The sequence below is a fragment of the Natrix helvetica genome (assembly GCF_964273705.1).
Source record: "Natrix helvetica genome assembly, chromosome: 2".
NCBI classification, from domain to species: domain Eukaryota; kingdom Metazoa; phylum Chordata; class Lepidosauria; order Squamata; family Natricidae; genus Natrix; species Natrix helvetica.
In genome coordinates, this window is record NC_138552.1 from 59168283 (window position 1) to 59312461 (window position 144179).

At 38.1% G+C, this 144179-nt stretch overlaps 4 protein-coding genes across 7 annotated transcripts in view; 3 read left to right on the plus strand and 1 right to left on the minus strand.

Annotated features, from left to right (window-relative positions):
• Nucleotides 1-23502: 23502 nt before the first annotated feature.
• On the plus strand, nt 23503-82257 carry GRAMD2B (GRAM domain containing 2B). Of its 2 annotated transcripts, none has more exons than XM_081940268.1 (14): nt 23503-23720; nt 58112-58234; nt 61263-61350; nt 63964-64030; nt 65018-65121; nt 68106-68201; nt 68715-68786; nt 69243-69323; nt 71344-71455; nt 71796-71918; nt 72983-73061; nt 74522-74626; nt 78050-78143; nt 79446-82257. In XM_081940268.1, the coding sequence occupies exons 1-14, from the start codon at nt 23593-23595 to the stop codon at nt 79485-79487; spliced, it is 1314 nt and encodes a 437-aa protein (XP_081796394.1). In that variant the 5' UTR covers nt 23503-23592; the 3' UTR covers nt 79488-82257. The 2 variants fall into 2 exon arrangements, with proteins under 2 accessions (XP_081796394.1, XP_081796395.1); XM_081940269.1 differs by lacking the exon at nt 23503-23720 and adding an exon at nt 40773-41070 and having other exon boundaries at nt 72974-73061.
• A 17420-nt stretch (nt 82258-99677) lies between these two features.
• On the minus strand, nt 99678-124746 carry ALDH7A1 (aldehyde dehydrogenase 7 family member A1). The gene is made up of 18 exons (XM_081943029.1): nt 124478-124746; nt 123117-123170; nt 122677-122742; nt 121867-121947; nt 120887-121010; nt 119381-119513; nt 116822-116866; nt 115780-115857; nt 112534-112631; nt 111234-111275; nt 109764-109858; nt 109125-109209; nt 108025-108131; nt 106782-106898; nt 105146-105243; nt 103916-103989; nt 102094-102169; nt 99678-100131 (listed from the first exon to the last, which is right to left on the minus strand). The coding sequence occupies exons 1-18, from the start codon at nt 124679-124681 to the stop codon at nt 100077-100079; spliced, it is 1632 nt and encodes a 543-aa protein (XP_081799155.1). The 5' UTR covers nt 124682-124746; the 3' UTR covers nt 99678-100076.
• Nucleotides 124747-126109: 1363 nt separating this feature from the next.
• On the plus strand, nt 126110-141474 carry PHAX (phosphorylated adaptor for RNA export). 3 transcript variants are annotated; one of them, XM_081944807.1, is made up of 5 exons: nt 126110-126172; nt 133885-134498; nt 134892-135012; nt 138087-138170; nt 139688-141474. In XM_081944807.1, exons 2-5 carry the CDS (start codon nt 133969-133971, stop codon nt 139964-139966), a joined length of 1014 nt encoding a protein of 337 aa, XP_081800933.1. In that variant the 5' UTR covers nt 126110-126172; nt 133885-133968; the 3' UTR covers nt 139967-141474. The 3 variants fall into 3 exon arrangements, with proteins under 3 accessions (XP_081800933.1, XP_081800932.1, XP_081800934.1); XM_081944806.1 differs by lacking the exon at nt 126110-126172 and adding an exon at nt 127452-127599; XM_081944808.1 differs by lacking the exon at nt 126110-126172 and adding an exon at nt 127565-127704.
• Nucleotides 141475-142766: 1292 nt separating this feature from the next.
• The window catches only part of SPMIP10 (sperm microtubule inner protein 10), a gene marked incomplete at its 5' end in the record, with an annotated part of 4800 nt that continues 3387 nt past the window's right edge, over nt 142767-144179 (plus strand). The window contains one exon of the mRNA XM_081943827.1: nt 142767-142849. Within this exon, the coding sequence (XP_081799953.1) occupies nt 142767-142849 (83 nt within the window). The remainder of the gene's footprint in view (nt 142850-144179) is intronic.

Consider the following 144179-nt stretch of genomic DNA (forward strand, 5'->3'; position numbering starts at 1 on the left):
TCATAAGCTCTAATCAGCAAGAGGGGAAAAAGCAAGCAACAATCTTCACAGATCTAGAATTTTGAGATTTTAATGAAGGTAGAGTTTCACTCCTAACTACAAGGCTCTGGCACTTTGGTTAATGGTAGAGGGAATGTACTCATATATTTGCATGACTCTTAAATCTTTGAAAGCATCCACTGTGGCCTAATTATTTTCATTTAAAATGCTTGTATCAACCCTTTTTTATTCACGATTCTTATCAACCTGTTTCAGAAAGGTTTTACAGCTCCTTTGAAGATTTGTTAGGAATCATGCAAATAAAGGAGATGTCATGTTTTCATAACGTTTAGGTCCTGGAGGCTCTTGAAAGACACAATAATTGTGAATCAAGGAATAATATGCTTCTGTGAAATGAGTTTTTAATTACTGCAGTGCACTGAAATGGTTCACTGGGGCCATAAATGTCATAGCAGAATATATTGTCTAACAATCCTAACATTTTCTCTTTAATGTCGACTGAATTCCCCTCCTCAGTGGAGTTTGTGAAGTAGCAAAAATATGTTGATTTCACAAAGCTTACTTCAGATTTATAAAGAGATATACAGAACTCTAGTTCTATTTTCTATTTTTGTTATTATAGTATTACAAGTTCTCTTGCACTTTCTTTGCCTAATTTACAGGATGCTGAACCTGCAGTCTTGTATGAAGCTTCCAAAGGTGCTCTGTTTTGATAAACAAGTTCATGAAATATTGTTTCTGAAAAGTCAGATGAAGTTGCCCCATTGCCTTCTTTTAGAAACCAGACAAGAACTCAGTCCATGGGCTGTACTTCTACACAGAAGATTCTTCAGGTATTTCCAGTGCAGATGCTAGCTAGAGGAATACCATTTCCTCCAACAAAGCAACATAAAGTCAAGACACCACTTTGATAAACTATAGCAATCATCTCTATGGTACGAGGCATTTTGTCCAAGAGAGAACAGTCATCTCACACAAACCTATAAGAAAAATGCATTCTGGTCATTAAGCATAAAGATAAAAAATTAAGTACACTCCCTAGTTACGGTATTATGTAAATAAGATCTATTCAGTCAAGTGAAAGGAATACAATGTCAATAGCCTCATGGAATCATGATGCTGCTTCTGAGGCTGGATATGCACTGTGATTTTTAAAAATCCGGAAAAGTAGCTGATAGGCATTGTTTCCAAGTTGTACATTCTCATTTCCTTTATCCTTAAGTCACTTTGGCCAAAGATATTTTTGAAGCACTATAAAAACCACTGCAGCCACAAACCTTGGAGGTTTTTATAGACAGGGCATTCTCACTAACTAACTAACAAATTGGTTGTCTAGAAGTGACCACAGCAAAATCATCTAAAAGCTACAATATTCTCATTCTTGGTGCCTTGGAAATACATTCTTGAACTTTTCTAAGGAAACACAGACCCACCAAACAGTCTATTTAAACTTAGGTTTTAGCTTCAATCATGGCTCATGATTGAATTTATTATTAAATGGCATTTATATTTATTAAATGGTCAGTGGAAATGTGAAATGGTCCAATAGCACAGCCAGATTAGAAGCATAGCTTTAAATTGAGTGGGTTGTATAATTCTTTAACTCTTTAGGTGTGAACGTGAATGCATCTGGATTAGCATACACTATGTTGTTGTGCATTAGCAATGTGGTGGTTCAGCATTCTTAAATAAGTTTAGTTATCATTGCCTTATTTTGTAAGCTGCATAATTCTTCCCTAATGAATTGCCAAAATATCCTTCGAACTTTTCTATAATGTGCTGAAGTTTTCTAGATATTTTGGTCTACCTGCTCCATCCTCCTTTCGTAAGTACATAGTTTAAGCATTAAAACGTATCTTGTATCTTAATTAATTGTAGGGCAAGAACCAAGTGATGCTTTAGTAAGCAACATGAGTCAACGATTCTCACTAACAGCTTTTCTTTTGCCTAGTGCAAAAGCCAGGGTTATTTGACAAGAGTGTTACTGGTTATTCACCAGAAATTTGATCTACATAAACCCTGATTAATCATCTTTCTCCGTTAGATTAGAGTCACTTCATCAACACCTAAATGTCACTTTGTACAGACAGTTTTTGCATATATTTTGAGTATATTTTCACACACGCAGAACTTTATTTCATTTCATACATTTGTGGTCCTCAGGATGACATAAAAATTAAAATTAAAAAAAGGAAAGGTGCATTATTTAAAATAGTCTTATAGAGTTTGGCACTCTCCTACATCAAATAAATAAACATCTGAATGTAAGATATTTTGTAGTCCTGCTAATAGTAGTAGTAATATAACGGTATTTTATTATTTAATTTATTATATCTCACACGCACACTCCAAAAGACTCTTAGAGTCTTAAAATATCTAAGTATATTATTAAAATAATTAAATATAAGTCATATTTTAAAATAAATATCTAATCAAGTTCCTCTCTAGTTCATCAAGTGGAACTTGTTTCAGTCATCAGATTCTCTGGTTAGTAATGAGAATAAAATGAGGAAACAAGCCAAGTCCAAATAATAATAATCTAATATTAAGTTTAAAAGATATGATCAATAAAAAGCTTTTTTTTAAAATACAGATCATCTCGATTTCAGAACCATTGTCTAGTTATCAATTTAGCCTGGAATATTAGATTTTTATTTAAGCAAAGATTATTGATAAATGAAATGGCATTCTGACATTTCTTTAGAAGAGTATCATAGGAAAGAATGGCTTTCTTATAAATTATATATTATGCAACAAGAAGAATATAAAGAGAATACGGATGCTAAAGTCTGTGATATAGTTACTGTAGAACAATTGCACTATAAAGAAGAAAAAAGTCATACATTAAATCACTCAGTGACTAATATGGGCAGTCTTTATGTTTGATATTTAAATAGAAATAAATATTTGCTTGCATTACTTGTTAGGGTTATTTTTATCATTTATAAATAGTAATCATACAGTGGGTATTTTTGCATTAATCTCAAAAAGTTATACTTTTTTTAAAAAAACATGGAAACAATTCAAAATGCTCTAGTCTTTTTATTCATGTTATGTTGAGCATTAATGGTATAATCTCAGTAATGATCTATTTCAATTCCATTTGTAGGGGAAAAAAATGAAAATATGCATTTAAAAAATAAGAGAAGAATCTGTGGAATGGGAATGTGGTAGGGTGGGCAAATGCCAAGCAGAGGCAGCCACAACGGTGTAATTGCAGCCTTTTTATGTGCATGGCTTTGATTGTAAAATCATAGCTGACATGATTTTTCTGACCTCCTCTGTGAACACTCCTGAGTTGCATCTTAAATCTATTTAAAAATAAATTCTGAGCATTTCTCAAAACCAAGTACCATAACCCCACTCTGAAAGAAAAGTAATATATATATATATATATATATATATATATATATATATATATATATATATATATATATATATATATATATATATATATATATATATATATATATATATATATATATATATATATATATATATATATTCAAAAAAATTATGTAAGGGTATGAGTTTGTTTAAGACTCAAAAATAGCAAAATTAAGAATCAGAGGATTCATAAATATGCTAAATCTTAAGAGGATAAAAAATAGGCAAGCAACGTAATTCCCAAACTATAATACTGCTAGTATATTAGTCTAATTGTGAAAGTAATTTGCAGCAAAGCTGAGTCAATCAAGTGCATGTTGAAGAAAATAAGCCTTTCCATAGGAAAAGCATATAAAATGAATGACCCTAGGATGAACAATCTTGCACCATGCTCTTCATTCTCTATTAATCAAGGATTTCACTAACGCTGCTAGGCATCCAACAGAAAAACTTTAACTGAAGATGATACTTTCAATTAACTGGAAGTGTGATCATGCATAACTGATCAGCTACAAGATAGAGTCACATTATACGAAGAAAGGCCTCCTGCTGCCAAAATCAGCACCTGGTGCTTAGATTGCAAATGATTCTCTTAGCCTTTGGTCTGAATGTGCAGGAGAAATGAATTCACTAACCAAGAGTGAGCCATAGATCCAGAAAACCTCACCTGCCTTCTCAATGAATTTTGACTGCTTTTAGTATAATTTGACAGCAATTATGTAAACTTGTAAAAGGGTATGAAAGATGTTCACACCCAACTTATTCATCTCAGGGCATGTCAATTCTATAACCTCCCCTCCCCTCCCTCCCTCCCTCCCTCCCGCTCTCTCTCTCTCTCTCTCTCTCTCACACACACACACACGCGCGCGCGCATGCACACACATGCACATACACACACACACACATGGAAGAGACACTTGGAGCAATCCAACATTGGAAACTCCAAGATTACTAAACCCACTTCTTTTTCCCAGTAGAGCGAAAAAAAGAAAAGAGAGCAGAGAATATACTTACACCAACTCTCCATCTTGCAAAGCAAGAGAACATTTTGGATAGAGTGAAAACATGCTCCCTACAAATATCATTATACTCAACAGCCAGCATGTAGTTCTGGGATTTTCTTAATATTGGACTTTTCATTCCAGAAAGAATCAATTTCAGACATTGACTGAGCAAACAGAAAGCTTCTTCCAATATATTTCCCCCTCGAAGACTGGAACATAGTTTCTGATCTTGGAGTGATTAACAAAATAATTTAAAATGTTATGGAACAAACAGCAAATGTGGCAGTTATAGTTGTGATTCTACTGAAATATCTCCTTATAACTTTATCTCGTCCTTAATATTTATTTACTTATTTTTAATCCCAGGTTAAATACTGCAAAGCAAAAATACATTTTATAGATCCCATTCCCAATTAAGATGACCCATTGGAATGACATTATCTTGTTGAGCAAGTGGGTCAAACATCTAATTGTCTGTAAACATTAGCAAATTTTTAAAAAGAAAGGAAGGAAGAAAGGAAGGAAGGAAGACAAGGACCTAACTTCAGGGCCTTGAACATAAACATAGTGGCACAGATTGTGTTTACACTTTAACTCCCAGGATGCTTGTTTCTATGTGTAACAGAGCGTGGTGGAAAATGTGTACCATATTATCAATACATGCAAACAATCTGTCAAGAGTTGATGATGTGCCTGTTCAAATTTATTTTTTAGTACATGCAGCATTCAACGCAAAATGTATTTATAGGTAATGCAAAGGAGTTCAAAGTAATGTTTAATTATTAGCATAATTCAGCCCAGAAAGGACTATTATTATAGAAAGTATATTAGCAGAAATGAATAATAATACCAAACCACTTTTTTCCTCTGATCCCCGTGCACACATTAGCCCTCCAGACAAATTCTCCAAAGTGGTTTTTATTCATAAAAGAGAAAAACAAAAATTGGTAACAGAATGTTAATTAGCAAAAGCAATAGCATATTGCCCCCAACAATCTGGGTCCTCGTTTTACCGACCTCAGAAGGATGGAAGGCTGAGTCAACCATGAGCCAGTGAGAATTGAACTGCCGAATTGCTGATAGCCGGCAATCAGCAGAAGTCGCCTGCAGTACTGCATTCTAACATCTGCGCCACCAATTAGAAAGCAAATCCAAATTTGCACTCCAAATTTAGTGTTAGGCAAGTCATTATTAGGAGAAAGCTCAAAGTTGAGGTGCAACTACCAAGAAGACCCTACCATTGGTCAGCACCTTCTTTGCTTCTAAATCCTCTGAAGCGGTTTGTTAATATCTGAAGAGAAAGTATCAGAACTGAATTTAATTTAGTTCATCGGCTGCTGCTTGCTGGATCATAGGGATTTTAGCCAAAAAATGATCACATTTTTTATATCATTATGTGGGGGAAAACAACAGACGTGTTTCCCCATCTCTAGTGCCATCTTATCTTGCTCTGTCTTATGTTTACTCACTATATTTCTAAAATACCATTCTGATCTCAAACATAGCTTCACATTTGATATATAACATTTTGAACCATAAATCCTCATTAAAAACAATAGCAAACAATCAAGCTACACATTTACTTGCCCACAACAGCTAGATCAACAGTTATTTGCTCTTATTTATTGATCACTGAAGCAATATTGTGAAAAAGCAAAGAACCATTTACAGTATTTTGCCAAGTCCATATATCCGGTTGTTGAACAGCTAAATAAAGATTCTCTGAGACTCTGATCAAAGGCGGGGACTTTCTTTCCTCAATGTGACATTCCCCTTAGTCTCAGGCAAAACTAACCCAGAACACATCCAGTATAAAATTAAACCTCGTTTTAATTATCTAGCTGCCTGTTTCCTCAGCTTAATTAACTTTTCTGAGTGCTTTTCCCCATCACATAGCAGACTGGATCTATTTTGCCTTATTCAGCATTTCATCCTATTCTCCTTTCTCTTGGTTCCTAGGACAACGAAAGCTTTTTAAAGCCCTAATTGCTATGCCCAAAACCAAGATACGGTTTTTGAAAGACAAGTTAGGACAAAAATTGGGGAAATATAGTCATGCATGCTGATGAAAGAGCTCTCCTGTTCTGAACAATAATCCCTTCCAGATTGTAAATGAACAGACTTGAAATATTTAATTATCTTGTTAAATAAATTCAGATTACAGAACTCAAATCCCAATCATTATGGGTCATCAGGCAGCTTTTGATGGTGTACAAATTGACTGCTAATAATAGTAGTGATCAAATAAATTTAGACTAAAATTATACCCAGGTTTACACTCATGCTTTTTATTCCTACAGCTCTACATGCGATTTTGAAAGTCATGTCTTACCATCTTGAAATATCAGATTGATTAAAATACATTAGAAATGTATATAATTTATATATATGCAAGAAAATAGATGCGCATTAACCCAGAATTGCAATGAATTTTAGGTATCTGATGGCTTGTCAGCAAGTCTTTAAAAATAAGACGTTTAATTTTATCATCATTATGACAGCAAGATGTTTTACCATAAAAATAGAGTGTTATATATTTAATATATTTTCTAAACTGTCTTTTAATCTCCACTTTTCTTAAGGTGATCCTGAAGTTCAGTTCAGATATCACACTGACGTGGGGGTTTTGTTTATCATAATTTTGCTGGTATCTCCATTTGCATTACTAATGTGTTTCATAAGAGAAAAGTCTATGGATCTGGGTAAATGGAGTTTCAAGACTAGAAAATGAAGCAACAGTAATTAAAATGCGTCTCATTAGTGAGTAGCAATACATATGGGAAGGATTCTGTATGTGTGTGAGAGAATATATATTTGAGAATGTGTGTTTCATCTTGATTGCATGTTTGTTGTATGTTTTAATTTAATATTCAACCTGAATAATTAAACAGTAAAATTAATTGGATTCCCTTTTATGGCAAACACAGATCCAAAGCTTAATTTTTTTTCATTATAGCAAAAGACTAATATTGCATTTACTCTATTACCCAAAAGGAAGGCTAGGTTTTTCTGAAATAATTCACTTTTAAAATGTGTCATCTTAGTTGAGACTAAAATAAGAAAGGCAGAGAACTAGATAGATTGATGATGGTGGTGGTAGTTGGTCACACTCAGTCAAACATTTAGATTGGATTTGGCATTTGTATCCAACAGTAGTAGTAGTAGTAGTAGTAGTAGTAGTAGTAGTAGTAGTAGTTTGCTTTTTAAAATATGGAAGAGGCGGTAATGTAAAATTCCAACCAGCTGAATACCACCTCTGAATATGGTAATGGATTAGAAAACCCACAGGTATTACCTTCTTACTACACTGCCATTTAAGAATTATATACAGCACTAAGCACTGTTGAAAGAAATTTCCTTCTGGGTTCGGCTCCAAGTGGGGAAAAAGACACTGGAGACATGGAGGCTGCTTGGAAAGATGGTTTTAATGGTGGACAGGACCACATGGCTTGAGTCCTGAACAGAAAAGGTGATCGCATGCTTCAATGTTGGTGGAGAAGAGAAGAGAAGGGCAAGGAGGGGCTTGCTAGGTTTTTTATAATCTGTTCAGTCCCACCTCTCTGTTTCCTGTTCCTGTGTAAGAAATGTATTCTGATTGGTTGTCAGACTCACATGGGCCCATGCAGGGGCAACTCTCTAGGATGAGTCCAGGTTTGGTTGAATTCTCAGAGTTCTCAGATGCCATGTGGTCAGTTGAGTAAAGTGCCAATATTATTATGCCTTAATCCCATCCCCCTGGAGCTGAAGGGGAGAACTCTTTATTATGTAAAGTGGACGAGCTTGGCCTTCTTAATGGCCCATTGACAAAGTTGGGATGGGCAGGAAGCTGCAAGAATTTACTTTGTGTTTAAAATGTGTTTCTCCCTTTTTCACATCCAGGAAAATATAATATTCTGCCTTTTCAATATTTCATTTTTCTGGGAGAAGGCTGGGTGATAACTTTCCACAGCACCAAGTATATGAAGTGGCATAACAATAATTCCTCAGAAGCACCACTGTTTTGGTTGGATGGACAGAACTCTGTTTGAAAGAAGGAAAGGGCTGCCCTTTCAAAAGAGTTGTCACATTTCCCTTCTAAGCAATCACCTTTTTTTGCTTCTTAAACCTTGTAAGTGTCTTGAAAATGACCCACATTTTATTTCACCTCTTATTAGTGCTATGCGGTACTCCATTTCCAAGTCAATTATTGGTACTTTCCTGCCCACCCACTCCTCCCAGCCCTGTTGCAGATTGCAAGTCAACGCTCTTGCAGAAAAACAATCCATTTCTCTCACACAAAGCGGCAATAGCTGCCTGGCCTGCTGCTTTGTTTGATTACTAGACAATATTAAATTAGCCTCTTGGTATTGTGCGTCAATTAGAACGAGGTATTGACATCACCCGGCAAGAAGTGCTGCGACAGAGTGAAAAGGCAAGCACTTTTGTGTTTTCCTACAGTGACCTCTGTCTGAAATTCCACTAACATCTGGTTATTTATATTCAATCTGCTTGGGATCATTCTGTTGGCTGCCAAAGCCTTCTCTCAGCATCCCAGAATCAATTAAGGATCCCATAAATAAGAACATCACAGAGCAAAGGGGGAGGAACGTTAAATTATTTGTGAGACTTGTCCAGCAGCATTCGATTTGTCCAAAGTAAACATTAACAGCACTAGTATCTAATTGTCTCCAGCTGCCTGAAACAATCCTCTACCCCTGCCAAAAATCACTATTTGAAAGTAGGCTTTGGAAGAAAAATCAAATGAGAGGGGGTGGTATTAAAATGCAGAAGAAGGGACTTTTGATCTCTTTCTCCTTCCCTTTGGGGCTTCTGTAACACCGAGTGGACCATCGCAACTATATCCTTAATCATCAGAGGAGCGAACATTATTGACTGGAGTAAATTAGCAAGGATGAACCTCAGCAAAAGCAGCTGTCACAGTGTATGCTTCAGTACACAGGGCTATAGGTTCACTGGGAAAAGCTCTGATTATCAGTTAACTGAAAGCTATAAGGAATAAGCCTTGTCAAACTAAGAGATAGTAGAAGGAGGTGGGGAAAGAATAGCATTTTTTTTAGCCAAGTTGATTCCAATCATTTTGAGAGGAGGATCCATTTTGTTCTGATTAATGCAATTAAATATCTTTTGGTTTCAGAACTTCCCAAATAAATTATGAACTTTCTGTGTTTCAGCTGATGTTCAGGAACTGATTTTCTTTGGGGAGTTGTTTTCCACATTGACCAGAGCCACCTAATAGAAAAATCCATTGAGTTTCCTTTGTCTAAACTCAACAGCAACATCTGCTGATGCTATTAACAGCTTATTGAATATGTTCAGTCGAGTCTGCTTTACATCCATTCTGTGCCTATTAGCAGTGAAAATACAATAAAACCTCAGAATTTGAGAAAAAAAGAAAAGAGGCTGAGAAAAATAAATAAATCGTCAAAAACGCCCAAATTTGTTTTTTTTACTGCTACTACACAGCTGTGTTTTATTTAGTGAACACTTTTATAGCCAATTCATTTACATTTATACGGTGACATCATCTTCAGTGGGACATCTGAACTTGTTTATTGCGGACGCATTGGTGCTCTCTGAGCTGAGATGTTTTCCTGCAGACATTTTGTTACTGACTATTAAGAAAGTGCTAGAAGGAACTGGGTTTTGCCCTCTGTTTATATACAGTAGCTTATCCCGTCAGTATTGGTTTTCTTTAGTGCATTTTGTGTGTGTGTGTGTTTGTAACATTGGTACACTTGGGGTTTGTACCCAAAAGCAAAGTAAGCAGGTAGAACTGAATGTTAGTGTCCACCCAGTTATAAATATCTAGTGGTCATCTAAAATTAATGTTATACATACAGTCCACAATGTCAGTGACAAGACCTGCAGTTTTTATTCACAATAAGTATAATTCCAAATTTTGGGTGTTGGAAAGTACATGACAATGTTTTTTTTTAAAGTGCAACAGGTGTCTTCAAAGAAAAACCACGACAGAATGCATAAATACAAAATGACTGATTGTAGATCAGATCAGACATTTCATAGAAATACAAAGTGATGACAAATGATTTGCCCAAGAACCTGACTACAAGGCAGAGCTATATAATACAATACAATACAATACAATAGTAGAGTTGGAAGGGACCTTGGAGGTCTTCTAGTCCAACCCCCTGCCTAGGCAGAAAACCCTATACCGTTCCAGACAAATGGCTATCCAACATCTTCTTAAAGACTTCCAGTGTTGGGGCATTCACAACTTCTGGAGGCAAACTGTTCCACTGATTAATTGTTCTAACTGTCAGGAAGTTTCTCCTCAGTTCTAAGTTGCTTCTCTCCTTGATTAGTTTCCACCCATTGCTTCTTGTTCTACCCTCAGGTGCCTTGGAGAATAGCTTGACTCCCTCTTCTTTGTGGCAACCCCTGAGATATTGGAACACTGCTATCATGTCTCCCCTAGTCCTTCTTTCTCTTAAGCTAGACATACCTAGTTCCTGCAACCGTTCTTCCTATGTTTTAGTCTCCAGTCCCCTAATCATTTTTGTTGCTCTTCTCTGCATTCTTTCTAGAGTCTCCACATCTTTTTTACATCGTGGCGACCAGAACTGGATGCAGTATTCCAAGTGTGGCCTTACCAAGGCATTATAAAGTGGTATTAACACTTCACGTGATCTTGATTCTATCCCTCTGTTGATGCAACCTAGAACTGTGTTGGCTTTTTTGGCAGCTGCTGCACACTGCTGGCTCATATTTAAATGGTTGTCCACTAGAACTCCAAGATCCCTCTCACAGTTACTACTATTGAGCACGGTACCACCTATACTGTACCTGTGCATTCCGTTTTTGTTGCCTAAATGTAGAACCTTACTCTTTTCACCATTGAATTTCATTTTATTAGATAGTGCCCAATGTTCAAGTTTGTCAAGATCCTTCTGTATCTTAAGCCTATCTTCTGGAGTGTTCGCTATTCCTGCCAGCTTGGTGTCATCTGCAAATTTGATGAGTTCCCCATTTATTCCCTCATCCAAATCATTGATGAAGATGTTGAAGAGTACTGGGCCTAAAACAGAGCCTTGGGGTACTCCACTGCATACTTCCCTCCATGTAGATGCAGTTCCATTGAGGACTACACGTTGAGTGCGGTTGGTCAGCCAGTTACGAATCCATCTGGTGGTGATGCTGTCTAACCCATTCTTCTACTTTATCTAGTAGTAGGTTATGGTCTACCTTATCAAAAGCCTTACTGAAGTCCAAGTAAACTATATCAACGGCATTCTTCTGGTCCACTAATTTTGTCACATTATCAAAGAATGCAATAAGATTAGTCTGGCATGATCTGTTTTTGACAAATCCATGTTGACTTTTGGCTATTACTTTGTTTGCTTCTAGGTGTTCGCAAATTCGTTGCTTGATTATTTTTTCCAGAATCTTTCCTGGTATTGAGGTCAGGCTGATAGGTCTGTAGTTTCCTGGATCTATTTTTTTCCCTTTTTTGAAGATGGGAACCACATCAGCTCTTTTCCAGTCCTCTGGTAGTTCCCTGGTGTTCCAGGATCTCTGAAAGATATAATTCAGTGGTTCTGAGATCTCGTCTGCTAGTTCCTTCAGAACCCTGGGGTGTAATCCATCAGGTCCTGGTGATTTGAACTCATCTAGGGTAGACAGGTGCTCACTTACCATTTTCTTCCCTATTTCAATTTCAATTTGTGTTCCTAATCTGATTTTTGTGGTGCTGCTTTTGACAGGTTGGACTGTTTTATCCCTTTTATATAGAAGCTGGGGTCACAGCAAACGATGATAACTCTTTGTTAACCACATACATTTTTCCTAACGTTCTTTTCTCTGTCTTTCATGTTCATCTACCCCCACAATGCACATCTGAACCCCTTATTCAAGTTTCATTCTCCCAGTTTCCTATTTCTGTTGGATTGCCTTCGGGCACTTCCTATTATATTTCTTTTTTTACAGGGCAGGCAAATGGGAGCATTTAAAAGTGAAACATTGGCCTCTAGTTGCTAACTTTCTGGCATCAGAAGTACTCGTTTTTAACGCTGGCATTTTTCCCAACAAGCTAAGATGCAATACTCTCTGCCAAAGGACTATGCAATTTAAGAGCTCAGACAGTTTTATAAAGATTAATACGCAGGTGAATTACATGTCTATACCAACAAGCTTGATATAGATAGCAGAGAGGTTATCCAAGAGGCTGAATCACTAACTAAGCCATTTTACCTACCTGGATTTTATTGTTAGTTTTATTATTACTTTTTAAGCCAATCTCTGCACACACTGGAAGTTCTATTCAGTCAATAATTCAACCAGCCCAAACCCTCTGGGTCTTCAGCAAGGCTCTAAAAACTTGGCTTTTCTCTTTGGCACGTGGCCAGGGTGACAAATGAGTTGGTATTCTGAAACTGTCGTTTTGATTTTGTTCCTGACGATGTTGTTGGCTTTCATTGTAATATTGTTTTTCTTTGTTGGTTTTATTGATGTATGTTGCCCATGATCAGGATCATTTGAACTGAGCAACTATGTACAAAATGAAAATATTCTAAATAAATAGGTTTATTCATCCTTTCAAAGAGAAGAATCTCATCTCCATTCATTCATATATTTATTTGGGTTGTAATTTGATGAAAATGTTTTTTAACCTTCAGTGGTTAGAATATTTAATATGATATATAAAGAAAATAAAAAGCAAATAAAAAGAACTGATGTTTGAAAATAATAAGAGAATTTAATAACACTTCATTAACACTTCAGAATCAAGATCATGTGAAGTGTTAATACCACTTTATAATGCCTTGGTAAGGCCACACTTGGAATACTGCATTCAGTTTTGGTCACCACGATGTAGAAAAGATGTGGAGATTCTAGAAAGAGTGCAGAGAAGAGCAACAAAGATGATTAGGAGACTGGAGACTAAAACATATGAAGAACGGTTGCAGGAACTGGGTATGTCTAGTTTAATAGAAAGAAGGACTAGGGGAGACATGATAGCAGTGTTCCAATATCTCAGGGGCTGCCACAAAAAAGGGGGAGTCAACCTATTCTCCAAGGAATCTGAGGGTAGAACAAGAAGCAATGGGTAGAAACTAATCATGGAGAGAAGCAACTTAGAACTAAGAAGAAATTTCCTGACAGTTAGAACAATTAACCAATGGAACAACTTGCCTCCAAAAGTTGTGAATGCCCCAACACTAGAAGTCTTTAAGAAGATGTTGGATAGCCATTTGTCTGAAACGGTATAGGGTTTCCTGCCTAGGCAGGGGGTTGGACTAGAGGGCCTCCAAGGTCCCTTCCAACTCTGCTATTTTATTGTATTATTGTATTAATACACTATCTGCTTCCACTTGTAAGAAGTGTGCAATTAGACTCATTGACAATAGCACTTAGACTTACATACCGCTTATATTGCTTTACAGCCCTCTAACTGGTTTATAGAGTGAGCGTATTGCCCCCAACAATCTAGGTCCTAATTTTGCCAACCCTGGAGGGATGGAAAACGGAGTCAACCTTGAGCTGTTCAGAATCGAACTCCTGGAATGTGCAGTGAATTCGTCCTGCAATACTGCATTCTAACCACTGCGACACTTCCAAAACGTTTAAGATTTGTGACTAAACATTTTCAGTGATTAGATTATCAAATCAAGTTTTCAAAAATTACAGTAGCTTTAAATCCTAGGACTATGTTTGTACACATTTTAGGCCTTAAATATGACTAATTATAATTCATACATCTTAGGAGCAAAAGTGTATAATATGGATAAATAAATTTGGGGATTGTTGGGCACATCTGGACTAGTTGGAGCATTTTGTGGTAGATCTATCATAAAATGTGTTATTAGGCAATTCGCCTATTCAGAAAATGCCAGTCATCATAACAAATCTCTGTCCCACACATAAACACACATGCACTGACATAGGCACATACATAAATAACCACAAGATAAATACAGGTAGTCCTTGACTTACAACTAGTTGCTTAGCGACTGTTCAAACTTACAGCGGACCTTCCCAGAGTTACTTGCTGCCTGGATTCAAAGTTCCAATGGCCACCCACCCCCACCCCCCCACTATAGTCACATGACCACAGTTTTGGCACTTGCCCACCAGCCTGTATTTGCAGCATCCTATAACCCTGTGACCATGATTTATGATGTTTTTTGTCCAGTGCAAACAATAGGTTCATATAACAACAATGGTGCTTCACTTAATGACTGCTGGGGAAAAAAGGTCATAAAATCAGGCACCATCTCATGGTGACCCATTTGACAACTGCCATAATTTACAACGTAATTCCAATTGCGGTCATAAATCAAGGATTACCTGTTGGCTTGCCTCAACCATAATCCCTCCCACTGATCTTTGTAGGATTTAGCTTTTGGGGTAGAAATAAACCATTGTACTTCCTTTGTTTTATTGTTTATGGAGGTCTACTCCTGGATCTACCTATGGCTCAGAAGCATTCTTCTAAATAAAGATGATACTAGGGACTGATGTTGTAGATGACAAAGTGCCAGCTTTCCATGTTCTCTTTTATTAAACAAATATGGTGCAGCGTAGAAACGTGCCATGGAAAATGTCCATGGATCCCACACTACTTGTTTCTGAAATAAAACAATTTGGACTATCCATCAGTATAAGCACAACTATTTTAATTAACCTTTCAAAATTGGCTGGAGTTCAATAATCTATCAGATTAAATGAACCCCAAATTTCCTTGTAATTCTATCATCTGCTTCTCTGCTTCTCTGCCCCACTTAATGACTTGTCATGCAGATCAATGCTATACTTCATACCTTACATGTAACCTGTTATATGTCACTGAATTAGCTTTCTTTGTATACTTACATGATTCCATTCACATCATCTTTTTCTTATAAGTCGAGGCTTAAAGACTCTCCTTAAATTGATGCGAAGTAAAATTATGAGATTACTTAGTAAATATAGCAATCCAAATAAAATGTGATTCTTGAAGTAGAACAGTAGATGGCATAATTACCCTGTGGTGCTACAAAAGTCTCAGATGGCTCCTTGCTTTCAGCTGGAATCCAAAGAATGTACATTGTCCGGCCAAAGCTAAGCAATTTAGGGTTTGCATCATTATAATGGAGAAAAGAGAAGTAGAGCCTTAGCTCTCTTGCCAATAACAATAAGAGATAAATAATTTTTGGAGAACATGCAATATAGTATTATTTTACTTTTAACTAAATTGTTTAAACCAGGGATCAGAACCTCTGCAAGGATTCTCAGTCATCCAGGTCATCATTGTCTCAAAGGTGCTTTTTCATAAGGCAACTGGACTGGTTTTTTTCCTTACGGAAGAAGAATAAAACCTTTCATTTCTCATCCAAGAAACTTCATTAGTTGTGATGGCAGGGAAGATGCAAGGGACTTGAGGGATCAGAACAGTCTACAGAATTGTAGGAAGATGCCGTGGTGGTATGACACATTCACTACCAGTCAACTATAGGGACTCAAAGTAGAGTTTAGCATTTGAAACAATCAGCTGAATCAGTATTGTTCACCAATGGCAGTCAAGCTAAAGAATTAATACAGCAAGGAGAGCTATACACAGATCTCATCTACAGTATAATTAAAGAGGAAAAGATCATTTGCCCTGCTTAGGGTGGGGGTATAAGGTTCACTTGTTGCACTCCTTAAATCAACTGCAACATTTCCTAGCATCGCAGACTTGCAACTGCATGAGCCCAGGGTTTTAAAAAATCAGCTTTTTAAAGTGCAACATGCAAGTTTCCTTCCACGTGGCATATCGTTAGGGTATTGCATCAGTAGCTGAAAAATATTGAGGAAAAGGAAGAAAGAGCAGGAAAAATGATGAGGGAATATTCAAATGAACAGTTTGGTTCTGGGCCTTTTGGAGTCATATAAAAACTTGTGGTCTCAAGATGAATCCTGACTGAAACTGAAAAGCTGGATAAAGGGTGAATCCTGGCTGAAGCTGAGGCTGTATAAAGCCATGAGATATACTATATAGGCAATAAATTTGTAGAAGTCTTTTAAAAATATTTAGATATTCAGTTTGGACCAAAAGGGTTTATATGCCTTCAAAAATTCACTTGGGGGCAATTTGATCCCAATTTTGGATTGGCATTTTAAGATTTCAGGAGGAATACACTTGAATAATTAAAAGTGAAATGCCAGCCAGGTCTCTTTCTGGAACCTTATTGAGATATGAACCTCTCACATACCTCATCATACATCAGTCTTTTTCAGAGAATCTTGTGGCCTCTTGCTTTTATGGGCTGATTCATTTTTGTAACTGAGTAAAACAAATAAAACTATTACTTCAGTCAATGTTTGTGTATATGGTGTCATTCTGCACAAGCAATTTACATATCAGGAAACAGGAGAATCATGTTTGCCTTTCCTAAGGGAGGTGGAGCTGTTTTCATCTCAGTTGTGAGCTTTTTAGTGCCAAGCCTTAAATTGTTTGGGTTCTTCTTAATGTGAGGGAGGAATCTAAAAATTATAGTTTACGAACCATGGTTAGAGGTTTATGTATGACCCAGGCCACTGTGGTTTGGTAAGTAAATCATATTTGAATGATCAAGCTTTATCATAATGTACTATACGAACCTTTAGCTACCAGATTATTGCAGTTTAGACCTAAAAATTGTGTCAAACGAAGACTTGTGTTGGATAACCCTCGTTTCAGAATATTTGGCATCCCTACATCATAGCAATAATGTTACCCGCTCATACTGATGTGAAGATTTGCATTTTTGGAATTATTTGGAAGAAGGGGAAACATTCATGCTCTCTACCAATGACCCTCCTTACCCTCCTAGACCAATGCCTACTTGGTCTTAACTTAGAGCTGGACCACAGATGCCAAAACTAAATAATAATTCTTTCTTATAGAAGGAAGTGAAGGAGGACCTGACTTACTTATGTATTAGCTTCATGGAGTATACTAATGCAGTGCCTCCCCTTAAGGATCTGATGTAGGCACTTAACAGCAATCAGGTACACATCTGAACTGCTATGTTACATGCAAGTGACATACAGAACAAATGAAATTCATAATGAGTTTTTCTTCTCCTTTCTCTACACTGTTACCCCTCATAACCGCCAGAACGTCTGTAGAGCATTCACCAACTTTAGAGAGATGAAAGTCAGTAGAATGTAGTCATTAATATGTTAGGCTAGGAGCTGAAGCAGCCCATCCTAAATCATGGAAGCTCATTGGGGGGCTTTAATTCAGTCACTCCCTCCACCCAACATGTTGAGGGGGGGTGGAAATAACAGAAAGATGTGCAAGATAAACCAACTTGAGGTCCTAAATGGAAGGCAGAGTACAAATGTAGTAAAAGAATATGTTCATATACCTAATTCTGAAAGTATAAATTTCATAGGAAGAAAAACCCACTGTATTATAGATGTGACTTTCAAGGAAATAATTGAAAGGTATATAGCATTAGCTATAATGCTACAAAGACAATGCATACATATTCTGCTAAGCAATAATGCAGCTAGTCTGATTTTGACTTAGCTGTAGACTGTGAACTTGGTCTTTTAGTCTCTTAAATCAATATTTACAGCTTAGCAAATTCCATGAGATAAATCCATTGAGATTTATATAATACTCGTTGATTAAGAAAATTGCGACTTTAGTTCAAAATGTAAATGCAGTCTAAAACTAGCTTACCTGACCATTTAAGACATGCAGAAGTCTGGATTCAATTTTTCTACAATGCAAATTGAAACTTCAGTTATAAAAATCTTTCCTCCTCCATACAAATAGTAAAATGGCTGTATTAAAGTGTAATGAATATAAGCTATGTAATATTTGTCAAGATCCATTGTAAAATCCCTTTATTATTATTTTTTTCTGGGACACATCCTTCTCCAAATAGTGCTTGATAACTCTCAGCATGACATAAGCATTAGATTTGATGGATAAATATTGTGCTATGTCAGCTTCTCCTCAACAGCATTCAGTTACCAGGCTGATAGATTGATGCAGGCAGACTGTTCACTTCACACATTCCTTTGCAGTTCAATGGAGACCTTGCCCTCTTATGAAGCATTCTTTGATCCTGGAGACCTTGAAACTGTGCTGATACATTTTCTGTGTCACCATCTTACTTCCAATAGAGACATAAATTTCACAGGTTTTAAGTACTATGAATTCTTCTTGGGGAAAAAGAGAAGACATTGCATTCTGGACTTAATTTAGAATATTTCTTTCCAAGCTATGCCTCCATATTGGAAGATCTTGTCTTTCTGTATATATGCCATAATCTGATAGCCTTTCTTAAAGTTAAAACACATATATCATTTTTATTCGATATTTTCACACGAACAAAAAGGGAACAAAAAAATAAGATCAAGCGAAAGAAAAGGAGAAAAACGTAAACAAAATATATAAAAAATAGCACAGGTAATCCTCGACTTATGACCTCAATTGAGTCCAAAATTTCTGTTGTTAAGCATGATATTTGCTGTCTTTTACTCTATTATACATCCTTTCTTGCCACAGTTGTTTAACAACACAGTTGTTAAATGAATCTGGTTTTCCCATTGACTTTACTTGTCAGAAGGTCACAAAGAGTTAATAAATAATCAGAATAGAGCTGGAAGGGACCCAGGAGGTCTTCTAGTCCAGCTCCCTGCTCAAGCAACCATTTCAGACAGGTGACTGTCCATTCTCTTCTTCAAAAATTCCAGTGATGAAGCACCCACAACATCGGAAAGCAAGCTGTTCCATTGGTTAATTGTACTCACTGTTAGGAAGCTTCTCCTCAATTCCAATTTCTCTCCTTGATTAGTTTCCATCCATTGTTTCTTGTCCTGCCCTCTGGTGCTTTGGAAAATAAAATGACCCCCTCTTTTTTGTGGCAGCCTCTCAAATACTGGAGTACTGTTATCATGTGTGTTCCCCGCCCCCACCCTAGTCCTTCTTTTCTCTAGACCAGCCAAACCCAAACCCAAATCCTGCAACCATTCTTCATGTGTTTAAGCCTCCAGACCTTTAATCATCTTAGTAGCTCTTCTTATGCACTTTTTCCAAAGTCTCAACATCTTTTTTGTAATGTGGTAACCAAAACTGGATGCAGTATTCCAGATGTGGTCTTACCAAGGTTATATAAAGGTGTACTTATACTTCATGTGATTTTGATTCTACGTCTCTTTTTATGCAACCAAGGATTATATTAGCTTTTTCGGCTGTTGCTGCACACTGCTGACTCTTGGTTAAATGATCATCCCCTAAGACTCCAAGGTTCCTCAGGACATCCCAGGACACTGCAACTTTCATAAATAAGAGTCAATTGCCAAGTGTCTGAAATCTGATCATGTGACCATGGGGATGCCGCAACAGTCATAAGTGTGAAAAACAGTTATAGTCACTTTTTCCAGTGCTGTTGTGACTTCGAACAGTCACTAAATGAATTATTGTAGGTCAACAACTACCTGTATAGATAGGGGAAAAAACAAGTTCCAATCCCTGTTAGAGAAGTTAAAACACATGTTATTTATTGCCCAAGAAATCACAATTTTTCAGATAATGGTTTTTTTTTGGGGGGGGGGGCATTTGGTGGAAGTAAGCTGATCTAAAGTATTAATATCCCTGTTTGCCTATGACTTCAAAGAAATCTATTTATCTGCTCTTTTCAGACTGGAATTGTGCCAGAATGTATGTTATTATGTGAATAAGGACCAAATTATGTTTTGTCTCAACAATTTCCTGTTATGCTTTACACCATTTAATCCAGGAAATACAGTGGAGGAATGACTAAAAATAGAGCCAGATCTCTAGTCTGATGTCAAAGAGCTCACATGGAACTAATTGTGCCCATAAAGTGTGTTTTTTTTAACATGATCACGCATATTATTTTGATAACACATGCCATACAGAAATTGAAATCAAAATATATACCCAATGACAAAACTGAAAGTTAGGGAAGTTAAAGATCCCACCATTTTAAGACAGCTATAATTTAGTTTAAGAAAATCTAGATGTTAATCATTCTGTAACATGGGCCCATTTCCAGCCTTCTGGAACTTCCAGGAGGCCTATCATCCCCCCCCCCTTCCCAAGCTTCCACGTGGGCCCTGCACTTACCTCGCATCCAAAATGGGCCACGTGGAGACACCTGGGAGGGGAACAGTGGAGTGGGCAGAGCTAGCCAGAGGTGGGATTTGGAGGTTCTCTGAACCGGCCATAACATTAGCTATGAGTTCTTCCAAACCCAGGCGAACCTGTAGCAGCTCTCCCCTACACGCAACCCTGGGATTGCAAACATTGTCCCTCCTCAATTACCAACCCTTTCCAAAGCTATCAGTAAGAGCCAGGTTTTAATGGCTCTCCAGAAACCAACTGGATGGGAGCCAACCCTATCTGAGGAGGAATGCTGTTCCAAAAAAAGGACAAATCCCACCAGTCTTCTCAAACTTCCAGCTTCATGGATATTGTTATTTTCAGAATTACCCTAGTTTTCAACATAATGAAAACATTCAATGAGGTTCTCTCTGAGTTCACTGTATAGATCAGTGATAGCTAACCTTTTTTCCCATTGTGTGCCAAAAGCGGGGGGGGAGTGCAGGGGGGGGTCATGTACGGTTGTGCCCACACCCATAATGCTATGCATGCGACTTCAGGCTTTCCTGAAGGCTCCAGAGGGCAAAAAACAGCCCTACGGCCAAACCGGAAGTTCATTCCCAAACCTCCGGTTTGCCCGTAGGGTTAGGGAAGCTTCTGGAGGGCGAAAAACAACCAAAAAAGAAGGCCGATGTCAGCTGGACAGCCCATGCATGCATGCTGGAGCTGACAGGGCAATACCTTGCATGCCCTAACAAATGGCTCCGCGTGCCACAGGTTCTTCACCATCACGGGTATAGATCATATGAATGTAGATATTCTGCAATACTCTGTGTTTGAGTGGAATTTTTTTGCTATGATGTTGTCTAGGCATTTATCTTATCTGAAGAAGATGAACAGAAAATTCTACAGGAATAATTTCAGCAGAAAGCAAAAGATGAGGGAATTACCTGGTCTATGAAAATATACTTCCTCTTCTCAATGTTTCAGCTGGTCTCAGCCCAGCCATCACAGTAAAAAGTTGACTAATAAAAGAAGTTTCATTTGAACGCACATTCAAGAGCCTACTTTATTTTCAACTGTTAGACTTGATGCAATTGATTGAAAATCACTTTTGCTTTTATTCTCTATTGATCATTTAGAGCTCAGCAGTTTATATGAGACTCTTTGCCCAGAAGGGAAAAAGACAATACAGAAGTCAGTTTGGCTGGCCTTGCAGTGAGAAATTAGATCACTTGCTATATGTGTTCTACCTGTAATCTCCTGATCACTTCCTCTGGCAGTGAGAGCCTAGATTCATTATTCAGACATGAACAATAGTCAGCAGCAATTGAGGTTATAAGTTTGTTCAATTGGTGCAATTAAATATTTGCTTATCTTGTTAGTTTGTTTTTTTCTTGGAGTCCCTGTCAATTTGGCCTGGAATGGAACTTCACCTTTATCATACTACCTCCATGTTAAAAATCAAAACCAGGCCATTTCATTTTCCCACCAATAAGAGCAGTTCTGCTAGTTCAAGTGGGAGGACACTTTTTCTGCTGGTTCTGATTTTGGAAGCGGGTGTGTGAAATTATCTGATATGCTTTGCAGATCCTCTGGAAATCTCAGAAAATACCACTTGCTCTTAACAATGTTGTTCAAATTGTATTGAGGTAGTTAACCCACTGCTCCTTCCTCAGTTTATATTACACTAAAACTGGGGAGTAAATTCCTTACTGGAGAAAACAAATACCGGTAAGCATTTGCAAATTGCAGCTTTGGGGAGAGTGCTTGAATTTGGAGCATTGATAAGCTATTGGAAAATGCAGCGTCCTACCACTGTAAGCCCATTAGGGATACAAGCTACTATGTCTGGGGTATGATAATTACAGATGGTGGTTCTTCAGAAAACTCAAACTATTAGATATCACATAGTGCATTTCCACATACTTGTAGCCCAGATATAATCACCCTACCATTGTTTGGAAAAATCTGATCACCCTCTCCTGCTGCCAATTATGATGCATTGGTTGGGAACAGTGGTGGGATTCAAACATGTTTACTACTGATTCTGTAGGCATGGGTTGGTGGGTGTGGCATGGCTTGGTGGGCATGGTTTGGTGGGCATGGCAGGGGAAGGATACTGTAAAATCTCCATTCCCTCCCCACTCCAGGGGAAGGTTACTGCAAAATCCCAATTTCCTCCCAATCAGCTGGGACTCAGGAGGCAGAGAATAGATGGGAGCAGGGCCAGTCAGAGGTGGTATTTATCGGTTCTCTGAACTACTCAAAATTTCTGCTACCGATTCTCCAGAACTCGTCAGAACCTGCTGAATACCATCTCTGGTTGGGAAGCTGTCAGTCTCTCTAGGTGAAAACTATCTAGTTGAAAACTCAGTAGAGGTGTAGAGGAAGGGAGGAAATATCTTTCCTGATGCTTTTGGAGCAGCCTGTGCTGTGCTACCACTATATGCTGTCCGAAGTCTCAGGATATAACCTGGAGCAGAGGTGTAATTTTCTCCAAGTGTAGTAGCCACTTGTCCTGCCCCATTTTAACCAGACACGATCATGGGTTTCATCATTATAATTAAGAAAAATACTGAAACAATAGGCAATTCATCCACCAATCTCTTTATCTTACCAATTCTGTGCCTTATAAATTTTCTGAAGCCAAAACAATTTTTTTCCTCCAATTCTGGGCTAACATGATAAGTAAGAAATAGCTGCCTTGCTATATAGCTTTGTTCCCACTGAAATCAATGAGTTTTGCAGTGTCCAGTCTGAAACAAAACTTGCTATTGCTTAAAACAAAACAGAGACATCGTTTAGTGGCTAAGGGCTACATTTTACATCTTTTGGAGAGCTGATGACTACAAAGTGGATGCAAAATTTTGTTCTAAAGTCAGTAATATTTTAATGCTAAAATCAACCTTAGTATTAAAGGTAATAAAACTATTTACTCTGCACTTATTAAGTCAGGTGAATAAAGAATTGGGAAAGTAAAGTGTGACATCATTTATATAAGTAACTTATTAACTTAAAAGCTCTGGCTTGAACTAGATTGAGAATTTAAAAACCCAACCCAGATCGTAACAGCTGCTTGTTCTATAGAAGCTGCTTGTTAAAGGAAAGGAAAGCCAATTCATTTCTTTTCCACACCAATCTCACTTCGTTAAAATGGTGAGGAGAAAGCATTCTTCTAGTGACTCAGATTTTCATTACAAGATTCAACCCGGCTTCTGCAAATCAAGTGATGAAGTATGTCGCCTTAGCCCTCGTGACAGCACTGGATCAGTGTTCATCAGGTACACTTAGAAAAATTGCTTTTATTCCTTTTTCTGAATATTTTGACCAGGTAGTTTATTATGATGGGCTTATCACATTGTAGCTTGGAAGCAGTGCTCATAGCTTGCCCACTTTACAGAACATACTGTGAAATGATGCTTCTGCATTAGGAAGCAGACTAGCACATTTTAAATGTATTTGTTTGCTATTTTTAAACTGATACCAATTAATACCGTGTTTCGCTGAAAATAAAACAGGGGCTTATTTTCTTTTTACTCCTGAAATAAACACTTGGCCTTATTTTCGAGGAGATCTTATTATTTTCGTGGTGAAGGAGGCGGCGAGCGTCGTCACCTCATGGCTGCTGTTGCGTTGCAATATTTTAGGGAGGGCTTATTTTCGGGGGATGGTTTATTTTAGTGCATGCATTCAAAAGCCCGATTGGACTTATTATCCGGGGAGGTCTTATTTTCAGGGAAACAAGATAGTTGCACTCGAAACTCTTAGTTTCATTTAAAAATGAAACTATGTAAGCATGCTAAAAGAACTAATGAAAATGAATCAAGAGAAAAGGCAGGCACAAGTAGGCACTGCCCTACTTTTCTATAATTTCAAAATAATACTTTAGCATATTTAATTTTTAAATAAGGAATTAAAGCGTGACTGCATGATTTTGTTTAATCTTGCATCTCTGCTGATTCTAAGTTAACACAAAGGCTAACAGTTGCCATAATATATTAAATAAGTATAACAAGTATAAAGAACACTTGTCTATGATTTACCATTCTTCTAGGGTAGCGAAACTAAATTTTCAAACTGAGATCAGTTTGGCTACTCCATGCACCAATTAAGTGAGCTATAGTTCAGAAAAGCATATGCCCTTTAATAAAATGTGATAGTTTGAGAAGTTGCTATCGGACTCCTGTTTTTGGTCTAAATTAGCAAAATTTAGTACAATTTTCTACATGAGTTATTCCATATTCTATAATAAGCATATCAATAAAGTTGCGTAAGAAAGTGATTTTTCTAAATTATTGCTTATTTTAGAATCACACTGAAGAAGGCAATTGGAAATCATTTCCATATTGAATATTGCACCATTAAAATATATAAATGGGTCAGTAAAGTCATAAGGAGTTGACTCCAACATGGTTTAGCATCGTCTATTCTTTATAGTATAGCCCAGTAACATTGTATAAATTCTTAGTCTGAAATACAGCTTCAAACATCATAGTGAATTGGATCCATACTGGCTGCAAAGGATATTTAAACAACATCACAATGTCAATATCAGGTGAATTAAACAGTGTCACCTTTAGTATTTGTCTGTTAAGCAGGGGAAGAGGTTGAAGCTTGCTCAAGTCAGGAATGGAAATATAATAAATAACATCTGAGACAGGAAAGAGCAAATTACAACCTTCAAGTCCCTTTCAGCCCACATCCCTATTATCGGAATTCCGAGAGCCAGTTTGGTAAGGAGATAAAGGCACCAGGCTAGAAACCTGGAAATTGTGTTCTAGTTCAGCCTTAAGCACGAAACCAACTGGGTGACCTAGAGGCAGTCTGACACTCTCAGCCTGAGGAAGAAAGCAAGGGAAAAATGCTTCTGAAATCTTGCCAAAACAATTGCAGGGACTTGTCCTGGCAGACACCAGGATTCAACGCTCACCCGAAGGCACAAAAAAAACCAAAAACCTAAAGAACCTCCCAGAATTGTTCCACCATCAAAATTCATCAAAAACAAAGAGATGACTTACCAGTATATCACAGAAGTGAGTACACCCCCTCACATTTTGTAAATTTTTAATTATCTCTTTTCATGTGACAACACTGAAGAAATGACACTTGGCTACAATGTAAAGTAGTGAATATACAGCTTGCATGACAGTGTAAATGTGCTGTCCCCTCAAAATAACGCAACACACAGTCGTTACTGTCTAAACTGCTGACAACAAATACTTAAATATTTACAAATGTGAGGGGATGTACTCACTTCTGTGATATACTACCTACCTTACTTATTTACTTCCCTCTTATTCCCTCTTATCCTCTATTTTCTTTTTCTTTTTTTAAATAATAGCAATCATTCTTCCATCCAATGGCTCCAGCTCTAACCCAAATGTGTTAACACTGTTTGGTGGAACTTTTTCAGGGCAGAAATTTCTGAACCCCCGTCTATAGATGCCAGAAATTAAATTTTCCTGCATCTGTTCGACCTTCAACAGAAACAAGGACAATGAGAATCAGGAATTTCTCCTATCCTGCCTACGCTCTTTGGTTTCATATGTAAAGTGAGAATAGCAGTGCAATGGGAATGATGACCTTTTGCCAACCTAAGGATGACAGAAGTTGCATGAACAAACAATTTTCTAGAATCAGCTCCTGATACCTGACCAGAAACAGAGATCAAATTTCAGAAAATGTTTTATTCATGCTTAACTTTCCAGACAGTGTTAGAAACCTGTCTTTACACTGCCATCTGAAATATACCTTTGGGGATCATATTGTATCTGACATCAGAAAATGACTGTCAGGCTGTCAGCTTTTGTTCACAAACTATATTTTACTTCAAAATGCAGTAGATTTTACACTGCTGCTTTGACCTCACCAAAGGAAGTTTCTAGCAATGGTACAATCATTTATACAAGTACACACCTTGATATGTCTCTGTAATGATGAAGTACTTGTAACTTGGGGAACTAAACTGAATCAATCTAAAATTATAGTGATGTAACAGGCAATATTGGTCTGGATCACATACATGTGGTATCAAAATGGATATTGCCATGATATGGTTTAATGAACATGCTATAATGTCATTGGACTTGTGTTGGAAAGACTTTTAAAAAACCCTGTTTTCCACCAGAAAAACACTCTTAATACACTGGTTTTAAAATATATAAATGTCCCCAACATTTATACTTTGATTCAAAGACATATTATTTGTTTGACATTTTGTCCCTATAACAAGAAAAGTTCCATGTGTTGAATTTCTTCACATGCAGCTAAATGTTTCTTACCAAAATATAGCTGAAACTCCCACATAGTAGATGGAAAAAACCACAGGGACTGTCACACTGCAAATGTTGTTGATCTTTTTTAGAAGTTTCTTATCTCTGTAAATATTTGATGAGAATGATATATTCTCCTTAAATTCACTTATAAATATATTTAGATAAAAAATATATGTTATGGGGCAGTTTTGGAAAGGTGGTACAACAGTACGTATCTTAACATGTCTTTTTGTCACCAAAATGTCCAAGGTACCTGCAAATTTCTCTTACCTCCAGTCATTTGCCACTAGATGGCAGCAAGGAGATTTTTTTTTTCCTGCTGTCATGTACCAGTAGTTGTTATGTGCATTCTGTGCAGCTCATGCAAAAATGCAGACTGTCACAGAACAGTCCAATGTCGGACTACTCTCAGGTAGTATCTTTTATTTTGGTAGATTTCAGTAACAACCAGAACGTGGCCAATGATATTTCTGAGTAAATAAATACAAAGATAATAGTCCAGTTTTGAGAAGACCATTGTTCCTAAGGTGCCATAGCATTTTCTCCACCTCTATACTTTTTTACTTTTAACAGGACAAAAGTGTTGAAGTTATGAGGTGCAGTAGGAAATCTGACACATAGACTGAAGCTTGCAGATAAGGAAGGCATATAGTACGTCATATTTGTTATTCTAAGGAACTCAGTTCCTTAGAACCAGGTTTACAAGTTATTTCATTCTGCTCTTCCTATTCCCCCTCCCTATGATATTCAAGGAAAATTATGTTTCACCCCCCCCAAATTAATTAATTAATTGTCAACATGCACAAGGTAACAGGTATTAGTAAAGACATGGACATTTTCATATAAGATTGGTACAAATAGATGGATATGAATAAGTATAACATGGCCATGAACACATAAAATGAGTATATATCAATGGGGACAGTAGAACATGCATGCCTCCTTAGGGACCTCTTAGGAAAAGTGTGAAGTCCACAGTGGACAGTTTAAGGTTAACAATATGGGGGTTTGAGGAATTTACAATGGAATCAGGTAGAGTGTTCCAGGCATTGGCTACTCTATTGCTGAAGTCGTATTTTCTGCAATCGAGTTTGGAGCGGTTTACTTTGAGTTTGTATCTTTTGTTTGTCTATGTATTGTTGCAGTTGAAGTTGAAGTAGTCATTTACAGGTAGGACATTATAGCAGATAATTTTGTGTAAGATGCTTAGATTGGAATGTAGGGGGCATAGTTTGAGGTTGTCCAGGCCTAAAATTTCAAGCCTGGTAGCATAAGGTATTTTATTGTGAGTACATGAATTAAGTACTCTTCTTGTGAAATACCTCTGGGCTCTCTCTATTATATTAATGTCCAATATACAGTGTGGATTCCAGGCAGGTGAGCAATATTCAAGGATTGGTCTAGCAAAGGTTTTGTATTCCCTACTTACCAGTATAGTGTTTCCAGAGAAAAAACTTCGTAAAACAAGGTTGACAACTCTTAATGCCTTTTTGGCAATGTTGTTACAGTGAGCTCTGGGGCTTAGATCTTTTGAGATGAGTACTTCTAGGTCCTTGACAGAGTGTGGGGTCATCTATTATCGTATCTATTATCGTCATCGTATCCACCCAGCTTGTATTTGGTGTCCTGGTTTTTGTTGCCAATGTGTAGGAAGAGCATTTGTTAGCAGAGATTTGGAGTCGCCAATTGTTCGGCCATTCAGATACATAGTCAAGGTTATTTTGTAGGGTGGTAATATTGTCTGTGGTGTTAAATAGTTTTATGTCATCGGCAAAGAGGACACAGCTGCTTGTAATATGATCACAGAGGTCGTTTATGTAAAGCAGAAAGAGTGTGGCTCCTAATATGCTGCCTTGAAGAACACCACAGTTAACTGGTGCAGGGTTTGATATTACACTTCCAATTTTGACTACTTGTTGCCTGTTTGATAGGAATGCAGCTATCCACTTGTGCAAAGATCCAGAAATGCCATAGGAACTTAGTTTTAACAGAGGTTTGTCATGTACCACTGAATCAAAGGCTTTGCAGAAGTTTATGTAGATTTCATCTATTGCTTTATCCTGGTCGAGTTGTGTGGTCCAAATGTTTTTGCAGTGTAAGAACTGCAGATTACAGGACAATTTATTTCTGAAATAAATTCCATATTAGAGAGTAGGTTGTTTGTTTCCAAGTAGAGGGCGACGGATTGGTTTATGATGGATTCCATGACTTTACAGGAGATGCAGCAAAGGGAGATTGGTCAGTAATTCTCAACTAGACTGGAGTCTCCTTTTTTGAAATAGGAATGACTGTTGCTACTGACCATAGGTCAGGCAAGGAGCTGGTTCTAAAAGATACTTCATAGATAGTGCTTAAAGGATCGGCTATGGCAGTGGAGAGCTTTTTCAGAAAGTAGGCACATATTCCATCAGGACCAATAGATAGAGATGGTTTTAGGTTGCGTAGTGCCCTTTGGACAGTGTCTTCAGTAAAATCAATGTGTATTAGATTGTTGCAATTGATTGAGGTACGACTAGGAAATGAGGGGGAGATGCCATTGCTGTTGACAAAGACTGAACTGAAAAATGTGTTGAAGAGATTGGCCTTAATGGCTTCTTCATTGCAGTCTTCCCCGTTATGCCCTTTTAGAGGTGGGATAGTTTTTGAGTCTTTAAGTTTGGTGTTTACGAAATTATAGAAGGTTCGGGTGGATTTCGTGTGAAACAGTTCTTCCTCCTTTATACAAGGTGTTCTCTATATAGGCATATGGAATGACCCATTTCCTTTCACATAGGACAGGATTTCATGTGAAACAGTTCTTCCTTCTTTACACAAGGTGTTCTCTATATATGCATATGAAATGACACATTTCCTTTCACATAGGACATGTTCCTCTTCCTATTACATTACATATTATGACATTTATTTGGCTCTCAATTTGTATTTGTATTGAAGTGATCTGGATCCAGATTTGCAATTTCCTTATGTTGATTGGGATCCAGATTGATCAGTCAATAAACAAAATGATTTCTTCCATTTCTTAAAGGCAAAGAGTCTGGCAGAAGTTTACTATAAAAGCAATCTTTCTCCTCTAGTTCCCCTTCCCATCCTCCAGCCATCAACATTAGAGGTTCATGTCATGCCACAAGATTAACTGAACCTCCCAGAACAGAGGGAGAAACACATGGCTTAAGGAAGACGGAGAAATCATGAAGATGAATTCCACATTCCTTCTTTTGGAACAAGCTAATCCACTTACTGCATCTATTTAACACAGTGATTCTCAACCTTCCTAATGCCGCAACCCTTTAATACAGTTCCTCATGTTGTGGTGACCCCCAACCATAAGATTATTTTATGTTTTCCATATTTTTTCAAAAATATGTGCTTTCCAATGGTCTTAGGCGACCCCTGTGAAAGGGTCGTTCGACCCCCAAAGGGCTCCCGACCCACAGGTTGAGAACCACTGATTTAACATGTTTTAGCATGCCTAGACCCATTATCTATATTTGTTAAGACTATGAGCAGACATATTCTAAATTAGCAGTGCGTCTTCATCAAGAAGTAAAATACTTCTGGCACAGGTTCCTTTGGAAGTGAACTATTTCCCCAATACTTCATGTGATATCAACACTAACATCAAATGGTTCATGTCATTCCCTGATCAAAAACTGCCTCAAAAAAAAAGATATATGATGAAAGTGGTATACAAACAATATTATTTTTTAAAAAAAATTAAGGGTTTTTTTGCATTTAAAATACTGTACAAAGGAAATTTACCTGACAAAGAACCATAATTTGCTGCTTTGGTTTTTTTCAAAAAAAAAATCTGGCAATTTAAGGAAAGACGCATATAAATCCCGCATACATTAAAAATGTAAGCGGTTATGACTTTTTTCATGAATTCTTTTAAAGTATCAATTAAAAATTGATTGTAATACTGCAGTTTGGGGCAGTAAAACTGATACTATTTTTAGATTTTTGTCCCTTAATATTAATATATATACAACCATACATATTTTCAGGTACATAAAATCAGTGACGTGCGGTGAGGTTTATGGCTGGTGAGGCTGGTGACGTCATCAGGAAGGCGGGGAATGGGACCACGTGTGCTGGAGGCTCAGGCTGCCTCAGCCTCCAGCACACGTGATCCCATTCCCCGCCTTCCTGAGCGTGCTCCGCCGGCTCGTGCTCCGCAGTCCTCGAAAGCGACTGGGGAACAACGAGAACCTTCCTGCCTCTGCTGGACTTTGCGCGCTCCTCGCGACTGCATATTGCAGTCGCGAGGAGCGCACGAAATCCAGCAGAGGCAGGAAGGTTCTCGTCGTTCCCCAGTCGCTTTCATGCCTTCGTCATCCGGCAGCGCCGACAACATTTCTGCCTCCGCCCTCCGCAGCTCCCGGGCGCGGCCGGACGTATGTAGCCACAGTGACGCCGAGGCGGTCCGGGCGGACGAAAGAGCGAGCGAGGCAGCCTGATCCTCGGTCGCTCGCCCGCCAGACTGCCTTGGCGCCATTCTGGCTACCTCCGTCCATTCGTGCCTTCGTCATCCGGCAGTGCCGACATTTCTGCCTCCGCCCTCCGCAGCTCCCGGGCGTGCCCGGACGGATGTATATAATATTATAATACAATATATATAGTATATAATAATATATAATAATAATAATAATAATATATATATAGTATAGTATAGTATAGTATAGTATAGTATAGTATAGTATAGTATAGTATAGTATAGTATATTATATACTATTATTTCATGAAGAGAGGTTAGGCTCTGCCTCCCCTGCCTCCCCTGACCGCACATCCCTGCATAAAATGTACCAATTGATTTGCGCATGTAAGTGTAGATTCAGTTATTCGCATAGTATTATTTTTTCTATTAGTTTTAAAATTATTGGCAGGCAAATTCTTCTGTTATTTAAAAAGTATGCAAATATCTTCTTTGTTATTCTTGATCTAAAGCACCACTAAAGATAATGGATCAAAATGCTATCATCCTTGGTGTCCATGCAGAGAAACTGTTCATCTCTTTCTCTCACACATGCACACACAGAGAGAGAGACAGAATAACTGAGAATTAGGAACACTCGGAGGATACAGTTGTAGTAGTGATGTGGAACAGTGTTATGAATCTTCCCATTCTGCAAATATATCTAAATGCTTGAAATGGAAGTGCATTTAGGCACTTCTAAGAATTTCTGTCAAGACATTTTAGGTGCATGTATTAATATGGAACAGTATTGAAGCATTTTCTAGGTCCAAAGTTTAACATCCTCATGTCTAATTTGTTAAGCGACAGTTTGGTACCCACCCAATTCCTTCAAAATTATCATAGAATATGTAATATAAGCAAAGGGGGGGGAAAGAAAAAAAGAACATGGATATACAAAGAATGCTAATTTCAGGTGAGCAACCTGAGGTTCATTGTTTTTCATGGGCTTTCTCTGGTAAAATTACATCATTGTTATATCTGCAAGAGGAGCAAATTATTAAGGATGGCATTACTTTATGGCCGCATCTAAGATGGATAAAAATTTATTTGACTATTTTTGGCTATTTTTCAATGCATAGTCCAGAAACAGTGAGAAGTCAGTAAAAAGAAACATAATTATTCTTTGAATAAATGGTGTCACTATGATGTGTATTATTTGCAAAAAAAAAACGTTTATTTGCATAAAATGTTTTGTCTAATCAGGTGGCCAAAAGCTTGGACACTGAAGGATGTTTTTAATATTAATCAAGCAATAAATAAATATTTGGATAACCATTTTAAATATGAAAATCATAGGGAAAAAATCCCACTAGTTACGAAAACACTTTGCATTGATGCAAGTAGATGAAGGGATATGGTGAGCCAAGAAGAGATCTCAATGGCTTGCATAATTGATAACTGAAGGAATTCTATCTTGAAAGAAAGGTTACAAGAAGCTGTAAATGTTCCTATAAGCAACTGGCTAAGCATTGATGACAAACTACAACCAGGTGCTGGAGCGGGCCTCACATTGCTAAGACCTCTGAAGAAGCATTTAACTAATAAGTGAACACACACTAAATATCTGTATCCAGGCAAGCAAACTTCTAAAACAAATTCATACAAATATAGAGTAAGTGAAACTGAATTGTAACACTGAAGCAAAGCTGACACAAGTGAATCTTTTCTTATATTTATCATCTATTTTTCTTGTAAAATGTTTATAAAAACTCCTTCTTTACCTTCACAAGGTCATACCCATGAGATTGGTTGAAGTGAGAGAAAGTTGTGATCCAATATCCTAAGTGTTCCATGATTCTAGATTTAAATCTTGGTTTTCTCTTTTCTGTGGTGTACAATGGTTGGAATGCAATATTGCGGGTTAACTCTGCATTCCCACTGCCAGGAGTTCGATTCTGATCAGCTCAAGGTTGACTCAGCCTTCTGTCTTTCTTAGGTCAGTAAAATGAGGACACAGATTGTTGGGGGCAATATGCTGGCTTTGTAAATCACTTAGAGAGGGCTGGAAAACACTATGAAGCAGTATATAGGTCTAAATGCTATTGCTATATCCAATCCAATATCCTTATCACTACACTCAAAGGGGGAAAAAACTTGGATCGAATCAAAAGAAATATTCTTAGAAATCTAGAGGATGATCACAGATTACCAGCTTTTTTAAAAGGTAAGTAGCATGACAAATATTAATAGTTGGTCCTATTAACAATTCTAAAATATTAAGGTTGGAGAAATAAATTTATTCTTAGTACATTTCAATATTGTGCATATTCATTCATAAGTATCTTCCATTCAATTTCTTCATTAGTCTATCTTTTAAAAAAATCTTCGATGTCATGTTTCTTGAGCAATGATGGATTGGAACTACAGCAGTGACTTTTATTTATCTCTATAGACAACACTTCTGGTAGTAGATCAGGATTAGAATGTCACACTAACGGCAAAAAGCAATTTTGTTAATCGTCTAGATAGGCCTTTGGGGTATAGATAGCTGGAATGAATAGCTGTGTTACATTTGCTTTTCAGGGATATGTTTTACTACATCCATAATACATAGGCTATTAAGACTACACAATAATACAGCTACTATTGATTCTCATACTTGTGTAACAGGATCTTTCTACAGAATAAAAGCTCACAGTTTGAGATTGCCCATTCACATTCACTGCTCAATTTCCTATTTATCTTTTATAAGATTCTGTAAGCTTGAAACGTAAGGTCACATCAAACCATTAATGTTTTAATAGAAATTAAATGGGAATGGTGCAGTTCACCATTCCAAAATCTAGACATTTTTTTTCTTTAAAAATGTTTCATAGGTCCATTAATTCTTCTGTGTCATTACTTGTTCGCTTTTTGCATAAGAGGAAGTTAATGCTAGTTTTATATATTTAACAGAGAATTACAAGTTATGCACCAGCTTGAGCTGGAAAAATTAGTTTGGCAGCAGAAAGCTACTCCTGTACCAAACATTTTAATGTGAGAGAAGGGAAAAAATATTATAGCATGAGAAATCTATATACTACTAATCCGCTATGTATGGATAAGAAATCTAGTTTCCATTAGTCCTGTGGAATTTAAATTTCCATGGCGTTCAGACCAGTTTTATTTACAAAGTTATGGCCATTGCAATATCCCTGGGGCCACATGATCACAATTTCCAATTCTTGCTGCCAGCTTCCTACAAGCAAAATTAATGGGGAAATGGGCAGGAAGTTGGTAGTCACTGCCACCACCACCACCACCACCACCCAGTAAACACCCAGAAAGCATGACTAGATGAGTGGCTATCACTTTATTATGAGGTTAGTAAACAGCATCTTGCAAGCTAAAATTACAAACTTCCCATCACCACTTGATCTCTCCTTGATCCATCAGGACAGGTCCTCCCTAAGTTTCCTTCTCATACAATTAAGTCAATGGGAGCTACTACCTCTTGTCTGCTTGCTGCCTAGGCAACATTTATATTTCAGACATATATATATCAGACTGGCAGAAAGTGTGATTTTCCCATAAGTGCTGCAGAAAATCAGTACATCTACTCTGAGGAGATGTTTTACTTCATTGGGCCTGGCAATTTTAATATGGAATAAATTCTGTCGTTATCACAGAACACCAATAAATATGTAAATGCAGTCCTTACCTACATGTAGTTACATGATGTGGAACAGGCTATGGGACTGCATGCACCCCTTCTGAAATATTTTTTAAACTATTAGTTAAATGAAAACTCATTAGCCTTAACTCATGATTAGGTCGGTGAGATACCGCACAGCAGGAAAGTCAATTCACTTAAAAAATAGATATGGCATGCTGGCAAAAGGCAAGCGGCCTGATCCGATGGGCCAGTCTTTCCAGAAAGATGGTGATACATTGGACAACATCTATCTCTATTATACTGACTCATAATTTAATATAATGAACATTATTTCAAGCCAGAATAAGTATGCACACTTTTCCACCTCCAAAGCCTAAATTATTTTTTGTCTTTTTAAGGAATGTCATATTTGCAGATTCTAGATAACTGTAAATTACAGTTTTTCACACATTATATACATCTGCCAGCTCCTGATTAGACTATAGGAAACATTGGCTGTCTGCACTCTTTATTTCATGGAGAGGATCTTAAGGATTGTTGTAAATCTGCTGTTCATAATGTTCAACTTCCTAAGGGAAGATACATATTTAGATGGAATTCATGTGAACACAGTAAATCATTCATAACAGAGATAAAGATAACTCCACTCGGACTGTTTTATTGAACTGACAGTAGGGAACTGAGTACTTTTTTCCAGGTTCCCAATTCTTTACTAAGCAAAAAAGTAAAGCAAACACACAAAGGATAAAATGATAGCATGATAGTTCCAAGTTCAACCAAAGGATGATTAAAATGTGGAATGATCAATTTACATTTATGTGGAATGATCAATCTTCAACATATTTAAATTGGGCAATGTAGAGGAAAATAAGTTTCCTACAGAAGTGTTTATGCCAAAAGTAGCTTTGAGGGTGGAAAATTACAACAGAAAAACCATCTACAAAAATGCAAATTAAGATGTATAGCTCATACTGTTTTTACTTTAGTAAAATTATATTAGTGACTTAGATAGCTCAAGTTGTCTTTCACAACCATGTATTTTATCTGGCAATCATATTTTTTTAAAAAAATAGTTCCTTTAATGATTTCATAAAGTATTCATTGTTTACATATGTTGATCATAATTTTTCTATTAATTTGATAAAACTAGCATGAAAATTAGTTGTATTAGTCAGCAGGATAGCACATTTTCACCATAAATAACTAACGTGACAAACTGGCAATCTGCTTCAGCCAGGCCCCCTGCTCCCTTTGCCTTAAAAAAAATTAATTAAAAGAAATTAAATACGAAACGGGCATGTCACACACAACGCATCAGTTTTTCAGCTTTATTTCCAAGAATACCTCCTGGCCTAACACAGATCATGTAAGTATCCTAGAAAAATAAACATGGTGAATGGCTGGAGCCTAATGCTTGATCTGAATAAGTGCCCTTCTACTGAAGAAAAAAGATACATTTAAGATGAAGTGGTACTTAGAATCCTCAATAGTTTATCGTTTAATAAATTGATGTTCTGACTATTTACAAAAACTAGAGAGCCCTTCATTAATAGGCCCAACCCCTCTCACGGCAGCCATTTTTTTATATTACTAAAATAGTTTTACTTTTTCCTTTCGTTAACTGGTTCTGGTAATATTCTGGCCAAACCAGAATGCATTACATTTTTCTTCATTACCCCACCCCCCAAAAGTATAGTGTGACTTTAAACCAATCATTGTTTTTCAGTCCAACCTAACTCGTAGAGTGGTAACTGTGGGGGAGGGGGGAATCATTGCACCACACCGACTCTTCACAAACATTGCCTTGGGAACTTAAATTTGGAGAATATGCAGCAATGGGAAAATGAATACTGTACACACATAATAGAAGAATAACTACATTTAAACAAGAATAGCTTCCATTACTGTATAATATATGTATGTATGTATGTATGTATGTATGTATGTATGTATTGTGTCACAACCCCTGGTATGCCCAAATATGGGAGGGAGCATATTGCTTCCCTTTTCTGTCTATCAGCTCACCCTGGGAGCCATCCAGGCAGAAAGCCATTTTTTAATGTTGCCTTGTTACATTTGTGTTGCATTTGTGCTGATATATATGTGTGTGTGTGTGTGTGTTGTATTTGTGCTGATAAATAAATAAAGGGAGACTAGTATGGATCCATTTCAAGCTATTTAGCTCTCATCAACTAGCCATACCCTTACTGGAATTGAACCTGGGCTGTATTACATAGTAGGCAATTGTATTAGCCATTAAGCCACAAGCTCTGCTCCTTTATCAGCTAAGCCAGGGGAATAGGTATGTATTGTGTCACAACCCCTGGTATGCCCAAATATGGGAGGGAGCATACTGCTTCCCTTTTCTGTCTATCGGCTCACCCTAGGAGCCATCCAGGCAGAAAGCCATTTTTTTTAATGTTGCCTTGTTACATTTGTGTTGCATTTGTGCTGATATATATATGTGTGTGTGTGTGTTGTATTTGTGCTGATAAATAAATAAAGGGAGACTAGTATGGATCCATTTCAAGCTGTTTAGCTCTCATCAGCTAGCCATACCCTTACTGGGATTTGAACCTGGGATGTGTTACATATTAGGCAGACTTGCTAGCCACTACACCACCGGTTCTCCTCCTTTATCAGCTAAGCTGTTTGTAACACAAACACACACACACACACACACACGTGTGTGTGTGTGTGTGTGTATTTGTGTTACAACCCCTGGTATGCCTGGTATACCTGGTACCCCTGGTATCCCCTGGTATATATATATATGACTCAGGTTCAGTTGTAAGTATTGGTAATTGTATTGGCCAGAACAAGATGATTTAAATCGTTACATCCAATTTGTATCACAATGTTAATATCGTGCTCTATCTTGCATACTTCCATAGGGAATGATGATTCATCCTATAAATTGGTGAATCACTATATTTAGAAAATACAGTTTCACAAGTGGGTGTAATAATTCCTTCCACCCTCTTTCTGCATTAAACTACATATTTTAATTTGCATGAAAATTTAAACTTAAATGTGTACAATATATGTCAAGTGTACTTTCACTCATTTTTAAATTTATTTTGATATGTTTTAAGCCAGGAAATGTCAGGCCAATCAGAACTGACAGAGCTGCAAGATTTCCAAGCTATATGTTAATCTGGGAAACACAGAGCAGATCAGCCAGTATAAAGCAGAGGTGTCAAACTTGCATCATTATGGCAGTGTCACATGACGTATCAGGACTTTTTCTCCCTTTGCTAAACTGGGCAGGGTGTGGCCAGCACATGACACATCCAGCCCACGGGTCGCAAGTTTGACAGACCTGATATACAGCATGAATTTAGTGTGATTGGATTCCTCATCTGTTTCAAATGAAAACCCATGTTATAAAAACCCATGTTGCCACAAAGAAGAGGGAGTCAAACTATTCTCCAAAGCACCTGAGGGTAGAACAAGAAGCAATGGGTGGAAATTAATCAAGGAACGAAGCAACTTAGAACTGAAGAGAAACTTCCTGACAGTTAGAACAATTAATCAGTGGAACAGCTTGCCTCCAGAAGTTGTGAATGCCCCAACACTGGAAGTCTTTAAGAAAATGTTGGATAGCTATTTGTCTGAAACGGTATAGGGTTTCCTGCCTAGGCAGGAGGTTGGACTAGAAGACCTCCAAGGTCCCTTCCAACTCTACTATTGTATTGTATTGTATTGTATTATAACTAGCAACAGAGGGGAGATGTGCCCATGGAGGTCTCTACTGCCCTCAGAATCTCAAAATTACAGGAAATTCCTTAATATGATGAGTGACAACCATGAGCACAATCAACTGCAAAATGTTGTGGCTAACTATTCAACTCCAGAAGATTCAGATCATATCAGAATGCTAACCCGAATTCCAGTAGCATTTAACAATTTTTAAACTGCATTTCACAGCAATACTTTCATAAAGTGGCGTAGAGGTAAGAAAAGGGGACGGCTACTCTAAATGACATAATCCTTACTGGAAGCATACAAAAGATTTGAAATCACTTAAGAGTTACACAAGAAAGAAGTGAAGTCCAGAACAACAACATCAATGTGGTGGTTGTGTTAGGAAATCTGGCTGAATGTTTTGAAAGTCGTTGCAGGTTACGTGTCCCCTGGGGAAAGAGCATGTAACTCCACTAAAGAGGAAAACACAAAGAGTAATTGTGCTGATTCCTCAAAGTTTTCATTGTTAGGAGACCCTGTCATTTTTAACAGATTCAAGAAGATAAGGCAGGACAAATGATGCTCTCTCTGGTTAAAAATGCACAGAAAACCCTGTTCTCATTTTTTTTAATGTTCTCCAGGCAGCTAGAAAAAGATGACATAGAACCTCAACATTTGGCGACTTTAAAATGTATAGACTTGAATTCCCATAATTCCCCATCCAGTTGGTTAGGGGATTCTAGGAATTGAAGTCCATACATCTTAAAAGTTGTTAAAACTGAGAAACACTGACATAGACTAATAACAAGCTATTCATTGTCTTACTACTCTTAAGACAATAGTAGCTCAAAACCGGTGGGGTTTTTTTTTCACCCTCCCCATTCTCAAAATGTTTGGACTAAAACTCTCAGAATGCTCAATTTACTTAGCCAACCATTCTGGAACATTAGACCAACGTAATGCTACTATAGGTAATGTTTGACTTATAATCATTCGCTAAGTGGCCATTTGAAGTTACAACAGCACTGAAAAAAGTGACTTATGACCATTTTTCGCACAACAGCTGCAGCCCATGGACACATGATCAAAATTCAGGCACTTAGCAACTGGCAGGTATTTATGACAGTTGCACTGTCCTGGGGTCATGTGACTCCATTTATAACCTTCCCAGCCAGCTTCCGTCAAGCAAAGTTAATGGGGGAAGCTGGAATCACTTAACAACCATGTAATTCACAACAACTGCAGTGATTCACCTAACTGTGGCAAAAAGATCGTAAAATGGGGTGAAGCTCATTTGCTTAGCAACAGAAATTTTGAGCTCAATTGTACTCATAAGTCGAGGACTACCCTTAGAGTTACATAGCTTAAGGTTGAACTTTGGGGTTCTTAATATTCTCTGAGGCTGGTCCTCTGAATACCGCAATTTCAGGGACCTCAGAAACCCAACCGCTAGAAGGTTTCCAATCAGAGAAAACCACCTGAAACAATACCATCCTATCTGCCAAGCAAGGCTGCATTCCTAGCCTACCAGTATAGGAGCAGTGTGTGGGGTCTCCATGCTTGGAAGCTGTAGGGTACCTGCCTCAAGCACTCCCACACTGGGAAACTGAATCACTCCCAACCTATTCTTCAAATCAGCAGACAACTTGCCCAATCTGAAATTTGCTAATTTCATTGCTAATCCCCATACAGCTCACTGCCACTCTTTCAAACCAAGAGCTCAGGTGAGTCCTCAGACACCAGGGATCAAAGATCCTTTTTCCCCCCTTATTCCTATTCCCCACATGAAACATTCAGGAGGTCCTTTTGTATTCATAAGCCACCCAGTGACAATAGCTGAGCAGGAAACATCCAGCTGCGAATCATTTAAGCTCTGTAATAAGCCTTAGAGTCACCTAAGGTGCCTTGAAGGGGGTCCTATCCAGAGCTTAGGATCAGGCCAAATGACCTTCCAACTTTTTTTTTCTCCACTCCCACGTTTCACCTTGGGCAGACTTTTGATACAAATTTCATTGCTTCAGTCCCACCGTGATCTCCATCTTTTCTCGGTTTTTTTTTAACCCTCTCATCCGACTTTTTCAAAGCTGCTGAGCTGTAAAAAGAGCTGTCGTTTCCGCGTTTGAATAATCGGGTGAATCTCCGACGAGCTGGTGGGACTGGTTTTTTCTCTTTCCTTCCAGAGTTTGTGGGTCGAGAAGAAGGCGGCTGGCTCGCTCCCGGACTTTCCTTTTCTCCTCCCTCTGTGCCTCAGCCTATAAAGCTGGGCGGGCAACCATACCAGTTCAAACTCGCTCAGGTTAGTTAGGGGCTAAGGAAGAAAAACGGAAGGGGGAAAAAAAACCCCGCGCACTGTCTCATTTTGGGCTTTGGGCTTGCGAAGTAGTGTAATGTGATAGGAAGGCGGAAACGCTAGAAATGCTCGGAGGGAGTCCCATTTGAATATTATCAGCAGGGAGAAGGGGGAGTAGAGCCAGAGGAGACGACCTAACCGAGGAGAACTTGTGCTTTCCGATGGTGCTCATGACTGATCTTCAGCCTGACGGGGACGAACTAAAGCCCATCAGAGTGGCCAGTAAAAAGGAAAAAGCGGCTTTAATCCAGTAAGTATGCTGCCTGGACGTGTATTGCAAGGAATAGTTTTAGGGGCTCCTGTGACCCAGCAACAAAGTCGCCTCTTTATGCCAGAAGACGGTAGGAAGTTTTCTGGCCGGTTGCTTGCCCCTCCAACCTTAGATTCCTTCTTTGCCTAAACTTTAAAAAGAAAGTCCCGCTTCTCAAAAGCGACTGAGGAAAGTTTGCTTGGATCTGAAGTAAGAGTCTTGAGTAAGGGATCAGTTCTTGACCCCATCAAACAATGCTCGGACTTGGGAGTGGGGGTTCAAATGGCTACAAGCGAGGGGCAGCGTGTTTACTCTCTGTCAGTACAATATATAACAGGTTACAATATCTGAGATCTCAATAAGGGGACCTTGGTGCTCTCTGAGCTTGTTTTCTTACAGACTTTTCATTACCTAACTAGGTAACACCATCAGTGTTAGTAAAGGAGTGCTGTTGGCTGTCAGTTTATATTGTGGTATCTTGCCTGTCTGTGTTGGGTGGGGACCCTGTGTTGGGTCTTGCCTGTCTGTGTTGGGTGGGGTACCTAGTTTGGGGCTCTGGTTTTAAGTAGGTAAGCTTACTGAGAAGGAAAACGTAGTGGGCCTGTACACTTCCATTCTAGAAATTACAAAAGATAAACCAACAATAGTTTGATGGTTTATGTTAAAAGTAATAAAATGCTACAGATTCCCCCGTTTGGTTGTTGGGAAGATTAATTAAGCTTTGTCTGGGGTTCAGTGTGATTTGGCCTCTTGTGTTAAGGATAAATCAGAAACTTTTCCCTTGATGTTTCTTGGTTTCTACACTGAATGCCTCTGAAGGATTGGTTCTCAGGTGATGGGAGAAGTACATGATTTTGGATGTCTCTTTTCTATGGGCAAGTCTTAACAGGTGGTGATGATGAGCCAATTATATGGTCAGCCTTGTTGCCCACTTTGTAGAGCGGAAGCTTGGATTCAGCTCGGAGGCTAGTAGGGTTCACCACATTATAGAGATTTTTTTTCAGACTCCATGGCAGTACATGATAAAGCTATAGTTGCCAAGACTATCCAGGTCTTCTGATGGAAGGCTTTGTTTAGTCAATGATGACTTTTGGCCACTGCCTGCAAGGTGGTTGTTGTTATTGTTTTACAGGATTTCAGAAGTGGTTTGCCATTGCCTTTTTTTTAGGGGTGCGAGAGAGTGGTTGGCCCAAGGTCACCCAGCTTGTCTTGTTCTTAAGGTAGGACTAGAATGCACAATCTCCAGGATTCTAGCCAGGTGCTTTAACCACTATACCAAACTGGTTTATTCTGATAGATTTACTCCAATATTATCAATATTATCAATTGGATTGATGAAGTTAGTTAGCTTCTTCCACACACTCTCCTGAGATTTCATATCATCTGGTAGGAAAAGAGAGTCCTATATGAATCTGCCACATATCATTACAGTTTCCTAATTCACAAGAATTAATATGCCAACTGTGTTATCTGTAGGATTCATATGAGATTGTATTTCTATCTAATTACGCAGGACAGGAGGGTGGCTTAATTTGAAGATTTAGGAATGCATCTGGAAAATGTGTCTTCAATCTGTTAGCTTCCTCTTCTATCAGCCCCTTTGAGCTCTTTTCAGCAATGAAAGAAAAGGTATTCAAAGCATGGAAGCATCTGATAACTTCACCTTTCTTGGCATGGTGCCAATGATGAAAACAGTACCTAGTTTGGGGCTCTGGTTTTAAGTAGGCTAGCTTACTGAGAAGGAAAACGTAGTGGGCCTGTACACTTCCATTCTAGAAATTACAAAAGATAGTTCCATAGCTCAGATTTGTAGCTGACACACAGCTTTAGAAAGACATAAAAGAAACCCGTGGAAGGCAAGGGTTAAAGGTCTGCTTTGAGAAAAGTGTTTGGATTTTGTTGTACTTGAGAAAGGGGGCTAGAAGAAGGGTGTTTGGTAGGGGTTTTTTTTTTTATGGAACTCGCATTCTTCATTTTGAAATTAGTATACAGCATTGTGTTCCACTGTTATTTCTTTGCATTGGTCTTGCATAGACAGAATAAATAACAGAGTTGGAAGGGACCTTGGAGGTCTTCTAGTCCAGTCCCCTGATCAAGTAGGAGACCGTATACCATTCTAGACAAATGGCTGTCCAATCTCTTCTTTAAAATCTGCAAGAGCACCCACAACTTCTGAAGGTAGCCATTCCACTGATTAATTCTTCTCACTGCCAATAAATAAAGATTTTTATAATTGGCATGACCTACCTCTATTTATACCCATTCCATTGGTTAATTGTTCTCACTGTCATGCTAGCTGATTTTTTTTTTAATTACATAATTCACATCAGTATCAATCAGTGATTTTTGAAATAGAAAGGAATGAAACAAGTGCAAATCTCAATATTGCAAATGAATATATTTAACATGCCACTTTATTAAGAATTGAATAAAGTTATATTCAGAATCCATTTTTCTTTCGTTTCTCCCATTTTCCTTGGAATGGAGATAAACAGAATATCAGAGTTGGGAGGGGCCTTGGAGGTCTTCTAGTCCAACCCCCGGGGCAAGCAGAAGACCCTATACCATTCTGGACAAATGTCTGACCAATCTCTTCTTTTAAATCTCCAGTAATGGAGCACCCATAGCTTCAGAGGAAAAGCCATTCCACTGATTAATTGTCACTGTCAAGTAATACAGATTTTTATAGTTGGCATGACCAAGCTGTATTTACATTTAGTAAGTTTATGTAAGTAGAACTTACATTTTTCATAGACATCATCAGCATCTAGTCCAAATTCCCAAATTAAAACCATGAACTTCCATTTGTGGGAGGACATAGGCCCAATTTAATATTAGTTAAATCTCAATGAAATGCAAAAAGTGGATTTCAAAAGCAGTGCTCTATCTCCTTTATACTTCAGTAACTGATGTGGTAGTGCATTCAACTTTATTGGCAAAGCAAAAAATAAAAAGACAGAACAGTAAAAAAGACTTTATTTATTATTTATTTATATTATTATCTCTTTTATTCATTAAACATGAAACTCAGTCAAAATTTATAAATGTGTCACAAATACCATTAACTGGTGCTAATGGTTGATAGGGGTTGCTGCCAGCATCCTAGGTATCAACCAAGTATCTTCTTAAAATATACGATGGTCCAAGTAGCGCAGTTTTTTGCAGTTCCACTGGTATTATTGCAGAAGCTGCAATTTCTTGATGTGTTTTGTAAATTTCTTGGACATGGTACCAAGTTTCGAGGGCCAGATTGCGATATTTCATGATTTTTTCAAGTTCTTTTTCTTCGACTCTGGCATCTCCTGGTCAGCGATATCAATAAACTGTACACTTCGGTCCTCAACAACCATGATATCTGGCATGTTGTGGTTGTTGTTGTTGTTATTATTACATTGCTGTTGCATTTAACCCTTGTACGTTGGCCAGAGTTACTTTGGGGGTTGTGTGGCTTTATCAATTGTTTGAAATTTTTTAAAATCCAAAATAAAATATTTGTTACTGTCTAGTAAATGACTTTCCAGACAGACAGATTGGCCAAAGTGAGGTAGGGGCAAGTCAATTATTTTCTAAAAATGAAGAAAGACTATCAGAAAAAAATTAGGTGTTATAGGCATCTGCTAAAGAGGCAGGAAATGAAATACTTAATATGATGTTGCAACAAACTTCTATCAGATACTTGCAATGTCACACGCAAGTACAAAAGGAGGAAACACACATTTCATCATTTCGGTATCCATGTGTTTAAGAATGAATGCCTATGGCTGGAAATCTCATCTTTCAATTTGAATATCCTTTTTGAAGTCAATGGCTTCTGTATTTAAGAAGCTGTACTTAAGAAATTTAAAGGGGGAAATGGTCACAAATGCCAGTTTTTATCCTGCATTTTACCAGTTTTCACACTTGCTTTACTCTTTTTAATAACCCACACAGATAACAGTAGTGATGTTGTTTGTTCAGCAACAGCAAGTCAGTATTTTCATAGCGTACGACTCCAATTTCATCTTAGCCTTGTTAAGATAAAATTAATTACACAGAAAGCCACCACTTGTTTGAGAAACAGAATGAATGCCTAATGGATTCATTTAATTTATTGGGTAAAATCCTATAACAGGATTTTATAGGATTTTAAAATCCTAAAACTGCACCAGTTCTTGTGCATTTACCGTAGTTGCCATGCTGTTTTAAATTAAATTATTTGCCCTATGGCTGTGAAAATGTTAATCAATCATGTTCAATTGCTAGTTTTGCACCTAGTCCAGTTGAAATTACTATCTCTAGTAAGCAAAGCAACATTTTGTGCTCTAGAGCAAATCATACCTTTTTGTTCTGAAGATTGCCAGTTTAATTTCAGATGTCATCTGAAGTGGCAGGTGCTTTCTCACTTTCCTTTTTCCTCTTATATTTTTCCTGACAGCTTGCATGAAGAACTAAACAGAGAGTTAAGCTTTCATATAGCCTTGGAAAAATGCATACACCTGCACACTTTGAAGCTCTCTTTTAGAGTAGTATATATTTTGATCAACAGGTTTCTACTGAAATTCAGTTCAGACCTGTTGTTTGAAACACATTTGATACATAATTCAGGATGAAACTACCTTGTTTAAAGGAAATGTTGGCAGGTCATTTCTACTGTAATCATAACAGTTAAGAGTGAATAAATTGTGGTGGGACATAGGTAAAATGAATAAATAAATGCACAATATTTCTATACTAAAGCTGCATGTTATACTTACATAAGAATAAACTATATAAAATTCAGTAGGACTTAACTGTTTTCTTGTAGGAACCTGTAACTGCCAGATTCAATATTGCAATCCCAAAAATGTTTCTGCAGTATAAAGCCAATTGGTTGCAGCAAAAGATTAGTAACATGGTATCTTTGTCCTATGTGAGGTTGATGGCCCATTTTTAAGTATTATTTTGTTTAAGTGTGCAAATGATGGCTTCCTTCATAGGTATTTTCACAAACTAAATTAAAATTAAGTTCAAATTAGAAGTGACAGGTGCAGTGCAGTCATCATTATGTTTCCAGGTATGTCCTTTTGCCTTTAAAGAGGCAGAACTAAGTTGATATTATGGGAAACTTTGTGGAGGACAAAAATGTATGTGGAAAGAATAGTGTCTTCAGTTCACTCTTGGTAAATGAGTCAAAGTGATTTCAGAAAATCTAAGGTCATTTTGTTACTTCCCTTAAATACTTTGTAATAGTTTTTAAAAACCTATTTACACTAAACATTTAAATGGCATGGGTTTTTTTTCTTTCATTTAATCATATCTGATCCGCAGAGACTGCCTGGACAAGGCCCTGCAGTTTTCTTGGCAAGGTTTTTCAGAAGTGGTTTGTTATTGCCTGCTTCCTAAAGCTGAGAGAAGGTGACTGACCCAAGATAACCCAACTAGCTTTGTGCCTTTGGTGGGGCTAGGACTCAGGCTCCCAGTTTCTAGCCAGATGCCTTAACCACTACACCAAACTGGCTCAGGTGGCCATAGAAGTGTTCTTAATAAATAAATGTGTCAAACTACAATGGAGAAAGTCTATTTGAAAAGTCAACGTAGCAAGTCAATTGATCATTTTTCATAGTGGAGGTATCTTAAAATGATGATCTTCTGGGGGAGGTATAGTGATCTGAAAACAGCTATACAAAAGCAGAGCCAGCAAAGATCAAGGAACCAAGAAGTAGACCACTTTCTTGGAACTTCTTGAGGAGATCCTCTTCTTGAGGAGAACTTCTACAGGAGATCACCCACATATATCCTGAACAGCTGTTCTTCGTGACAAGAATGCAGGGCAGCAGTTTTCTGTCAGTTTGACCATTGGGAAATGATCGGATTAGCCATCTTGCTAGGAATAACAACTTATTGCAATAGATCAATGGTCAGGCCTCAGAGGTAAGGTATACAATGAAGTAAATACTCTAAAGCTATTAATTTAATCGTTGTAGCTCACTAGAAGAATGTTAGTCTTTGACATCAACTTTAAAAGTAGGGATTCCAAGCATTGTTGTTTTTACCTGTATCCTAATCGGTATAGTCGGGGCTTTCGGTCTCCAAGGTCTCATAAATCAAATCTGAGAACATTATTAATGTTTATCTAGATAGATGAAATATATATTTGGTTTAAGTGAAGACCCTCCCAGTACAAGCATACAAATATATAAAGATTGTTACTTTTATTTAATCTAAAGCCAATATAGCTGGATTTCAAAATCAGAAAATGTATCATACAAACGTTCTCTGAGGTCAACAGCAATCATGCTGCAAAAAAAAAATAGATTCTCATCCCTCAAAAGTGTTAACATTATCTCAAAATCTGTGAAGCTGTTTCACTGCTGAATAAGGGAAGGCCAAAGTTCTTTGAAGAGCAGTTACAGACAGGTTAATAAATAATACACAATGCTTTCACTTAGCCAATATTTCCATAGATATATTTAGGGATAATGAAAGGAAAGTGGGAACATTGTAGGACAGTGGTTCTCAATCTTTTCTTTACCATGGACCCTATTTAAATATCTTTTGTAGCTACAGTCCCACAAGATTTAACTCAAGATTTAAATCATAACATTTCTGGGCCCCCAGAGGTCTACGGATCACAAATTGACAGCTACTATTTTAGCATAACTGGGATTTCACTTCAGCAAACGTGATTCTTATTGATTGGCTGAATATGTGCATTGAGTTATTCCTAACATCTCCTTTTATTAAATTAATTTTACTTAGGGTTTACAAAGCCAAAACAAAACAATACTTTAAAATAATAAAAAAACAAAAGTGATAAGAAAGAAAAAGACGAGGAAAGAAATAATAATTAAAAAATAAACATATAAAGAAGGGGCTTTCAATCTTTAAGATAAAGGTAAAGGTTCCCCTTGCATATATGTGCTAGTCATTCCCAACTCCAGGGGGTGGTGCTCATCTTCATTTCAAAGCCCAAGAACCAGCAATGTCCAAAGACATCTCCGTGGTCATGTGACCGGCATGACTAAACACCGAAGGCGCACGGAGTGCTGTTACCTTCCCACCAAATGTGATTCCTATTTTTTCTACTTGCATTTTTTTACACGCTTTCAAACTGCTAGGTTGGCAGAAGCTGGGACAAGTAACAGGAGCTCACTCCATTACGTGACACTAGGGATTCGAACCGCCGAACTTTCAATCTTTACAGCAGTTATAAATGTATTTATATTTTATCTTGTCTCTAAGGTAGAGAGATAGATAGATTTTCTACTTAATAAACAGAAGTTATATTCTGCATATAGAATATTTAGAATGATGGGATAATTTAATAATAAATTAAATTATTATTTAATTTAACCTAGATACAATATGACTGGTAATGATTTCAAAGTCAAACCAAGCTTCATATTTATACATTTGGTTTCTTACATTAGTTAGGTATACCAGATACAAAAATTGGGATGAAGCAAAGAGACACAGAAAACGTATCTCCTGTATTGCCATTTAGGGATCATTGGGATTTTTGCACCCCTGATCTGGACAATTGTTGTTATGGTAGTTTTTATTTAACCAAATATCAGTAGAAAAAACAAACGAACGGAATATGTCTATCAATGTCAATCAGAATAGAACTGGAAGGAACGTTGGAGGACTTATAGTCCAATGCCCTGTTCCAGCAGGAGACCCTATACCATTTCAGACCGGTAGCGGTCCAGTTTTTCCTTAAAAACCTCTAGTGATGAAACACCTACACAAGACGTTCCACTGGGATAATTGTCCTCAGGAAGTTTCTCCTTAATTCCAGGTTGCTTCTCTCCTTGATTAGTTTCCATCCATTGTTTCTTGTCCTGCCTTCTGGTGCTTTGGAAAATAAGCTGACCCTCTCTTCTTTGTGGCAGCCTCTCAAATATTTGAATACAGCTATCATGTCACTCCTAATCCTTCTTTTCTCTAATTTAATAATTAAATCTTTAGCCATTCATCTTTAATCATGTCATATGTGCAGGCATCTCATATATTTTAGATACATATAGGCAGAATAACAGAGTTGGAAGGGATCTTGGAAGTCTTCTAATACTGTGTTTCCCTGAAAATAAGACAAAGTCTTATTTTCTTTTGACCCCCGAAATAAGCGCTTGGCCCTTGGCCCACGGATCAGCTGATCCAGAGAGGGCCAGAAGTTCTGTTTCTGGCATTCTCTTGTCAGCCATAGCCTGCTGCTCTTTTTACAGCCGCCACTAAGAGAAGGGGCGCAATAGCTATGGTTTGCAGGAATGGCCTCCACAAGGCCATTCCGCATGGATGGCAGGTGCATGTGGGATGCATGGGGTATGTTTCCCACTCCTTCCCACCCCCAAGAAATGTCGGGGACCAGCTGCACATGCATTTAAATATTTTCGGGGAGGGCTTATTTTGAGAGAGGGCTCATTTTATCGCACACACTCAAAAGCTCAATTGGGCTTATTATCCAGGGAGGTCTTATTTTCAGGAAAACAAGGTACAACCCCCTGCTCAGACAGGAAACCCTATGCCAGTGATGGCGAACCTTTTTTGGCTCGCAAGCCACAAGTGGGGGGAGCGCAGGGGGGTCGAGTGCGGGCATGCCGCACCCATAATGCAACGCGCGACACCCCCCCAGTGCGCATGCGCGCACAACGCGCGACACCCCCCATTTTTACATTTTTTTGCCCTCCCCAGGCTCCAGGGGCTTTATAGGAGCCTGGGGAGGGCGAAAAGGAAGTTCCGGGTTGCTCGGAGGGTCATTTTAAGCGCTCCGAAGGCATCAGGGAAGCCTCGGACAGTCCCTGAAGCCTTCGGAACGCTTAAAACCATCCTCCGAGCAACCCGGAAGTCACTTCCGGTTTGCTCGGAGGGTGGTTTTAAGCGTTCCGAAGGCTTCAGGGACGGTCGCTGAAGCCTCCGGGGGGGGGGCTCTTTTCGCCCTCCCCAGGCTCCTATAAAGCCTCTGGAGCCTGGGGAAGGCGAAAAATAGCTTTTAAAAAGGTGAACTCAGTTGGCCAGCACGCGCATGCGCGCTGGCCAGCTGACAGGGCAGCGCCTCGCGTGCCCTGACAAATGGCTCCACGTGCCACTTGTGGCACGCGTGCCATAGGTTCGCCATCACAGCCCTATACCATTTCAGACAAATGGTTGTCCAGTCTCTTCTTTATAACTTCCAGTGTTGGAACACTCACAACTTCTAGAGGCAAGACATTCCACTCATTAATTGTTTTGTCAGGAAATTTCTCCTTAGTTCTAGATTGCTTCTCTCCTTGATTAGTTTCCATCCATTGTTTCTTGTCCTTACAGAGAAAGATGGCCATATTTCATTATAATTAACCATACAGTGTCTGATTCTGAAAACAACTCATTCATATATCACAAGTAACATTAGCCTTCAATCTGTTGAGTGGAATGGCCACATATTATCTTTCTAATGTTGAAGAACAAATCTTTTAACGATGAGGAATATATGGCAAATCCATGTTTTGTCCAGCACATATATAATTCAAAAGAACATGACATCTGAGAATATTAAAGTCTGTATTAAAGTCAGATTAATGTAATGACTTATTCCCAAAAATTATTTTAGGTCATCACAAAAGCATAATGTTTCCAGGAGACATTATTTTCATTGCATCTCCAGCACCATGGTGTTGTACTCATTCTTTTTCTAATGAATAAAGAGAGTATTTTAGTCTGATAAAAGATCTAAAGGCATTAAAACATTCCCTAATTTTTAGATAAAATGAATTCCTTATTCCAGTCAGTTTTTAAAGTTTGCATATTGAGTTGATTTATGGACTACAAGCATTTATGAATACTGTTGGATTTTTAGTCTCATGAAATTTGATAACCACTTCTAAAAAATTAAGTGCTTCTGGAACTGGAAGTACCTCTGGTCCAAACTGCGCTCTTAAAAATATAAGTAGTGTAAATATTATCAGTGGACACCAAGGCATACAACATTTGTCCTTCAGCAGATGAAATTATAAAAAAGTAATCATTATCATTTAATAACTGGTCTAAAGTTCACTAAAGGTGCTATGTAGGAATATAGGGCCTAATAAGGACTGTTCAGGGCAAATATACAAAACAATGATCTGGTCACAATTGTCAAATTTGTACTCAACCTTCTTATCTCAGTTGTCCTTGATAGCATAAAATAAGTGAGTTTAAAAAGTTAAAGTCCTAGTTTGTTCTAAGCCAGGTATCTGTAATTTAATAGTTCAAGGTGAAATAGTAAACTTAGTTGAAGTTTCCCAGATTACTAAAACAAGATTGTGACAAGACGCAGTCACAACCACAATCTTCATTATATTTCAGCTAAGCCGCAATTAACCAGATTAAAAGATACCTAGATACTAAGGCACAGGTATCAAACTCGAACACATCATGGGGCAGGATCATGACACATGATGGTTTTTGCCTTTGTGGGTGTGGCCTACATGTGACGTATCTGGCCTGCAGGATGCCAGTTTGACAGGCCTATAATAAAGGCATCCATATTTTGTATCAGTTAAGATTTCAGTCTACAAAAGTAATAAGGATAGCCTAACAAAAAAAAAACCTACGGTATTTCTTTCTATAATAGAAGAAGCTATGAAATAGGGGAATTTAACTGGCCTCTATGTTCATGTATTTATAAGAAAATTGTTCAGATTTCAGCTTATTTTACACTATAGCTTCATATTTACATGTAAGGGTCTAGGCCTGAATTTCTGTCAGTTTTTCTCCTCCAATAGGATGATTATAAGCAAAAAAGAAATTCTTATGAATATACAGTATATTTTGAAGCCCAGGCATTTATGTATTTTTCATCTTTAAAGCAGTCTTTTGTACACTGTAGTTTATAACAAAGAAGAAGCAAAGGAGAGGATTACATAAGTCCTAAGCTATTATTTCTGCTGGCCAAAATAAACATAATATATTTGTACTATATGACTACAGGAGAAAATAACGGGTAGTCTTCCTGAGAGTAAAGTGTACAAATTGGGAGTGGAGACATAATTATTAAACATTTGAATGTGTATTTTCAGGGATCTTTAGTAGGGGAAGTCCAAATGCAAAGACAAAATGAATGTCATGCCTTAGGATTAATATGAAGTACAACAGACAATGCAAACTTAAACGTATTTATTCAACAGTAAATCTCACTGGTAGGATTTTTTTTCCAGGTTAGTATCTGTATGTTTGCATCTGGTATGTACGTACTTAAGGGCGCTTAATTCTGAATAGACATGTGTCAAATTGAACAGTATGGTTTTCACCTGTTAAGCAATAAATTGAGCGGAATTTACTCAAAAAAACAAACAGTAACTTTTCTGCTGAACGCATTTCCTCAAATGTTGTTTCACTCAACATTGCATCTTTCTGCTTTAGAAATATGACTGTCCATGTCATCTTGTTTTGAGGAAGCTTGAGTAAAATTGTGGTTTAACTTTGTCCAGCCTAGGGTTTCTGCATGTGTTAGATCTTCCCAGTAATACATATTTCAATGAAAACAAACAGATGCTGTATCTGACTCTGTTGTTACATCCTCTAACCCCCACAGCTTCAACCTTAAACTGTCTACCATGGACCTCACCCAATTCCTAAGAGGTCCATAAAAGGGTCGTGCATCAGTGGTGGGTTGCAGGCAGTACGCCCCGGTAATGGCGTTGGGAGCACCTGCCGGGAGCACCAGGTACCGTTCCGGAGGGCCCACCTGCGTGCCTGAGCTCCTTACCTGTATTTGAGCTTTTTGGCGCTTCCGCGCACGCACACGGAGAGAACAGTGCTTGCACAATGCTCCGCCAAGCAGCTGGAGCATTGTGGAGGAGTCGCGGAGGTAAAGGCGCATGCGTGCATGTGCGCGTGTGCTGCACGTGTGCATGTGGGGGGCACCGAGCCCTGCTGCACCATACCGGTTGCAACGGGATCCGGAACCCACCACTGGTGTGCATAAGTGCACCAGCGAACCTTCCATCCCTGTCCTACTGTCCCCATTTATTTATACTCATTTACTTTGTTCATGTCAATGTTTATACATATACCTGTTATCTTGTACATGTTTGACAAACTAAATAAAATAAAAAAATAAAAACATTGAGACATTGAATTCGTCATCATTAAAATGATGTGCTTTTCTTGGCATTGGTGGTTAACATTTCGTTAAGAATAGTTCTTTTAATCAGGAGCTAATGAATTAAAGCTTGATTGGGCTTAATGCAAATCTTTTATGATGTGAGAAAACAGCCTTTAAGAAAAAAAACCATGGATTTTTAGTTTATCTATTTAAGGTGCCTTGTGAAGCAGATTTTTATCTATTCACCTGTCTGCCTCTCTATTGCCTTGAGATTCTTAAACATATACTTCCATACATATAGATGAGAGTAAAGTATTAGCAAAACTTTTAATAAAGTAACTGAAAATGGTTACTAGATTTGACTGATTCTATTTTCCATTATAACATTTTTCAGTTCCTTTTGATAATTTTTTCAGCTAAAGCAGTTTCTAAAGTTTTTTAAACTCCACCAGATTCTGTGAATTATGTGCCTTAAGGTTTTTAGGGATTGGGAACCTCACAGCTCACAATTAGATCTAAATCATTTTCTTTCCTGGATCATTCTATATATATTAGGTAGTTTAGACAATATAGCTGATTCACAATTCATTATAAATCTCCATTCAGTTTTTTTTATTTCTCTGAAAACACTGATTAACCAGGTGTTGACTAAAAGCACTAATTATCTAACTGAATGTTCCTGTTAAATACCGTATTTTTCGGAGTATAAGACACACCAAGGTTTTGAAGAGGCAATTTTTTTAAAAGTAGGTATGTAGATAGAGGGATAGAGAGGGAGAGAAAGAGAGAGAAATACAGTAGGTAGGTAGGTAGAGAGAGAGTGATTAGGTAGGTAGGTAGATAAAGGGGGAGAGAGAGAGAGAGAGAGAGAAATACAGTAGGTAGGGAGAGAGTGTGTGTAGGTAGGTAGGTAGGTAGGTAGGTAGGTAGGTAGGTAGAGGGATAAAGAGAGAGAAATAGAAAGAGAGAAATACAGTAGATAGGTAGGTACGGGGAGAGAGTGTGTGTAGGTAGGTAGGTAGAGGAATAGAGAGAGAGAAATAGAAAGGGATAGAGAGAGAGAGAGAGAGAAATACAGTAGACAGGTAGGGAGAGAGAGAGAGTAGATAGATTGGAAGGTAGACGGATAGAGAGAGAAATAGAAAGAGATAGAGAGAAATACAGTAGATAGGTAGGGAGAGAGAGAGAGAGAGTAGGTAGGTTGGTAGGTACAGGGATAGAGAGAGTGAGTGAGTGAGTGAGAGAGAGAGAGAGAGAGAGAGAAATAGAGTAGATAGGTAGGGGAAGAGAGAGAGAGTAGGTAGGTACGTAGGTAGATAGAGGGAGAGAGAGAGAGAGAAATAGAGTAGGTAGGTAGGGAGAGAGAGAGTAGATACCGGTAGGTAGGTAGATGTTTCCAGGTGTATTTATCCATGTGTTGGAGAAGGAAATCACTGACAATCTGCAGCACCTAAGACTTTGTTTCTGCTGGCATAGCACTTGATCAATGTAATTTTCATCAATCAGTTAAAGAGCTTTCCAAAAGGAAAAAAAAGTTTTTGCACTCTGCAAACCTCCCAAAAACGGCCTGTTTTTCCCCAAAACAGGACCATTCCCCCCCAAAAAAGGCATAAAAAGCCTTGGGGGGGGGGGGGAGCTTGCAAAGTGCTCCTGGAGTGGGGGGGGATGACAAAAAAGGGCCGGTTTTTCACAAAAAAGGGCCCATTTTTGTCAAAAAAATTGCATGCATAGCCTTATGGAGGCTTATAGAGTGCTGCAGGGGGCTGTGGGGGCAAAATACGGCCCATTTGTTGCTCATTTCTGTCCTTCCAAGCTTCCAGAAGCTCTCTGAAAGCCTCCATAAGGGTATGCACAACCATTTTGGTGAAGGGGCGGGGCTTCGGGAGGCAAAAAATGCTGTATTCGATGTATAACATGCACCCAGATTTTCAGCCTTTTTTTAAGGAAAAAAGGTGTGTCTTGTAGTCTGAAAAATATGGTACATATACACACAGACAGACAGACAGACAGACAGACAGACACACACACACACACACACACACACACACACACACATATTGTAGGAAGAAAAATACATCTGGTTCAGTTCCAAGGAGGGAGAAAGGTGCTGGAAATAAAATGGAGGCTAGCTGTTTAGAAAAGGAGGTCTATTTATTGATGAACAGAATCACAGCATGCAGTTCTGGGACAGCTGACAAATTAGCTTGATGACTGCAAGGATTTTTATACAGTTTCTGAAATGCTGCTGGGGGTTGTGCAATGTAGTGAGCTCTGTGTCTTTTGCTATGCTGGGTTAATCCTATTATGTCCTAAACATCATGTCCTGTTCTTAGAATTTGGGTGGGGAAGGATGTAAATTTTAATCCCATCACTGAGGGTGAAGGTATTTTATTTTTGAATAAGATGGCCCAGGATTTCTTAATGGGCATCTGCCATAGGCTATTGAGAAAGACGGGGGGCAGCTTTCTGCCTCTAAGAACATGTTTCACCATTTCTCCTTTGGGGAAATATAATATTCTACCTCTTTTAATATTCCCCGAAATATTTTATTCTCGGGGGGGGGGGTGTCCCATAATACATATATACACTAATTCTGTTTTCACCTATCTACAGAAACTGTAATTTATATTTTACTAACAGATTCTGCACTTTGGGAGAAGTCACATAGCAAGATTTTTCAGTACATGTGGAAGGGCTTATTTCCCAATGATCTAAAAGTGCCAATTATGAAATTTAAACTGCTAAAATACAGAAGGTTTGGAGTACCCCTGCAGCAGGGGTGGGTTCCTGCCAGTTCTAACCTCTTCTATAGAAGAGGTTCCACAAACCTACAGTGCTGTTTAGAACCGGTTCCAGCTTCCTCTCCCCGCCCGTCCGCACATCATCAAGAGGAACAGTGAGAGGAGGACTTCTGGGAGTTGAAGTCCACAAGTCTTCAAGCTGTCAAGTTTGAACACCCCTGGGTTTTTTTTCTAAAGGGTTAGGGATGCAAGGGTCTTGTAACTTGACAGCTTTAAGACTTACTTGCTTCAAATGCCAGAATTCCTGAGCCAACATTTTGGTTGCTAAGCAAGAGCGATGTTAAGTGAGTTTCACCACATTTTACAAGTTGGCCATGCCCACCCAGTCACATGGCCGGCAAGCCACTCCCATCCGGTCACATGGCCAACAAGCCACTCCCACAAAGCAGGCCACACCTATGGAAGAGGTTCTAAAAATTTTTGAAACCCACCACTGCCCTGCAGCCAGATTTTATGTAAGTTAATCATTTCTGAAATCAACTAATCGGCTCAATATGTTCCCAAAGGCAACCTGTCTTTATATCCCAATTTAAATATATATTTACATATACCGTAGCCCTGGTTTGGGATTTTGAACTCTGCCTATGCTATTGCAAACTGAGAAAAATAAATTCTGCAAAATATTGCTAGGGCAGCAGCTCTGCACCAGCTTTGTGAGGTATGGATCCACAAGTATATCCTATACCTATATACTCTGATATCATCGTGCAAGTGATAAAGATTGTGTAATTTATTTCTGTAGCATCAGGACCCATCAGATCATTTTATCTCTGCAAATATCCATGCTTGTAGGCTTAGTTATCATTTATATGGCCAGTTTTTCCAAACAAGTCAAATCATTCAACATTGACTGATCTTTCTACCTAGAAAAATATTTTAACAGACACAATGATGATAATATTCTCAGATAAGCAATAGTAATAGGCAGATTTCACAATTGGCTATTTTCCTCCCTTTATCCTGCCATGCATAACTTAGATTATGAATCCCATGGCTAAAAGACAGTTTGTCAGTATTAAAGGCTTACTATCTCGGGGGATCCAAAAGAAAAACCATGGAAGGAGCAGCTTTTTTCAGTGAGACATCTTATTCCAAACTGTTGAGCTTTGTTTCCAGGCAATATAAGAAACAACAGGTAAACAGACTGTCAAAAAGCTAAGTGGCATGTTGTGTTACCCCGGCATTTTTATGGTGTGGAATATAAGAAGAAAAAATTCTCCATTTTCAGCAATTTCTATTAAAGGGAAATTAATTCCAATTAACTGGTGAAACAGCAGGGAAGTACAAGCAAGCAAAGCTTATTTTAAACACTATTTAAGTTTCATCTTACAGCAGCAATGAAAGAGGCCATTGTAAACATGTTTATTTCAAATAAATGAAGGTTAACTTCCATGTGAATGGATTCAAGTGTGGGCACAGTATCTTTCACACTTGAATGTTCATTTAAAATACTGACAGACTTGATTTCCTATCATCCTTGATCTCTATTCTCTTTCCCCACAAATTGTCAGAGTATGTTACTGTGAAAGTCCGAAATCTGGTGAATGTCGACTATTCACATAGTCGCTTGGTGTGTGTCCGAAATATTTGCTAAATACCCTTATCCTCTCGACACCCTTACCCTAATCCCCTTACCCTAATACCTCGGCTCCTCGCTTCCTTTTAAGCGTCTTCTATTCGCGGACTTCTTTTTTTAAAAAACCTGTGATCCTGCGCGGTTAGAACGAGTAGTTTCCAGGACCGCGAATTGAAAAGCAAAAGTAAAGCGTTACGCTGACTCGTTATGTATCTGTCACCGTGAAAGACCGAAATTGGTATGTGTCGACATTCACCGGTGAATGTCGACATTCACCAATTTCGGTCTTTCACGGTGACATATATATACTCTGTACATAAGATCATTAGGCAGCCATCTCATCTCAGATTATGAATGGGAAATATTTGTTCCAAATAATTCATGTTATCTCAAGAGCTTGGGAAGGGAAAGACACTAGCCCCATTTTGGATCTTTTAGATACACGAAGGAAAGTCAGATCTTCTGGTTCTTTACTCATAATATAATTAATTGAAATATCTTTTTAAAAAAATAGTTCTTCAAATGCCACCATTCAAAACATAAACTATATAGGTATGTGGTTGGAATTGGCAACTGTAATTGAAGCTTTGAACTATTGCTTTATATTTTTTAGTCCTAACAAACGATATTACTTTCTTGCAGTTCAGAAAATGAAAATGGAACAGAAGAAAAGAAGAAATCGGGAAAACCAGGCTTTGGGGTGCCACAAATATCATTTAATGAGGCTGATTATTTTGAAGACCAGAAAAAAGCTGCAATTTCACGGTAATGAACTAGATTCATCTAGAACCAACTAGATAAACTTTTAGATTAGATAAAAGGTTAAATTTCTATTTTGTGAATGTTGGAGATCTTTGAATTCATCGAGATAAGTTTCCATAGTATCTCTGATTGCGCTACACACACACCAGTGGTGGATTTCAAAAAATTTTAGAACCTCTTCTGTAGGTGTGGCCTGCTTTGTGGGAGTGGCTTACTGGCCATGTGACCGGGTGGGAGTGGCTTGCGGCCATGTAACCGGGTGGGCATGGCCAACTTGTAAAATGTGGTGAAACTCACTTAAGAGTGCTCTTGCTTAGCAACCAAAATGTTGGCTCAGAAACTCTGGCATTTGAAACACGCAAATCTTAAATCTGTCAAGTTACAAGACCCTCGCACCCCTAACCCTTTAGAAAAAAAAAACCAGGTGTGTTCAAACTCGATAGTTTTAAGATTCGTGGACTTCAACTCCCAGAATTCCTCCTCCAGTCATGTTGGCTCAGGAACTCTGGCATTGAAGTGTGCAAGTCTTAAAACTGTCAAACCGTCAAAGGATAAACTTTGAAACTCTTCTGTAAGATCTGGCTTTCCCTTTTATATTAGTTTCTCCCAGTGGTTGAGTTCCTAGCCCAGTAGGGAGATAGCAAGAACATCTGTGCAAATCCAACCACCCCATCTCTGTGTGTGTGCCCAATTAATTTGCAGATGCCAAGCACTGCATTTGAAAGTATAGAAGGGCTGGAAGTAAATTAATCTGGATGCAATTACACATTTCTTCTAATTGTTTACAGGTTCTTCCTCTTCTTATTTCTAAAACAGCTGGTTTTAATTCTTTGGATGGCACTTTTTGGGAATAGTTCTGTATAAAAGTGCACCAATTCATCTTCTGTTTCCTACAGCAGCAAAACTAACATGACTGTTGGAAAATAAAATAATGCCATTTGTAACTAGAAGCAAATGTTGGGATTTTGCTGGTTTCCCAAATAATAATTCATCAGAAAAATTACATTAAGAGAACCATTCCCAGGTTTTGGAGGGTAACTAGGACATTTTGAGAACTTGACATAGGCTTACTCACAAAATGGCATAGAACTCCAATAGTCCCCTGTCCTTTTTTGTTTTCTAAGAATGCCTCTGGGTCCACAATGGACTTCAAGACCATTTCTGGAAATCAAGATGATGCAGCATTTTTCAAATTTAAAACAATCATAAATTTTAGGGCGTGTCAAATTTTTAAACTTTCAATTTCCAAACATTAGGGGTGCTCAAACGTTGTGGCATGCCTTGGGGACTGTAAAGATATTTTGATTACTTTAATATAATTTAGATGTGCTTGATAAATAACTATATAAATATTATAACTTTTAACATTTTGTTTGTTTCATTCCACTAAGTATTTATCTTGCATTTTGTTTGCAGTGCAGTTTATATTTCTTTCCTTTTTCCTATGTTTCTGTATGTCCTTATAGTTATCTCTTTGAGAGTGATGTGTATTTTTCTTCTTCTCTGTTTGACAGAAGTACCCAACTGTGCTTTGGGGCAGAATTGAAGTTTTTGCCATTGTAAAAACTTGAAAAGAAGGGACTATTTCCAGTAATTAGAGGTCAGGAAAGGATTTAGTCAAATGAAATGAGAAGAATGTTGCCTGTGAGAAGGGTGGACTCTTCAGTCACATTCTTGGCTGTGTCAGAATGTTCAGTCTACTCAAGATACTTCACAGCGTTAGACTTGTGCAACGTTTCAAAGAGGTGCTTTGCTGTGTTGAAGATTCATTCAAAGCACAGCCCTTCAAAGCAGTGGGATCTCCTCACTTGTGAAAGCAAAGAGATGGAGTTGCTTCACTTCTGCTGCTCCAAAGTCTCTGACAACCTTTTTGTGGCTCTTCCAGTAGCCAGAAAAGCTTTGTGAATGCACAGTAGGCTGTAAGATGATGCAGAATTCTTCAAGAAGGAAATTATGTCATGACTCCTATTTACAAGTTCAATTGCATTGGTCTATAATGCATAGTGCTTTATTGTGACAAATTTTCTTAACCTCCAGAAATGTGACATTTAGCTCTCAGAATTGTCAGTAATGGCCAAACTGGAGGGGAATGCAAGGAATTGAAGTTCAGGTAGGGAAATGCTAATATAGGCACCATTATACTACTATACGGATTCTTTACAATGTGCGAGATACATGACTAAGTAGACAGATGTGTTAATACCAAACATCCAGGTTAAGGTTCAGATAGTCCTCAATTACAACCACATATGGGACCAGAATTTCCATCATAAGTTATTATAGTTGTAAGTTGAGTTGGACCCAATTTTATAACAATTTTTACAGTGGCTTTTTAAGTGAATCTCCATGGTCTTTAAGAGAATCATGCAGGAGTTACGTGAATTCAGCTTCCCCATTTTTGTTTTTGTTTTGCCAGAAATTGGCCAGAAAAGGTGTTACAAATTGTGATCATGTGACACTGCAACCTGTCATAAATATGAGTCAATTGCCAAGCCCCCAAATTGTGGTCATTTGACCAAGAAAGTGGTACATCAGTTGGGCATGCAAGTACAAGTCATAAGTCACTTTTTCCAAGATGATCATAACATGGGATTACTGTTAAATGAATGGTTGTAAATTGAGGACTACCTGTATTTTCAAGAATAGAAATTTTGGTCAAAGGCTTAACCAACAGATCTACTGAGCTTTCTTCATTAGGGGTAAAAGATAGCATATTTTCCTCAGTGAAACACACTACATCACCTTGCAGCCTACTTGTTGTTTCTTACAATTCTTCTCTCCAATATTGCAAGAGTTGAAAGAGGCTTCTCATCCTATATAGCAAGAGAAGGCTGTAGAGCATTGAAGTAGCAAAGCCATGAAAGTCATTCTCTTCACAATCAGAAGCAAGAAATTCACACTGTTTCATAAGTATCTTTAAGGGCATGCTTTACTCAGAAATTCATCCAAGTTGGCTAAACTTTTTAATGTGAAAAACCTGTCTTTATAAAATGAGAATAATGTAACAGCACTATAATGGTATTTCCTTTAGGTCAAAGACAATTGTGGATAATAGTTTCTTGACGATAGATGGCAAGAATGACTCAAAGGCTGAAAGGAAGAAGCATACTTCAAACCAGGTATTGAGAAATACTCATCTGTTTAGTATCTGAAATGACCCTGGTTGTGGCAGAACAACAAAAGTACTGCACACATCAGGCTGGAATAGCACGTCAGTGTTGAAGTGTCACTTTTTCCCATCTATCCCATAACTCTGACTTATAAATAAGGGGTATATTTGAAATCTGTAAGAGCTGATCCTTAGATGCACTTTAATCCTCTGAATTAGTTCACATATTAAGCTAAAGTGTGTGCTGTTTAACAAATCAGTAGTTTTATGCAGGGGTGCTAAGTTTAACCTGCTTGCTCTGGTTCACATGGAGCAGTCTTTAAATGCAAATCTACCCACCCTTCTTTCATCTTCTCCCATTCTCCCTTTGTGTCTCACAAACTTGTCTTGATTCCAGGCAATAGTACAGAGTGTGATGCTAAATCAAGACAGCTGTTCTCATGGTGAAAGAAAGACAGCAGCAGCTGCTGTTACTCACTTGGCTCTTGATGGGGTTGTATTGGGTGTGGGAAAAGATTGTGCTATGTAAGGGAGGAGAACAACTGGCTCTTCATCCTGCCCTTATGCATTCAACAAGAGTTATTTCAAGGATCTGCACTGGTTTAATAGAGACCAACATGGATCTTGCTCAGATTTTCCATGCCACCCGATAATGGCAATTATATATCCCAAGATATTTGGCTCTATGTGTTGATGCTATAGGAAGAATGGTGACGAAAGATGCAGGATGTTTTTGTACTCTTATTCTTTATTAAAGTTAGGGTAAAACAGGGCTATATTTCTTACTAACAGCTGCATTAGTATCAACATTTGAGCTTTGATTGCTACATGGCTTTGCATAATTAAAGTGTTGTCTAGATTACCTGTGACATGGACATTGAGCACAATACAAACAGTGGCTTGTAATGCAGTCTGGATAGGCTGGGTCAACACTGCTGAATTGTTTAAGAGATTACTATAGGCAGATTGTCTGTGCTTACAACCAAGAACAGACCAAGAGATCTGCTGCTATCCCACCCTTAAAGTAAAATGCATTTTTGAATTAGCATATTGTATGAAGCCAACAGTGGTGGGTTGCCGGCGGTATGCCCCAGTACCACCGTTCCATGTGGATGCCGCCGGGCCCGTTCCAACCATACTGGTTGGAACCAGATCTGGAACCCACCACTGGAAGCCAACCAGCCATTACAGCTCATACCCCTTCTTTTTGTTTGTTTGTTTGTTTAAATATATGAACTTAAGCAAGGGTGGTTTGTTAGGCAAACTATGGCTTGCAAGATTCAGAGGGTTAGGATAGGGTAGTGATAGGAATTCAAGAAAGGGAAACAGTTGGGCACAAATGTATTTGGCATTGACCTTTCCCCAAGTATTACCTGCAAGGTAAAGCTGAAACTATGGGGCCTGAGGTTGAGGCAACCTATAAATAGCTCTTGAAGGAATGAATGCAAACATATATCAAACAAGCCTACACTACTCTTAAAATGTCAGTATGCATACAGTAAAAGCTCTGTTCATGATTTATCAAAACAAAATTATGCCTAATTTTGACGTATCTGGATTGATCGTCACTGAATAAGCTTCAGTTGATTAGGTTTACTCCATATGGCAAGCAGTTAACCATGGCTAAGAAACCACAATGACTGTTTTAACGATATGCTAACCAAAAGCAAAATAAATTCATCTGACGTTGATTATATCCACATATAACTAAGCCCAGAATCATCAAAATACTTAATAATTTTGTTGATTCTGATCCTCTTGGAATAATGAACAATTTGAGGGACTACAGCAGTATGCCTTATTGTACTCTTAGCAGATAAGAAAGACTAAGACATCTTATGCCCTTAGGCCAGTGGTTGCAACCGGTATGCTGCAACGGGACCCGGCGCCCACCACGTGCACATACATAGCACACACACAGCATGCACGCATCACACGCATGCGTGCTTACCGCCTGTGACCCTCCAGCTGCTCGGCAGAGCGTTGCGCAGGCGCTGTATGCTCCGTGCGTGAAAGCCCTGATCGGCTCAAATACAAGTAAGGGGGGCAAGTAAGCGGGTGGGCCCTCCGGAGCACCATACCGGAACGGTACCTGGTGCTCCCAGCAGGCACCAGTACGCCCCTACTAGGGCGTAGCGGTCGTATCCCACCACTGCCTTTGGCACAGTTTGTTGTGTGTGTGATTTTTATGTATAAACACTGTGCCAAGTCTGGAAAATAATTGGGATCAAAATAATTCTACCTAGTACATACCGAGGTGAGTTTCTTTTGAATGTATAAACTCTGTTTCAAGCCTGGAACAGGAACAAACTGACCTTTCCAGAATATCAGATTCTGATTCTGATTGATGGAAGCAGGAAGTAAAAAACAGTCAAGGTGGCAATTGCAAATACACCATCTAATCCCTGCATTTTTTATGTGCCTCATGTTCCTATGGATTTCTTCATTCTGCTTTTGAGAAGTATGTGCACTCAATATAGTACAGTTCCAGTCCTTTCCATCTGCTGATGAAAAAAAAACTATTCACAGGATTTAATAATAAACTAGGCCAACAAGGGTAATGATTGTTAAATAGCAGTAACCAAATTCTGGTTGGTTTGTTTATTTGTTTGTTTTGCTTTAGTTTAAGGCAAATGCTCATTTTCACAAGCTGTTTCTGGATGTCCCAATTGATGAACCCTTGAGACAAAGTAAGCAGAATACCATTTTTATCTGTTATGTTGCATTTTTGTAAGTCAGGTTTTCTACAGGCAATCCTTGTTTGGTAATTTTGCTTTGAATAGCAACCATTCACAAATACAACAATAATAAAAATTCATTTTCTAACCAAGGCAGCATTTAGGACAACAAAAAGCCTTCAGTGTAAAACTGATTAAGGTCTGGTCAGTTTCAGGCAGGACCTGCCAGTCTTCAGGAGGTTTCTAATCCACTCATCAAAGTCACAGATCTGCGTTTATTAACTTACCTTAACATTTTTAGGGACATGCTCTTCTGCAGAGAAAAGCAACTCAATAAGGGATAGCTTGTTTAAACAAACTCTGCCAGATGGCAAAAAGAGAAGACAAAGATGGATCATGCACAGGGTACAGTATAAGAGAACTTTATCTGAATAAGAAGGCAGCAATCACAAAGGCTTCTTTTTTTTGGCACACATATACAATACAGTTTTGGTTCATAGCACATTCTAATTATGAGTTTGCTTTCCCATGTAAAATCCCAGTACAGGTACTCTTCATTTAGTGACTGACTAATTTAGCAACTATTCACAGTTACAATAATGATTTAAAAAGTAATTTTCTGACAAATCCCCACATCTACGACTTCTACAAGTCTGTAAAGCAAAAGAAAATTATAGTAAGAGCATAAACAGTCATGGTTTCACATTGACAGCTTTGCTTAACGTCCAAATTGCTGGTCCCAATTGTAGTTGCTAAATGAGGCTACTGGTATTTAGCATTGAATAGCTCTTTCTACTCAATATTCATATACAAAATGTAGATTATGAGACAACTAGAATATTTTTCCAGACTTTTTAATCTTTGCAGAGGGTTTACCTTTGAAGTTGCAATATTTCTTTTAAGAAAATTATCTTAGATATATAGTGTGTGTTAGATGCATTGCCTGGCCAGGCTGTACATATTCCCAGTTAGATAACATTACTCATGTGATCTTTGTAGATTTCACCTGTGCCTTGCAGAAAGAAATTATGTACCAAGGGAAGCTATATGTATCAGAGAACTGGATTTGCTTCCATTCCAAAGTCTTTGGCAAAGATATCAAGGTAAGCAAATATAAATAAATATAATAAATATATTTAAAGAAATAAAACATAAATATAATATATAGACCATGCAGGTACAAAAATAGCCAGGGAAATGATTGAAGCCCAGGAAACGGGCCCCTTGTCAGTTAACACAAATGCTGAATTACCACCAGCTTATCAAATGTTTAGGAGCCAAGTGTTTGGCAGCACAAGAAAATGACAGCCAATCACCAGCCATCAACACACCATTCAGCCAATAGGAAGGCACCACATAAGCGTGACTCACAGAACAACCAAAGCACATATTCTGGGAACTTCCCTGAAGATGGGCTCCTGCATGAGTCCAAAAGCTTGGAAGAGTAAATCTCTGGTCCCAGTAAACAACACAAATTTGATCTCGCATCATTATCCTGGAACACATATATTTGCCTTCATTCATAAATAAATATAGCTTATGGTGTGCTAATGTCCATTATGCATGCCTATTTTTTCTGTAATATGCAACCAAACGATAGTTGCAAATGCTAATGCTTTATGGCAGGAGTCCCCAACCAGGGGTGGGTTTCAAAAATTTTTTGCTACCTATTATGTGGGTGTGGTCTATTTTGTGGGTGTGGCTTAGCAGTCATGTGACTGGGTGGGCATGGCCAACTTGATGTCACTCACCAAGTGATGTCATGGATTGGGTAAAATGTGGTGAAGCTCACTTAACAACGCTTTTGCTTAGCAACCAAAATTTTGGGCTCAGTATAATCTTTATTGTCATTGTACTTAAATACAATGAAATGAGTTATCTCTGCCTTCGTATGCATGGCAGCCTTGTCCTAGTAAACTCCTTCTACTTTCTGGCAATTTTCCTCTCTGTTAGAGGCACCAAAATAATCCAGACAATGTAAGCTTTCCTGCTGCAGCAGGGGGTTGGACTAGATGACCTTTGAGTAACCTTCTAGCCCTAAATTGCTGTGCTGTCTTTCTTTCTTTCTTTCTTTCTTTCTTTCTCCCTTCCCTCTGTGGGAAGCAACCAACCCTCCCCCCCTAAATAAAATATTACTCCCAGAAAGGCTCATTCCACATGCCTGCCAGATAATGAGATAATGAGCCTACAGAAAGTTTGGCTCCATTCACAAGCAGGGAATGATCAAAACCATTTTAGAAACACAAAGCCCATATTGCACAAACCCCAAAACTTCAAAAACATAGAACAATATAAGAATCCTACCTTTTATCAAGTTTGTTGTTCAGTTGAACCAGAAACAAACTGCTGAATGTCACTTTGCGAACTTCCTTTTGAGCAGCTTTTCAATTTAAATCAGATTTCAAGTTAAAGTTTGCAGCCTTAATACTTGTGGATTTCAACTCCCAGAATTCCACAGCCAGCAAAGCAACTTTTGCAACTTTAAGACTTGTGGACTTCAACTCCCAGAATTCCACAGCCAGGCATGCTCAGTTCCAATTTAAAGCAACAGCATTTTCTTTCTACTTGGGTGAATCCTGGTTAAAAAGTGAGATTCCTTCTTTCTTTTTCTTTCTTTTTCTTTCTTTTTCTTTCTCTCTTCCCTTCCTTCCTCCCTCCACCCCCCATCTCTCTCAGTTTTTAAAACCTCTTTTTCCTTGCCTGAACCAACAAGGAAAAAGGGCTTTTAAAAAAAAAGCTTCTGACGCAGGTTCGGGGGTGGTGGCCAAGCCACCATTACTAGCAGTCCGGTCCAGTACGCCAGATTTTCACTACCTCTTCTCGTGTACCGGACAGGACTGGGAGGAACCCACCTCTGTCCCCAACCCCAGGCTGCAGCCCAATTCCAGGCCACAGCCCATAGGAACCAGGCATGTGGAAGTGGTGGGGAAGTGTGTATGCATGCGCACACAAAACTGCATTAGTGAAAGCAGTGTGCACATGTGTGCAAAACCATCCCCTCTCTTCCCCAGCCTTCCCCCCCCCCCCATCTGCTGAGCTGAAAAGGTTGGAGACCACTGCTATCTGTCATATGCACTATATAAGTAGAAAATCAGACACCTTTATAGCATGTGAGCTATTCAAAGTATTACAGTGAAATTGTTTCTATTGGCTATTTGACCAGTAATTTCAATGGTAAATTCCCACTTTGTAGAGGCAAAACCGTAAGAAAGCAGCAGGCTTTAAAACTTCATTCATAAATCGAATTTCACTAGCCCTGGAACAGGATGCAATTTAAAATGTTCAGCCTGAACTCCCAACAATAATGCGTGTTTCATGCTTTATAACAAACTATAGTTAGATTCTTCCTTAGCATTATGTGAAGATGCAATTTGTATCTTTACTTGTAAGCAAAGTTTCTCCAGTGTGATTTTACTCTCAGAGAAGTGCTCAGCTAATTGCATTTTTAAAAATCCTTTCCTTCACGGCAAGTTTTTGAACTATTTATTTGGTTATAACATTGTCAGGAAGAAAACAAATACATGGAGTGCTTCCCAGCTGGATATAATCGAAATGAGATTTAGCTGAATATTTTGCAGCATTAGAAAACTGCTTAATTATAAAGAATTTTGCCAGCCATTCCTTTTTATGACATTTTTAATCAATCTGCTTTCATTTCCTAATAATTAGCATTGTTGTAACTAATTTGGGGTGAAATAGAGGTCAGAACACAATGTAGTGGAACTGTGTGTGTTTTATATATATAGTTTTAAATGATAAATACCGAAATGCAATGCATATCAAAAGTAGTTTGCAGGCCTTTTGCATTCATCACAGATTGAAACATAATAATTTTAAGATAACATCCATCTATTTTACATGTTTTATTATTTTTGTCATAACGTAATGTAGGCATCAAATTGGCACTCAAATGATCTTAAATCTAAAAAGATGGCTTTATCTGAAAGTATCTAGGTATCCTCACAGCAGAAATTACATTATAAAAACCAGTATTCACTTCTTTGCATGGGTTCTGCTGCATAACCATCAATACTGTTGGTTAAGTTGACATCTTCATCTTGTAACAATTATTATGCTTTCATTTTAGATTACTATACCTGTGTTATCTGTAACACTAATAAAGAAAACTAAAACTGCCATTTTAGTGCCAAATGCTCTCATTATAACTACAGTCTCAGATAGGGTAAGTTCACATTTTATTTACCACATAATTTTGTTATGGTGATTGTTTGAATTTCTTTATCCCAGTTTCTGGGAATATAATTGGGAATAAAAATTGAGGACTAGATGAACTAGAAATCGTATATTCCTCGTTTACAGTTATTCTCTTATGTTCTGCAATCTTTCAGAGTATTGTTCCCAAATATGGGAAGTAGCACGGAATGTAATTACATAATAAATAGATAAAGGATTCTTAATATATCATGCTGAAACTGATCTTGCTCAGGCAAAAATGTGGTAACTTGATGAAAGCCTTGGCACGAAGTAACAGTTCAGAGAGCCTCTCATAAACTTCATTTATGAAAAGCAGATGATTAAAAGTCAGCTGAGTACATGGGATTGCATGTGGTATGTAGATTCCTCAGATCCTTAAGTAATAATTAATGGGATATACTTTAGTAAGAATAATAGGAAAGGCAAGCTCTACCAGTTTTTCCTGGTTTTAAATTATATTTGTTGGTGGTTTTCTTTACAGTACACGTTCGTCTCTTTTCTGTCCAGAGACACTGTTTACAAACTGCTAAAATCGGTTTGCAGTCACCTGGAGGTAAGTAAACTTTTCTTCAGATCTGTAAATCGTACGTGTGAGGACAAATCAGTGGTGTGGAGAGTGGAGTGGAGAATGGAATGGAATGGAATGGAATAGAATAGAATAGAATAGAATAGAATAGAATAGAATAGAATAGAATAGAATAGAATAGAATAGAATAGAATAGAATATTCTTTATTGGCCAAGTGTGATTGGACACACAAGGAATTTACATAAACTCTCAGTATACATGCAAGTAACTAAGTTACATAGTCATAAGATACCAATAGGAGTAGGTAATAGGAAAGATAGTTACTTTTTCAGCACCGTGTCATAATCTTGAACAGTTGCTAAGTAGGGCAGTGGTTAAGCAAGTTCTACCTGTTTATCTGTGACTATTCCTGATATTACTTAGTTAATTCCTGATATTACTTAGTTAATCCTACTCCAACTCTGTAAATTTTAAAATTTCAGGATGCGAGTGTTGGCAACAGTCCTAATCCTTCTCCCCTAGAAAGTAGCTTCAGGGCTGATCGTCCTACAACATTACCTCTGGTAAGTTTATTTTTGAAGAGAAAAACATTTATAATGGAGAACTACATTAGAAATAGCCTTTTTTATAAAATAAAATAAAATATTTTATTAATTTTATTTATGTGTTGGAATTTCTATAGTTTCTAATGGCTCTGAGTGGCTTATGACCAGCAATAGAAATTTAATTGCTATCAAAATACATCAGCAGACATCTGAACAAACTGATACGTGATGATTCTTCCACGCTGAGTTCTTTATTGTTTGCATACCTACAGACAGAGTCTTGCCGGTCTAAGCCAGGGGTATCCAAACTTGGCAACTTTAAGACTTGTGGACTTCAACTCCCAGAATTCCACAGCCAGCTCTGCTGGCTGGGGAATTCTGGGAGTTGAAGTCCACAAGTCTTAAAGTTGCCAAGTTTGGACACCCCTGGTCTAAGCACTCTACTATCAGCATCCACCAGACATTCAGATAACTATTTGAGAGAGACTATTTTCACCTGCTTTCTCTAATAAAATATCTGGACTGAGTTGTCTCTTTTTTTCCTCTGGAAGGCATCCTCTGCCACCTGGGAATCCAGCCTATTACATTTCATCACAGAAACAATAAGATTAAGTAACATCTGCGCAACTCTTCAAGCTCTAACATTCCTTCCCATCAATTTCAAAGATGTAAAAGAAATGATATTATCTGCAAACTAAATTATTTGAAATGGCATGGCTTGATGAAAATCAATTGCTGACATTTATGCACCTGGAAGTCTTCCGTCTACAGTCTTACTGTTCTACCCATTAGGTTAAGATACACTTTGGCTGCAATTGTAGAAACAGCAGGGCTGCATAATATTTTTCAGGCTGAAAACCACCTTTAACTTTGAATGATATGCTGGAGGACAGACAACAGCAAATGGGATTGGGGGAACTAAATAAATATAATTAAAATTCAAGTAATTAAATGTATTACATTTAATGTGCATTAATTAAAAGAATGTCCATTTTATCATTATACATTACAAGTTGGTATTTTTAGCAGGGTTTGGATGGCTGATGTCCTGAAGCCTAAAGTTGTTGTATTCCTATTATATATACTGTGTGTGTAAACTACCAGCAAGCCTCACTATGTTTTATGGAATACTATCTCATAATCCTACATTGCCCAGGTATTTATTTATAAGGGGGAAATGTCCAGACGAAACGTAATTCCGTTGTATTTAAGTACAATTTTGTTGTATTTAAGTACAATGACAAAGATTATACTTAATTTCTGATGTTGGATTTCCCCCCTTACCAAAGGAAGCCCTCTTGTGGAGTACTGTGAAGCTGTTGCCATGGCAACTCCATTGCGCTGTACAGTAGAAGCCATTTTATGGCAGTACAGTAGAATCAATTTTAAGGCTCCACAGACTGTATCTTAACAGAACACACACCACGACTCATGTTAGGGGTGTCTTACCCCCACAGTTTTTTTTCCCAGAGAGTAAGTCATCTGTGTACTAAGCTTGGTTGAAATTGCTTGAGGCGTTCCAGAGTTATGCTGGAACACACACACACACACAGAGCCATTTTGATGATAAATGGATGGATGGATGGATGGATGGATGGATGGATGGTTGGATGGACGGATGGACAGTTGAATGGATGGACGGATGGACGGTTGGATGGATGGATATGTGTGTGTGTGTATGTGTGTGTGTGTGGATGGATGGATGGATGGATGGATAGATGATAGATAGATAGATAGATAGATAGATAGATAGATAGATAGATGATAGGTAGGTAGGTAGGTAGAGAGAGAGAGAGAGAGAGAGAGAGAGATATGATGGATGGATGGATAGATGATAGATAGATAGATGATAGATAGATAGATAGATAGATAGATAGATAGATAGATAGATAGATAGATAGATAGATAGATGATAGATAGATGTGGAAGTAGGTCTACACTGACAACATTTTATTGTAATAGTTTCAACTTTATGGGTACAAAGGAAAATAACAAATTGATATTTAATTGGCATTTCTAATACATTGACCCTTTCCAGGATTTCAGTCATGATTTCTCTGAACTGGATGGCATCATACAGAGACGTAGACAGGAGATGGAAGAATCCAGCAGCACTGGTTCTCAAAGTCCAGAATTGGAACACTTTCAAGGTTTGCTTTTAAAAAAGTGTTTCTTGACTATCTTAAAACACAATTTTTTAGCCTAGACCGGGGGGTGTCGAACTGGCAGCCCTTGGGCCGGATGTGTTATGCGCAGGCCACACCCATCCCAGCTCTATAAAGGGAAAATATGTCACAATACATCATGTGGTGGCAACGTGATGCCGCAAGTTTGACATCCGTGGTCTGGACATTTGGAAGATTTCAACCAAGAATGGGGAGTGCAAACATTGTTCAGAACTATCAAAGTACTTTGTTAGCATTTATTGGTCTCAAAGCTATTCAAATGGCCTAGCTTGGCTTTTAGTATATGTTTCTTCTTCTCCAATAGATTACCATGAGACTGATAAGCAGTCTCATTTCAAAAGTTCCAAGACACACATGAAAGATCTCTATAAAGATGTACAGTCTAAATGTAGGTGTGATGATCAAATCAGGAATGTTTCAGGAAACAGTAAGTAAATCTTGTATTTCTTTGGGTTGACCCATAACTGTGCCCAGAATTGTATAGTTTCTTCTTTGTCAGATGTTGATTGATTCACTGCAGTCTCTTCATTGATGGATAAGTAGAAACCTTTCTGATTTGACTGAAATTGGAGATTCTGCCTACAGGGTGCAATTCAAATGTTGTATCTGCTGATCACCTTGGCAATAGCTGTTATTTACTGCTTTATGATTTCCAGTCCTTCCTTGATCTTCCTTGTTTCTAGGTGACATTTCTTGATTAGGTATACCTTGACAATCTTTTCTCCCTTTTCTTTCTTTTTTTCATCTGTTCTAGCCTGCTTGCATCTGATCTTAGCATGCAGATCTTATTTTCTAACATAATATTTATTTATTATTGGTGGTGGGTTTATGTCAGGTTGTTCTTTAAATCAGTTTTGAAGTACAGTTTTCTAGATTGAAATAAAATGATAAGCTATATGGATTTATATGGAAAATATGGGAGAAAGGAAAGAATGAGAGACGTTGGGAGATGGAGGCCTAATTTATAGCGGTGACAACAACATAAAAGGACTGTGACTTCCCATGTAGTCTCCCAATATCCTTTAATTTATAGCAGGGAGTCTGCATATGCTTGCAGATCAATTTCTTAACCACAGATTGTAGCCTTGAGTATTTTTGGAATTCCTTTCTTTGCCTTGTTATTCTGAACATATTTCAGTTTACATCTTCGAATGCAACTCCCATATGGTGAGAGAAACTAATCTTGCTGATAGAGTAATGATATATTTAAGCTGTAAATTTTAATCAAGGCTTTTTGAGATTAAAAAAAGTGTCGTGATTTACCATGTTCATGTTAACTAGACAAAGCTAGTTCCCCTTAATTAAGCAACATTAAACTACAACTCACATTAACATACTTATTTAATATATTTCATAGGTGAGAAGAAAAAGAACAATCAAATTGAATCTCTTTGTTATTTTGCATTTCTGATCTCCTACTATTGTATGTGTTTAGCCGTAGTCTTTTCAAAGGCTAGGTTAATTTTTCTTTTTCTCCCATAGTTTCTTCAGGAATCCTCGGATCTTTCGACAGAATGAATTTTCAATTATTTTTGTCAGTGACTCACATACTCATTGTTTATGCTATTCTGTAAGTATGTAGACCCATTTCTTCAAATTTCAAAGCTAAGCATAAGGCTGACAGCATCTTTCCTGGGATATATTCTGAAAGTTGGATATGCAGCGGCTAAATAAATGGTTTCTGGATTTCTTTTTCTTACTTGCCGCACGCAAATAAAGATCTGAATATGTTCCACTGTAAACATTTCCACTGGGGAAAATGGAGGGAGAAAAATGTGATCTGTCTAAATTACTCCGAGTTGTGTTATATGGATAACAAACTTATGTCGTTTCCAAAAGCATTTTGCTAGACTCCTAGAGGTAACAGAAAAAAAGATTGATGGATGTTTTCAGGATTTATGGGCAAAGCAGAGCAGGCAGCAACACTGCAAACCAAATAGCAGATAAGAGGATTGATAAAGCAGAGCAAATTTCTGAGGAAGCCTGTTGAATAGGGCATGGCTATTCATTGCTGGAGCAGATAAGAGCCCAACCCAGTAACATTTGCTTTCCTTGTTGGTCTCACAAGGACCTTTCTCTTTCCGTATTCAGGCTCTCTTAAGGCAGGCGTCACCAACCTTTTTGGACCTCAGGGGCCACTAAATTCATAATTTTAAATCCCACGGACCACTAATATGATTTTCCTAATGACCAGGGTGGGCATAGCTGAGTCATGTGACTGGGTGGGTGTGGGCAACTTGATGTCACTCACATCAAGGCGCACCTCGACGGTCTCTACTCGCTGCCCCCCTCCCAGCCACTCCTCGCCTGCCTGCCCGGGCTGCTTAGGGCCCAACAGGAAGCAGTTGTTGCAGCTAAGCAGCCACCATGAGAAAGAGTTGGCAAAACAGCTGGCTCAGTTCAAATTGGATCTGGCTGAGAAGGAGGCTCAGCAGAAGTACCTCACTGTGGATTACAAGCATAGGCTTTCCAAGCAAAGGGAAGACCTGAAAGAGTGCAAAGCCAGGTACCAGCACCTGGAGGCTCAGTGGGCTGAGATGGTCAGCCAGTTCCAGGCCATGCTGCAGTCCCACTGGAATGAGGCCCTCCAGCTCTTTGCCCCCAGTGGCACTTCCCTCCAGCCTTCGCCCAAAACCCCGCACCAAGAGGCTGAAGCAGTGCCCAAGTCGGAATTTCTCCTTCCCCCCCCTCTGATCTGGCCCAGGGTCTGTAGTTTGAGGACCCCTGATTTAGTGCAATATAAAAAATGCAAATTTTCTGCAGACCACCAAAATTTTCTCACGGACCACTGGTGACCGCTATCTTAAGGAGCAGTATCTCCAACCTCCTTCTGAATATCTGTTCACACAGATGAGTTAAGTTAAAATTAAAGCACATCGGCACAGGATTTGACAAAGCATGGTTAATGTTACCTAATTTAGTGTAACAGGAGTTTTGATATTGTAATAGGTTTTCTATATTACAAATGAGTTTATCTTACATGAGTAGTCACCTGTTTATGTTCTTTTCTCTTCTACATTTCTCTTGCAGTGTTTTTATCCTCATTTGTTCCACATTCTATATGCGATATAAAGTTCATCGTTTGGAAGAGCAACTCGTATCCATGGCTTCTACTGTGAATCCACATATGAATGAGTAAGGATACTCTTTGTTGCAATGCAGTGTCTTTTGTATTATTTTCTGTTGATTATTCTTCACCATCCTTCCTGGGTGCAGGGAGTCAGTGATTATATTATAGAAATTCTACCCATGCTTTTTTTTTCCAAATAAAAACAAGAAAGATGATGTGGTCTAGGTGAGAATCTGACTAGCCCAATATCTACTTCTCACAATGGTCAAATACAAGCAGGATATGAAAACCTGAGGCATAAACTGCTTATGATTCTAGAGATAAGTCATCTGAGTAATAAGTTTTCCGAGAAATCTTTTGGGAGAGACTTTATCAAAAGTCTGAAAGTCCAAGCATGTAACATCTAACTCAGGGGTGTCCAAACTTGGGAACTTTAAGACTTGTGGCTGGGGAATTCTGGGAGTTGAAGTCCACAAGTCTTAAAGTTCCCAAGTTTGGACACCCCTGATCTAACTGATCAACCATATCGACATTGCTGCTGTCGTTCTGACTTTTTCTGGTGTTACATTTCTTCTTCTTTAACCAGGCTTGCCCTTTTTAAACATTTATTTGGTTGGTTGTTTATATTTAAAACTCTATACATTTATATTTATAACCCTAACCTTAAAATAGATTTTTTTAAAAAAATATAATATAAAAACACACCGCTGCCAAGGATAAAAACGTCATTATTAACAAATTCAAGGCTTGAGCTATATCGTACAGGGCCCATGTCTGGGCTGGCTAGTTTCCTGCTTTTTCTTTTTCTGCACATTTATTATTTTTGTTCTTAATTGCAAAACTACTAAAATATGCTGCCCACTCCACACTATATTTTTACATTTCTTTTATATGAAATTGACTTTTTGTTTATCCAACATTTTTTAAAATGAGTATTTTTCATATACAAATAGTTTGCGACTTAGGACCAGTTGCTTAGTGACTTTTCCAAGTTATAAGATTCCCCCCCCCCCACCTCCAAAAAAGGTACTTATGACCCAGATTTGAAGTTCCAACAATCCATGACACACAATCATATTTGGAGCCCTTGCAATCAGCCTACATTTATGCCCACTTGTAACATCCCGTGGTCACAATTTATGACATTTTTTTGCCAGAAACCAGTGTTTACTTCCAATTTCTGGGGGGAAACCCATCCATTACAAACCATGAGTTCACTTTCTGGTGTTCTCTTAATGATCGTCATGTTCACTTCACAATCAGTAGACAACCGTTAGAACCATAATTAAAATTAAATGCAAAAGACACAACAGGACTAACTAGAGACTTCATGCCAATTGAAATAATACAGCTTAAATATGTACCCTGAATGTAAAAAGGGATGGGACCATCCTCATTTCTGGGGTAACGTGTTTCAGTGGGTAGAGTCCACCAATGAAAAGCCCTAGCCCTCATCCCATAGATCTTACAGAATGGGGACCCTTAGTAAATGATTGTCCTAGCCTGGCAGATTATATCACACTACTACAGCATGGCACTGTGGATGCCTTTTTTTTGCCTTTACATTAACTATTTCATCTTATCCATTAGTAGTTTTAATAGTCATGCCGTTATGAGCCTCAATGGGGTTGTGCTTCCACATTCAAGACAGAGGAGTCCCGGTGTCCTCTTGTGCAAAGAGCAGGTCATAGCTGAGGGCATTAAGGCATCTACAGCTGAGGGCCATAAGGCATGTAGACATGCACATCTAATGTGTCAGTTGTTCTCTTTTCTAAATTGGGAGGCCCTTTAGACAGTCACTCATGCCCGACCACGTTGTGATTGGATTACTGTATTGTAAAAAAATTAGCAGGTGAATACTTTTCTAGCACGAAGACAGACAATTTTCAGTGAATTTCTACAAAAAATATCTGCTATTGAAGTTATAAAACCAGAGTTACATTTTGTATGTGCAGAGAATCTAATTGTAGCCCAGTTGTACAAACCCTTATACTGTGTGGTGCCTTACACAGTGTTTTAGTGCTTTAGTGTAATGCTAATAAACCCTATGCAAAAAGAAAAGGACTCACAACTCATAATAACCAAAGTAAATGTATGTTAAATTTCCATTTTTTCAGGCTGCCATTTCCATGCAACAGCTTCAATGTGCTTATAAAATGAAGATTGACATTCTTATAAAATACACCTTCAAGCAATTATTTTCAAGCTACACTTTTAATAGCCTTGGTGTATTCCTAAAAAGATAACCTCAAACCTTTATTGTAATCACAGACCAAAATACAATGGAAAAGCTGTATGGGATCCATAATTTACTGCAAAACCACTATTAATAACTTTAATATCCACCCTAATACTCTATTCTTTAAATTTGTGCCTAGAGTAATATGTAGAATACTTGGCAATGGGCTTGAATGTTTAGGTCTTGCTTATCCCAAAAAATAACAAGCATAGAATTTACAGGCTATCCAGACATAATAGGTTCTTACAATTACATTTCTAAAAGTTACAATAAAATAGGGCATATGCTAGAATTTCAGCAGCATCTCAGCCAGAAGGGTAGGTTCTGTTGTCATAGAAGATGTTTGTGAGTCTGCCTTCTGCTGCTTGTAAAGAAAGAGTATTAAGTTGGTGAATGTAAACATTCTGTAATATTTAGAAAGAGTTTGCTGCTCAAAGTATTTTGTTGGCTTACAACTAGAGTCAAGATTGCCGTCCACAATTTTGTAAGGCTGATATCAAACTATGTCCAATTTTTAACATCTATTGTTCTTTGGTGGTACAATCTTTGCTTACTTATAGCCAGTTTTTTGAACATTTTTACATTTCAAGGTGATATAAAAGTGTCAGTGAGTATTAAGGCAGTGAGATCCTGTGAAAAGAAAGTCAACTTCAGACATAAAACTAAGACATTAATCTATGGCCTATATCAGCTTCAGTAAAGCAACTTCTGTATGAAAGACCACACCAAAGATACAGTTGAAGATACAACAAATTTGGACCAGATAGTCCCATAGTTGGTCAATTACACCTGTATCACATAACACCTGAGTTATAGGTTTAACAATAAACATATGAATTCAATAAGGATGTAACTGAACCTTCTGGTTTTGATAGCTGCAATGCACTTTTGGCCATTTAAAATAGCATAAGCAATATGATTACCTTTATGCTAATTTGTTGAATGAAAAATCATACCCAGTTGTTTAAAGCACTTGTTCTACAAATGCTGTCTATTAACTGGGCCCACATGAGCTATATTTTATTATTTTTAGAGAAAATCAAAATCTTTGTTTTACCAAATGACCTGAACGTACACTGCTGATATGAGTCTTGTATCATGAAATTGCTATACTCAGTGTATATCAGCGTAAAGGTATAAACTTGTCTTTTCTGCTGTGCTCCGGTTATGTTGTTTAGTTAGATTTTTAATTTATTCCATCTGTAATTATATGCTGTCTCACTTTCTCAACCCATGTTCTCTATTTCAGATTTCCATTACAAGGTGGCTCAGGATATCACCAAAAATTTAATGTTGACAGTCTAAATGCCGAGCTAACAGCTAATCTTATTAAACTGGAAAAGGTAACTGGAAAGAATTGCTAAACTACAGACAGCAAAAATAGTGGGGAGATTTCATGAACATAAAGATGAAATTGAGATTTAGTGGGGTGAAAAGATGGTTAAATGTCTCTTAACTGGATAGGAACGAAAGAGGGTTGAAATCTTTCATAGCTGTGTAGAGGATATTTTGATAGGTATAGCTTGCCTAAAAAGCCACATAATGAAGAATGCTAATAAAACTTTCTAAGATAAATTCTATTAAAATTTAAGAAAATTTCCTTGAACATTCTCCTTCCCCCATTGTTTCAATTAGGCAAAAATCTACCCACAAAAATATAATTCTTTGAAATTTTGTCTGCCCCCATACTGTATACCAGTGATGGTGAACTAATGTCATGTGTGTCCAAGATGACACTCCACTCCAACATTCCCCAACACCCAACAACAGCTATTCTTGAAAGCAGCCCTGTTCTCATTCCATTTTCGGCAGCTATGGAGGAATAGAAGAATGGAATATGCCCTCCTTGTTTTTCTCTTTTGTTTTGTGCGGGGAGAGGGTGACATTACAACAGAGTCAAATTAGATATTTTCTGAATTTTTGACATGCCAACCCCAAAGCTTGTGCCATCACTGCTGAATACTAATAAAATTCTGATCCTGGAAACAGTAATTCTTCTTCACAGACTTGAAAATATCCAAGTAAAGCATTTTAGGCCTCTTCAGTTAATCTACTTTTCAAGTCAGCTCATATGTAGTCTTACTACTATAATACCCCTTCCTATGCTATAGACTTATATGAACATCTACTGGGCAACCTGAGGAGCCAATCATTCAATTCATAGCGTTTTTTGTAATGATAAAGTCACTTTTCTCCAAATGTTGCAATAAGTCACCTTGTTCTCTAGACCAGCGGCCCCCAACCTTTTGGGCACCAGGGACTGGTTCCATGGAGAGAGGTTTTTCTACGGACCAGAGGGGGCATGGTTTCCTATGCCGCCTGCATCTCGCGGATGGAGCCTCACTTGTTTTCACGGCCCAGTTTCTGGCAGACTGGCACGGCCCAGTTTCTGGCACGGCCCAGTTTCTGGCAGACTGGAAGTTGGGGACCCCTCCTCTAGACACACATTGTACTAAGACAATATTGGAAGGAGTAAGGGCTAGACATAATAGTTTTTAAAATGTAATCCTCAATGTTATGATTTACCTGGACGGAGTCAAAATGAAAGAAAAAAGGTATGATGCCTATTGAACAATTCATCTCTTGTCCATGTAGCAGCTAGTTTTATCGACATATATAATGTGTTCTGTATTTTTTTCTCCAAGATACAAAGCAATTTACAGAAGCTACTTGAAGACAATAAGTGAACTGCCTGTTGCCTTTTGATTACTTCATTCGCACTTCATTTTTTCTCCCGATAAGCAACTCTGAAGATAATACCAGGCTTAGCCAATCAAGCTATGTGTACTTGAGCTCAGTTCAAATTCACAACTCTTGGGCAACTTGTTTTCTCAAAGGACAATCCATTTCTTTGTCTACACTGTATAGGATGAATAACTGAGAGGATCCATCTCAGGCCTTATTATTATGATCCTGACTGGCTCAGGTTCCTCAGCCTCCTTCTGAGCCTAGTAAAATGAGGACCCAGATTGTTGGGGCCAATATGCTGACTGTGTAAAGCGCTTAGAGAGAACTAAAGCACTGTGAAGAGGTATATAGGCCTAAGTGCTATTGCTATTGTATTACTTAAATTTACCATTAATCCATTCTGTTCTACTGTATTTTAGGTAACCAATTTGAGCATATACAATTTGCTGTGCAACTGTGTCTGGAAAAAATTGTGGGTTGTATATGCTTATATCTTGAACATTCTAGTTTCCTTCTTTTTTTCCCCTACCTAAGAAGGAAAGTCTGAACATATTCAGAATGGCATTAGCTGGACTCTATAAATTTAATTTTGTGAATAAGTTAGCATTTTGATTGGATCAAGTTCTTTCTGGCACTTTCCTACAGAGTTGCCAAATAGAATCTGTGCTGCTTGCTTAGCTGCAATTAAATATATGTTCCTGTTTTACACAGGATCACGAATGCACACATGCATGTACACCTATATCCACCAAAGCCTTCATTGGTAAAGTTTTCTATCATGTCCAGGTACAAGTAAAGCACATCAGAGGACTTTTACAACCAAAATTTAACAATCCTAATTCCATAGAATTGGCTCAGACCAAGTTAGTAACACGTTGAGTCAGTTGAAATGTGTGTGTGTGTGTGTGTGTGTGTTTCAGTGATTATTGACTCCTGTCAACAGCCTGGTGTGTCCCTGCAGTTTTCTTGGCAAAGATTCTGAAGTGGTTTGGCTTTACCGCCTTCTTAGGAGAGATTGTCTCATCGTCTTCCATCTTCCAGATGGCTTTGTGCCTAAGATGGGACTAGAACTCATGGTCTCCTGAGTCCCTAGCCCAGTGCCTTAACAACTATACCAAACTGCCTATCTTTAGACCTTAATTTGACATTATTTTAGAATTACATTGGTCTTAGTGAGTCACTAATACAGTTACTTGTATAAGTGATAGTCCTAATTTCTACTGGAGTTTAAATATGTCGACAATATTAAGGCCAATCAATGGGTCAATTTAGGTGGCCTGAAATCTGTGCATTCCTATCCAATTACACAATTGATATGTTTTTAGATAAAACAGCATAGTCGTCTATAAAACTAAAATAAAGTTCAGATACTAATATAGACATCATTATAGGAGTCTATATTATTCCAACCAAACCAATTGATAAACTTGTAAATTTGACATACTTTAAATTAATTGTAAGCCAATGTTTTGTAGCTTTTTACTTTATTTTCCTTTTATTTTTATATACTGTATATCATATCATATCATGTATTTGGGTATTGCAATCAATCTTATTTGTATTAGAACTTTCATTTCATTCATTCTTACGGAAAGATGGCTAATTAATGAGTTCAGCATCTCAAAACAAGTGATGAAGTAATGTGCAATATTAGTCCGTAGCATTTTAATTTAAAACCATAATTTTTCCATTAGAAAATCCTTAACTTCTGCTATATACATAGTCCTCGATTTATGACCACAATTAAGCCCAAGATTTATGTTGCTAAGCAAGACATTTGTTAAGTGAGTTTGGCTACATTAATGACCTTTCTTGTCAATTAAGTGAACCATTGCAGCTGTTAAGTTAGTAACACTGTTGTTAAGTGAATCTGGATTCCCTATTAACTGTACTTATCAGAAGGTCACAAAAAGTGATTAGATATCCCCACAACATTACAGCCATCATAAATATGGATCAGTTGCCAAGCATTCAAATTTTGATTACGTGACCATGGGGATCTTGCAACAGTTGTATGTAAAACAGTCACATGTCACTTTTTTCAGTACAGTTGTAACTTTGAACGGTTATTAAACAAATTGTTGCAAGTTGACAACTACTGTATTTTTTGGAGTATAATATTTACCTTTTTCCCTCAAAAATGGGTGAAAATCCGGGTGCGTTCTATACACTGAATACTGCATTTTTGGTTTACCGAAACCCCGCCCCCTTTGCAAAAATGGATCTGCAGAAGGTTTGGGAGGCTTGCAAAGTGCTCCTGGGGGCCAGGGAAGGCAAAAAAAGAGGACAAAATGGGCCATTTCCCCCCAGCCCCCCTGGAGAACTCTACAAGCCCCTCCAAAGCTTCTGCATGCCCTTTTTTTTAAAAAAAACCAATTTTTGCAAAAATGGGCTGGTTTTTGCCCTCCTAGCCCCCAGGAGCACTCTACAAGCAGGGTTTGTTTGTTTGTTAGTTTGTTTTTTGCAAAAAAAAAATATGTGCAGAGAGTTTGGGAGGCCTGCAGAGTGCAAAAAACTTTTTTTATTTACCTCTTCGAAATTATGGTGCATCTTACACTCCAGTCGTCTTATAGTCCGAAAAATACAGTATTTGTATAAGAGAAGTACCTGTTGATTTGACTCTTGAACTCTCAAATGAGTTAGATCATATTAATGCTATTTAAAATATTCTATATCTGTAAATAACAAGCATTCTGTTTATATAGCAGAGATGTTAATTGTGTCATTTCCATGAAATGTAATTTATATATTTAAAATAAACTATTTCTGAATGTACGGTGAATTCATTTATGTTTAAATGCACCTCAATCACAGGTCAATTTTGTATAGTGGGATTCAAAGGGACAGTTCCAATACAGGCTTTATTAAGCTGAAAAAAGTTGAGCAACCAGCCCTTGAATTCTTGTAGATTTCCAGTATGCCTATTACATATTCATTAGGAAGTCAAGGCTCTGAGATTAATCATGCCCTTTGTCCTACATGGCAGGATTCCAATAAAACAAAACTGAAATGGAAGCAAACAAATTAGGTAAGACTGTATTTGCAAAATGTGTACACTGTCACTATCGTTATACACTTAACATACAGGCGTTACATATTTAAGAATTTCAGAGCTTTAGCCAAAGCAGACACACCCTCCTATAAGCCTTCTCTATCCTTAGATTTATCAGATGATTTATTCTATAATAAGTCTTGAGGTTCCCAGCCAACATTAGCTATCGATTATTCTTCTTGAAATTTTCTTTGGTGAAAATACTGTTTTACCACTCTTGCTTATCACCACAATATTGCTTCTTTATTACCTACCAACCGTTGCCTCGTCTCCTATTCAGAATTCTCACTGTTCACGACCTGTTAGATCCATCTTAATTATCATAATTTCATATGATTCTGAAACCCAGATTCCAATATTATGTTTGTCTGCTGAGGTTAATGCACCGGAATTTTTGTTACAGCCATGCAAACTATGTCAATATTTAACCTCAAGTATATTTTTAGTTCAAGCACTTAGAGTTGCTCAGTTTCATTTTGACATGTATTAAATTATAACCTATTTTCTATCTATTGTACATTCAAGGAAGCAGCCAAATTGACTGGGTTATTATTGGTTACAAACAATGTTTTGGGTTACAACGTTCTGAATCCAAATGCAAGTAGCAGGTTGTTAATGCAAAAAAAATAATAATCATAAGACCTCATAAAATGAAATTGTTCTGTGGAGCGTTTATGTGGAATTCATATAAATGCAAATATGGAAGAATGCTGCAAAGATGCAGTATTCAAATGAGTATTTGATTGCAGTGTTCAAATTCACTGCAAAGATCAAAGCATCAGTCAAAGCATCAAAGGAATGCTGATCCTTTGGTTACTTTATGGATCTGGACACCTTCACCCTCTGCATGGCATATTGTTATCTCTTTGCTATTTCAGAGCCTTATCAGGAAAATTAGATACAGATATGTTTACTTTGACCTTTGCCCGAGACAAGAAATATAATCTCCAAACAGCCTTGTTAGTTTGTGATAGCAAAGATTTTCAGGATTACTGAGGACCAAAGTACTTTTGACTATTTTTTTAAATAACTATAGAAGCATTGACAGTAGCCAATATGAGGATTGATCAGGATTATTATACATGAACTTCCTTGCACTCCAGAGAAAGAAAAATGCCGCTGACTTTTTATGGATTTCAAGTATAGGTAATCCCCAACCTACAACCACAACTGAGCCCCAAATTTATGTTGCTAAGTGAGAAATTTGTTAAGTGAGTTTTGCCCCATTTTATGACTTTTTTTTGCCACATCTGTTAAATGAATCACGGCAGTCTTTTAGTTAGTAACATGGTTGTTAAGTGAATCTGGCTTCCCCATTGACTTTGCTTGTCAGAAGGTCACAAAAGGGGATCACATGATCCCAGGAACACTGCAACCGTCATAAATACGAACCAGTTGTCAATCTTCCAAATGTAAATCACGTGACCATGGAAATACTGCAGGGGTCATAAGTGTGAAAAACACTCAAAAGTCACTTTTTTCAGTGCTGTTGTAACTTGGAACTGTCACTCAAAGAACTGACTGCATTGAGTCCTAGCCCACAACACTACATTTTGCAATATTCCGTCCCCCAAATTGTTGTAAAATAAATTCACCCAGACGATTGTAACCAAACAATGAAGGCTCAGTTTAACTTTCAGGAAGGCAACCCTCTCTAATCTTTTCACAGAAAAAAATCAAAAAGTATTTATTCACTTTATAGAAAGTTTTGATAATGGAGCAAGGTAGCCAGGGAGCAATTCTTCACTACTTAAAGCAAACATCTCTTTTGGGACTAGCAACATTGTGTAAAATGTGCATAAAGGGAATAAGAAATAAGATAACAAAATTTATTAGCCTGAGGTGTGAAAGAAAACATATCTATATCTCATTTACATCAGCACTAGTTGCTTTATCTTTCCATAATTTTATATCTCTACAAAACATCTCTCCAATAGCCCTATAGTGCTTACTATATTGTATTTTATTCTTTAGTTCATATAATACTAATTATAGGTGTTTTATCCCCATGCATGTCAGTTAACATTAGTTCTAGAGCAGGGGTGTCAAACTGGTGGCCCCTGGGCTGAGTGCATCACACACAGGCCACGCCCACCCCAGCTCCACAAAGGGAAAAAAATAACGAAACCTCATAGGATGGCAATGTGATACTGCAAGTTTGACACCTGTGTTCCAGAGAGAAGACCAGCAACTTTATAGAACTCTGTTCTATAATAGGCGATTTCATTTTATGCTGGCTGGGGAATTCTGGGAATTGAAGTCCATGAGTCTTAAAGTTGCCAAGTTTTAGAGCCCTGCTCTAACCTAAAGACTACCACAAATATCAATACAGCATAGCCTATATCCTACCTACTTGAATGTACCCAAGGTGGTGTCACACATACTTTACTCTTTATAGAAATATATAAAGCAAGGGTTGGGAACCTGTGGCTCTCCCACGGTTATTGAAATAAAATTTCTAGCACTCCTTTGCTGGAAAAGGTAGTTTGGCTTATAGATATCCTATTTTTGTATTAAATCTACATACTGTAGCTGGTACCAAACAGATCATTTTCTTTTAATTATAGGTATTCCCAATTTTTCCTGGGATAAAATTTAGCAATTCCTTTCCCTGCTATAATCTTGTTGGAAATAGCCTCCATCCATTTGCTACTATTAGCCCAGACAGGTAGTTTCAGTTCACAAATGTTTGATTTTTCCCATTATAAGTAAAAGCAACGGAGAGAAAGTTACTTTCATCAGGATCATATAACTAGATTAAACTTCCCCTCCCCGTGAGGTGTAAATCTGAATAAAAATATTCTCATATACGTATGTTTGTTAACATTTTCTTAAAAATCTAATGAGATTATTTAAACAGAAAAGTATATCATTCTATAGGGGTGACAAGGGAGAAAACAAGATTTAATTTTAAAAAACTGGGAACCTTTTATAGGCTTTTTGTTGAAATTGGATAAAAATGACTCAGTGATTTCTGGATTTGCTGAATAAAAAAGGTCAAATGTAGAAAGAAGGGAATTATTAGGTAATCTTAAAGGAAGAGAACAGTTATTGTGGTTTATTTTTAACTGCGGTAAAAAAAGGTCAGAAGTCTTAATTTTTTCTTTTTCTATCTGTATTGCTTTCTGAATTTTTTCATCTTTCTTCTTACTCTTTCTATATTTTTTCATGTTTATCTTTTATTTCTGTAAAAATTCCAATAAACTAGATTTTAAAAAAATCTCATGGTGTGATTTGTCATTTAGTATATTACAATACTTTTTATTACTAGTTAGTTGCACTCTCCATCGTTCTAGTTACGTACGTAGTTCTAGTTAAAGATAAAGGTCCCCCCCCCCGCACATATGTGCTAGTCGTTCCCTACTCTAGGGCGTGGTGCTCATCTCCGTTTCAAAGCTGAAAAGCCAGCACTTCCTGAAGACATCTCTGTGGTCATGTGGCCAGCACGACTATTCGCCGAAGAAGTACAGAACCCTGTTACCTTACCACCAAAGGTGGTTCCTATTTTTCTACTTGCATTTTTACATGCTTTCAAACTGCTAGGTTGGCAGAAGTTCATACAAGTAACAGGAGCTCACTCTGTTATGCAACGCTAGGGATTCGAACCACCAAACTGCCAACCTTTCTGATCAACAAGCTCAGTGACTTAGCCACTGAGTTACACTTCCCAAAAATATTGCCCTGATCCTTATTTTATCCATAGGCATTTTTAAAATTGTATTAAAAGACTGTTCTTCTTTTAAAATTTTGAACAATCCTTTCAAAACATGTATTGCTGTTGTTTACTTGGCTTGCTGAATTGCTCTCCTTTATTTACAGTATCTTTTTAAAATAACACAGGAAAATAATAAATAAAAAACAAAACCAAAGCACTCTTTCAAAAATATTTGTTTCAGCACTGAATGCAATCGGCTCTCCATAGCAGGTCTCTTGAACTCTGACTACCCAGGTAGCTCAAACAGAGGTCAAGATCAAAATATGAAGGCAACTACCAGTTTTCATTCTCTTAAACAATAAAATGTAATAGGCTAACTTTCTATCAAGAAGGCATTTTGCCAAGGCATCGCAGGAAACGGGAAGGCAATAATTTTTGAACAGCTGCTGCCAAAGAACAAATAAAGCAAACTTTAGTTGGGCAAGTCTCATATAGAAAGCAATTTTTACAGAAATGAAAAGATTGGAAAAGGGTGTTAAACATTATTGTGACTTTAAATCAAGATACTGAATCAGAAACCTTTATCTTTACTGTTAACCACCTTTAACATAAATTATTTCACATACTATTTTTTTGGTATTATCATTCTTTTGTTCAGGCAAAAGAAATGAAAAGTAGCATCCCCAAAGAAGTTTTTTTTAAAAAAAGAACTCCTTTGTACACTTGTGTAATGTTGATGCATGCATTCACAAAAAAGTATTTTTGAGTTTTGAGATTTTTGATAGCAATATTAATTTTTCCATATGCACAAAAGGAAAAATTACTCATATGCGTTTATATTTGATGGCCAGTGAACACTTTGTTCCAATATTATACATTCTATTATATATTTTTGATCAATTCAATGATTGATTGTCATGGTCTAAATCCAGTAAAGTTACAAAGAGAAAAATGGTGGGGCAGGAGAGCAAGGGACAAAAGTTATAGTTATTCATATATGAAGGAAACTTTACAGTTAATCAGAAATAATGGAAGGTAAATAAGGCAAGATTTTTAAAAAGCCCGCCTTTAGGTGCAACATTATCCATAGTGGGTTTTTTGTTTGTTTGTTTGTTTCTGCATAGCTTTCAAACAAACCACTATTAGGTCATAATGCTAGCAATAGCAATAAGATTTAGACTTAAATATCACATACTGCTTTACAGCCTTCTCTAAGCATTTTATAAAGTCAGCATATTGCCCCCAATACTCCAATCCTCATTTTACTGGCCTTGGAAGAATGAAAGACTGAGTTAACCTTGAGCCGGTCAGGATTGAACTGGTGGCAGTTGACAGAATTAGCCTGTAATATTGCATTCTAACAACTGCGCCACCCCGGCTCTTGGTTAGGCACATACTTTGACCATAGTTTTGTGGCTAGACTTCTGATCAATTACATCCTGACCTGCAATTTTACACTTGAATAGCTGGGAATACTTACTGTAGCTATGAAGCTAAAAATAACAAATATAACCTTTATCATGAGAATCCCCAGTGTCAGCCAAGATTCTCATCTGACATTTTATATTTAATAAAAATTATTCTAATTCAGAAACAGAGAAGCTAGCAAGGTACAAAACAAAGTTCCAGTTGCTAGCATTATCATACCTGGATTTCCTTTTGCTAGCTTTAAAGAATTTAAATGGTGGACATTTGTTGGAATAACAAAAGAGAAATATGGATGACAGGAAGTTCATCGTAGGAGAGAGGCTGTAGAAAAAAGTGGTTACATGTAATACATTTGTACTTTGTAATTAGTTCTTCAAGGCAACCATTCTCTGAATGGGATACTCCTTTACACCAGTGGTGGGCCCGGCATCCACCACATGAACGTGCACAGCGTACTTACTGTCAGTGACACTCCACGACACCTCCGCGATGCTCCAGCTGCTTGGTGGAGCATCATGCAGGCGCCGTACACTCTGTGCGCAGAACTCAAATACAGGTAAGGATGGCAGGCGGGTGGGTGGGCCCTCTGGAGACCGTACCGGAATGGTATCCAGTGCTCCCGGCAGGCACCAGTACGCACGTACCAGGGCATACTGGTCGTAACCGGTATGCCCCGGTACGGGCGTACTGAAGTTGCAATGGCACTGAAAAAAATGGCTTATGACCAGTTTTCACACTTATGACTGTTGCAGCATCCCCATAGTTGTGTGATCAAAATTTGATTGTTGGCAACTGGCATGCATTTATGATAGTTGCACTGTCCCAGTATCATGTTATCATCATTTGTAACCTTCTCAGCTGGCTTCCAACAAGCAAAGTCAATAGGAGAAGCCAGATTCACTTAACAATGGCATTACTAGCTTAACAATTGCAGTGATTCATTTAACAACTCTGGCAAGAAAGGACATAAAAGGGGGCAAAATTCACTTAACAGAATTTGGAAAACATAGGAAACTGATATAACATTAGTGCTGGTCCATGATATGTTGAGGTCTAAATCAATATAATTCCTATATTGAGAGAGAGAGAGAGAGAGAGAGAGAGAGAGAGAGAGAGAGAGAGGGAGGGAGGGAGGGAGGGAGGGAGGGAGGGAGAGAGAGAGAGAGAGAGAGAGAGAGAGAGAGAGAGAGAGAGAAATACAGTAGATAGGTAGGGGGAGAGAGAGAGAGAAGGTAGGTACGTAGGTAGATAGAGGGGGGAGAGAGAGAAATATAGTAGGTAGGTAGGTAGGGAGAGAGAGAGTAGATACCGGTAGGTAGGTAGATGTTTCCAGGTGTATTTATCCATGTGCTGGAGAAGGAAATCACTGACAATCTGCAGCACCTAAGACTTTGTTTCTGCTGGCATAGCACTTGATCAATGTAATTTTCATCAATCAGTTAAAGAGCTTTCCAAAAGGAAAAAAAAGTTTGAGATTGTATACAATCATCTTTTTAAACAGGCATGCTGATTTCAGTAGTAGCTCCTTCCTGAAACAGAACAGCTACCTAATTTACTTAGGCTTTCTTTCTATGGAGAAAGAAGAAACCTTCCAGTCTAATGGTCTATACGAACTCAGCAGATCCGAAAGGTCATGTGTGTAAGAACACAATTCAACATGGAAATTCACACTTTTCCAAATACTGTCACTGATCCAGTGATAAATATATGTAAAGGTAAAGCACATATGTGCCAGTCGTTCCCGACTCTAGGGTGCAGTGCTCATCTCCATTTCAAAACCAAAGAGCCAGTGCTGTCTGAAGATGTCTGCATGGTTATGACTAAATGCCAAAGATGCACGGAACGCTGTTACCTTCCCACCAAAGGTGATTCCTATTTTTCTACTTGCATTTTTACCTACTTTCAAACTGCTAGGTTGACAGAAGCTGGGACGCTTAAAGTTAGCTCACTCTGTTACGAGGGGCTAGGGCCGTGATGGCGAACCTATGGCAGGCGTGTCACAAGTGTCACAATTTGTCAGGGCACGCGAGGCGCTGCCCTGTCAGCTGGCCAGCGCGCATGCGCGTGCTGGCCAGCTGAGTTCACCTTTTTAAAAGCTATTTTTCACCTTCCCCAGGCTCCAGAGGCTTTATAGGAGCCTGGGGAGGGCGAAAAGAGCCTTCCCCCCCCGGAGGCTTCAGGGACCGTCCCTGAAGCCTTCGGAACGCTTAAAACCACCCTCCGAGCAAACCGAAAGGGTTGCTCGGAGGGTCGTTTTTAGCATTCCGAAGGCTTCAGGGACCGTCCGAGGCTTCCCTGATGCCTTCAGAGCGCTTAAAACGACCCTCCGAGTGAAGGCTTCAGGGACCGTCCAAGCCTTCCCTGATGCCTTCGGAGCGCTTAAAATGACCCTCCGAGCAACCCGGAAGTCACTTCCGGGTTGCTCGGAGGGTCGTTTTAAGCGTTCCGAAAGCTTCAGGGACCGTCCGAGGCTTCCCCGATCCCTTCGGAGCGCTTAAAACAACCCTCCGAGCAACCCGGAAGTCACTTCTGGTTTGCTCGGAGGGTGGTTTTAAGCACTCCGAAGGCTTCAGGGAAGCCTCTGGACAATCCCTGAAGCCTCCGGAGAGCCTCCGGGGGGTCGGGGGAGGCTCTTTTCGCCCTCCCCAGGCTCCTATAAAGCCCCTGGAGCATGGGGAGGGCAAAAAAAATATATGTAAAAATGGGGGGGGTCGCGTGTTTTGCATGCATGTGCACGGGGGGTCACGCGTTGCATTATGGGTGCAGCACGCCCACACTCAACCCCCCCTGCGCTCCCCCCACTTGTGGCACGCGAGCCAAAAAAGGTTCGCCATCATTGGGCTAGGGATTCGAACCGCTGAACTGCCGACCTTTTTCATCAACAAACTCAGTGTCTTAGCCACTGAGCCACCCTATATATCTATATATCACTGAGCCACCGCATCCTACACAATTACATATATCAGAAAAAATGCACAAATGTATATTTAGGAGGCAAACTTTAAGAAAAATGTCTAATTAGGGAAATCATTAAAAACTCATTTAATTTTTTTTAAAAAACCTTTGGGGAGGTTCCCTTCTGAATTGTAAAACACACATTAAAGATAATTTCAATCAAATTAGGGATTGGAGCTTTCACCTCTTTATCTATTTTACAATCCAAGCCCTTACCCTTTTCTATCATTAACATTTTCTATGAAGATGTAAGTTCTCAAATATATATTTGATCCTGCTCAAGCTATTTTTTTTAAAAATCACATTAATTCTGTTAAAGGTCTGACTAATTTTAGAGGGAAGAGGGAAATACTTTTTATCACAACCTTCATCAGCAATGACATATGGCAATCAAATAGCACTTGTGTTGTCCTGTATACAATTTGCATAAGTTGAGTAAAGAAGAAGTCCATATATAGATCCAATGAAAAATATGACATGAAGATCACAGCACAATATAGTTGATCAATTGCTGTTCCCAATATACTTGCAACAGACTATATGTGTGGAATTAATATTAATATTAATCAACTGAAATACATGTATATGTATATTATATCTATCTATCTACTGTATATGTATATGTATATGTATATGTATATGTATATGTATATCTATATCTATATCTATATCTATATCTATATCTATATCTATATCTATATCTATATCTATCTATCTATCTATCTATCTATCTATCTATCTATCTATCTATCTATCAATCATCTATCTATCTATCTATATCTATCATCTATCCATGTTTATAAATATATAGATATACAGATATACGTATTGTATATATATACATACATACATACACACACACACACACACACACACATATTTGTATATTTACAGAGATAGATAGATGAGAGAGAGAGAGAGAAAGCGAGAGAGATAAAAAGCAGAGACCCCAGCTGTGTGACAACATAAAAAAGCTGATAAGAGTGGAAGTTTGCATTTCACACATCTGCCTCAATGAATGCAAAAGGCTGATCTACTCTGACCTCATGAGAGGAAGAGAGAACTGGGAACAGCTCACTCTTTGTTAGGATGCTTTCATCACTCTCTGCCTGACCAACAGTGACACCTAAAGGCACAACATACAAATAGGGGGGGGGGGGGAGAAGCTTAACTTGGTACATTTGTTTCCCTTTGTTTCCCTATTTTCAGCAAAATGACAGAACGATCCCTCAGGGCGTTGCTCATAACTAAAGAAAAGCAGTTTGAATAAGTCTGATTTATACAATAGAAATCGTAATAGTTCCTGCCTATCACTTCAAAAACTAATACCATATTAGCCTGTTGCAAAGAATGTCAAAGATTCTTATGGCATTTCAAAGTCCAACAGAATTTTGTAGTGGGAGGAATTTATTTATTTCTACAGCCTCCCGTCTCAAACAAGTGATTCCAGACAGTAAGCAATCATAAAACAATTAAAAATAATTAAAATATAGTACAAAGATCAATATATTGACAGTCAAGAAAAATTGTTATCATAGATATCAGGAAACAGGACCCTTCAGACACTCAGGGCCCCCAACCCAGGCACAGTTTTCAAGTCCTTGCATAAGGCCAACATGATTGAGGTCATCCTCAGCTGTGAAGGAGAATATTAAAGAAGGCAAGGACTATGGCAGAGAAGGCATGTCTTAGTCCCTGCCCAACCTCTCTGACTGGATTGGATGGGTAGAAACAACTGAGAGAAGTCTTAGGTTTCCCAGACCTGCTGAGAATCAGGTAGTATATAAATTTAATAAATTATTATTGCAGTAGGTTGTAAATTTGTAGTGTATTCCTCTTAGCCTCTTCTGTCTTATATACATAGGGCAGGGCATGGGTGTAGGGAACTATACTTGCTTAATATCTCCTGAAATAAAATTCTCCAAATAAAATAAGTAAAATAAAAGACCATCCACAAAAACAATAAAACCCTGCTCACAAAGATGAAGGTCACTTTATTTCTACTACTATAGTATAAACTACTGATACAACGAGAATTAAACCAGGATCTGGGAACAGACAGTTCAGAATTGTCTTTAGCTCCTTCAGTGTGTTGGATGATGATCAGTAATGAGATTCCCTAGCCAATTGACACTATTGGTTTCTCTGTACAATAGAAAATGAGACACCATCAGTTCTCATGTAGTTGAAAATAATTCCTGTACTGAATAGAGAAGCGAGAAAGGAAAGTTTATCCAATGCATCAATTCTCCATTGGGAACACCTCTCCCAGGTGGAAAATCCATAAGGCAATTCCAAGAACTGGCCATTTAATATGTGTTTTTCTTTACTTCAAAGCTGAAGATCGATGTTCCAGTAAAATTGGCTTTGTTTATCATTCACCTTTTCCACTCAAATGGAAAAGAGATGGTACAGGCAAAACAGATAGGAGCAGACCTCAATGGGAGAAGGGAGTGAGTAAATTAAAAGCACAGAACTGAATACCACAACTTAACAATGACAAATTTAAAATATTAGGCAAGTTTTTTGGGGGACTTTACAATATAGGTAAGTACATATGGGATGAGATTTGATCAAATTCAAAGTCTCTGATGGAAAAAAACAGGTAAGAGTTTCCAAAAGACCATAAAATGTACAAGACAGCAGGAGATTTATAGATGTCAGACAATATTAGTCACAGCTGTCCACAAAAGCAGATAAATGGAATGGCAGCTGAAGTAGTGAATGCTTTGGTCAAAGGTGTTTTCTTTTTAATAGAGGTATTTCAGAGCATTTAATAGTGACTCAGATTCAAGGTCTTCCAGGTGAGCTTACTGAATTCTATGTTCAATATCTTTTATCAGATCAAAATTCAAGAAAAAGCACAAATGTAGCCAAATTCCTTACAACTGCCTGTTCAAGCCGTTACCAGACATCTTAATTTTCTTATACTCCAGGGTAGCTTCTGAACTGATTGCTGTAAGATTTTATTCAACTTCTTTGCTATCTGTTCTTTCCATCAATTTTATTTAGCCATTGTTTTCCTCTTGTTCAAGTAGCAGTAAATGATGTGCAACTTATTTTCATTCTATTAGAATGCAACTATTGATAGCCAGCTTTGTCTACCCTTTTCCCCTGAAAATAAGACCTTGGATAATAAGCCCAATCGGGTTTTTGAGCGCATGTGCTAAAACAAGTCCTCCCCCAAAAATAAGCCCTCCCTGAAAATATTGCAACAGACCAGCAGCCATGAGTTGACTATGCTCGCCTCTTCCTCCACCTCAAAAATAATAAGACCTCCCCGAAAATAAGGCCAACACAGGGAAACACAGTAATGGTTAAGACACCAGACAAGAAACCAGTGGACTGTGAATTCTAGTCCTGTCTTAGGTATGAAAGCCAATGGGTAATCTTGGGCTACTAACTCTCAGCCAATGACATCAGACTTGGGTTACAAGCTAGTTGGTCGCTTCATTTGTAACCAATGAATCAACACTTGGCTGATTTTTAAAAAGAGACCCTGCACTCACAGGAAAATGTTAGGAAATAAAAAATACAACTATGGTATTATTTTGGTTTCTGACTATAATACTGGTAATAAAGACTGTCTAATAATATTATAACAATTATCTCTGTATAACCTTAGTAATATAGTAGAAATATTTTTTTCTAGCAATAAAATACTAAATTAAGACACATGGAATAAAAATACTAATGTTATGATAATAGCGTAGTTAGCATACTAAAACAAATCTTGGCTGATTTCAAAACATACCTGAATATACTTAAAGGGTTGTGTTGGCAGCGGTGATGCATTTCAGACAATAAACATATGGCTGATATCATAGAAGACAGCCCAAAATCATAAGCTCAAATTTGCTAATCAAGCTATGATTGCAATCCTATAAAAGTTATTTTAGCCTTCAATCTCTGGAAACTGTGCAAAATATTTTTTTAAAAAAACAAATATTTTAATATAAGTGTAGCTCTCTAAAAACATCTCCCTCTACAGTAGTGATTGCAACAATAAGCAAGAGTTCTTCGTTCCTACCATGTAATGTTGTGGCTCCACACACTAAGTCCACAAAATAGATAAATATACACACAAAAACTTAGACATTCTGAAGTGTGAGAACAAGAATTGCTGGCAAACTCAGACACTCACACATACCCCTGCAATAAGTCAATGTGAAGGGATAAACCTACAAAGTTTCTGATGGAAATAAAAGCTAACACTGCAGAAAATATTTTTTAGTCCATGTAAGCTAGGATTAATCGTAAAATAAAATGTAATCACCCATGATACGATACAGGAAAAATACATGATTCCTTTATGAGGGCTGTCCTTGACCTTGCAGGAATTATACCAGGAATTAAACTCTGAAAAGTGGACATGGTCAGCATAAACTGGGCAGAGGAACTTGATCTAATTTAACATAATTGAAATTAATGTCAACACTGTTAATATGATTACTTCCAAACCATGTAATGATTGTGCTGAGTTGTGCACTGAGTAGGGCAGTTTTAACCAATTAAATACGTATAATTTCCCTAATCTGTTGGGGTTAAAAATTGTGATTTGGTGGCAACACATGGAGGAATTTAGGGATCCAAACCCAGCCACAGATTGCAAATTTCGCAACAGATGTTGCTTTCCTATGACCAGCAATACCCATCAGTAATAATGTTGATGGGTTTAACATGCCAAAATAGAGATTGAAAATGGGGGGAAAACATTTCTTAAATGAAATAGTTTTTTTCTGAAGACTTGCAATGGGGAGGGGTGCACTATTATACTCCCCTTTAAAAAAATATTAATTGCATGCACAATGTATGTAAAAGAGGTCAGGCTATAATTGTATGGTGACGGCTATCCTCTTGACATTTTTGAAATACACACTCTTACACACACATACTCATGCCCTTGGCTCATATTTAATTTGATTCAATGATGATGGCATTAGAATGTACATGGATTTATTCAGCAACAGAGCAAATAAACGTAACCTCAGCTTTCAAAAAAGGTTTTTCCCCCCTGTTTTGGCAAGCAAACTCACGCCTTCCAGCGTGACAATATTTTAGAATGCCTTTTTCCACAAGCCAATCCCTAAAGATGCTACAACTATAAGAAGAGAACATTAATTTTCAGCTGCTCTTTTCTCACAAGGTCATTCTGTAGTAAAACAATACAAGGAGAGCAAATGAATTATTGATCGCTCGTGTAATTTAGCACTCAGGAGTCACTGATGTTACAAATTCAATGGTAATTAAGTGTATGCAAAGGCAGAAGCTGCAAGCAGCAGCTGTATTAAACTCTAAGCAGCTTTTTGCCACACATAATGCGGTGGCAGGTCTAGGACATATTTTACAACTACTCAAACAGGGTTCCTCAGGGAACAATAATCAACTAGCTGCTACTGCAGTTTATAATCTACTCAAATAGCCTTTGATAATTAAGCTAGAAATTAAGGAACATCAACTTGTTTACGATATCTTTAAACTTGTCTTTGTTTTATTAGCTTCCCATAAATACTGCTGTTCTTAAAAGCTTATCTGTAATGTGGAATCCCTGCCAAATATGTTTGCTAAAGGTCACATGTGCTGTTCCCACTGGAGCAGCTGAAAAAAATTGCTGAGTCAGTAGCAGTCAGTCAGTACCTGGACCTGATAATTCTGTAAAACCAGGCTTCTTCCACTGCTACACATTCAGGCATTAAACGTGGTAGTTCCTATCATTAAGGGCAACGGGACTATAATCTGACCCATCTGGAGAATAGCAACGTTGTGCATCGGCAAGCTATAACAACCCACTATGGCAGCCTGCCTGCCAGGCTTCCACGCCAGACAGTAAACTGCCAGCTCAGACATTCGAATCAACATCCTCTTGACAGAGGGATGCTTATTTTAAAATGTAGCATAAAGAGATGTTCTCTGAAGTCCTTTCTTGCCAGACAGAAGAGCTTTCGTTGTTTGGAAAACTGCACTCAAAACTAAGGAGGTGGAGGAGGACTTTGTTGAGTAGTCTTGCAACCTTATTGATAAAATAAAACACAGTACACAATTTTGTTCCAGAATAAAATAAGATAGGAGGAAAGATAGGATAAAATACTTATGCGGTAATTCAAAATGTCAGTAATCAGATAAATGACTCTCTCCCTTACAGAGTATCCCAATTTGGCCAATGTATTGCGGTCTTAGGATCACTGCCTTAGATATAAATTTAGCAGTTTTGCATACAATATGTACATTTGAGCCAGTGGTGGGATTCAATTTTTTGTACTACCGGTTGTGTGTGTGTGTGTGTGTGTGTGTGTGTGTGTGTATGTGTATGTGTATGTGTTGTATTTGTGCTGATAAATAAATAAAGGGAGACTAGTATGGATCCATTTCAAGCTATTTAGCTCTCATCAGCTAGCCATACCCTTACTGGGATTCGAACCAGGTATGCTGTATTGCATACCAGGCCGATGTAATTGCCACTAAGCCACAGGCTCTCTTCCTTATCAGCAAGGCCTGATATTTATTTTATTAAAAATAAAAATATGGGTTTCTGTCTGCATGGTTTTCTGTGATGAGCCGAATGACAGAAAGAGGGAGTATATCTCAGAGCCTCGTGCTGTTCCTCCCACGAGCCTTAAAAACAACCCTTCTAAGCTTTCTGTAATGCAGTGTAGCTCTCTGAGAGCAATACTTTGATTCTAGTACCTGAATGAATAATAGAAACATTTTGAGGGATCGTCAAAAGCTTCCAAAAAGCTCAAGGAATTTTTGTATAACAAGAACAAAGCTATCGCACTGATTATTTTAACTTAGCCCTAAAGGAGAATATGTCACTGTTTGTTTAAGACTTTACGCAGCTTTGCTCTACCTGCCAGTTCTGTTTCAAGGTGAAGGAAGGTGGCTTCATTCCACAAATCAGACTATCCCTTACTAAGCTGGTGCCCTCCAGATGTAAAGGTAAAGGTTCCCCTTGCACATACAGTGAGGCAAAAAAGTATTTAGTCAGACACCAATTGTGCAAGTTATCCCACTTAAAAAGATGAGAGAGGCCTGTAATTGGCATCATAGGTAGACCTCAACTATGAGAGACCAAATGTAAAAAAAACACCAAACAATCACATTGGCTGATTTGGAAATAATTTATTTGCAAATTATGGTGGAAAATAAGTATTTGGTCAATATCAAAAGTTCATCTCAATACTTCATTATATATCCTTTGTTGGCAATGACAGAGGTCAAACATTTCCTGTAAGTCTTCACAAGGTTGGCACACACTGTTGCTGATATGTTGGCCCATTCCTCCATGTAGATCTCCTCTAGAGCAGGGATGTTTTGGGGCTGTCGCTGGGCAACATGTACTTTCAACTCCCTCCAAAGGTTTTCTATGGGGTTGAGATCTGGAGACTGGCTAGGCCACTCCATGACCTTGAAATGCTTCTTACGAAACCACTCCTTCGTTGCCCGGGTGGTATTTTTGGGATCATTATCATGTTGACAGACCCAGCCACTTTTCATCTTCAATGCCCTTGCTGATGGAAGGAGGTTTGCACTCAAAATCTCACGATACATGGCCCCATTCATTCTGTCTTGTACATGGATCAGTCGTCCTGGTCCCTTTGCAGAGAAACAGCCCCAAAGCATGATGTTGCCACCCCCATGCTTCACAGTAGGTATGGTGTTCTTTGGATGCAACTCAGCATTCTCTCTCCTCCAAACACGACGAGTTGTGTTTCTACCAAACGGTTCTATTTTGGTTTCATCTGACCATATGACATTCTCCCAATCCTCTTCTGGATCATCCAAATGCTCTCTAGCAAACTTCAGATGGGCCTGGATATGTACTGGCTTAAGCAGGGGGACACGTCTGGCACTGCAGGATCTGAGTCCCTGGCGACGTAGTGTGTTACTGATGGTAGCCTTTGTTACGTTGGTCCCAGCTCTCTGCAGGTCATTCACTAGGTCCCCCCGTGTGGTCCTGGGATTTTTGCTCACCGTTCTTGTGATCATTTTGACCCCATGGGGTAAGAGCCCCAGATCAAGGAAGATTATCAGTGGTCTTGTATGTCTTCTATTTTCTAATTATTGCTCCCACAGTTGATTTGTTCACACCAAGCTGCTTGCCTATTGCAGATTCAGTCTTCCCAGCCTGGTGCAGGTCTACAATTTTGTTTCTGGTGTCCTTTGACAGCTCTTTGGTCTTCACCATAGTGCAGGTTGGAGTGTGCCTGTTTGAGGTTGTGGACAGGTGTCTTTTATACTGATATCAAGTTCAAATAGGTGCCATTGATACAGGTAATGAGTGCAGGACAGAGGAGCCTCTTAAAGAAGAAGGTACAGGTCTGTGAGAGCCAAAAATCTTGCTTGTTTGTAGGTGACCAAATACTTATTTTCCACCATAATTTGCAAATAAATTCTTTCCAAATCAGCCAATGTGATTGTTTGGGTTTTTTTTTTACATTTTGTCTCTCATAGTTGAGGTCTACCTATGATGCCAATTACAGGCTTCTCTCATCTTTTTAAGTGGGAGAACTTGCACAATTGGTGGCTGACTAAATACTTTTTTGCCCCACTGTATGCGCTAGTCATTCCCAACTCTAGGGGGCAGTGCTCATCTCCATTTCAAAGCCGAAGAGCCAGGACTGTCCGAAGATGTCTCCGTGGTCATGTGGCCGGCATGACTAAATGGCGAAGGAGCACAGAACTCTGTTACCTTCTCACCAAAGGTGGTCCCTATTTTTCTACTTGTACTTTTTACATGCTTTCGAACTGCTAGGTTGGCAGAAGCTGGGACACTTAACGCGAGCTCACACCATTACGCTGCGCTAGGGATTGGAACAGTCGAACTGCCAACCTTTCTGATCGACAAGCTTAGTGTCTTAGCCACTGAGCCATCGCGTCCCTTACAAGATGTACAGGACCACAATTTCTATCATACCAGCCATGCCAGTTGCAGATGGCTGGTATGATAGAAATTGTGGGATGAATTGCAACACTAGGTTGATAATTCTAATCTAAGACTAATACTTTCTAACACGGGGGAGATTTTATTTGAAGGAAGATATCGTGGTTTTCCAAAAACAGAGAACATTTTACATAAATAAATAAACTGGTACTCCATAATAACAAGCTTTATAAAGTTTATTTCTGCAGTGAAGCAAGTATCATATAAATTATTTCCAAACACATTGGCTGCCATTGCACTGCCAATGTGGCAAAAAGAGGATTTGTGATTAGAATTTGTGCAGCTCATAATCCAAATTTTGTAGCTCATAATCCAAATTCTACTTCACTGCCAAACTCTTCATCTGCTCTCCACTGCACAGAATCAAAGTCTGGGCACATGATTAACATAATTGGCGTACATAACAAGATTTGAATTTTCTGGAGGAGACTAGTGCAGCAGTTACAAACACCCTTGACGCTTCATATTTCAGGTAGCCGTTGTCTGCGGATTTGAAATCAATAGATGTTTGGTTTCTTACTGCAAGGTTCACCAAAGGTAATGTTTCCACCTGCCTCTTAATTAAATTTGATTCCTTGAGCAAGAGGCAAATCTTTGCTGTAATTAATTGTGCTGAAAGATAAAACAAAAAACTTAAAATATGCAGATTTTAGAAAAAGCCCATCTAGACAAAACTAAATGTGTTATTTAGCTCAACATAAAGTTTCTAGAATGATCAGTCAAGTCAAAAGACATTTTTAGAGTTGAGAACATGGATTCATGTTGTCAAGCAGTGGTGGGTTCCAGATTCTGTTCAAACTGGTACTGTTGGAACGGCCCCGGCATCACCCACATGCACGTGTGCAGCACGCACATGCGTCGTACTTGCCTGCGACGCTCCCGCAAGCCTCCGCAACGCTCAAGCTGCTCAGCGGAGTGTTGCACAGGCGCCGTATGCGCCGTGCACAGAAGCGCCAAAAGCTTAAAGCACAGGTAAGGAGCGAGAGTGGGTGCGTGGGCCCTCCGGAGCACCCTACTGGAATGGTATCTGGTGCTCCGGGCTACCTCCGGTACGCACGTACCAGGGCGTACAGCCTGCAACCCACCACTGTTCTCAAGGCAGTATGCAGCTTTACTAAGGAAGTTTCTGTATTCATGACCATGTACCGCTTTATTTTTTTAGATTGATTCATTTTTAGATTTTATTAATTTAAAAAATAACTCAAGGAGACAAACATGTCTAATACTCCTTCCTCCTCCTATTTCCCCCACAACAACCCTCTAAAGTGAGTTGGATTCAGAGAAAATGGCTGACCAAAAGTTACCCAACTGGCTTTCGTGGTTAAAGCGGTACTAGAATTCACAGTCTACTGGTTCTACGCATTACATCAAACTCGCTCTTTTTAACTGTAATGTTTCTTTTTAATTCAAAACCAGTACATAGTATCTAATAGATTTAACAATGCAAGTTAATATTAAAATGGCAGGATTAGAATGAACATATAGGAATAATTCTCTCTAACAAAATTATGTATCCTACCATAGAACAAATTGTATAGAATCATCAGATTTCAATTAGTAAACCATTCTGTATCCTAAGGCTTTAAATGTTTAATTAAAGAAAAAGAGTGAATGGAATTCTGTATCAAATTAGAGGGAATATGCATAGCTATTCCAAAACAGGAATATTTCAGGATAGAACGTTATGTGCACCTTACTAGAAAGGACATATGTTGCTTTCCCTTGTATGTCCAAAAACCAGTTACTGCCATCTACATGTTCTAAGTATAGGTTAGAGCTGCTTTCTCCATAAACAAGCAAAAATTTGTCATCACAGCAGCAACCTTACTCTCACCTCAATAAGTGTTGGCCATGGCCTTTTAAATATGACCTAGAAACATTTCATCAACCTCACGAATAGTATTATGCTTGACTCTCCTTAAATCTCTTTGCAGTTTCTTCATAAAATCTTGCATGTCATCAAATATAAAACATAAAATCCTCTAAAATGCAGTTTTTAGTATATACATATTTATATTTATTCTGAGTTCATATATACCATTATGACTAAGGTCAAATTATTAGAATTCTTAGCAGAGTATGCTAGTCTCCCCTGCAAGAAAATTAGCTGAATAAGCATAGTTTGCTGCAAATCCTACATTTAGAACTACTGCATCACCTTAAATGTGCCTCTAGAGGAGAGAGACACAAAAGAAGGTCAACCTTAGATTTTGAGGGACATGCTTAGTAGCCAAAAATAGTCAGGGTCCAAATGAGAACTAAATTTGATTTGATTCATTTTTATAATTAAATGGAATGTCATCTCAATTAATAAAATGCATTTATTAAGATAATTTCTTGTGCACTTAATATTTTCTCCCTTCTTTCACATTATTTTTTTTAACATTTTCTAAGGGGATCCTACATTCCTGCCCTTTTATAAGTTTCTCTGCTCAACTTTAGAGTGATTAGGAGAACATTTACACCAAGCATCATCAATCTGTTACCCTGGAGGTAGGCCTGGGAAATTACAAAAGTATCTGGAGGAAATTATGGAAAAATAGTTTATGTGTTCATAAACTCTTCAGAACTTACCAGGTAGATCGCCTCATATACTGTTTCCATGAATCGCTACCAGATTCCCTTCCACCACCTGTGTGTTTATTACCTCCTAGAAGAGGAAAGAATAGAAATTGTATTTCTAAAACCAAGGAGTGCTACTTTGCATTTCTAGGTCTCATAAAAATGGAACATTTTCATAGAATGTTGAAGTTCCCTTCTGTGCATTGGGGGGAGGGGAGCAATTCCAGTACTACCCTGGAGGAAAAAAGCTTGGATTACGGGTGGAGGGGGGAACTCTGGTGCTGGACTCCAATTTCTGTGGACTGGTCCCAAACACTCCATGCTGCAAATGATTTGCGCCAAAATCCTGTTTGGATTTCAGACCAGACTTTTTTCAGAACCAGAGGGAAGAGGTTTGTAACCTTCCCTACTGGCTTTCCCACTGACATTCCAAAGAAGTCACAAGGGAAGACCCCAGAATTGGGGTGTGTGTGCTTGATAGTCTTATCATTAAGTGTGAATTAGTTGCCAAGCACAATCACAAGACTGTGGAGACTCTGCAACAGTCTCTGCAACTTCAGGCATGTGTCTCAAGTCCTTTTGTATTTTTGATAGTCACTAAACAAATGGTTGTTAAGCAAGAACAATCTGCAAATTCTTCAGCACAGATCACTTTCAGAATAATTTTATCAGATGAAATAATACATTTCCCCAAACATTCCAGAGTGTGTTCTCCAATATACCTGACATCTATCCAAGTTAAACAACAGATTAAATATATATATAGCCCAAATTCCAAAATAGTTCATTAAATCTCATGAGATATCAGCATTTGTATATGAGATCTTAAGAGACAGGGAACTGGGAGACACTTGCATCATCACATGAGGCCATGAAGTAGTATCCAATTCTTGAAAAAGTACCATATTTTTGGAGCATAAGATGCAGCTTTTCCCCCCCTAAAAGAGAGTGGAAATTTGGGTGCGTCTTATACTCCAAATGTAGCTTTTTGGAAGCTTTTTTTCAGCCCTAATGAGGTGCTAACGATCTGTTTCAGGCAAAGCAGGGAAGATTGCTTCACTCTTTAGCATCTCATTAGGGCTGATAAAAGCTTCAAATATTTTTACTGCAGGATACTGTTGGAAAAATTTCCCAGGTTCGTTCTAGATGGGAGAAGCCCATGACGAAAGATTTGAAGACTGCCTTAAGAGGTACTTCTTTTGTCCAGTTTCTAATTTTTGGGAAATAATCCTCTCAAAGGCAAGGCAGGGATTTCCTGTGACTTTGTGATTTATATTCTTTTGGGGATAATCCCTTCAAGGGCAAGGCAGGAATTTTTCCTATCTGAGTTTTCTCAATGGTTTCCTTCAGGCAAGCACTGGGCTGGTTTGTTGATTCAGCTTTGTTACTTTTTACAAGGTGTTAAGTGCTTTTGTCTGAATATTATACTATTGTGTTTGCTTGCTTTTCTGGTGCTATGGGAATAAAAATGAATACCTGGTAGGCAGATTCCCCCCCCCCCTTATTTTCCTCCTCAAAAACTAAGGTGCATCTTATACTCCAGAAAATACGGTAATTGTTTCCAATCCTATCAAGGGAGAGAGTTGAGTGCAGAAGTGCAAATTGCCTACAAGAAAATCCAAGTGCAGATCCCTATTAACACACCAACAAATATTAGTTTGTTCAGTCATTACTTCACACACTCTCTGTAGAGATAATGTTGCATATGAAGCCAATGTATTTCTGACTTCAATGCAATTGGAGAACAGAATGATCCTGCAACATTTACAAGCACTTGTTCTATGTATATAGGATAACAAAGTTACGGAGATTTAGCTATATCTATACAACTTACCAAATGCACCTCCAATTTCAGCTCCACTGGTAGGGATATTGACATTAACAATTCCACAATCTGACCCCTTGGGCCTAGGGAGAAAGAAAAAGATGCTTACTAAATGGTAATTAATATGAATTCCCTTGAAATTCTTAAACTTCATGAGAATTATCAGGGATATGACTTTAGAATATTTCATCTGCACTTTTGAGGCACAGGAGGCCACATAAATGTATTTCAGCAAAGCATTAGAAATTACTAATATAATAAGTCGTAGGCGGCATTACATTTTGCTAAAATTGCATCATATTCCCTCTGATATTTCCGAACTGTGTCAGCATGATGGAAAACAAGTTGGCACATGGCATCTTTGATAACAATAGCCAACTGGTCTTTTTAGTGGAAAAAGTCAGAGAATCATTGAACAGTCTTTCATAATAAATCCTTACATTGGTTTACAATCTAGATACAATCTAACTTTGTGAAACCCTATAGTGAAAAATAAATTTCATCAAATCAGAATACCATTTCTGGGTTATATTAAAATGTTTTCCATGAGAGATCATCTCTGTCTATACAAATGTTTAAAATCTCTATACTTCTTTTAAAATCACAGGTGTGTGTGCATGAATAAACAGATACCACATAGATACATTCTTATGTAACCGTTGAAGTTTTATTTTCTTTCAGGACTGTTTATCACTTTTTAAAAGTGTGCGTTCATTTCTATGCTTGCTAGTTTTTCTTTTGGCTTTTTAAATTTTTATTTATTTATTTTTTTAGAAATATACAATGTGTTCCAAAACACATTGTATCAGGCCCCTTAGAACAGTTTCTTTATTGATTAATATTTGTTTTTACCTCAATATTACTGTGCTGAGGAAAGAAGTGTTCCTCAACTTTGGCAACTTTAAGATACATGGACTTCAATTCCCAGAATTCTGTGAAGTGTCCATTTCTTAAAGTTAGCAAGGTTGAGAAACATCACAAGAGAATAAAAGAAGCACTACTTACTTATTTATTTGTGTCGAAAGTTTAGAAGAAAATAAAATCAATCCAAACATTACATTTATTTATACAATTAAGTTATGTCTATGTTCTGTGGAATCTGTCTATAAAATTTAACTTTGGATGCACCATGTATATGAATAGTCTAAAATGAAGAGAAATAAAAATTCAACAACTAAGTTATGTCATATTTTAAGCAGATTCATATTTTCCCTCTTAAAGAAAAAGGAAAATTCATACCCTAGCCATCGGAATATTCTGCCCAAATCCTTAGTAAAGATGCTGCTGGACAAGCCTTGTTTCACACCATTGTTCCAACTAAAAACTTCTTCCTCTGCCTGGAAAGGAAAATAAATTAAAAAACCTACATGAATTTAGCACTAAATATAACCACAAAACTAGGATGATAAACTAGAACTTCTAAAACTTTTAACTATGTTCAAGGCCTAGTGAAGTCACAAAAAGACTGAAGTGCCTCAAACTATTTGTGCCTCAAACTAAGTGTGCCTCAAACCACAAAGAAGAGGGAGTCAAACTATTCTCCAAGGCACCTGAGGGTAGAACAAGAAGCAATGGGTGGAAACTAATCAAGGAGAGAAGCAACTTAGAACTGAGGAGAAATTTCCTGACAGTGAGAACAATTAATCAGTGGAACAGCTTGCCTCCAGAAGTTGTGAATGCCCCAACACTGGAAGTCTTTAAGAAGATGTTGGATAGCTATTTGTCTGAAACGGTATAGGGTTTTCTGCCTAGGCAGGGGGTTGGAGTAGAAGACCTCCAAGGTCCCTTCCAACTCTACTATTGTATTGTATTGTATTGTATTGTATTAAGCAAGCAGGATGTTATGATGAAATACTCATTTTTCTAGTGTTCGTTGTACTCATCACATTGGTCCCAGATTGGGGTGGCCTTATCAGGGACGTGCGGTCAGGGGAGGCAGAGCCTCACCTCTCATCATGAAATAATAATATATAATAATAATATCCACGAGGGAGTTTCATATATATAAGAGGAAGAGGAGGGAGGAGGAGGAGCGTGCGGGGGGCAGTACCAGTTGGGCAACCGGCGGAGGCAGGAGCGTTCTTGGAAGCGCCAATAACCTTCCTGCCTCCGCTGTACTTTGCGTGCTCCTTGCGACTGCAATAGACGTCCAGAAGTGGCAGGGGCTTGATGACATCGCCGCAGCTGCTATGCGTGGACGGACGGAGGTAGCCAGAGTGGCGCCGAAGCAGTCCGGCGGACGAGCGACTGAGGATCAGGCTGCCTGATCCTCCATCGCTTGCTCGCTCGCCCGGACCCCTTGGCGCCACTCTGGTTACCTCCATCCGTCCGCGCCCAGCAGCGACGTCGGCGACGTCATCAAGACGAAGTGGCTTGGAGGCAAAGTGCTTTTCAGTGCTTTTCTGTGCATCTGGCGTTTAGGTAGATAGCTGGATGTCCTAAACGCCAGACACACAGAAAAGCACTGAAAAGCAGCTGCTGTTGGGGATCGCGGAGCGCAAGCCGGCGGAGCGTGCTCAGGAAGGCGGGGAATGGGATCACGTGTGCTGGAGGATGAGGCAGCCTCAGCCTCCAGCACATGTGTCCCATTCCCCACCTTCCTGATGACGTCACCAGCCTCACCAGCCATAAACCTCATCGCACGTCACTGGGCCTTATCATAGCACTGGCCTCTCAATTTACCCTGTACAATGTCCTTGGATAATCCCAGAGGGTTGCCCCAATGATTCCCAAGCACTTGAGATATTTACTGTACATCCAAAACAGGAGAAAAACTCAAGCAGCTGCAATAACTTCCAGCACTATTATTGTAGTCCTTTGGATTTCAAGTTGATATAACCTTGCTAGCATCTAACTGAAGAACTGTTTTACTTACCTTAAATTTGAGCACATAGAGAATAGGAGCAAATGTCTCTGTATGCACAATTGGAGAATTATGAGGAAGGCCAATCACAATGGTTGGTTCAACATAGTTTCCAGGACGCTCTATAACCTTCAATTTAAAAGAGAATGAAAAAAAAACCCACAGGTTTCAGCCAAATCAATCTCTACATATGAAAATATCTACTGCATAAAATTCCTTCAACAGCTGTATTTGCAACATACAAACCATGCCTAAAACAACAATACAATTTCAATTCTAAATATTGATTGTCAGAAATATGTTAGTGCAACTTCAGAAAAGTTATCTTCATTTAATTGCTCATATAAAGAGAGGCGATTTGCCTTTCTTTGGAAGTAGCTTCTTAAAGAAACAACTAGTAACAGCAATAGCAATAGCACTTAGACTTGTATAGCGCTTCACAGTGCTTTACAGACCTCTTTAAGCCTTTACAGAGTCAGCATATTTCCCCCAATAATCTGGGAACTCATTTTACTGATCTCCAAAGGATGGAAGGCTGAGTCAACTTTGAGCTGGTGAGACTCGAATTGCCAAACTGCAAGCAGCCGGCAGTTAGCAGAAGTAGCCTGCAGTACTACATTGTAACCATTAGCAATAACCCTCGTCATGCCAGATAAGGACAATATAAAATAGATTACTAATTATTAATAGGAAACCCTATATCAGATTGGAAAGTTACCCAAGAAAGCTTTATCTTTTGGTCCTTCTTAGTCTCCTATAATTGGGCTTCGTACAGTCAAACCAAGTCACTGCTTTGTTTCAATTTTGTAGAAATCTGTATCTACAAATATGAAGTCTCTTTCAAATCAAGTTAAACTTCATAGACACATCCGTTACTTTATCTTCATTTTGTAGTGGCAAAAGGCACTCCTCCATAGCAATGTATTTTTTAATTTTCTAGTCTTCTGGAAATTCCAGGTGTTCACTTATTCAAGTATTAAAGAGGATGATTGTGCTCAAATTGACTACATTCAACTAAGTGTCACTTCTTGGATTGGTATTCTTCAAGCATGATAAAATGTACATTACTATAGGCTACATGTTGTATACATTATACAAAGAGGAAATATATGTGGTTAAACTTGAAGATTATATATCAGGTGAAGGATAAAAGCACCAATAGTTCGAGGGGGTAGATACTATTGGTCAGAGCAACACATTCTTTGACACCACTGTTTTAAACTTTTATTTTATAGGTGTAAATGAAAATAATCACCTTCCCGCCATAGACAACAGAGCCACCTTGCTGTTTGGCTACTTCCACTGCACCAAGGAACATCTTAACTGCTTCCTTTGTATGAAGAGGGCCATATAAGGTGTTTGCTGCAATTTAAAAAAAATGTCTAAGTGGAATCCAAATAAAAAAATTAAGAATATAATGAGAAATCCATTAGATATATTTAAACAGTTCATGGCTACAACTAGTACTGTTTGAAACAACTTTGTTATATCAGTACATGGTTATTCATGTACATCATTCATTAATACATTTATTTATTTATTTAATTTATATTGCTACCAATTCACCCACGGCGACACAAGGCGGGTTACAGAATACAAAACCACATTTAAAACAATAAAAACTAACAAAAAGAATCAAATAAATTAATATAGTACAATATAACAAAATCACCCCCCCCCATTCCCCACTGATGACAGCAGATCACACGAGCCATTTAATGGGCTCCATCCTGCTCTGGGTTCCTCAGCCCCGCTGGCAGAACCAGGTCTTCAGCGCCTTCCGGAAGAGTATTAAAGTGGGGGCCATTCTAATCTCTGGGGGAATGATGTTCCAGAGAGAGGGAACCACCACAGAGAAGGCCCTTCTTCTGGGTCCCACCAGGTGTATCTCCCTCAGGGATGGGACCTGCAACATTCCCTGCCTCCCTGCTCTGATGGGTTGGGTTGATGTGACTGGCAAAAGATAACCTGGTTCAAAGCCATGAAGGGCTTTAAAGGTGACAACCAGCACCTTAAATTGCACCTGGAAGCAAATTGACCACCAATGCAGCTCCCGCAGAAGAGTCGATAGATGTGCATACCGGGGTCTGCACAAAACCATGCAGGCTGTTGCATTTTGCACCAACTGGAGCTTCTGGATTCTCTTCAAGGGCAGCTCCATGTAGAGAGTGTTGCAATAGTCAACTAGTAGTAGACTAAGGCATGAGTGACATGGTACATCAGGGCATGGTTATAAACAAAGGAAAGAGTTCTCTGAGGTGACCTGAGCACAACACTAAAAGCTACTGGAAAAGAAGTTAGATTTTAGCCAAGTACTATCACAGTCTATTTCCATAAACAAAATGAAACTCTTACCATCCCATGGATCTCCAATACGGACTTGAGCATATGCTTTCATGAGTTTTTCCACCACTTCATCATGGATGCTTTCATGCAAAAACTAAGACGAAAGTAATAAATATTATTGGCAATAACAGCACAACTTCAACATCCTGTGGAAAACTATGGTGTTGTCTGAAGATCATCCAGATTTTACTAGAGTCTAACTTTTGTAAAGCTATGGCAATAACCTTTCTCCACTTTTATGTGCCTGAGTGTACCTAAGCATTTTATTTCCAATTTGATAATTGGCAACTCAGGATAGAATTGGAAAGACATTTGAGAAGCAGCAGGAAAAGATACCACATTACTCCTTATACTTTTTCAAATTGGGGGTTAAATTGATACAAACTTTGTCTTATTTTGTTCTAAGCTGAACAGGAAATAGGAGAGGAAATAAAAAACAAATATCTCCTTGGGAAAATATTGCAGTATATTTGCCGGGGTCAGCAACAGCACAAATTCATAATTACTATCAAGGTTATGCAAAAAATATGAAGAGAATAAATAAGAGATCTGTATATATACCTATTATCTCTCTGTCTGCCTATTTATCTATCTATCAGTCCATCAATCCAGATATCAAAATATACAAAGATATTTAGAATTATTTACCAGCCTCCTAGCAGTTGTGCACCTCTGGCCTGCTGTACCCACAGCAGCAAAGAGGGCAGATGGGATGACCAGGTTGAGATCTGCATCTTCAAATACTGCAAGGAACAGAAGCAGAATGTGATGGAGCAATGCAAAATATAAGCAAAATAAATACCAACTACAAGGAATTAAACAACAACTACTGGTGAAAGTCTGTCAACAATATTTATTCTAAATATATCACAGACATTTATAGCCAAAACAACACATCCGCAAAGGTCAGTGATACAGACTTTATCAAACAAACTTTGTTTTGATTCAAGGAAGTCTTCTAGATCCATACAGAGTTGGAAAGAATAACTTTTTTCCCTTTGATGATGATGAGAAAAATACAACAAAATATACAAAGCAGAAAGTTCTTAAAATTAGCAGCAGCAGAATGGAATTTTTTTAATTCCATGCATAATTCCTATAGCCATCGGAACATTAAAGTTTTCAGTATAATTCAGTATGGTACCTTCCACTTATAGTAATATCAGTATCTGAAAATCTCAGCCCTTGGTTTCCATAACTTATTCAATTCAGGGACTAAATTCAGGGTTTTCCCTTATCTACAGGGCCAATACAATCAGGCCAGCCACAGCACATTTAGTTCCCTCCTCCCACTTAATCCACTCTTCTGTTCCAGAAGACAGTACATGGTTCAATGGGGAATTCATGAATTCTGGCAGTCAGAAAAGGGATACTGTTATCACCACGGATTCAGCCAACTTGTAATTTGACTTTCTCCTGTGTCTTTTTCATATGACACAGAAAAAATATGGAACTCAAAATGCCAGCAAGACCATCTGATGAAGCCCGAGGGGAGACAAGAAACACTTAGGGCAGCAGGCAATCCCTGGGGTGGGGGGAGGAGGGAATATAAGAACAGTGAGCTTTGAGAAGAGGTGTTACTCAAAACTCCAGAAATTGAACAAATCAACTTAGTGAGTCAGAATAGATTTGCAGGCCAGCAATTCCATGATTGCTAAGGAAAAGTAGCAAGTTTAGAGCAGTCTTTAGAGGCATTAACTGTCTTCTGCTGTATAAACCAAAGTGAAGATGAAAAAGAGAAAAAGGGCAGCTGATGACTAGAAATAAAAGGCACTTTGTGAATTATTATCTACCCACCTTATGCAGTGAGATTAGTAGATTATTGAACTGTGGGCCGGAATAAAGTATAACCAAATAATGAAGCAGAAAAAAAAAAGTAGAGACAGTGAGAGTTGCCAGAAAAAAATAATATGCATATAATTCAAAAAGCATTCTCAGCACTCAAACTCAAGCATTAATAGTCCATTACCAAAACATTTTTTACATTTTAATCAACTATTCAAATGGACCATTAAAAAGCCTATATCTGGCCAATGTACAGTATTAGTTTCTGTACTTATTCAATGAACCAAGAATGAATAAACACTACTATCAGATTTAAATGGAAATATTAATTACCAATAATAGCGTTGTTTCCACCAAGCTCCAACAGGCTTCGTCCTATTAAAATAAACAATAAGTCATATTAATCTAGGCATTAACTAGCATTTATGCTAGCCCACCTCCCATCATCTCATCGGAATTTTATTTAAAAAATGTGAATCCAAGAAATGAAAATGTTTAACAAAACATATACCACAATTGTTTTGTTTACATAACCAAAAGACACTCATTTTTGCTAGCCACTTACGAACAAATACTGCATATTAGCATTTCATCCTGATTTAGTGTTTTATATTTTGCTCTAATTCTCAGCCATAGCAAAAATTAGAGTTTAAACAGTTTAAAAGATGGTTTTGAACATGTTTCTTGACAGAGTCTTTGGTACAGAAATTGGGAGAACATTGGCACAAGTGGCAAATACTGAAAGGATTCATTCTTCATAAATACAGACAGACAGTCCTTCCATATATTTTTCATACAAACTGCTCTGAGAAATTTTCTTTTGCAATTGTGACCATTTGTAGCATAAACTCTAAGCTGCTTATTTTACTAATAATTAGAATAATTAGATTAATGCCTGCATTGAGAAGAACTGTAGCTTGCACTCTTATAATGTTCTTTCAGGCACATTACATTCACCCAGTTTTGTGAAAACTCTTTTCTTTTTATTGTTCCGTTTGCAGTAAGGGTACTATATGTGCAACCTATTTTGTTATTTGAGCCTCAGTGGTAACATGTAATATACAAGAGTTGCCAAAGAGCAGTATATGCTATCGCTGTGTGCCTTTGGGCTTGTACAATTTCCCACGTACAAAGAAAGAGTTGTTTAAGATTCAATAAATCCATACTTTCTCACTACAGTGTATCCAAGTATATCTTACTGGAAGCTACCTTACCTTTCCTCTTCTTCTAATCCACTGAAGAGAGTGACTTTTAAAATAACTCCTCTATCCTCCGTTGAGAAAAGGAACAGGAGTCTCAAGATAGGAGGCAGTGGAAAACATGGCTGCCATAATTCACCAATAGTCAACATATGGCAGGAAATAGGAATGAGAGAGTTTGGGAGGGGGGGGGGGCAGGAAAAAATGACATATTTCTTTCCCTTTCTATTAGGCATTTGTGGGTATAGTATTTTTTCTTGGTAGGAAGCCCAAATCTCTCCAAGAATGTTGAATTCAACAGTAATAGAAACAATGACTTTAACAATAAGCCAATGCCACAATTTGTTAATACATCTGCAAACGAATTTTACGCTGGTCATTTCTCTTTCATACATTAAAAGAAAATGACAAAAATTTTGAAATATTACACTCACCAAATCTCTCCTGGACTGTAAGAGCTACCTGCTTGCCCACATTGGTGCTGCCAGTGAAGGAAAGCAGATCAATTCGCTCATCTTTTGCCATTGCTGTGCTACACAAGACAATACGGTAATATTTTCAGTCAGTAGTAGAAAAAGTAGAGCTAGAAAGCAGTTCTTGTTAATTACCATTAAAAACTACTGCGATAACAACAATGGAATATCTGATAAGGCTCTATTACACTCTTCATATCATTTTGCTCCATCATAAATGAACATTCTTTCAAAAATGTTGTTATTTATACAGCATGAATAGAATGGCAAATGCTTTAGTGTCCTGCTCTATATGGATCTATATGGATGTTATGCATAGGAAGAAAGACCTACATTTGGTAAATAGAATGAGGAGACAACTATGGAAAGAAAAAAATGGAACTCTATTCATTCTCCCCATTCCACAAACCTTTTCAGTAAGGCCATACAATGGTTTCAGTTTCAAAAACTTTGTTGTAGTGTCCTGGACCGTAAATTTTCCAGGTCCCTGCCTTTAATTCCATACCACTTGTTATTAAAATGCTCACACTGTACTAACCAGATTTTATTTTCCAAACTGATTTTTAAAAATAACACAATAGAAAGGCTTATATATCTCTACGTACTATATTGATTCCTATAAATAGAAGACAATCTATATGGTACAATTCTCAAGTACAAAGGCATGTCTTAATTTCTTCCCTGTTGTCTCAACATTTCTAAAAAATAATTCAGCTTCAAGACAATGCCATACACCAAAGTTGCAGAAAAGCAAACAATCCATTTTATCCTTTAAAAAATTGTATTGATGGAGAAACAATTTGTCAATTCAGATTCATTTTCTTTTCAGTACCGCTACTTTTTCTAATCATTTTACCAGTGGCAGCACATTTAAACTGCAATTCCATGCTTGGAATTGCTCCAATCTACGGTATGTCCACTGAAAATTGTTTTCTTATATAACAGTGATTTAAGTGGCACCCTATATAACAATTCCCCTTTCTTAAATTCAGCCAGCAATATGGAAGAAAGATGGAGCAAAGGAGGTAAGGAATACATTATTGTTTGAGGATAGAATTCATTTGGATTAATTAATTTGCTATGCTCTCCAATAATTTTCAAGGCTCTGAGCAATTTCTATCATTGATAGAATGCATCAATAACAAGTTTAAATAACAGTCATACAATATAACAGGACCCTCTGCTAAATGTTCCATTCAATAGGGTTGGTTAAACTTCATTGTTCCCAGCACTTTCATGAAGAGCTGTCTTCACAACTCTGCAGCTTATTTATTTAGATAATTTATATGGCCGCCCACTAACTTTCAGGAGGCTTATAGACAATTGAGCAATTGCACAAAAGGGACAATGGAGCAGTTGCTCAATGGGGAAAGGGCAATCTGGATATTTAGGGAAAAACTATTCCACAGAAAGAATATGTAGCCATCATCTTTTCTGCGGTGAATACACTTGTGAGATTTCAGATACAGAGCTGAAAGTAAGAAAAAAGAGAAGGGTGTTTTTAAGGAATGATGCTAGCATTCCTTAAAAAAATAGAACTCATTGCCAGAAACTCTACACATGCATCAACATAAGCACATAATCATAAAAAGCATCAATACTTTATTTGGGATAATAAAACGAATAAATTGTATTTAGTCAGAAACAGTAGGCAAAAGGTAAGTCAAAACTATAGAAAAAAAGTATAAGAAGCACCAAATAACACCGTAGAGATAATTAGTAAATTGGGGAGGGTGAATTCAGAGTGATTCTCATAGGATTATTAGCTAAAGATGAGAAATTACTCCTGAGATTCTGGGAATTGGGAATTAATTTATGTACCGTATTTCCCCGAAAATAAGACGGGGTCTTATTTTCTTTTGACCCTCCCCCCCCAAATGTTGCTTGGCCCTTATTATCGGGGGGGGGGGTATTGGTTTGGAGTTGCCGGGTGGCTGCTCTCTTGCAATCGGGTGCCTGAAGAGCCAGGTTGTGGCTGGCCCACAACCATAGAGTGTAGTCCCAGAGCGGCCGCTCTCGGAAGACTCGGCAACAGATCTCCAGAGTTTGGAAGCCGGTTATGCTCGGAGCACGGCGGCGGTGGCAGCAGTGTGGCAGCGCCCTGGCCCTGCAGGGAGAGCTGGGCCACGGCTGGTGAGGCTGGGAGGCATGCGAGTTGGGGCAGAACAGGTGCTTGCACAACCTCCCTTTCCACCCGGGCAGAGCGCCATGCAGCTTAGCGGCTTTGGGATATTACTGGGTCGGTGAGTGGTGTTCTTCCCGGCAGCCCCCCACTCCAGCTGGGCACAGCGCCACTCACCAACCTAGGGGTATCCCGAAGGCAGCAAGTAATATGAGCGCCTTTGCCCCCCCTCCCCGGCTCCTGCGGCTTGGCGCCTTCGGGATATCGCTAGGTTAATGAGTGGCATTCTGTCTGGCTGGAGGGGGGGGGTTATCCAGGGGCTTATTTTGGGGGGAGGGCGTATATTTTTGCCCACCCGAAAAATATAGCATGGCCTTATTATCAGGACATGTCGTAGTTTCGGGGAAATACGGTAGTCCAACTGTAAAAAAGAGAATTGGATTTGCACCAGGTACTTGATAACCCCAGTTAATCACTGTATGACTTTTAATATTTTGGCCATTGCCTACCTCTCTCTTCCCTCTTCATCCCTTCTACAAGAAAGCCATTTTTCTAAAAACACTACTATGACACAACAAATATTGAAAGTGGCACCCCTAAGTTTCAGAAATACAACAGCTATACTCTAGAAAACTCTGATAAATGGATAAGGGCAACAACGGAGAAGTGACACTGGACTCAAGCTTGCACCTCTCTGTCATTAAAAAATAAGAACAACAACAACAACTTTCCCAATGAGAGGAGCTTAGTTAGACCAGTTCTGAATCGGATCCAACATATTTCAGGTTTGGGGAAACAGAATTGAAGACCTTTAAGCTGTCCCTCTTCAACTTCCCAACTTCTGAAGGATCTACAGAAGCTGAAAAGAAGGCAAGACAAAAGATCTGTCCTTAACTTTCTTTCTTCCAGGTCAGAATCATATCTCCAACCTTGGTGCGGAAAACACTAGAAATCCAATGGACTGTGAATCACTGTATCAAGAATTACAGGATTATGCACCCTTAGAAACAAACCAAATATAGCATGATTTTGGTAGTCCTGGAAATTGTCTAAAATCTACATAATATTCAAAATATTGTACCTACCCAATATCTGCTCCACCACAAGCCAGAGAGCAAATGGCACCAGGCAGCTTGTTTTTCTCTAGGACTTGTGCAATTATTCTAGTAATCAAATAAGACAATCATTAATGATACAATCTTTCCAATGGGGAAAATAAAATTAGTTTGGATAGATATCTAATAAGATTTCACTTTTGACAATTTCATTTCCAGGCGTATCTAGATGTTGTTGAATACAATTCTTTTTCATGAAAGAGAGAAGCGTTGCTTACTTAAGTGGCCCACCAATGTAACGACCTGTCGTCCTTCTCTACCCTGATCTCCTGAGCTTTGGAGATCTTCAAAAGGTAAGTGAGTGATATGGTGACTGAGGTGGGAAGGAGCATGTGGAAACCAATGGGCTGGCAAAGCAGGCCCAGAGCAGGGGTGAAATTCGGCAGGTTCTGACAAGTTCTGGAGAACCGGTAGCGGAAATTTTGAGTAGTTCAGAGAACCGGCAAATGCCACCTCTAGCTGGCCCCAGAGTAGGGTGAGAATTGAGATTTTGCAATATCCTTCTCCCGGGAGTGGGGAGGGAATGAGGATTTTGCAGTATCCTTCCCCTGGAGTGGGGTGGGAAAGGAGATTTTACACCAAGCCATGCCCACAGAACCGGTAGTAAAAAAAAATGAATTTCATCACTGGCCTAAAGTTTTCAGGGACCCAGCAGGGAAGCATGGGGGGGAGGGGGAGATAGGCAGAGTGTCAGTCGTAAGGGCAAATGTGTTGTAGCAAACTTTGAAATTAGGTTGTAAGTAGCTTTGGGAGGGAAGCTGTTGTAATTTTCAACAGTCGCTAAGTAACCATTCATAAGTTGATGACTACCTCTACTTCCCACATCATCTCCCTGTAGAGATTTTAAGTCTGGAATAACTTCATGCATGCATGCGTACCGTTGGGTGTCCAGGCAGCCAACTCAGAAAAAGGGCAAAAAGGTGAAAAATCGAACAACTTCTTGAAGCGATGCAGAAGACAGAATAAAATTGAAACTGCATGCAAGTCACATCAATAAAGGAAAGAAACTCACTTCGTAACAGCCACACTGGTGAGGGATGTTGTGGGTGCACCTTTCCTTTAGAAGGAATGCAGGGGGTGGGGAGAGATAAATATTCTTAGACATAGAAATAATCTAAATTAAAATGAATAATATACGTTTATTAAGCACCAAAAACTACAGAAGGATGGGATAATTACCGGTCTAAAAAGATTTTTTCTAAAAACCAAATCTACTGAAATCATAAAGAGATTTCTATATGTCATAATACAAGTTTTAAACATCTAATCCCAATTCTAAGAATGCACCTCATAAGCCCAGAGCAGGCAATGCAATTGAGTGTTGTGCTAAAGGGTTTGACAGAAACGCAGTTTCAGAAAAATTAACAGATTATAATTTGAGTCATAGCAAAAGAAAAATTAATCACATGATTACCCTTTATCTCATACAATCTAGTAAAGAGTTCCTCCAGACTCCACCTGTCATTGTTTTTATTTTTAGAATTATCTTCTTATGAATAAGGCTATTTTACCAATTTGTTTGGCCATTTGTTTCTAAAACCAATTAGTTATTCCCGTGCAGGAATTGTCAGGTTGACATACAATAAAAAGAAAAAAACCCTAATCATGTGGTTACTACTCAGTATGTTTGTTCCCTCTTTTGCAGCATTTACTTTTTCAACTCAATTGCTTGAGCACAGATGCAGTTCACAAACTGCGTTTAAACTATCATATTTCACAGTTTGGTAGCAGCGTAAATTGGGGTGGCTTTAGGCATTCACCAAACTGACACAAAGCACGAGGATGGTTTGCTTGCTCCTTTAACAATGACCCAAGCTGCAGTTACCTCACGTATGGCAGGCATGGAAAGCTATTTTTGAAACCGGAGCCACTAGAAATCTTGGAAAGTGCCTAATGATCAAGACTTATCAATAGACAAGATGGTGATTTGTGGTTATCTTGGCAGCATAGATGACAGGAGCTACACTATGCCAACATGAAGTGATGACAGGTTCTTTACCATGTCATGTAGAGAAACAAAGAAACAACAGGACTTCTTTACTGCAGTATTAACTCAGTAAGTAAAGGATCGTTGTCTTATATCACACCCTTTTAAAGAAATGCCATCTAATATATATTAATATCTAATATGTTAACTAGAATATGAATGCTGTAAATGAGATAAAAATATCAATTTCCTGAAGACATACAGTTGTTTTGTACACCTAGCAGTTGCAATATCCAATGTTTTTGTACCATTTGCAAATGGCACATAACCACCGGTTATATATACAAGTGGTCCTTGATTTACAATCAGTGGTTTTAAGTACCATTGGAAGTTACAACCGATCGTAAATGGTGCTTTATGGTTCATCTTAAAGCAATCATCAGGCATTATAAACTGGTACCCCCCCCCTCCAATCATGTGATTGTGATCTGTTTGGCCTCCTGTTTGCACTTATGACTGATTGCCAAGTGTCCCACAATCACATGATCACCATTTTGCAAACTTTTCTGCTGCCTTCCCCAGAAAGTCAATAGGGAAGCTGTCAGGGAAAGTTGCAAGCTGCTGCTCTTGCTGCCTACCAAAGGATTTCCCTTCCCCGGAAATCTTCCACTGGGCTGCAAAAACGATAGTAGTTTTTCTTTCTTTCTCCAACCAAGCTCAGGAATTGCCTTCTGTGCACAGAGAGAAGAGGGATTCCATGCAGGCCTGGAGAAACGAAGCAGGGATTGCAAAGACCCAAACTTCATTTTTCTAGGCAAATGCATGAGTGAATGGGAGCTACCTGCCCTCCTTCAGCATATAGCATCTTCCTTCCATCTGCTTAGCTACCAACACTTAAGGACTACAACTGAGGGAGCTGAGATTGAGCAAAGCAGTCAGACGGGTGTCTCACTTAACAATCGCTTTACTCAGTGACCAAGATTCCAATCCCAATTGTGGTTGTAAACAGAGGACTTCCTGTAAAGCATCAATTTGGCAATGCAGTACTATGCTTCAAAGAAGTAAACTGGCATCCTAAGTATATTTCGGTACTCTTGACTACCTCTGAGTTGTACAGGCAATAATAGGTTCATTTGCTGAATAGTCCCTAGATTAGAGAACCTGCCTTATCCAGAATAGTGCAAACACACTTGAGGTAAAACTGGGCTCTGAATGTAAACGCGGCATCTGTATACATTGGCATTCAGCTATGTAGGGTAGTTGTAGATTTTTTGTGATGCTTAAATATTACTTGACTGAGAATATTAATCCCACTTTGAGCCCAAATTATCTCCTCTGCCAGCAATAAATCTTCCTCGCTCTTTTTAAATTGAGACTTTCTACAGCACCTATTTGTCGTAAGAGCAGGAATAGAATTTTAATTTCCTTCCCCTTAGGAACTGCCTTAGTGCTAAAAAGCTAAGCAAATTCCAGAGAAAAGAAATTCTTACTCTTCATCGTGCAGGTTTATTGCTTACTACGTTGGCAATATATCATTTTGAATTTTTGTTCTTTTCATTGTAGTCTATGTGCCCGAACATTTTTATAACGTGTAAAGTATGCCACCGAAAACACTCATCCTGAAATTAGGAAAAAATACCTTACCACAGGCAGACATTGCCGCAGATGAGAGCAATTGCATTGTTCCAGCCATAAACCGCAACCGGAAAATTAAAGGCTGTGATGATGCCAACTAATCCCAAAGGGTTCCATTGTTCTATTAAGGCATGTCCAGGTCCTGAAAGCAAAAACAGCAGTTTCGTTTGGCAACTGCAGGCTTTTCTTTCTTTCTTTACTTATCTATCCCATTGTCCAAGGAGATCAGGCACATATATAAAAAGTATCCACACTTATTGTTGCAACAACTCTTCTATTGTTAGGGTGAATTATTAAAATTGGCCCTAGACCAAGCAGCAAGTTTGTATAAGTTAGTAGATAACAGAAAACTAACCCTAGGATCAGACATTCCAAAGAAAGGCTCAATTTAATAGTCAGGCCAAACCTATTTGAATTTAAAATATGGTTTTTCAAATGTGGCACATCTTTTTATAGATAATTCTCAAGTTATTGCCATTGTTCATGACTCTTCAAAATCATGAGAGCACTGAACAAAGGGATTTTCAATTGGTCCTCAAATTTCCAGCTGTTGCAGCACCACAGCAGACACATAAACAAAATTCGAGTGCTTGGCAATCAGCTCGCACTTACTGGCTGTCGCATCCCACAATCATGTGATCGCCATCTGCGATCCTTCCTGCCAGCTTCCCACAAGCAAAATCGATAGGAAAAAATGGCAAGGAAAGGACACAAGACTCTTGGATAAAACTCTTCCACTCTAGCCCTTGTCTGCTTGCATGCACTGTGCCTTCTTTTCCTTCTTCACTCACATGTACCTTGCGGCCTCTTTCCGCCGCTTTCCTGGGGTCGCAGACATGCACTTTGCTCCCTCTTTTTCTGGTCTCCCTGTACTTGCACACACCCCACACCTTTTTTCCACGGCCTACCTGTAATCACACATAACCTACATTATCTTTTTCTATCCCTCCTGCACCTGTATTCAGTGTCGCACACCTTCTGCACCTGAGCCAGGCCTCCCCAATTCCCTGGAACAGCCCCACTCTTTAAGGGGTATTCGATCACTTCCCACTTAATGACCCATACATCTGGGATTACGAAAACTACAGGAGTTGCTAGGCAATGCAGTCACAGGACATCCCATTTTATTCATGCAATTTCAGTTCCCATCACAGTCGTAACTCAAAGATTACAAGCATATAGAGATATATGCAACCTCACTGAAGATTTGTTTTCCCTCTCTCCCTGGAGTAGATCAGTGGAGAGGGATGAATATTTATATAGAGGTAGAAACTATTGTGTAATTTGTATTTCCTACAGACTGAAGAAACCTATAAATTATATATTTTGATGAAGTTTATGCAAAGCTGATATAATGTCTGGTTGGGACAAGAAAGTATTTCATCTTTTCCTGAAGCATATAAACCTAAAATATTACCTATGTCAAAAATCATTCAATATTCTATTACTGAGATTTTCTATGTCAAATTACTTTCATCCAGAAAAATTCTTATGCAGGCAAAAATGCAGGCTTACTTTCTGAAGGCAGCATGGGTCCACCAAACATCCGAGATAAACCAACAGCATAATCACAGATATCTACATATTCTTGGACTTCACCAACACCTTCAACAAAGATCTTCCCCATTTCTAATGATACCTAAAAGCATTAAGGAAAACATTAATCACATGGAACATGAATGCTTAGTTTCCTTAGATCCTCCTTACAGAATAGAATACCTTAAAGGAAAAAATCTGTCTTTTTCTATTTGTATAATTGCATTATCTATGCAACCAATCAATTGTTCACACTGCTGTGATTGACAGGTGTAAATGAAAATATCAATGCAATGGAATTGTCTGGATTTATCCAACGAGTCTAATTTATGAACACCCAGTTCTTGTGCTCTGTAATGCTGAATTTGAGGATAAATTAAAACACAAGAATTATTGATGCAAGAATAGCATTTTTTTGGTTGAACAAAACACAGGCACCCAAGGCCTTTTTTATCACTTTGTCCTATGAGTCAAGAAGACCCGAAAGTTTTTTTTAAAAAAAACATGTTTTTGGATTGGTTAATAGGTGGATTGGTAATGAATGTTGACTTCTAGCTGCTACTCAAACAACAACAGAAATTGGGAATGATTAATTTTTTGGAGGAAAAGTCCAATTATCCCACAAGAAATGACATGCTTACATTATTTTAAATTCCTATTTTTACATTTTTATTCTGTCATAACAATCAGTTTAGGAAGTTCGATGGAATATTTCAAGCTGTTTTGTTTGGAACGCCTCCTTTTTTGGTATATTTCTAGCATTTACTGTCATCAACTTTAATCAATGCTTGCTAAAAGAAATCAAGTTTGTTGTCATATCAGTGTAATGGCATCTGTCAGTGTTTAGAAATCTAATTGATTAAATTAGCAACGCACTGCAGAAGCAACACAACAAGAATTGCTGCCTGCATTTCTTTTTACTAATTTAGAGATTATATCAATTCAAAGGCAAAATTTACCAAATTTCCCAAAACTTTGATTTTGTCTCTTAAGGCATCTCCAATCTGTCTCACTATTTCTCCTCGTTTAGGTCCAGGAACCTATAAAAAGAAAGCAAAGAAAAATTATTTGCTTAAGTCTAGTCTTTCAGAATCCCACATACTTTGCCAAATTCATACAGAACTCATACAAAAAAGTGACTCACAACCAGTCTTCAAAATTACAACCATTGCTACACCCCCATACTTGCTTGATTGCAATTCAGGTGCTTGGCAAGTAGATTGCACTTACAATGTTTGAGCATCTTGAAGTCACATAACTTCAATTTGCAATCTTCCCAGCTGGCTTCTGCTAAGCAAAGTTGGATTCACTTAATTATCATATGATTCACTTATAAACCATCAGATTTGTATAATGACTGAGGTGATTCACTTAACAACCATGGAGAAAAATGGTAATAAAATCAAATGTCACATTTCTAGAAGCTTAATGACCACATTTTTTAGTAACTAAAATTCCGGTTCCAATTGTGGTCACAAGCCAAGGGCTACCTGTACACTTTTTGAAATAAATATAGCAACAGTAGCACTTCTCTTATATACCACTTCACAGTGCTTTACAGCCCTCTCTAAGCGGTTTAAGAGTCAGCATATTGCCCCCAACAATCTGGGTTGTTTTACCAACCTCGGGAGGATGGAAGGCTGAGTCAACTTTGAGCCTGGTGAGATTTGAACTGCCAAATTGCAGGCAGCCGGCTTAGGAGTCATACCTACTGAAAAATAATTTTCCCCCAGATACAATTCAGGAAACTATAAAGAGATTTAACTCACCTCTGCCCATATTTGCCAAGCTTCTTTAGCTTTTGCTATTGTTTCTTCATAGTCTTCCAAACTTGCCTGAAATCAAACAGTAAAAAAATGCTGCAATGGACACAGTGATAACATAAGACTCAGCTTGTAATAAGTCAATGGAGAATTGGAAAGTAAACAAATGTGTTCATAAAGTCATCCGTAATCAAGTTCAGTTTGAGGGTTTTATTGTTATTAAAATATCGATTAGCCCTATTTCTACAGAAAATCTGCATCCAATAAGGGGGGGGGGGGGGAGATAACCTATAATATTTTCTATTTACATTGCTTTCAGCTAGTCTGCATTTCTTACCCATCTCATGAACTTTTTAAGATACCAGCCTTGAAATCTGCTTATTTCCCCCCCTAATAATGCATTTTATTAAAGAGTCAAATATATATTTATTTTTTAAATATCTTACCTGGCGAACTTTAGCTATCGGCTGATTATTTGCAGGACAGTATGTTGTCACAACCTATAGAGAGAAAAAAACACATTTCAGTCCCATTTAGTAACCATCCCTATAATCATAAACCTCATGGTCAAAAGCTGGCACAATCTGTGGCATTGGCTGGATCCAAATCAATCGAGTAGTTTTTATGCCAAGTCACATTGTAGGAACTGATAAATCAGAATGAGTTCGGGCAAAAGGCAAAAGTCCAGGAATCAATCCATTCAAGAAGTAGATGTATGCTAAATGCGGAAGAAAAGAGCAAGACATGTTGATGGTTTTCAAAGACCTGAAATGCAGAACTGCCTCTGTGCTTCTATGGAAAAGTTCAGATCCAAAAGAAAAAATTGCAAGGAAGATAAGTTCCAAGCACATATTAATTGAAAAAGCATCAGCTTTGGGAAAAGGCTCAGATGATAGCTGGTGGCAGCAGGCTTTCCTTCTCTCTCTGGAAGCTTTTGAACAGGCAGGATACTGTAATATATCCCACCCTGCAGATCCTGCACCAAGCAGGTAACTAAGAAGAATGTGATTGCTTCTAAGTTTCCATCAGTTCTGTGATAGTCACCCTGGTCATCTTAACTTTGGAATTTACTAATCAGCCACACACCTATTATTTGAGACTCAGTTGCTTGACTGCAAAATGACAGCGCTTGTGCCCTGGAAATACAATTACTAAATTTCACAACAACTTTGGCCAAATTGATTAGGGTTTCCAGAATAAGAAGCCCCAATACCTGTAAGGTCGCCAGCCCATGGAAGTGTACCTAAGTGTGGCACAGGTGATTCAACCTATCATCATAAAGTCAAGTTATGCAGAAATATTACAAGGAGAGTAAGTCAGAAAACTATACGGTCTGCAATGCTTTAGGTCTATCTGCTGGTAAAAGTCACAAAAGAGGGAAGGAGCCAAAAGAAACTGCAGGATTGAAAGACACGCATTCTCTTTCTGAGCCAAGATAAATGAATGGTGAAACCGGGACAGGTCTCTTTCTGCCAATTCTAATATGGGCTGCAAAGTGAATTGTGAGACGTGGGTACGTTACTTAAAATAAAATACTTGTATCTTTTCATGCCTTTTTATGTACACCGAGAGCATATGCAGCAAAGACAAAGTCTTGGGTGCCCAATCACACTTGACCAATAAAGGATTCTATTCTATTCTATTCTAAAATGGGAAGGGAAAAAACCATGAGAAATTAAAAACCGCAGACGCGACGCACGTCTCAAAGAACCGGAGAAACAACTTCAAAAAGCGCCCGCAGGACATTCCTCCTTAAATGTTTACGGCTGTCCATCAAACTGGCTCCCACCCCGCCTTGCAAACCTACCTCTCCTCTTCCTCCCCAGGAGCCATTGTAAACTCCCTCGTTTTCTTCTCGAAGCCCCAATTCTTTCAGCCACGCGTACTGGCCTTGGTTGATCAGCAAGGTAGACATGAAGGCCACCGGTCTATTGCAAGAAGCAGTGAAGGAGAGGCTCTTCCTTAGCAGAGCACGCCTGGCGAGCAGCGAAAGTCCAACTTGCAGCAGCATAGCGAGAAAAGGGCCGTGGCACCTTTAAATCACCCATAGGCCAAAGAGGCGTCCGTCAAGAGCCCACCCCCAAATGCAGAGCCCGGATTGGCGAAGGCAAAACGCTCAGTCCACCCTTGCCTGGCGGACCAAAAAAGCCACGCCTCCATCTAGCGTCGACTCGGCGCATCCTCTCTGCATGTTGGGGCACTCCAGCTTTCTGCCTCTCTCGCGCATCTTAAAGGCAAAGGCGCGAAGAAAGTTTATCCAATGGCTGCAGAAGTCAAACGCATGTTCACTCACACCTGTAAAGAACCACCTGTAAAACGCTGCTGCTTTGTAGGCGCGGTTTACGGTCAGCAGCACTTAAGCGTTTTCCCTGTCGGAATTTCTTTTAGGAAGTTTGTGTATCTCACCCTTGAAGGAGTCCAAGGCAATTAGCAACAGTTACATCACGAGAAATAATTTAAAAAAACACTTTATTTTAGGTTTGCAACAGAAATATTGAATCGTTTTTAATAGCTTGGCATGCGTTGGAAAGGAGCTTACCGTGCAAAAATCAATATGACCTCTACAGGGTAGCAAAAGAAATGCTGTTTGCTGATAGCCCAGCAGTAGATCACTTGGCCAGGACAAAGCCACAGTAACAGTAACATGGCAATACTGGTCATTAATCCATACTTTTAATGTAATGAATAGTATATTATGGAAGCATGAATGTACTGGACTAAAATCTATTTCATTGGTTGGGAATAGACTTATAATGAAGCTACCAGACCTGATTTCTAAATGTAAGAGTTTATTCTCTTTTATAAAATTATCTCAGTACAAACATTCCCCTACACCATTTTAATTAGTTGTTAGCCATATCTTTCTTTGTTGTAACTATCAGCAGACACTAACTAGAAAGGGATGTCTGATTTGCATTGTTAATTAAATAGTATACCTGCCTCTTGAGCCATTCTCTTGCTTAGTTTCACTAGTCTTTAGACCCAGTTTTATTCCTTGAAGGATCATTTACTTCCAAGATTAAACATGCAAGTTGAACTCTATATGAGAACCAGGTAATGGCATCGATTTGAACAGTCTTTGATTTTAGCTTAGAGGTTTTTCTGACAATATATATTTATTTAGTGTATGGCAAATATATGGACTTAAAGTGATTCAAGTGTTAATGTCCAGTCCATTCAAAGACAGGGTGGTCTATGTTGAAAAAAATCAGACATTGGGCCGGTGTAAACTCTTGATGGACATTGGGACACAATGTTGCAGGATGCCATTTAATGTCCCAGTATTGTTTGAATTAAAGAACTCCACAAAAGAAAAGCAGTTGAAGTTGTTAGGGATGTAACCCTAGGCTTGGATTGGCAATGTATATAAGCTATGATTGTAACAAATGTATCTGTTACTTTAAATGCTAGAGATGTAATTGGCTTGTTACCTCAAGCAGCCATAAGAGGGAGCCAGAATGGCTGTTAGCTGTCTGTTAGACACTGATCGGTGTATCTTGAGGTACTGTGTTTTGCTACTGTTAGCTACTTTGTGTGCTAGACTGACTATTTGGTAACTGACTGACTGAACCGCGTATGACTTGGACTGTAAACTGAACTCTGAATACCTCTATATTTCCACATAGTAAACTACTATATTTTATACTATTCAGTGTCCCTGTATGCTGGTTTGTGTGTGTTCGTCCATACAACTCTCATTACGCTTCTCTGCACACTCACTCTCCTAACGGGGACCAGTGGTGGGTTCCTGCCGGATCGCACCGGATCGCGCGCTCCCTTTCGGCGCTGAACCCGGAAGTACGTTCTTGCCCCGCCCCTGGCGACGGGACGACGCTTGCCTGCGCTCCACCAGCTGGGACCGGAGACGTTTCCTCAGCGGAGCGGAGCGCCTGAAAGGGACGCAGGCTCAGCCTGCCAGGCTGCCACCGCTCCACTGAAGACATTGCTGAGCAGAGAAACGTCTCCGGTCCCAGCCGAGCTGGTGGAGTGCAGGCAAGCGTCGTCCCGTCACCAGGGGCAGGGCCAGAACGTACTTCCGGGTTCAGCGCCGAAAGGGAGCGCGCGATCCGGTGCGATCCGGCAGGAACCCACCACTGACGGGGACCTTACTTACTTAACAGAAGTATCAGGATTAGAATCTCACATAATCTCACAGAAAAATCACAAGGGCTTTTTCATGGTGCGTGAATCTCACAAAGTCAATAAAGATTAGATGCATCTTGAAAGACATATACAGTATTTGCGGTGTTACAGTATGTTACGAAAAGATAAAGGATTAAGTAATCGGGAACATTTATTTAAATGATAGTCAGTGATTGCTATATTTTATGCTGTTAGGGTTAATTGTAAACTCTTCTTTTTGACAAAACCTGAAAATGCCTACCACCCCCAAATCAGTGACTTGGTCTAGCAGTACAACACCCATCACAATGTGTAGACAGACATGTAAAAAAAATGGACATGCCATGTCGTGATTACAGCTTTAATAAACGATAGATGTTTTTCACCATCACCGTCCCTTCTTTCTTGTATCCTGAGAAAACAATCCCGGCATCCGGGTTTTAGATTTTGCGGCATAAAATAAAGGCCTGAAAAGACCAACGCGGGAAATCTCTCAATATAGAAAACGGATGTACATTGTCGGGCGGAAATTAAAAGACTACAATTCCCACGAAGTTTCGAGAATGGCGGGCGGGAAATGCTCATGGGTCCGCCTTTTCTCCTCAGAGCAAGGCATTGTGGTCTTTGTAGTTTTTCTGGCTTTAAGGCCGTGCCTTAAAGGCTTGTCCCTTCGCGGCTCCTGATCTAATTGAGAGGGGGAAGATGGCGTCGGAAGTTCCAAGAATGGAGCAGGATGTCGAAGATGGAGAGATTTCAGACTCGGACTGCGAAATGCCGGTCTCTGCTCCTTCCAGGAGTCCCCAACAGGTCTGGCAAACTCATACCAGTTCTTCCTGTGGGCTGAAAGAGGAGAGCCGGTATTTTCCTCCACAGAGGAAAACCGGCGAGCTTTGCAATGCGTAGGACAGTGAGGTTAGCATCTTGGGAGGAAGCTTGTCTTCCCGCTCTTATTTTGGCACCATCGCATTGGAATGAATGTCTAGGCTATTTTCCCCTGCTTGAACCGGAGTGAGATCCGGTTCCTACCCGCCAAGCAATAAGTTGTTGCTGTTTCTTAGTGCATTGGCTTCTCCCGAAGTCTTGCCTTGTAAGCTACTTTCCAGTGTACTGGACGTAAAGAAATTATCATTGTAGCAGAACACTAATACCGACTCATAAGATTTCAGATGTAATTATTTGGATGATTCCCTGGATGTATGGGCCAGTAATAGGGCAGGGTGTTTTTTCTGGGGATTGCAACCAGCAGACCCTGCTCCAGGATCTATTTTGAAGAGGAAGGCGTGGTTTTTCTCTTTATCCAGAAGTGTTTTGTACTTCGGTGCATCTAGTTTTCCCCGACGTAGCTGTAAATTTTCAAATTGTAGATAGGTGCTGTGGTTGGTCTCGTTTAAATGTTCATATTAGGAAAACGGGATTCTTTTCTGCTGTGCGGGTTCTGAGCTCTTTCAGTTTCGTTTCTGCGATTTCACTTGGCATCTTTCCTGACCGCATTTGGATAGCTTTCTAAAACCATTCTGTGAGAGAAGGGTTTCTGGGAGGGGTTTTTTTTCCCATAAAAGACAAATTTGCTCCAAGATCTTCTGGTCTGTTTCATTATGGAAATAGAACTTCCTTTTAATTTCATTTTTTAAGTATTTTATAAAACTTCATTTTTATCTCAGATCCAGCTATCTACTGATTATGCGCTTTTTCTAACAGTTTTTTTTTTGGGGGGGGTTCTTTAAACAGCACAATGACTCAGTCAGCATTAAGATATCCACTTATGCTTCTGAAGAGACAATAACTTTAAATTTGATCACCGTGTTTAAAGGCATGCTAATTTTAGCCTATTAAATGTGGAAAAAATTATAATAGTATCACATGATAGTTCAGACTCATTTGCTTAAAAAGTGTTCCCAAAAGTGTCTAGTCTGGACCCATTATGTCAGATACAAGCTATACATAATCAGCAAAAATTATTTTCTAACCTTGTGGACTTCATCATTAGTTTTCTAAAATTAAAAGACTTAGGTGGGTTATTAGTGAGATTACTGGTATATAAAGTCAGAGTGAAATATCACTCAAGCATAAGATTTTATATATAACAATTGAAATACTGCTGGCTCAGAAGTATACAGAGGACATGCTGCTTGCAACAGTTCTAGCACCCTGCAGCCTTAGTAGGATGTTTAATTCATTATTTCAATTGCTTATGTACAGCACCAGAATTGTTCAGATTAAGACAGCCTCTAACAATTGTTCAATAATAAACTTACTCTAAAACAAATTCCTGCCGTAAGCTGTTTTACGGATGACATATAAGTTCAGTATTGATTACTCAGCTAATTTATCTTCTAAAAGCTTTTGGTCAGGTTGGCTCATTCTTCCATAGTTGGTGACAATGTAGTAAGCATTTCATCAGCAGTTTGATTAAAAGGTTTCTAACAGAGTAAAGCAAATTCTAGAAGTTGAATTTCTTTTCCAATATGCCATCTTTCTATTAAATATTGCTAACCTCATTGTTCCAAGTATACTAAACTAGCTTTGTACATGCCAGCAGCTGCTAGGATATTCTGCTTTGCACTGGAAAGTGTGTACAATTCCTTCAGTAGATGAATAAAATACTAATTTGTGGCAGCATGTCTTAAAATAGGGGTGTCAAACTTGATTCAACTGAGGGCCGCATCAGGTTGTTCTTACCTTGGGGGGCATGCAGCCCTCCTGAGCTCCGTTTTCGCTGGTAGAGGCACTGCGGGCTGGTCCACTGTTTCTAAGGTGGCCCCAAGGGCCAGATGTAAGCACTCCGTGGGCCTGATCCGACCTTGAGTTTGACACCCCTGTCTTAAAATGTCTAAAATAACCCGTAATTGAAAAATAAAGCTGACATATAATTTAACACAAAAATCAATTTCTAGACTGTAGTTCTGTTTATGGGCTTATATCACACCCAAAATGTGAGTTTCTCTGAACATAAAGTTTTAACATTTAAATTGAAAATAGTTTGTTAAATAAGAATATATTTCTCACTAACGAATATAAAATATATATTTTTCATATTCTGCTGATTAGTATGATTAATACACATACTTCATCTTGATCCGCCCCTCTGAACCTCCATTTTGGATGGTAAAACGCCAGGTGAGGCCTGCACGGGCCTAAACAGAGCTCCAATTTGGCCGGCAAAGTGCCGGACGAGGTTGCCCATACCAAACGGAGTTGCAGAGGGGTAAGTGCAGCTGATAGGCTGGAAAGGAGACTGCTTTCAAGATCTTGGTATGGTATGTGACCCAGCACGGCAGCTTGGGTGGATGGGAAAAGCAATTGTGGGAGCATGAAATATTTCAGTGGGGTGGAGAGGCCTTGGGTGTTCTTAGTCAGGTGGCCTGTTCCATCACTAGGCCCCCATGGCCTTCCCCATCCTGAAATACCTCATGTGCATTTAACGAGCCTCACATTCGATTAGTGAATGTGTGGGTTAAAGGAAGTAATCCTGTTCAAGATACGAGATTCAGTCCCACGAATGGGCAGGCTGGATGACTACCTGTACTTTGTGCTGTTTTGGTTTTGTTTCTGTTTTTTTTCCCTTTTAAAATGCTCGGACTCTTTTTTTAAAAAAAGAATAACTTTAGAGCACGGGTGTCAAACTTGACACATCATCACATTTCGCGACGTTTTTCCCATTTACGGAACTGAGGTGGGTGTGACTTGCACATGATGCATCTGGCCTGCAGGCCGCCAGTTTGACACGCCTGCTCTAGAGTGAATCAGAAGAGTACCTCTATTTCCTCTGGTTGGAATGTAAATCTGTCCAATTTTCTAAAAGTGGATGCCTTCAGAAGCGGAGTAACAATATTTCTATGGTACCAACAGCATCTGCAGACAGGAAAGATCAAAAGGGATGACAGAAGCAGTATTGCAAGCCCACTTCTTTCATTTATATATTTTATGTTGGTGCATGTACAGAAGAGGTGGGACTTACATTGTGATGCCAATGTCATTTCTGTCACTGTGCCTTTTTTACCACCTTTGCAGATGCCATTGCCATGTGTCAAGATGTAGTTTCAGAGTTCTGTGAAGTTCTTTGGCAATTTCCCCATTGAAGGGGACATTCAAAGATCCAAAAGCTTTCCTGCATAGGCCCTGGTTCACTGGGCTTATTATTACATGGTTTCATGAAAATCTGCATCCAAATACAGATAGTCCTTGATTTATAGCCACTTGTTTAATGGCTGTTCAGAGTTACAATGGCATTGAAAAAAGTGACATATGATCAGTTCTCACATATGACTTTTGCAGCATCCCCAGTCACATGATCAAACTTTGGGTGCTTGCCAACCAGCATATATTTACAATGGTGGCAGCGTCCTGGTGTCCTGGGGTTGTCATTTTCCTAAAGCTTCTGACAAGCAAAATCAATGGGGGGGGGGACATGATTCACTTAATGACCACATGATTTACTTAACAACAACTGGTTGTTAGTGTGTCACCTAACAACCATGGCAAAAAGATCAAAAATGGGTCATGACTCACTGAACTGCCTTGCTTAGCAACGGAAATTATGGTTTTAGTTGTAAGGTGGATCTACAACTCCCATGATTCTCAGAAAGATGTGTATGACATTCGGGTTGTCTGTCCAATTAAACTTTTCAAGCGGAAGATGCGAGGTTGCATCATGGAATTTCAATTTTCAGTAGCAGATGATATAATTTAAATTTTTGTATGATGGCAAAGAAATGTGTATCAAATACATAAGAAAAACATTGAAATCTTCTGTGAATTTCAGTAATCTTTATTTTCTCCTCTCGTGAAATATCCTCAAGATAAAACCAACCTAAATAGAATCTGGTTGAGTTAAGAAATATAAAAGAACTAGCTAAGAACTATTAGTAGCAATGTAAATATTAGTCATAATAACTGTTGTAAATAGAAAGTCAGGTCAGTATGCCCTCTATATCAGTATAGTCTACATCCATATGAACAGTACATGGATTACTGCTGTGACAAGTATGAATTACCATTAGCAGATCAAAAATATTTTGAATATATCAAACTGATATATATATGCTGGTTTTGTTGTATTCGGGTCTTTTCCCGTGTAAGGTTGAGATTGTCTTTGCAACGTTTCGGCAGGATCACACCTGCCATCTTCAAGCTGTGGGCTTAAAATGTGATCGGAGCTGCCGTCTTTCTGTAAGTCTTGGTGGGAGGGGATGGGGTGCTGGCTTTGTTTCAGTAAGTGGAATGATTGGTTGTTTTAAGCCCACAGCTTGAAGATGGCAGGTGAGATCCTGCCGAAACGTTGCAAAGACAATCTCAACCTTACACGGGAAAAGACCCGAATACAACAAAACCAGCATACCTACACCCGTGAAAATCTACGAAAACATACATACATACATACATACATACATACATACATACATACATAGGGAGAGAGAGGTATCTTCTATTTTGTTTAATGGAGCTTTCTTATAAGTAAGTAGGAACATGTTCATTAGATTGATATGAATCTCATTATGTGTCTGCTAGGAGTTACTTTTTAATGTAGTAATAGAAAAATATTAATTGATGTGGTAAAAAGTAGGCATCAGCGTCTTCTGCAAACCATCAGTGAACTGTTGACATCTTCAATTGCAATCAGATTCAAGAATTGTTAAAATGTGCTTAGAAAACCTTACACTATCAAATATCCAAGATGTTCTGAAGACAGTCTTCTATTGCTGCAGTGTAACAAGGAAAAGGCTACTATAAAATTAGCTGTGTAAACAAGTATTCTGTTCCCAATTTGCTGCTCTCCAAATGTATTGGGCAATAATGTAGACAACCTATAATCATCAGCCAGCAAGGTATTAAAAGCATGATAGAACCATGGTTAGGAGACGTTGGCCTAAATTCTTATTGCATTATATGGTGAAAATACAGTATCTTTATGTGAAATATTGCTGGTTACATATGTATGTGGCTGTTCTGATAATTTGCATATGACAGTACTGAACCCCATTCTGCCTTCATTCTTTATCACTTTATAGTTACTTAGACATATAAGTGTCTATATATTTTCAATGTGGTGAATAAACATGAATGAACTTTACAGTAAAAAGTGATATATTTAATATTACAAACAATTGCTGAGACAATTGCACTATAGTTTTTTTTTTATTAGCAATAGCTATAGCCCTTAGACTTATATACTGCCCCATTGTACCTTATAGCACTCTCTGAGTGGTTTACAATGTCAGCATATTGCCTCCAATAATCTGGGTCCTCATTTTACTGACCTTGGAGAGATGGAAGGCTGAATCAAACTTGAGCCCATCAGGATCAAACTCCTGGCAGTGGGCAGAATTAGCCTGCAATACTGTGTTCTAACCATTGTGCCACCAAGGCTCTTGATTATTATTTGTAAAGAAATCTGAAATCAAATTCAGTAAGCAGCTCATTTTTTTTTACAATTTTAAAACAAAATCTTAACTGTCTAGTGAATACTATTTAGAGTTTGTGCTTTATAGAACAGCAAGTTCTTCAGGAAAGGGAGAGGAGAGAGAGAGAGAATGTGATTTCAGTGTACTATCAGTAGATGATTATTGTGATTTCTGTGCATTGTTAACAGATTTCATATTAAATCCAGCTAAAGGTACTTAGATATCCTTTTTCTCTCAGCTTTCATCAATTGTTTTTCATCAACTGTCTAGATTATATATTCTTTCATTTCATCAAGCAACATGTGTACTTCAAATATATTGGACTAATATCTGCATTAAGCAGCAAGGTTGACATAATAACATTTAATTTAAAAAAATATTGTAATAATATGAATTGTTTTTATACACACAATTAGCTGTGAAAAGGTATAAAGTACTCTGTTAAATTTTCTGTTGTACTTGAAGTTCTGTTCACTCTGCCCAAATTTTCCCTTAATTCTTTTTGTGTGTTGGGGCTCTCTGAATATTCTCCCCTAATATAAATGTCTGCAAACTATGGATTTCTAATTAATCCCTACTAAAATTTCAGCAGTTTTGTTTCTAGGATGCTATCTAGGGTACATGAAAAAAGGTAAAAATAGTACAAGTGATTTTTTTTAATATAAATATGTACCGTACATTTATATTTCAGAATGATAACGGTAATCCAGCAATATCTTTTCCAAGCACCAGTTCACAATCAGCAACAAGTGTTCCTTATCGGACAGTGAAAAGTATGGATTCAACCGATGAAAGTTTTTCAGATTCTGATGAAGAGAGTGGTCTATGGAAGCGAAAGCGACAAAAATGTTCAAACCTTCCTCCCCCCAAGCCAGAGCTTTTCCAGTTTTCTCCAAACTCTCAAAAACAGATCCCTAAAAAAGTCAACAATATATGGGGTGAAGTTTTGCAAAAACAGAATCAAGATGATATGGCAAAAAACCTTGGGATTCTATGGATGGATGGCAACCTGGACAAAAGGCGAGGATCAGAGGCCTACAACTACATCTTAGCAAAACAGTTGGTGAAACAATCTGAATCCGAAGTAGGGAAGACATTAGACAAAGAGTTGGATGAATATATGCAAGATGATAAAAAGATTGTATCAAAAGAGGAGGAGGAAGAGGTGAATAGACAAAGTCTGTGGAAACGGAAAAGGCCCATAAAGGAGAGAGTGGGTCAAAGACAAGAAATGAATTTTAAAGGGAGGTATGAAATTTCAGAAGATGATCCTGAAGAAAAAGTGGCAGATGAAATTGCCTATCGGTAAGATTTTGATCTTTTATTTGAGACATTTTCCACAAAAGCCATATTTTAAGATAATAGCAAAAGATAAACATATTCTGGTTTTGAATAATTTTTTTATTAAAGTACTTTTGGTCTTAAAGAAAGGCTGTTGTTGAGATAAACAACTTTGCAGTATCTTTAAGTATTTTGTTATTCAGAGTGCTAAATAGGTTACTCTTCCGGAACTTAATTTCTCATAGACAACATACATTTATACACCTATCCATGTCACTGTAATTATGGCTGCAAAAGGAAAACTGTTTGACATAAGATATACCAAAAGATTACTCAAATTTGTAATAATGGATTTGTTTTTGAAAATATTGTCACTCAAATTACTTGACAAATATAACATTTTCACCTTTCTTTCAGGCTTCATGAACCAAAGAAAGATCTAATTGTACGGGTAGTGAAAATCATTGGGAAAAAGAAATCTATTGAACTACTGATGGAAACAGCTGAGGTGGAGCAAAATGGGGGTCTTTTAATCATGGTAAGAAATAATTTGTTATTTCTTTATACATGTAGTTTGTTAGGATTGCAGCTTAATTAATACTAAATGAGCCCAAATGGTATTTCCTTTCCTATATTTTTTTTTAAATGCATATGCCTAGAAAAATTATTACAGTCTTTGTAATATTCAGTTGTATTACACAGTTGTATTCCTTAGAAGAGTACAAATAAAGGAGAATATTTGTAGTTCAGGGTTTAAATGAGGGGTCCTTAGTGCTCTCTGGGCTTGTTTGTTTTCCTGCAGATATTTCATTGCAGATGTGATCACTGATGATGTTGCCTAGTTTGGGTAATGAAACGTCTGCAAGAAAACGAGTAAGCTCAGAAGAGCACTAAGCTTAGAAGAGTTGAAGGTGTTGTTATTATCTGAATGAGCATTTTTTCTCATTTTCAGCCCAAATTCTCTCTCCTCTCCAAAGTCTTTCTAGCTGTTTTGAAATAAGGATTAGCAGGGGTGTCAAACCCATGATGTCACGGCATCATGTGATGTATCGTGACTTTTTGCCCCTTCGCTAAACTGGGCGTGGGCATGGCCAGCATGTGACGCATCCAGCTCGCGGGCCAAGATGACAGCTGTGGTCTACAGAATCAATTTCTAATGCAAACAGGAATCTATTGAATTTTCTTTCCAGTGGGATCCAAATGTGTTTAACTATCTTCAGGGTTGAAAAATATAAACACATTCCTGCTGTATTAGAATCTAGACCTTGCCAAGAGTTAAAGTAACACTTCAGTTGAGCCTTTTTATAGTGGTGAATAATCACTTCCTTTTTATAACAATGCCTTCTTGAAGTTAACATACATGCTTAATTATAAAATCAGGAAATTTCTAAAATCAAGATACTGAAACTACCTTCATCATGTAAAAGTAGTAGGTTAGAAAGAGAAATCCTAGGTGTTCATTCCTTCCATAAAAATGTAACTATTAATTTGTCAATGTGTGGAATATTTCACTGAAACCAATACTTTATATTCTTCTGAAAATAGGTATCAGTCTTGAAGCAATATTCATTTTCATCATAATTATTCTACCCCCATAGATCAGTGACGTGCAGGCAGGGGAGGCACAGCCTCACCACTGTCAATCATGAAAAGGGAAAAAAAATGTAAATGGGAAAAGGCGAGTGCTGAAGTGAGACTAGCCAGCTGCTGCCACACCGTGAATGACTGCCTGTTTAAAAAAGCCTCTAAAGCTCTGAGCTCTGCCGCGGGGGAAAGAAAGCGCTTTAGTCAGTGTGGTGTCGAGGGAGAGGAGGGAATGCTCGGCAGTGCTGAAGTGAGGCGGCAGAGCTCAGAGCTTTAGAGGCTTTTTAAACAGGCAGTCATTCATGCACGGGGAGGCAGCAGCTAGCTAGCCTCACTTCAGCACTGCCGAGCATTCTATCCTCTCCCCCGACACCCCACTGACTAAAGCGCTTTCTTTCGCCCGCGGCAGAGCTCAGAGCTTTAGAGGCTTTTTTAAGTTCCCGTCGCCCCGTCTGGCAAGCGCTGCCCGCCCGGGAAGCAGCTGAGCTGGGGAGTCCCGGCCAGCAGTTGACTAAAATGGATTCTCTCATTCAAGAGGGAACCCAGACCATCTTTCCGTCCCTTTTATCAAAGAAAATGCAATTGGACAGGGCAAAAATAACTCCTCCTTTGCACTGTAAATCAGCTACATGGAATTAAACACTACAATCCAACTTCTGTGTGTGTGTGTGTGTGTGTGTGTGTGTTTGAGAGAGGGGGAGAGAGGGAGGAAGGAGGGGAAGGGAGAAGAAAAAGAAAAAAGGAAACTATCGGAACTGAGCATGCCTGGCTGTGGAATTCTGGGAGTTGAAGTCCACAAGTCTAAAAATATTGCTGCCTCACCAGCCATAAACCTCACCACACGTCACTGCCATAGATTTAGAGTATTTTCATCAGTCTCTTTAATCTGGATAATAATACTTATATCCACAAAACATGATAACCTTTTTCCAGAATTAAAATTCCTTGATATTTGATGGATTGTGTAAAATAAACTAAATTTTACCTACATTCTTAGTACTTAATTACCCTATCATGTAACATTAAACATATTGGTTACTGTATCCCCAGAATATTTCCAATACAATTACACAATTTCAATAAATTTTAGAAAATACCTCTAATAATTATTTATAAAGCTAAAATACCTGCACATAATAAACATTTGTGTTCCAATTCAGGAATCCACACATTTCCTGGATATCACTACTTTGATTTATTATACACATCAGGAGTTCCAGCAACAAATTAAATGTGGGAAATAAAGGTCATTTTTGACACTTTCTACCTGAATTTTGATTCTGGGAAAAATAAAAAAAATGTATTTACATGAGGAGAAGAATTGGAAAGATGATTTTTTTTATTCAGAAAATATGTGAATTACAGGAAGGAGAGTTATTGTCTGTATACTTCCCTTTCGGGTTGGGGTTTCAGCCAGACCTCATGAAGGGATGTATGGATAATTTTTCACTCAAAATCTCACTCCCAGCTATAATAGATTCTATAGAAATCAAAGTTGAGAGACTGTCTGAAGGAAGTCTGCACAGTTGGAAAAGAAGCCAAAGCAGAAAGACTCTCTCTGAGGTTTCCAAACTTAACTTTTAATCTCTCCAAAACAATAGGAATAACAAATAATATAATTTGGTTTTTTGGGTTTGTTTGGGTTTTTTGCTTACCAGCTGTTTTTTAAAAAAATATGAATACTGTATCCATAAGTTTTGGAAAGCTAGAGAAATAAATAGCATTGTAACACATTGCTATCTTGCCAGAAACCCTCAGGAGAAACTAAATAGGGAGAAACCATAATCTCAATTTATTTGCTACTTTATTTCTTGAAACATTTGATTCTTCAAACAATATTTTTTTCAGTTTATACAGTCAGACTTTCAATAATTAAATAAAGCCCTGTTAATATTTTTTACAAGTAACTAATATTTGCATTTTCTATTCTCATTGTACCTCAGATATATATTCAGATTCCAAGCAACAAAACACTTGTTATGTTTTACACTTGCTATTTTTAAAAGGTTTATTTTTTCATCATTCCAGGATGGTTCTAGAAGAAGAACTCCAGGTGGAGTTTATATAAACTTGCTGAAAAACACACCTTGCATAACCAGTGAACAAATTAAGGTAAATATTAATTTCTACATTCTAACTTGCAGCAAACTTTTATTAATACAATATTCTGGCTTTATTTTCTCACATTCCTTTATGCATTTCATGAAATACAGGTAATCCTCAATTTATGGCCACAATTCAGCCCAAAATCTCTGTTGCTAAGCAAGATAGTTGTTAAGTGAGTTTTGCCCCATTTTATGATCATTCTTGTCACATTTGTTAAGTGAATCACTGCAGTTGTTAAGTTAGTAACAAGGTTGTTAAGTGATCTGGCTTCCTCGTTGATTTTACTTGTCAGAAGGTCACAAAAGGGGATCATATGGCCCCCAAAATCTGGCAACCATTATACATGCCAGTTTCTAAGAGACCAAATTTTGATCATGTGACCATGAGAATGCTGCAACCATTGTAAGTGTGAAAAATAATTTCATGTTCAACTGTTCCTCATATATCTGCCAGTATGCAAAAATGAACAGACAAACAAGGTGGTACATTCAAAATCAGCATTCCCTAATAATTAAATTCTTCATTTTTTAGGCAACTGCCTATAAATAGTTACTCTTCTCAATGATATAATGATGGAATAATCCAAGCCATCAAAATAGTAACAATAATTCTCTTATTGAAGTCATGAGTCCTCAGTTGTAGTAAGTCAGCTAAATAACATCCCACTGTTGTGTTCTATATTTGAATCCTGCCCAACTCTATTCGAAAGATGTATAGAGCAGATGGGAGTAACCCTGCCTGGTGCTTTTCTTTATTCCAAACTGTAGGATGACTATTCTTTTCATACGGAGTCTCAGTATGCAGTTTTGTTCTCTGTAGGGTTTCTTTGTAGAGTACATTTTTAATGTGTAATGAAGAAAACATATGTAATCTTTACGATGCAAGAAGTTCCAAAAGTGGATGGAAGAGAATGCTGAGTTGATGGGCCACTTTATTGCTTAGGGTCTGTCTCTTCTGAACTACAGACAAAGGGGAGGACCCTCATGTAGAGTCTCTGCAGGGATGTATTTGGGAAATATTATATGGGCCTATCAACAACCTGGACAGCCTCCTATCTTCCTAAAGCTAATTCTCCAAAAAACAAAGGGTCTTTGTGTCTCTCACTTCTCTATTTGACTATATTTCAAAGCCAAATTCCCTTTATAGCATATTTCATATCTATAATAAACTGGCTCACTTTCCTGGGTTTTTTTTTTTTTGTTCCTTCCTTTCAATAGATTCAAAGTATGTCTTTCAATTTTTAGAAACTTTCTCGATATTATAAATGGAGAGGCATTTATTTTATTATAAAGATATTATTTTATAACAAGACTTTCTTTTAACTCTACAGAGAATAATACATTTTCAAATAATTCTGCAGAAATATTTGCAAAAAAACCAGCTTTTTAAAAAAAACTTGACGGTTCTTTGTTGAGTAGCCCCAATTAGCTCTAAAAGTTGGTTAGGGCAGTTGGTGTTTTGCAAAAGCTGCTTTTGTCTATTATTCCTTCTCACTTCATGGGGTATTAACATTCTCTTTAAAGGAAATCTTCTATATTGAAAATCAAAAGGAGTATGAGAACAAATGTGCTGCGAAGAAGAGGAGATTTCAAGTGCTGGGCAAAAAGATGAAGCAAGCTATTAAAGGACTTAATCTTCAGGAATACGACGATGCCTCCCGAGAGACTTTTGCGAGTGACACAAATGAAGCCCTGGCTTCTCTGGATGACTTGCAAGAAGGACATGGGGAAATAAAACTTGATGTAGAACATGTCTTTGAAACAGATGAAAGTGATAGTATCTTTTGTGTACTAGATACTTGAGGAATTAAAATCTTTGTGATGTATATATTAATGGTCAATTTTATGTTATATCTTTTCATTAGTTGCAATAGTGCCTATTATGTGAATCAGTCACATGTTGGAAAGGACCATTTTATTTCTTACAGTTGATGCTTAAGTTTTCAGTTTGCTTCAGATCATGAGTGCTCTACATCTTAATTTAGTTCTTAATTTCAACAGACACTTAACACCTAATACACATTCTTTCATCCCACAGTTAGTTTTAACATTAAGAAAAAAACCTGAATGCTGTCATTCCAAAAATAAAACCTGTGTATGGAACTGAATATAACTGCATGGAAGCACTATTTCATTTCACTAATAGTAATATAAATAAATATCACTCTGACACATACTCTGGTATGGAAGTCTTTTAGCTGATAATTATTTTCATGATGAATTTCAGAACAGGTTTTGCCTTCGAGCCAGATTGGTATTCAGTCTACTTGCAAGATTTTATAGATGGAGCAATAGGGAATATAATGCAGCCATTTCAAATGTTTTTCATTTGGATGCCCTTCACAAAAAGGTTACTTCTGAAGAAGACCTAGTATTTTCCAGTTTGTCTCCTGTTTTAATGATAGAACCTGAGGTTTTGTTATATAACACAAAGTGATGAATACTATACATTGCATGCATAGAGAACTTCAATTCCAGCTTATATTGACTATTTTCTGAGAAAATATTTAAATTAAAATAATTAAAGCAAACTTTTCTCTTTTACAGTTCTTTCAGTTTTCAGTTTCTTATACCTGAGTTTTGAGCTAACAATCCTGCATCAAATTAGTTAAAATAGACCACTTAAATCAGTAAATCTTAAATTAGTTGTGGCTTAGACCTAATTGATATCAGAGATTTGAAGAACACCACCTCAGTCTGAATTTAGATAGCATAAATGGGTACAGAACTTGTGTCTCAGTTTCACATTTTGTTTTGAGACTAATAATTCTGAAGATGGCAGTTGGCTATAAGATTTAATCTCCATTGTTAATCCCCATTAATTATAGTTATCTTAAAAGAACAAAAAAATTAAGAAATCAAGCAGTACATTTGTATGACTCATAGCAGTAGACTTATGTATCATAAGTCTAAGGTTTCATAAGATTAGAGTGGAAATCGCAAATCTGGTTTAATTTTCATTTATAATACATAAAATAAATACAATTATTCACTTTTAAGTTATTCAATTTGTTTTGGGGAGGATTTTTTGGGTGGATTTTTTTTTTTTAGGATTTCCAGTTGGTCTTTAAAAAAAATGAAAGAGCTGGGATAGTGAAATGAACTCTCTTGCTTAGGTTATTCTGTCAATATATCAAACTTCAGCACTGGTAGTTAAATCCATGAAGACCAACAGCTTATTTCAGTTATATACATTTGTGTGTGTTAAATTTTTAATTCAAACTTACACAATGAATTTCAGAAATTTTATTGTGAAAACAGATGCTGCTGATTAAAAGTGTTTTGTATATTAAAAGGACTTGCCCACTGAACTGTCTATAGCAAAGTTTATATTTTCTTCCTCAATCTTCCTTTATTATCACAAAGAAGCCATACTGCCTTGGAATGATTTAATCAATTGTTATTGCTATGATGTTTAAAAGACTTTTTTATGAAAAAAATGGTACAGTAGGTGAGAGCTGTTCCTGTTGGAATTTCATTTTTCCCTTCATGTACATATTTGTTCCTCATTTATGAATCCTTTGGGGAAGAAATGTTATAAATTAGTATATATTTTATCAACCACTAAAGAAAGTACAGATAGTTGTTGACTTACAACATTGCATTCGTTTAGTGACTGAAGTTACAATGGCACTGACTTATGAAAAAAACTGACATGACTATTTTTTCACACGATCATTGCAGCATCCCCACATGATCAACCTTCAGATGCTTGGCAACAGGAATGTATTTATGATAGTTCCAGTGACATCACCTTTTGTGACCTAACAAGCAAAGTCAATGGGGAAGTCAGATTAACCTAACTGTTCTACTAACTCAACAGTGGATTTACTTAACAATTGTGGCAAGAAATATTGTAAAATGGGACAAAACTCACTTAACACTCTCGCTTAGCAAAGGACATTTTGGGCTCAGTTGTGCTTGTAAGTTGAGGACTGCCTGTACAACAGATTTGCCCTCCTAGCCTCTGATGGCCTTAGATACAGAATCACTATCATCAATACTCATGTCACATAATCAATTCCTATAGTGAGTAAAATATGTGTTACATCCCAACTTTCCTAAAACATTGCAGTAAGTTTAGGTTGCACTCATAAGAATGGGAGTGGCATAGAGGGCAGTAAGATGTGGTAGTTAAGTCCTTTTCTAATAATGAAGTTTATTAACTGCATACAAGTTACCACTAGATTAAATTGAAGGGACAATTATGTATGATAATTTAATCATATATAAAGGTTTTGTTGAATTGGATCTTCTCTCAAGGCTAAAAACAACTACCTACTGCCTTGACCTGTTTCCTCTGATAATATAGGTTTTCAAAGATGCAATGACCATAATCCTATCCCCATATTCTTCTTTCACACTAACCTAATGTTCTTTGCATTTTCCACCTCCATCAAAATATATAAGCATCTGCTTCCTCATCAGCACCTAAGGGTCAAAGTTTCAGATTTTGTTATATTTTAGCCATGTGTTCATTGAAAGGGCATTTCTTATTATGTCATCAACCTGACAATGGCTGATGCATCATAATCCTTGCCTTGATGCAGGTGCCAGTTTGCTTGATAAGTTACCAACAGCCAGGAGCAGCATTTCCTGTAGCATGAGCAGCAGCCCCAAATCTGAACCCCCTGAGGGGTCTAAAACCAATATGGTTACCAAAGGGGTCAATACAAACCTCAGAGGGTAAGAGAGGGACTTCAATCCGGACAGATATTTGGGATAGTGGGGGAGAAAATGTATCTTTTCCAGCAGCTATCAGTCAGAAGTAGATGGATTTTAACATCCAATTTAAGGATGTTCTCAAGTGGGTTATTGTGCTTGCTTTTCAATTGCAGTGTGTTGTGCAATTAACAAAACCAAGCACAGAAGGTATTTTAGAAATGGAAGAAATTGAAGTTAATGATTAAGAATGCATTGAGCCTGCCAAAAATCCTCAATTCTTTGTTCAGTAATCCTCTTGAAAGATGTAAATAAGAAAATGCTTCAGAAATACAAAAAACAAGCAACATTTTTGTGGTTATATTTTAAGGTGGGTTTTTTTATAACAATGTCAGAAGCTCATGCTCATGTTCTAATAAGATGATTTAACAAACATACAGATATCAATTTAAACCTGTCTAGTGACCAGCATCCTGTCCAATAATCATAATTATACAGTAATACATTTCTTCAGGGACCTTGGTACGCATTGAGACAAAGCTACATTGAAAATTCATATACATGCATGCAATCTATTTGTCCATTCTTCAATGGATTCTCAGCTGAACATCATGTTTTATCTGAACTCATGAATCGGCTGGGCTTGTTTGCATGTATATCATCAACTGAATGGAGTTCATAGACTTTTAGGTATACTATACTATATTAACCTGAAGTTGTACAGCAGCAGGGAATTTAAAGGCTGTGATTGGTTGTTCTCCATTGAAAAGTAATCTTGTGCCAATTGCTTCTTTCCCCTTTTATTTTCTTATTTGACTGCATTTTGTTTTATTTCCTATCAATCCCATTTTTGCAAAATAAATGTTCTAGAATCAGAAGCAACTTATAAATTAGGAAATAACAGCCATTTGTTTCCACTACTTGTATTCCATTTCCCAAAGCACTTTACTGTAGAAAATGCAACATTTTGTATTTTTTATGAAATAGTTTAAGATGTACTTTATTCCCTAAACCTTTAGAATCTGTAAGAAGAAATTTTATTTTAATTATTTTTCTATTTTACTGAAAATTAGGACAGAACAAGGGGGTACAGCACCAAAATGTTATATGTATTTTGAACTTTTTTAAAAAGAATAATAGGTAATAAAGTACTTCAATGTTTTCCTCTTTAATATGGTAAACATTTTCTTTGAACTTAATTTTTAGTGTTTGTGGCAATGTAGTCGTGGCTTTTCCATTGTCCCATCTAATGAGATGGTTTTTAACCAGAAGAAACTTAATCAAAAATGTTGATTTTTATAAAACGTTCTTAAAGATTTTTAAAAATAAAAGGAGAGATGGCTTAAACAGTCCA

Bases quoted from the DNA above. Each gene is read 5' to 3' on its own strand.
- GRAMD2B (XM_081940268.1), top strand. From the start codon at position 23,593: ATGGTGAGGAGAAAGCATTCTTCTAGTGACTCAGATTTTCATTACAAG. The intron at 23,721-58,111 runs GTACACTTAGAA...ACTTTCTTGCAG, and splicing joins ACTGGATCAGTGTTCATCAG to TTCAGAAAATGAAAATGGAA. The intron at 71,456-71,795 runs GTTTGCTTTTAA...CTTCTCCAATAG, and splicing joins AGAATTGGAACACTTTCAAG to ATTACCATGAGACTGATAAG.
- ALDH7A1 (XM_081943029.1), bottom strand. From the start codon at position 124,681: ATGCTGCTGCAAGTTGGACTTTCGCTGCTCGCCAGGCGTGCTCTGCTA. The intron at 116,867-119,380 runs GTAAGGTATTTT...TTCCTTCTAAAG, and splicing joins TGCGGCAATGTCTGCCTGTG to GAAAGGTGCACCCACAACAT. The intron at 106,899-108,024 runs GTGATTATTTTC...TTTAAATTGAAG, and splicing joins CTGTTGTCTATGGCGGGAAG to GTTATAGAGCGTCCTGGAAA.
- PHAX (XM_081944806.1), top strand. From the start codon at position 127,495: ATGGCGTCGGAAGTTCCAAGAATGGAGCAGGATGTCGAAGATGGAGAG. The intron at 135,013-138,086 runs GTAAGAAATAAT...TCATCATTCCAG, and splicing joins ATGGGGGTCTTTTAATCATG to GATGGTTCTAGAAGAAGAAC. The intron at 138,171-139,687 runs GTAAATATTAAT...TTCTCTTTAAAG, and splicing joins TAACCAGTGAACAAATTAAG to GAAATCTTCTATATTGAAAA.